General features: G+C 39.1%; 11 protein-coding genes and 1 pseudogene across 14 annotated transcripts in view; 6 read left to right on the top strand and 6 right to left on the bottom strand.

The window, feature by feature from the left end:
* The window catches only part of sar1aa (secretion associated, Ras related GTPase 1Aa), a 5,650-nt gene extending 2,935 nt beyond the window's left edge, over positions 1-2,715 (top strand). For both annotated transcript variants that reach the window (XM_075457068.1, XM_075457067.1), the window contains exons 6-7: positions 1-86; positions 717-2,715. The exon at positions 1-86 is cut by the window's left edge and continues 46 nt beyond it. In XM_075457068.1, coding sequence (XP_075313183.1) covers positions 1-86; positions 717-833 — 203 coding nt within the window. In that variant the 3' untranslated portion in view covers positions 834-2,715. The remainder of the gene's footprint in view (positions 87-716) is intronic.
* Positions 2,716-7,643: 4,928 nt separating this feature from the next.
* On the top strand, positions 7,644-9,208 carry LOC142374515 (excitatory amino acid transporter 3-like; annotated as a pseudogene).
* A 4,086-nt stretch (positions 9,209-13,294) lies between these two features.
* On the bottom strand, positions 13,295-31,922 carry LOC142374160 (testican-2). Its single transcript, XM_075457697.1, has 9 exons — positions 31,845-31,922; positions 23,568-23,682; positions 20,402-20,510; positions 19,774-19,882; positions 18,981-19,100; positions 18,647-18,865; positions 16,864-16,926; positions 15,853-15,990; positions 13,295-14,668 (listed from the first exon to the last, which is right to left on the bottom strand). Exons 2-9 carry the CDS (start codon positions 23,597-23,599, stop codon positions 14,523-14,525), a joined length of 936 nt encoding a protein of 311 aa, XP_075313812.1. The 5' UTR covers positions 23,600-23,682; positions 31,845-31,922; the 3' UTR covers positions 13,295-14,522.
* A 28,463-nt stretch (positions 31,923-60,385) lies between these two features.
* On the bottom strand, positions 60,386-72,565 carry ascc1 (activating signal cointegrator 1 complex subunit 1). The gene is made up of 10 exons (XM_075457597.1): positions 72,277-72,565; positions 72,068-72,170; positions 71,852-71,949; positions 71,193-71,371; positions 70,937-71,070; positions 69,766-69,885; positions 69,522-69,646; positions 68,830-68,903; positions 67,825-67,969; positions 60,386-60,837 (listed from the first exon to the last, which is right to left on the bottom strand). The coding sequence occupies exons 1-9, from the start codon at positions 72,389-72,391 to the stop codon at positions 67,853-67,855; spliced, it is 1,065 nt and encodes a 354-aa protein (XP_075313712.1). The 5' UTR covers positions 72,392-72,565; the 3' UTR covers positions 60,386-60,837; positions 67,825-67,852.
* A 96-nt stretch (positions 72,566-72,661) lies between these two features.
* Positions 72,662-74,763, top strand: anapc16 (anaphase promoting complex subunit 16). The gene is made up of 4 exons (XM_075457598.1): positions 72,662-72,770; positions 73,068-73,221; positions 73,967-74,041; positions 74,140-74,763. The coding sequence occupies exons 2-4, from the start codon at positions 73,080-73,082 to the stop codon at positions 74,247-74,249; spliced, it is 327 nt and encodes a 108-aa protein (XP_075313713.1). The 5' UTR covers positions 72,662-72,770; positions 73,068-73,079; the 3' UTR covers positions 74,250-74,763.
* A 1,434-nt stretch (positions 74,764-76,197) lies between these two features.
* On the top strand, positions 76,198-77,681 carry ddit4 (DNA-damage-inducible transcript 4). The gene is made up of 3 exons (XM_075458041.1): positions 76,198-76,326; positions 76,548-76,768; positions 76,853-77,681. Exons 2-3 carry the CDS (start codon positions 76,591-76,593, stop codon positions 77,350-77,352), a joined length of 678 nt encoding a protein of 225 aa, XP_075314156.1. The 5' UTR covers positions 76,198-76,326; positions 76,548-76,590; the 3' UTR covers positions 77,353-77,681.
* Positions 77,682-78,307: 626 nt separating this feature from the next.
* dnajb12b (DnaJ heat shock protein family (Hsp40) member B12b) lies at positions 78,308-86,649 on the bottom strand. The gene is made up of 9 exons (XM_075458040.1): positions 86,307-86,649; positions 82,652-82,829; positions 82,422-82,567; positions 81,787-81,960; positions 81,625-81,695; positions 81,360-81,469; positions 80,723-80,895; positions 80,450-80,570; positions 78,308-80,361 (listed from the first exon to the last, which is right to left on the bottom strand). The coding sequence occupies exons 1-8, from the start codon at positions 86,437-86,439 to the stop codon at positions 80,452-80,454; spliced, it is 1,104 nt and encodes a 367-aa protein (XP_075314155.1). The 5' UTR covers positions 86,440-86,649; the 3' UTR covers positions 78,308-80,361; positions 80,450-80,451.
* Positions 84,605-93,238, top strand: scd (stearoyl-CoA desaturase (delta-9-desaturase)). Of its 2 annotated transcripts, none has more exons than XM_075458038.1 (6): positions 84,605-84,837; positions 87,763-88,020; positions 88,929-89,059; positions 89,202-89,407; positions 89,689-89,921; positions 90,925-93,238. In XM_075458038.1, the coding sequence occupies exons 1-6, from the start codon at positions 84,702-84,704 to the stop codon at positions 91,122-91,124; spliced, it is 1,164 nt and encodes a 387-aa protein (XP_075314153.1). In that variant the 5' UTR covers positions 84,605-84,701; the 3' UTR covers positions 91,125-93,238. The 2 variants fall into 2 exon arrangements, with proteins under 2 accessions (XP_075314153.1, XP_075314154.1); XM_075458039.1 differs by lacking the exon at positions 84,605-84,837 and adding an exon at positions 87,179-87,515.
* Positions 93,239-96,836: 3,598 nt separating this feature from the next.
* On the bottom strand, positions 96,837-111,068 carry sec31b (SEC31 homolog B, COPII coat complex component). Of its 2 annotated transcripts, XM_075458011.1 has the most exons (26): positions 110,941-111,068; positions 109,953-110,185; positions 109,282-109,477; positions 109,090-109,185; positions 108,742-108,882; positions 107,772-107,914; positions 107,589-107,688; positions 107,316-107,477; positions 106,553-106,705; positions 103,793-104,023; positions 103,635-103,709; positions 103,436-103,528; positions 103,232-103,343; positions 102,915-103,093; positions 102,716-102,842; positions 102,410-102,555; positions 101,898-102,071; positions 101,669-101,818; positions 101,340-101,532; positions 100,864-101,259; positions 100,668-100,706; positions 99,532-99,590; positions 99,064-99,189; positions 98,844-98,963; positions 98,647-98,718; positions 96,837-98,260 (listed from the first exon to the last, which is right to left on the bottom strand). In XM_075458011.1, the coding sequence occupies exons 2-26, from the start codon at positions 110,153-110,155 to the stop codon at positions 98,081-98,083; spliced, it is 3,666 nt and encodes a 1,221-aa protein (XP_075314126.1). In that variant the 5' UTR covers positions 110,156-110,185; positions 110,941-111,068; the 3' UTR covers positions 96,837-98,080. The 2 variants fall into 2 exon arrangements, with proteins under 2 accessions (XP_075314126.1, XP_075314127.1); XM_075458012.1 differs by lacking the exon at positions 100,668-100,706.
* A 251-nt stretch (positions 111,069-111,319) lies between these two features.
* Positions 111,320-113,512, bottom strand: ndufb8 (NADH:ubiquinone oxidoreductase subunit B8). Its single transcript, XM_075458013.1, has 5 exons — positions 113,388-113,512; positions 113,002-113,128; positions 112,715-112,814; positions 111,758-111,913; positions 111,320-111,481 (listed from the first exon to the last, which is right to left on the bottom strand). The coding sequence occupies exons 1-5, from the start codon at positions 113,476-113,478 to the stop codon at positions 111,389-111,391; spliced, it is 567 nt and encodes a 188-aa protein (XP_075314128.1). The 5' UTR covers positions 113,479-113,512; the 3' UTR covers positions 111,320-111,388.
* Positions 113,513-113,748: 236 nt separating this feature from the next.
* gpx9 (glutathione peroxidase 9) lies at positions 113,749-117,558 on the bottom strand. Its single transcript, XM_075458014.1, has 6 exons — positions 117,412-117,558; positions 116,437-116,737; positions 116,242-116,335; positions 114,652-114,782; positions 114,422-114,552; positions 113,749-114,331 (listed from the first exon to the last, which is right to left on the bottom strand). Exons 2-6 carry the CDS (start codon positions 116,566-116,568, stop codon positions 114,274-114,276), a joined length of 546 nt encoding a protein of 181 aa, XP_075314129.1. The 5' UTR covers positions 116,569-116,737; positions 117,412-117,558; the 3' UTR covers positions 113,749-114,273.
* Positions 117,559-117,831: 273 nt separating this feature from the next.
* fbxl15 (F-box and leucine-rich repeat protein 15) lies at positions 117,832-120,427 on the top strand. Its single transcript, XM_075457274.1, has 5 exons — positions 117,832-117,977; positions 118,285-118,444; positions 118,527-119,029; positions 119,152-119,378; positions 119,540-120,427. The coding sequence occupies exons 1-4, from the start codon at positions 117,952-117,954 to the stop codon at positions 119,339-119,341; spliced, it is 879 nt and encodes a 292-aa protein (XP_075313389.1). The 5' UTR covers positions 117,832-117,951; the 3' UTR covers positions 119,342-119,378; positions 119,540-120,427.
* Positions 120,428-142,380: the final 21,953 nt, after the last annotated feature.

Genomic DNA, 142,380 nt, shown 5'->3' with positions numbered 1-142,380 from the left:
TGGGTAATAAAATTGACCGTCCAGAGGCCATCAGTGAAGGAGGACTGAGAGGTGCTTTTGCTCTTGATGGTCAAGTTACTGGAAAGGTAAGCATGTAATGAGGACTGTCTCTTTAAAGTACAAGACCGTTTTTTTGACATTGGACCCTTGATTTCACATTATAACATGATGTTCTACTCACCCCTGCTTGTTGTTGGTCATTTGGAGCTGTTCCGAAGATATTCGAGAGGCGTCTGGCTGCTCTCTTGAGATATTCGGCCATGAAACGGTTTCCTATGGGCAACGTTATACAGGCACAAACTATGCTGTTTATAATTTATTAATTACTGTACACTTGCACCGATAACGTGGAGGTGCGTCGCTTACTTAAAAAAATCCGGGTTACTGTAATTTTGAATTTTTGTCGTAAAGTGGGTGTTACTGACGTCATCATCGTGCTACTACCACAGACAGCCCACAGACCCACTTTACGAAAAAAATTCAAGATTACAGTAACCCGGATTTTTTTAAGTAAGCGACGCACCTCGAATATCTTCGGAACAGCTCCAAATTACCAACAACAAGCAGGGGTGAGTAGAACATCATGTTATAATGTGAAATCAAGGGCCCAATGTCAAAAAAACGGTCTTGTCCTTTAAATTTGATAAAGCATACAAGGGTACGTAATTCGGTGCCCGAGGAGCATCACTCTCATTTATCCTCATTGTTATCAACAGGGAAATGTCTCTCTGAAGGAGCTGAATGTTCGTCCGCTGGAGATTTTCATGTGCAGCGTGCTGAAGAAACAAGGCTATGGGGAAGGTTTCAGATGGTTATCGCAGTACATTGACTGACATGCAGGAGTCAGGCTTTGCCTGAAGGCTTTTAACTGACATGTTACCATGAGACATGACAAAGACTGTCATTCAGCCCCTAAATTTAAGTCATATTAGTAAGAACATTTCCTTTTTAGTTGTTAAATTCCTCTATGCAAACTTTAAAAATGGTTACTGGTGATTCGCCCTAAATGTTTTTATGATAGGAGCCAGTTGCATGGCATGTTAATTACCTAATTACAACACATGAGCGGCCAGACATTCTGCAAGAATGAAGATATGTATGCTTCAGTGTTGTATTATTTATTACTTAGTAGATCAGCTGCTCTGTTTGAACTTTATTAGAAAGTGAGTGAGGAGTCGTTGTGGTACGTGACTTCATGCTTGTCAGACTTTATATGAAGATGGCTGAGTTTAGTTTTTAAAACATTTCTGTGAGCAGATAAAATAAATCCAGAGGATAGATTTTAATTGATTTAATCTAATGTAACGCAGCCTATGCCTTCAAAGCATAAAGCCAAAGATATATGCTAATGACTCCGAGATCAGCGGGGAGACAGACTGGACTTCAACAAGACAACCTCCAAGCCAAACGCTGAGGCAACATATTGTCAAATCCCCTTCAGAAACCAAAAAAAGAGAGACAGAAGACAAACCCAAACACTTATGATGGAGTCAAATTATACAGCTCGCTGATGAGAATGCTGTGATTAAGGTCTTGCTCATAGTAAAATTGGCTTTTTAAAAATGATTTTTGGCCCAGTAATGACACCATAATCTAAATGTGTTTAATGCTTGTGTTCAAGGCAGCTAATGAAAGTGTGTAAGTTGGACAGGAGTATCATCACTGAATTTGAGGAATTCAGATGAAGCATGCTCTGCTTCCTTTGACTTCCCTCGTTTTATTCTATCATGAAGGCAATAATTACGTTGCACCCTTAAAATGTCAGAGAGCAATAAAATAGAATAATTGGCTGTATTGTAGCAGAGACAACTTAAATCCACTCCATGTGCGAGTCATAAAGAATAAATGTTGTTCTGAGTCTGTTCATCTTTTAGAATATGTTAGTATAAAGTACTGCTGTATAAAAAGCGCCGACTCGTCTTACCACTTGCTATCCGTCATGGTCTCACTTAAGTTGAGCATGGATTAAAGTCCAATTTGAAGTGACAATAAAACATTTTTTTTAATTAGAGTCTTCAATTGAAGATGAAGAATATTTTGACAGGTAATCAGCATTTTCACGGTACAGGACTTACAGGTTACAAGTTTAAGTGCTGCTAATGTACTTTTTGATTATCTGAAAAGATAGGAGAGTGCACTTTCCAACACGAATATGCTACGCTGTCCATTAATGTTGGCCTCTATTTTTCCTTTTCTTTTTTCTCCTGGTGGGGTGGGGGTGAGAGGGTTACTTAGCTGTTTACAATGACTGGTTCAACGTTGGAACCTCGTGAGCTTGATATAGATGCTAAGGAAGGAAAATATGGGAGCTTTGTACCCTATTAACTGTTTCCTTCATCTTGTGTGAACAGGGCAAAATATAGAATAGTTGGTACATTGACATATGAAAGAACATTTCTATCTGAGATATGCTACATGTGAAGATTTTATACGCGGAAGTGTTTCTTAAAATGTATTGTAGTCTGCATGTAAACTATATTTTTTTCCCCTTTGAACAGTGTTCCGTACCAGTTGTAACAACTCCTGTAAACTATGTATAATACAGATGTAAATTCTTGTAAATGAACTATCTTTGAGCTGGCACTATAAAGCAGTGGACTTATTTATTTCTGTCAGTATATTGAATTGAATGAATATTTTCAGCAAGAATCTGTACAGATAGTTTTAATGAAAATGATATGCATTAAGAAACAGAGTGAGTCTGGTCCATTTAAAAGGTGATTGAAAAGTAATAAAGCTTTTTATAAATCTAACATGATGTGTTTTTCTCTTTTTTTTGCCTATTTCCCTTTGTAGTTCTCTCACATTCATACAGAATTAACAGAAAATGTCCTCTTTTTGGACTTGGGATTTTTCTTGACACTGAAGGTTTACAGAACGCTGCAAACATTCTATATTGAGGCGGATTAACTTGGGATCACCAACATCAGAAGTGAGATGTTACCGGTTTTCCTCCTCAACTGCACTATCAATATGTGATTATTCTACAACACTTAAGTCACATTTTTCTTAGTCGAGATCCATCCTCATGGTCTGAAAAAGCCTCGCTCAGCCATTTTTTTTTTATGGATAAAACCTAATATTGATAGAACATGCTGCAAATTCAATCCAACATTTTTGCCAATATTTGCCAAATTTTTTTTTACTTTTACATTAAAAGTAAATACTTTGATTTCATTTAAAAAATGCAAAATCCTTTGGCAATGAAAACTTAAACAGGATCTGTCTGTATAAGATGAGCCATCTTATTAAGTCTTGAGCTCACGTGATGGAGCCAGTCTCTAATCCTGGAGTGTCTTTTTTTGACTCAAGTGTCATGTTTTGCTGTCATGTTTTGCTCAACTGAAGGACATCGTTGAGATTTTATAGAATAAAATAGAATAGAATAGAAAAATACTTTATTCATCCCCCAATGGGTGAAATTCAAAATGTATTCATGTGTACCCTTGGGTTTTTAGGAAGGCTTTTAATAGTCTGTTTTCTAATGCTCTTTAAGAAAAGTGGCTACAGTAACTCATTACTCTGTAAAATGGCTGTCCATGCCCTGTCCATTTTTATTTTGAAAGCATATCTTTGATTTTAACAATATGAAAATAAGAATAAAAAATGTACAAAATATAAAAACCACTAACATGTCCCATTCACAATCCCATTCACACACACAAAAAATGCACATGAAATCGAATTATTGCACATGATATGGATTTATTGCACTGATGTATTGCACATATGAAAAAAATATGTGAAATACATATAAAATGTTTACATGCTAAGTCACGTGACACAGCAGTTTCAAAACAAAACAAAACAGTCAGTGGAGTTGAATGATTGAAAGTTGAGCGTTGCTTAGCAAACACTGAGCGTTCTTCATCTTTGAAAGTTTTGCAGTGAAGTGTTATGACATTAATTATCTCGCTAACTCGCTAATTTGTTCAAATTCAGAAAAATGGAGGACAACAGAGGCTTTACCACAAGATGCTTCAACAGCTGCTTCCATAGAAGGAATATGCTGACGTTTATCAACCTGCTGGGTGTTGCCTTGGGTAAGTGATGACTGTTTGTTAACCGGTTTTGTCTGAGCTAATAGTGGGTTGAGAAACAATTTAGCTGGATGGAAATATCTGTAAACTACATTAGCACCTTTCATAATAAAAAAAGGTGCATGTCTTTACTTCATCTATGAGGTAAATAAATGTTGTATGTTTCCCATTTCCTACTTTTGGCACATCATAGTGTTACGTAATCACTGAATCAAATTTACATAGGACTGCCTTTTTGTTACATTATACCAATACATTACATGTATAATATACCGGATTGCGGTTGCATTTGCATTTTGAATTTACCCCATTGGGGGACGAATAAAGTATTTTTCTTTTTATATTTATATTTATATTTATATGGACTAAAAACCTTAGATTACTAGCATAAGTCTGGTTCTCTGAGTAGCATGAGTGAGTGTCTCACATTGGGAACGCTCTGAGCTGTGAGGTAATTAAATGTTGTGTTTCCCATTTATATGGACTAAAAACGCACAATGTCCTGTTCTACTAAAGCTAACTTTGGTATTGCTAACACTTTTCCTAAAAACAGTTCAAATTGCTACAACGGCCAAGTCCGTCTGTCTTTAAAAAGGTTAAACGAAAATATCTCATTCTGTTGTCAGGGCAACCACTTTGAACTTAAATGTGGCGTTCAGAAAAACACGGCACGGTTAAACTGTGCCATCTAGCGGCCAGTTACCGTCACAGCATTTAATGTAATATACTGGATTGGGGTTGCATTTGTTGTGAAACATCAAATCACAACATGCCCAAATATAAACATTTGCATTTATTACGAAAAAAATGTAATAAGATTTATAATAGTTTTGTATTGTACTTTTTTTAATCAGCTTTTGGCTTTTTACACATCATAGTGTCACATAATCACTGAATCAAATTTACATAGGACTGCCTTTTTGTTATATACCTAATTTATTCAATAGAAAATTCAATAGAAAGTAATTACTATTAGTTTTTGTTGAATTCCATTTTCTGAGCTGATTTGAACTTTTTATACTGTACATTGATGTTAGTGTGTGAAATGTTATTCTCTATAATTGAACTAATCTTCATGTCACTCTCTGAAAGGTGTTGCTGCTGGCTTGATTTTGAAGAACATTGTCACTCTGTCCCACCTTCAAAAGGCCTACATTGCCTTCCCAGGAGAAATACTCCTGGATTTATTTTCCCTGGTTACTGTACCTCTACTGGTAACAAGTGCATTTCCAACGCTACCAAATGTTATATTAGTTCATGCATTCGATACACATTCTGTTTCAAAGGTACATATCAATTGTCTAAAAGGGTTTGTAATCATTTAAATAGCTGGCATCCAAATTAAAGCACTGGCCCCACAGTAGCACCAAATCTCGCTTATGTCAAGAGCTGGAGGTAGGGTTATGGACACCATCCATCCATCCATTTTCTATACCCACTTAATCCAATTCAGGTTTGTGGGGAAGCTGGAGCCTATCCCAGCTGCCATTGGCAGGGGTCAGAGGGCCACACAGAGATAAACAACAATGCACGCACAAACTCACGCCTAGGTTTGAATTTAGAATCAGCACTTAATCTAAAGAGCATGTTTTTGGATGGTCGTAGCAGGAGACCGACCAGACCAGATGAAATGTTGTGACTGCCATGTTTACCAATTTAGGGCCAGGGCAGAACATGAAGTCGAAGCAGCAGTGGAAGCACTTTAACTTAGTGTTTCTCTCAATTTTCTTGCTGTTTGATGTTTCAATACCGGCAGCTGTATTAGGGAATGCCACCCAGTGTTCCGGACAGAGCGGCATTCACAATCTCTGTTTTTATCTTGTATAAAAACAGAGCTTGCAGCTACACTTGTAAGCATGCTGGGGTGCGTTACGCTAAAAACAGCGTTTATAAATCCTGCGGCGCCCTGCCATAAATACTAGTAACTATTTGAAACTGTCAGCATTGCAAAGAGTGCTGAATAAAAAGTACGAGTTAGTGGTTCTTTATATTTTTCAAGTAAGTCCTTTACATATCAGTAAGATGTATCCCTTTGCCACACTGATCACGAAAGGCCAGGTCCATTCTAGCTGTTGTGAAGAAATAATTGGAGAAGAAAGGTGCTAACACAGAAGGGCTTTGCAATCAAACATGCCTCCAGAACTGCATCCAGATTTTGAGTGTGTAGAAGTAAATCACCGCCAGGATTAAAAGAAGAGACGTTGACGTAATGATGTGGCTCTGTGGTGGGTCTCTGGCTGTAGAAAATCAGACCAGTTTTTAGCTGGCTCTTTCTAAAAACCAACTTAAAACCAACTCAGTGCCGGTTCAGGGATCCAGCACTGGAACCGCTTTGGTCGAAAAGGAGTACGTGTTGCTTTAACTTCCCTTTATGTTAAGGGATGTCTCTGAATTTGTTGGTCATTGTTTAGCCCTCAGTTTGCATAAGCCGCTTACTAAGATGACGTTTTGTTCAACAGCCGTTTACGGTGCGAGTTTGAGCCCCTCCTCACGTGCACTGGTGTACTTTTTCTCGACCACAGTGCTGTCCATCCTTATTGGTAAGGAAATACTGCGCATATCATTTTGTTAGTTTTCATTCCTCTGTGCATCGTGTCATGCATGAGGCAGTTTTTAGAAAACAGACACAACCTGAAGTATCACAAAGAATCCTGTTTTTTATAATTATATATGAAATAGCTTATTATTGTGCAGCCTGCTGCAGTAGCTTTTTCTTTTTTTTTCTCTTTACTGTATCTTTTCTGTATCTTTTTTTGAGCAGCAATATAATTTCCTTATGGGGATTAATGCAGTATTATTGAATTTGACTTTATTTTTGATGTTGAAGCAGCTCACCCAGATTTCGATGAACCTTGCCTTACTTACACTTGTGGTGTCTGTCCATACAGATAGTTTCATTTTTCCAAAAAGAAACCTTTATAGTTCTGCTATGGAGCTGCTTCATGTTTAATAATGGATCATTTGTCATAGGGTCGATGCTGGCTCTGTGTATCAAACCAGGGGTCCTGATAAGGTGAGAACAAAGTGTGCTCAGACAGTGAACCCTGATGACTTTCACCAATGTCTTGTCATGTTTCAGTTTCATCTGTCACTGTACTTAATCTGCTGAAATGACGTCGGCCGGGTTTTGTTTTAATGTAAAGAAACATTTAAAGCTGACGAACGTTTTCATCCATCACTGTTAGAATGATTGTTTGGCTTTACGGTTTGTGGGAACATGATACCAGACAACGCAATTCTGGCCAGCTTTCAACAGGCATGTATCTTTATTGATAATGCACCAAATGGCCGTCAAGCATCCTGTCTAACATTCCGAATCTGTTTTCCCTTTTTTCATCAGTACAGGACTAAGATGGTCTCGGTGAAAGTTGAAGCGGAGGATAACAACCCTGAGGTAAATATTTCTCTGCCTTCGCTTTTTGAAAGTCTACGCTTGCTGAGATAATTCACACCACACCGAATCTCTATCAGGCCTGTGTTCTCAGTGGGTTTCACATCTTGTTTCAGGAGCGCACACAAGTGCGTTATGTGGGCGAAAACATCCAGGGGCCCAACATTCTGGGCCTGACTGTCATGGTGCTGGATGTTCCTCAGAGAAAGGACAGAAAACGGAGGACACATTTTGGATTTAGTCATCTGCTGCAATGAGGTCTGCAAAATTGCAGTGAAGATGCTCATGTGGTATGTGAAGCCTTATGTGCATTATGTAAATAAGTGCAGTACAGACGGGCGCCATTCCAGACAGACTGTATTCTATGTAGTTGTCACTAGACTGCAGAACTCCAACAGACATACACAAAGTATTACTGTTTAGAAGTCATGTTCTCCTGCTTTGACGCCTTCCCTTCCTTATTGAACTGGTTTGTCCTAAATTTTTCACATTGGCCCAACGACACTGAGGTGTTTTCTCTAATTTTTCATTCTTTTGTGTCCTTCTAGCTACAGTATATGCCAATTGGAGTCATGTTCCTGACGACCAGTTTTGTCCTGGAGATTGGGGACGACTGGGAGACTGCCCTTTGCATTGCAAAATTCATTGCAGTTGTCATTTGTGGGTATGTCCTCTCACTGTTTTAGCACCGTTACAGTTGTACTGATGATGCAAATTATCTTTCTCAGAGCTCCTTCTCAGTGAATTACACTGGTACAACTAATATTCACACGGTCATTTTTACTCTTTGTTAGGCTCTGCATTCATGGAGTAGTGGTTTTACCACTGATCTATGCGTTGATTGTGCGACAAAACCCCATAAAAATCATCAAAGGGGTTTTGCCTGCCTTAACCCAGTCTCTGTTCATCTCACGCACATGAGACCATTTGAATTATTTTCTGTGTGTCTGGATTAAACATTGTAGCAGCACAGAGGGGATTTGCATTGATGTGTGGAGAATATGTAAGTGCACAATGATGAGATATGAAAGAAGAAATTGTCCACCGTGTTTACTAGTTATGCAGCCCGGATGACTTTCTGGTGTTGCGAGGAAGTCATCAACGTTGACAAACGAATCACCCAGTTCATGCTGCCTATTGCAATCAATGTCAACATGGATGGGACGGCCCTGTATGAGATGTCAGCGTTGATCTTCATCGCCCAGCTCAGTGGTATGAGGTTGTTCTGGAACAACGTATTTACCATTGGGTAAGTTCCAATCATTTTATTTAACGTATCTTTCTGTCATATTTGATCAAAGATAAATGATTATACTGTGTTACGCCTCTCTTTTGCTGGCAATAGAATGGCTGCTGTGAGTGTAGCCCAAGTTTTTGGAATGTTACTGCACGTGATATAAAACAACACATTGTGAGAAAGAGTGTTTTGTGTGTCGGACAGGGACCGCTGCAATTCGGTCATCAACGTCCTCTCAGACTGCATTGGCGTGGCGCTCGTCGCCCATCTCTCAAATGAGGAACTTGAGAATATGGATGATGCAGGATCCGCCTTAGACAGGTTGAAATCCTTTTGTCTTTAGGTTATTTGTAACCAGCGGATCAGGAGGCATTTGTTGTAGAGATGTAAGGACCATCTCAAAGTCAAGAAATTTGTTTACTCTTGTTTTGTTTGTGTATGTCGTTCAGATACGAGGCAGCAGAACTGGGTGTTCCAGGCTCCAGTTCCCATGCGGCAGCCGTCGAGTCCTCCCACGTTGGAGAGACGACTGATTCCTGAAATTGTTTTTTTATATTTTTATTTTTTTGGCTTTTTATGCCTTTATTATATAGGACAGTGAAGAGAGACAGGAAGTAGGGGGCAGAGAGAGGGGGAACAACACGTGGCAAAGGGCCGTCCGATGCGGGACTCGAACCGGGGCCAGCTGCAGCGAGGACCACAGCCCCTGCACATGTGGCGTCCGCCGCACCCACCACGCCACAGACCACCCCATTCCTGAAATTGTTGAATGTATCTAATAATATATGTTTTATTATATTGTATATAGTTGTATTTAAAATAAAACTGTTTTGACTTTGCTGCATTTCTGTGTTTTTTTGATCATGTGCTATTTTGCCATGTATTGCGTTTTGATGTTAAGATTTAAATAGGCCTCATGAGATTTATTCCTGTGTTGAATGTAAAAAGGAGAGGAACTGAAAGACAATCGTTGATAAATGGTAATTTTGACAAGATTTGTGCTTTTCTCAGCTTCATTGGAATGTGTTTTTGTATTTGTGACAACAGCTTTTGACCATGACTATTTTGTTTCCCTGAATACATTTTTGAAAAGTTTTCATTTTAGTTCATCGAAATGGGTTGTTAAAATATATGGAATAAGTCTCAATTTTGGACATTTTTAATCCAACTTCATATTTTACTTCCAAGCAGCCAGACTTTCTAGTTCTCCAGGCTTCGTGAAGGTCTAACAAATCATTTCTTTATTTTAAAGCTGCATACATTCATTTACAGTCCACCACATGTACCTGAACATTTTCAGAGGAAAGTGTATTTTTTTGTCTGTTGAGCCACTTAACTCTGACCAATGAATAATTCAAGTATGAAAAAGGCACCTAACTCTATGGATGAACCAGTGTTGTCTCTACATTCAACAGACTGCTTAGTGAAGAAGCAATTTGGAATTCTATCTTTTGGCACTTTGATAAAAACAGCCAGTTGCAATGATTCATAATTCCATTTCCTTTGTTGCATCCATGAAAAATGCTAAAGATAACACAGTTTGGCAGGCATATAATAGTATTTTTGTACCAGTAAGGTCTTTTTCAAAGAGCTATTGGCCTACAGCTTTGCATATCTCAGCAGAGTATCCTTAAAAACAAAATTTGAGAAACTGGACAAGTGGAGGACATAAGAAGAAGTGGCAGGTCTAAAACTTTCTATGGTAGATGATCAGCATTAAAAAGGGATTTTCGTAAGTGATGGGAAAAATCCAGCAGACCTGACACAGGACCTGAGAGGTGCATCTGGATCTTTAGTCTATCCATTTGTCCACTGAAGCCTCATAATTACTCTCCTTGGAGGTGTGGCTGTCAAGCAGAGATTCTTTAGGGAGGGAAACAAGGAGAAAAGATGACATATGCCAAATCACAGAAGAAGTGGACTGAAAATCTGTGGCATGAGGTTTTATGGAGTGATATATCCTTCCCAGAGCCCAGACCTCAAAGCTATTGAAGCAGTGTGGGATCATGTCGACAGAGAACGGAACAAAAGGCAGCCGACATCCAAAGAAGAGCTTTGGGATGTCCTTCAGGAGGCCTGGAGAACTGTTCCTGAAAACTGCTTAAAGAAATGGCGAGAAAGCTCGTCTAAGAGGGTTCAGGCTGTGTTGAAGAATAAAAGCGGTCACACCAAATATTGATTTTTACACTTGCTTAAATTATACAGGCTATTTCTGCATTGTTGACTGTGTTTCCATTTATGTTTATTCCTTTTAATAAATTGCTGCACTCATTTTTTATTTTTGACTCCAATCTGTCTATGTAAGCTCATCCAGAAGTTTAAACCAGGACTAAGAGATCTGAACACATCACACCAGTTTTAAAATCTTTACCCTGGCTTCCAGTCAGTCACAGAATAGATTTTAAAAGCCTGCTGATGGTTTACAAATCCCAGAACGGTTTAGGCCCAAAATACATCTGTGATATGTTCAGAGAATATTAACCCAGCAGAGCTCTTAGATCCAAGGACTCAGGTCAGCTGGTCCAGTCCAGAGTCCAGACTAAACATGGAGAAGCAGCATTTAGCTGTTATGCTGCAAACAAGTGGAACAAACTGCCAGTGGAGATTAAACTTTCACCAAATGGAGACATTTTTAAATCCAGGTTAAAAACATTTCTCTGCATGTGTGTCTGCATGAAATTTGCATGATATCTTTTATCTCGACTGTTGCTTGTTTTTAAATTCATTTAAATTATTTTATTTGTTTCTCTTTATATTCTTTTATGTATTTTTAATGCGTCTTACACTCCCTGCTGCAATGCTTTTATTGTATGTAAAGCATTTTGAATTGTTTTGTACATGAAATGTGCTATACAAATAAATTTGATTTGATTTGATTTGATTTGATTTAATAGGAAGGTCCAAAGACACCAACAAAATTAAAAAGTTGATCTCAACTGATCGTATTTACACAACCGGCTTATGTTTAAGGGAAAACTATATTTGTAAGGATGTGATATCACTTAAATACTCAGTATACTATTAGTTCATGAACACTCAACTATCTTGCAGGGTAACCTAAAAAAAATACATTTGTGAAATTCTGTGCTCCTCTTCAGGTGACCTTTTTCATCTTTAAATTATTCAGACAAAGCTTAAAAACAAATAGACAGTTTGGCTCCAGTGCCTTTATTAGTAAAGTGCTCAGCTCAAGTACATTCTTACTTACTAACATGCAATACTAAAAACAAACAAGGGCTTGCCTATCAATAGCATGAATGAAGACAAGGCAGCAATATTTCCATAGAAAATGAAAGTACAGTGTGAATTCAAGTACACACACAGAACTTTAAGTGATGCACACAATAAAAAACAAAAAAACAAAACAGTATTTCAAGTATTTTGCAAACTCAAAAAAAGAAAAAGTTGCGGCACATTCTCTGACACGATTTTAGAGTTAGCAGAGGACAGACATCGACTTCTACTGTGGGTGTAGTTCGGGTCCTTTAACTCGAAATCTAGGTCCCGTACAGCTGTGTGTGTCCACTTTATTAAGTTTACATGTACAATGTACAATTTTAAAACTAGTATGAGCTCTGGTCAGTCATAAAGAGTCACCTGAAATACTCTATGTCTGCTTTACAAGCCTTACGTTCTTTTACACTGGAAATATATACAGAACTGGTTTTAACCCCTTCAGACCCTGCGTCCATTGGAATGGACATGACATATTTCTGTCTCTAAACCAATAAATACTCTGTAATTTAATGATGCCAGCAGTGCATGTTACTGATTGGATCCTGATTATCCAATCACAATAATTTTTATGACATTGAGCAAGCTCTGAGAGAGTGACAGACATCAGACAAGACAAGCATGGCTGAGCGACTGCAGAGAGGGAAGAGTAAGTGTCAATTTTCAATCAAAAATATCAATTTATGTTCATGCTGGCCAAATAAATTTGCTCTCAGTATAATTGTAACAGTTACAAGTGATAATATTTGAAGTTATTTTGAATATATATCATATCATTAATTCATAGGATTTTTTCAAAGTCTGATGTCCATTGCAATGGACATCAGGAGTTGGGCGGGTTCAGCTAACACTAAAATGTTTAGTGTCAGTATGTAAAGATACAACATATCTGTAAGTTTTTAATTTTCATACAGTTTACTATGGGAAAAACAGATTTTTCAGGTAATCTTATCTGCAGTCACACATCTATTGTGATCATGTGCATGTTCAGATTGCTTTATTTCTGTATCTTCTTGCAGGCTCCAGGTTTTACTGGTGATGACCTCACTACTGTTCCCTACCAACTCTATGATACACCATAAAGTTGATGTGCATGTTAAAAACTGTACACAGACTCAAAACCATGCAAACATCCAGTTCCAGATGTTTAGGTCATACCATATTGGTTACCATGTGGAAAAACTCAGCATTATTTTCCTTAGGTTTTTATGACATTTTACGCCCATTTTGTCGTGGCGTCCATTGGAATGGACATGAAAAAATACTATTAAAAACATGAGATATCAAAAATGTGTTTTTTGCACTTTGTTTTTATGTTGGAGAGGAGTCAGAATCAGTTTGAAAAAAAATTTTTTTTTCAGCCAAAAAAATGCAGGTCTGAAGGGGTTAAAATACATAACCACTGAAGTGCTTTAAATGAACAGTTTCACAGTTAAGCAAATATGCTTATTTACTTTGTAGCTAAGCAAAAACATATTGATAGAGCCATGAAATAACCTTATGTGTTGCTTCCAGAACAATTGCTTCTTCAATGATCCAACTGTTTGGGAGAATTGGAGCATTATTATTCATCATTACTTTTGTGTTTTCTTGAATGTAAATCCAACAATTACTCTATTAATTACAATTTGGTCTCTTCTAACTACCGAAGAAATGATCTGGCTCTTTGGCTGCTACAAGCTGCTTTGTGTTTGACTGCTTTTCGGCACAGGGACGTTGCCAGATGATATTCTTGAGATGGATCTTTGTAGACCCTTGTTTGCCTTTCGTCTAGCACATCCCATGAATGATCTGTTGTGACTGGACTGCATCAATGCTTAGGTGAATGTTACGTGACAAAGTAACATCCACATTAAAGGCAGGACCTAAAGTTTCCCAGCACAACAATGGACTTTCACAAAATGAGCCATACTATTCAATTCACCTGTCAGTGGGTTTTTTTTGTGGCGGATTGGTGCATATTCAAATGAAGCAAAATCCTCTTAAGCGCAATGGTTCAATTTTTACAGTAAAAGGTACACTTTAAAGGTAAATGACAGTTTTTTAAACCCATGGCACAAAGCAAAAAGCAAATGTTTACCCTTCTCAGTCTTTAGGCAAAGTTAAGCTGGCCATCTCCAACTCTTGCCTCATATTTATCCAAGATTCTTATCAATTATTTAAAACAAATAAGCTTATCTTCCAAAGTGTCAAACTGTTTTACACATCTGATCTCTCGTCTTTCCAGTGGGACGGCTCTAATACTCAAGCAACTGTTCGTACAATACAAAATTACTTGTAATCTCTATATGCATAGATGGTGGTAAGACAAGATAGGAATTTTGATGGACTTTAGCTACCTATGGCACAAGAGTCAGTGGCTGTCCCTTTTCAGGACAGATATACACAAAGCTCTGTTGTTCAAAAAACAGAGTAGAATGAAGCAATTACACATATTTAAGACAAAGAAAAAAAAACCGCTGATCATCTCATCACTGGACCTGCCCAGCTCCACTTATCCCACTAGGGCAATTCCAAAGATGCACTCAGTCAGATCCCAAAAGCTTTTCCTTTTACAAGAGAGCCATGACTGTTGATTTTCAGGCCAGCTAATGTGCTCTCCATATGGGGTCAGACTGTTCTACCAGATGTATCCTCCATCGTCTGCCTCACCCTCCTCCTCTTCCTCCTCCTCTGCTTCCTCTCCATTGTCCTCTGCCTCTTTCTCTTCTTCATCTTCCCATCCCACTCCGCTCCCAAAATCTCCAGAATATCCAGCTACTTCATCTGAAAAGTAATTAATAGACGGCCCTGTTAAAACAATTTGTCTAAAGACAGGATATGATGACAAAATGTGGTTATCTATTACTTGTTTTGTAAATTTCATGCCATTCTGGTCTATTTCTGTCTATTTAAGCGTAAAAGGTTTAGAACCATACAAATGCTAGAGACAAAATTCTGGGTGCAAAGCAGACATTCTGCTGTCAAATTGTTTGGTATAGTTGTAAAAAAAAAAAATAAAATAAAAAAAAAAATAAATAAAAAAAAAAAAAATCAGAAAATCAAATACAGCACTGATTATTCATCAGATGACTCACCATTTGAAACAAGTGATCTAATAATTAAAGAATGAACGTGTCAAACTTTGAAATTTTGGATGTTAATTAGTTATGAATAATTTGAAAACTAAAGGCAGCTGTGTGGCAAATGTTAATGGATGTGCAGAAAAAAAAGATCTTTATAGGACTTGTGGTGAATTTCTACGATTTAATTTTAAGTCTGGCAGTAAAATGTGCAAAAAGATATTTTGTAGTTATCAGCCATGTCCACTCCATGTCCACTTATAACTGGTAAAACAGAATTTCCATACAGCCTCCTACGAGATGTTAACTGTCTTTTCTTTTCAAGTTTTCACCAAGAGGTGAAACGCGTTGTGCTTGAACACAACATTATTTTTCCCATATCATTGATTGTCCCTTTCTATTTCAAACATTTAGGTTTAGCATTTGTCTCTTCGAGTCTTCCTTCGGAAAAGCCAAGTCTTTTCTGATTGTTCGACCGATCAGTAATAAATGGTAGCCCGAGGGAAGCTGCTTTGGGTACACAAAGAAGTACAGAAGTACACAAATATAAATCTCTTATAGGCTTTTCCTGCCCACTTTTTTTTTTACTTCATTGTAAAACATTTTCAGGTTAAAGGAATTTGCAAAAAGAAAATTTGACATTTTCAAAGCAAAAGACCAATGGAGCAAATACACCAATGAGATATAAAAATGATGCCTTGTTTGTTTTTCTTGAAGAGAAAAAGCAAAAATAAAAATTGGAACAAACACAAAAGAGCTCCTGCTGATTTGTTGTCTGGACTCTGAATACAGGTTACTGCACCAAGCAGTTAACAGAACAATTCATGAACAGACAAAAATTTACTTCACAAACATTTCTTTTTTGATGGTATGATGTAAAATTCTTACCGCAATCGGGGTTGCCATGAATTCTAGAGCCCATCATCTCTTCTCCGTTCTGATCGACGCACCAGCACTCCTCTCGGCTCAGGTCGCATTGCACTTTCCTGTAGTAGCCGTCCTCATCGCAGCTAGGGATATACATCCCTGCAAAAACACACACACACACTCATGCCTGTTACTTCAATATCTATACCCTCATCACACATCAGTGGACCATACTGGTGCCCAAGATGAGTGCAGCAAACTAGAACGCCAACTCGCCTTAGTGAGCCAGAGATAAGACCATCACATGGCACAGAGGCAGCTTTTTGGCAGAGAATACCACAGAGACAGAGAAAGCTTCCCCTGTTTGTTTGACACAAGCGTGCACATGTTGGTGAATGTCATTTTATACAGTAGGTTGGCATGGCATTTCCTTATGCTGTGAGAGTTGCATTCTAAAATGTAGCGACAGCCACTGAGACAGAGCACTGTTTCAGCCTCTCTGAGGACGCTCCTGTCAAACCCAGAGCAAACTGTGATACAAATGCTAATGCCTCCCATCTGCACAACTCCGAGATGGTAAAACAAATCTGTATTTGGAGCTGAAGACAGGAAAGCAGCTGTGTCGTATGCTGAGGATGCTTGGTAGGTTTTGTAGCGTGGGGTTTCTCATAGAGTGAAATGGCCACATTAGCTTTGCTTGTTCCCAAAGCCAGCACTGCCCCCTAATCCTCCCAACCTGATTACGGCCTAATCCTAGCTGTGTGCTTGTGATCTCTGTAATGAGCCTCCTCCAGCTTTTCGTCTGCATCTCCAGACATTTTGTTCTACAAATTCCCCAACAAACCTGAGACAGTGTGAAGGCACAAGCCAGCTGCATGGTGTGGTTCACGGGTAATTCTACTGTGTGCTACGGCTTTAAAAGGATCCTAGATGAGTAAGTGATGAGTTTCTGCCTAAAAAGGTGTTGGAATGCAAATGTTTCACTTAATGCATCTTGAACTTCACAGTATTATACAAAAGAAATGTATTTACCAGGTTTCTTCTTGGCAGCCTCCTGCACTTGGATTCTCTCCAGCTCAGCAAGGCATGGCGGCTCTGTGGGAATCAAACATGAAATAGTGATGACAGGCAAAACCTAAAACTGCTCTCCTCAAACTTTATCTCAATCAATGCTCTTCATAATTACAGTTTTTGCTCTTATTGATTTGTTTAAGAAGTCTTCTATTTCATTCCCCAGAGCGTGATTGATCGGGGAGGGCTTGGGTGAAAGAACATATGGATGCAGACTGAGAAGGACAAGGAAACAAGCTGAACCTCTGGAACAGATAGAAATAGAAACAAAGAGAGAGACACTTTGTATCGACCCGCAAGGCAACAAATCTCGCAAAACATTTGTGGATCTTTACAGAAATATTTCAGTGTCTGTTCAAGGCACAAATGGAAGAAGGCCACCTAAAATAACAGTTTATTAAATAGACTTATGTCTCTTTCTCTTTTTGCGGTGTGACAAAAAAAACAAAAACATTATTATTTAATGGTTTAGCATGAGGTAGTTTCCTCACACCAACATTTTGTGACCAAAAATTGATTAGGTCATCGGTTTGATCTATTGCATGCAGGTTTAATGCCTGATCAATTAGTAATCAGTTTGCAAATGAGGTTAGCTGCAGAATTATCCTGAATTTATTAAGTAAAGGTCAACGTTACAGACGTTCCACTTGTGCATAGCTGAAATGTGTTTTGATGGAAAGACTTGATTATTCTATGTAATAACTACAAGTGTTAAGACAGTGGCTCTACATGTGAGCTCCAAATGAATTTGTATTTGCACACCAAGGCATTTCAAGACTTATTCTTCGATCCTATCACAGGTCAGTTCAGATCTGCTACAACTTCTATTCTCTCAGACTTTGTTCTTCGTCAAAATGATAAGAAAGCAAACCACATTTCACTATTCAACACCTGCAGCGATAACATTGAAGCACCTCATAAAAGGCCATAAAGTACTCGCAGAGAGACAGTACGCCTGATGGCACCTTGCAGCAGTAGACTCTGTGTGCTCAAGCCATAAAAGCATCCAAAGAAGACCATTTTGACAGCTGCACAAATCAATACCTGGCTTCTTCCCCTGAGAATGAGAAGATTAAAATAGATTTGCAAACTTGTTTCAATCAAGGAGATGCAATTAGTTTAGTCAAAGCCTCTATTGTAAAGAGAAAGTTGTTTACACCCATGAACAGAAAGTTGTAGGGTAATGTTCCAAAAGGCCTTCAAGGATGAAGATGGTTTTTGGAGGCTTTGTTTACAGAGAAGATCCCAAAATCGACTGCCTTTTCTGTAGCACAGTGGAGGGACAAAAAAGAGAGGTCTTATCTAATGTGCAACTGCTAATTATTCTGGGTTTATTGTCAGACTTGTGTATGATCATGATTTAATAGACGGATGGATAAAAACTGCTGCAATCTTACATGTGCTATAGTCTAGGCTAATTAAGATAATGTCTGGCATTTGTTTAACCCCTATGCAGAGTGAAATGTTTGTGTAAAATGTGATTATTTCTCATCTTTTAACATACTAATAAGTGTATTTTTATCCTTTAAATAGTTCCAAGTTGTTTCCACCTTTAATCTTTTTTAAAATAGTATTTCCCAAAATGACCCTAGAACATTTTTTAAATATATCTTTATTTTACTAGTGTCCGATGTGGCCATATTTCCATTGTGGCAATCCTGCTCCTCTGAGAAGCAGGTTGAAGAAACTGACATAACCTTGCTTTAATGCAGATCCTTTCCTTGGGTGGAAATCCTTCACTCACTTTCTCTCCAGAAGCAGAGGCACCACTCCGCCGTAGAGACCTTCCCATCCTTGTAGCTGTCGCAGGAATTGAAGAAGGGCCGGATACAGACTTCGTACTTGTCCAGGTTAATAGCAGCCAGCTCAGCTTGGTCCAAATACAAGTCACTGTTGGTGTCCAGCTTCGAGAACATCCAGCCGATGGAGTCTTTGCAGCTGGCTACCAGGCTTTTGTCCAGCACTGTCAGCAATAACCACACAGTATTGTAGATTTTTTTTCTGTTAGTACTACATCTCTTTGCATTGACAACTGAGGTTGGAGGTTGCCGAATAAAGCTGCTTTGTGAGTTTCTAACCTGAAGCAGTGCCAGCTCCAGGCTTGCCAGAGTTATTCTGCTTTGCGTTCACATGAAGGAGCTGGAACCAGTCTCTCAGGCGGTCACCCAGGTCTGCCAGGTCCTGACCAGTGCAGCTCTCTGCGGGAACAAATAAAGGAATCCCACCATTCAAAAACTCTGGCAGTTGCTTGAAAGCAGCATGACTCACTTCTCCTAAAGGCAGACACTGACTCAGTAATAGCACTGTAGATGCAGCTCTTACTGATGTGCAATGAATGGCACCGACTACCTTTACTGTAAAGCAGTTGATCTGAAATGTTGTATTTTCATACTTTGATTTTTTTTTTAAGCCCGTTATCTACCAATTCTAAGAATTTACATGACTTTACAGTTAAGACTGAGGCAGAAGCTTGAAGTTAGCCTATAGAAACACACTTTCAGTTTTAAGCTACACACTTATTGCAGGAGAAACATTTCCTCGGTTTGATCAATTGGCATTTTCACGTGCCCAAGAGCCTGGACAATGAATGGTATTTGGCTGCATTAATAGAATGTGTACACTCTAAATAATTAATTACTACATGATTGAAAGAGCAGTAAACCATATGGGAGTTGTTTGGTTAACAGTAATCTCTGAAATTGGTGAGTATTGATCCCAAATGTCGAAACATTGGGCTGATTTGTGAGGGATAAAAAGTCCTATCCTACACACAGAATGCAGCACTGAGTATATCTTCCTTTTTTTTTTTTTTGAAGTCTTGACTTGTCAAAGGGATGGCAATGATGTAGGAGGTAAAGAAAAGGCACTTACCTTGTTTTATATCAGTATTTGTAACAATAGCTGAAGTGCAAGGGCAAAATCCAGTGCACAGGATCCTCAGGTCTTTGCCTGTGAGGCAAACCTGCTGCTCCAACTTACACTGTAAGAAAGGGCGAGATAGGGACGGATGCAGTTAAAATATTTATAAGGGTGGCCGCAGGAAAAAGATTGCTCATTCAAAGGAGACACACTGCACTTAAAGGCTTAGAGGCAGCAAGAATGAGCTGTCATTTTCCACTGTCTTCTCATGCAAGGTCAAAATTAAAAACTTTACATAAATCAATACAATCCTGGCTGTGGCTGTTCTACAGCGATGCTGTTCAAAACAACGTCAGTCATTAATCATAAGGCTACACTGAGCCTTTGCGCTTGTCCTCCCGTGAACAGTGAGGAACTGATCTGCCCTGCTGCGCAGCACGTATATGTCAGCGCAGCAGGAAACTGCACTTGACTGGTCTCCTCTCATTATTTAAAAAGTTGACACGGACGACTCTTCCTTTCTTCTCAGGGATTTTATGTTGAAACACTTTAGTTATGAAGCTAAGGGAGAAAAAAAATCAAGGTAAAAGTAGAGTGAGTGCTTTCAAAAGAAATGCTGGTGCAGAATATTTTCTTCTACCTCTGAGGCGTAGTTGTGTCCATCAGAGCCACATACAGGTGAGGTGGCAGCCACGGGACAAGGCTTGCAGCTGCTTTCATGGAGCTCTAGTTGCCCTGACTGTTTGACTCTGAACATGGGAGGAAAAAATAATTGAAAAATGTAACTGTTTTTGGTATCCATATGCAGAAATATCTATCTCTGAGAAACTGTTCCAACACACAAAGATTAATGACATTTTATTGGTGGTGTTCACAGCACTTGGAGCATTAGCATGCAAATATACATTAGCAAAATGGAAATATATCTAAAGCTGGTGTGATTTTGTAGTTAAGGAAATTGTTGAGTAAATTGAGATTTTCCACAGAAAAACTCATTTAAGTGCTTGTGTGGGTGAACATGCTGATTGGTAATCTAAGAAGGATCCAGTTTCAGATTTTCCATTTTTTATTCTGAGAATAATCCTTTCATGCTCAAATTCCTTAGATGTAATTCAGCACCTTTGCTTTATGAGTATGGAACATGCTAATTGCACTCCTTCTTTAATTCCACCTCTTTCCAAGAGCTGGAGAATTTGGACACCAAATTTATACTCCTCATAACATCTTTCCAGCAGAGGGGGAAATTTCATGAAATCATGAAATGCAGTCCATTGATTGGTGGCCTTAAACACAACTTTTAATTGTGTGTGCACTGGACAAAAAATATAACAATAGCACTGACAAGTCTAGTTTTGGAAGTTAAGGGGATTGCTTCCTTATTGCTATTTAAATACACCCTGTCTGTTTCAATCTGTTTAAGGCTGCCTGTTTGAATCATTGCTCACAATCGTTGGTACATTGCAGTTCAAAGGAGTCACAGTCAGCCACAGCTTTAGCAGCTTACTTTGCCGATGATACAAATTGAAGTGTTTAGAAAACACAACATGGACACTTTAAGAGGATTGAAAAAAACAGACTTTTTTTTGAAAACTGACTTTATATTCCACAAAACTTAGGGGCAGACATTACAATTCCTGGGTATGCAAAAATAAATTAGATGAGAAAGAGAAAACATTTTTGTTATTTGGGCGAACTGATCCAATATTCTCCAGCTTGCTGTGGTCAAACACACAGTTACAAGTCTCCTTGAACAAGCTGTTTTTCTTACCTCCTGCAAACTACAACCCCAAAAAAGGCGTATTTTTTAGTTTTTTTTTTTAACTGTAAATCATAATGTGCCTGTTAATATTTGGATGCACTGCTCATGAAAATGGCGACTTTACCCTCACATTTTAATTGACTTTCCGTTCAATGAGCAAAATCATCATGCTCCGCTGTACAGCTTCGCCGGCTCTTACTTAATGATGCTGAGATGGTTTGGTGTGGTTGCATTCGTACTCATTACCCACCATTTGACACAGTCTCTTTCATCTCTGAGGTGACTATAAATGAAGCACTTGATTGAAAAAGATAAATGCCTGTCACTACAGATAGACTTTGCAGGTAGTAATAATTCACTCCGTTAATTCTTTTCAGACAGCTACCCTGCTCATTTGTTTTTCAGTTAAAGTGGAATAAACGAGTACAATGGCAAAAAAGTTTTGCAGGAAAATAAAAAGTCTTAGAAAGGAAAGAAACATAAACCCCAATGTTAAACTACTATATAGATCAAATGTAACAGATTTTTCTATAAACTTCAGTTTTCATAATATTAATATCTGTTTCCTCCTGCTCTGCCACATTATTAACATGGAGCATTCAGGAAAAGGTTTAAAAAGCATGCAATATGTTCTGCATTCAGATGGTTGATACTTCAGAACCACTAATGATAAGTGTCAGACAATAAAATTAGTGTTTGCTTTCTTTCAAAAATATTTATGCATCTTGTGTTTTTTGCATAGTAATCATATTTAATGTGCACATTTTTCTACACATAGTGTTTTCTGTATATTTAGTGTGTTTTTGAAAAAACTACCTTAAAAAAGTTTCCACTTCTCTTGTTCAGTCTTTATTATAGAGGCATTACTGAGTTGAACAACATGCATTTCAATGCACCCTCACGCAATATTATAAATTTAGTGGATGCTGCTCCAGCCTAAGTTGTTCTATTAGCCTTATTGACTAACCTAAGAGAACGCTGTTCACCAATTACAGGATTTATCTCTGCTTTTGCCAAGCTATGTTCTGCAATTTGCCACAATTTCACGATGATAAACAGTCTAACTTTAGGTGTATTTTTTACTCAGTTTCTCAGTTTGTGCATGCTCTTAGTTTAATACTTACCCTTTCAAATTTTACACTGTCGATTACAATTTTGGCAGTAATTGACAAAAACAGGGATTTAAAAAATCTCTTGTTTTGTCATGTCAGAGTCTGACAAAGAACAAATACCATTTTTTTTCCCTTTACTCTTCAGTAAATGCAAGGTGTCTGATTGTGTTGAATTACTGCAATGTTAACATTGACAAAATTAGGACTATTGATGCTTTTTAACCAACAGCAACCAGAACTTAAAAGGCCTGGGGATTTTTTTTGTGGAGTTTAAAGATCATTATCAGCCCTGGGTCTGTTGCATTTCCATTTAACTCTAAGGTTCAAGATAGATTAGGAAAAATAAGTGTGTCGCTCTTCTTGCTGGAGTCTCAGCACTGCCATGCAGTGCCAAAAGTAAAACCACTAAGTCCAGTTTAGCTGTATCAGCTCATAGATATTTGAATCTTAAAACGTGACCACTGTGAAACATTCTGATATCAATGTTTAAATGCTTTAAATCACATCTTTGTTACGATTTTACAACCACCTCGAGGTTTAGATTACCATGCAAATAAGGAACTGCATCTCAGTTGACTCAAAATCTGTCCCTGCTACACATTTCTGTGGGTTTTGGGGTGATTTTATTTGTGTATTAAAACAGAACCACTGTGAAAAGACCAGAGATTAAACATTTTATTGCTCTGTTTTCACTGCTTTCACTGCTTTCTTTTCCTTCTGATACTGCTTTCACCACAGCTTTTTTTTGCCAATTTCCCAGCATGAATCCTCAGGTTGCACTCAACACGATGTAGTCCTGTTGCTGACTTAAAATCAACAGCTCTCCAAATGCCTCTTGTCATCAGCACGACATAGATAACCTTCTGGTCCAATCAGGAAACTTTTAAACTCAGTTATCACCTTTTGTATACACATAACATGAGGCACCCGCCTACCTGTGGTCCAGTTTCTTGCGATTGACACACATGGCCCTTTGGTAGCCCTGAGCGACGCACACCTTATGTCGGCTGCATTTCACATTCTGGCATGGGTCCTTGGTGGTGTCGACAGCTGTGAAGACAAAACAACAGCACTGAAAATGCAGAAATGTCAATCACACCTGAGAGGTTTTTTATTTAAAAATCTCTATTTTTGTCACCTCTAGCAGACAAACACAGCCCCTGGCTGCTTTTTGTTTCTTTTGACAAGGAGCATGTGTTCAACAGATTGATAGTGAGTATGCAAAACAGGACTGCTGTTATTTTCTCTGCTGTATAATCAAGTTCTGTGTAATTACACCGTTTACAATTATCCCCCATTCACTCCTACCTTTCATGCAAGTATATGCAATAAAAATCATGGAATGCGCTGTGAAAAATTATTCTAACAGTGTGCCCAAATGAATCAATTGATATTTTAGTCTGCACTGCAAAAATCATTGACGCCTAGCTGTCATTAGTCAGGCAGCACATTGTCTATAGCAGTGCCAGCAGTCTCCACCGGCTGTCTCTGAAAACCTGACAGCACTGATTGAGCATCTCCTCCTTTTGGCTTGCGACATCTCACTTCCCTCATGTCAACTTATCGCTGTCTCACTCCAGCTTGCCTCTTCTCTCTCACACAGAAACTCACACTCTATCTTTGTCTCATGCATTCCCCTCTTTCGTCCCCCTCTCCTTCCCTTGCTATCTCTGTCTCTCCACCTTCAGAGAGTTGAGTGGTTCAATGCCAGCCACTTTTCCACTGATAGACTGAGATGGAAATAGCATCGTGTCCTCCACCTTCCTCAGCCAACGGTCAATGCCATCGGAAAGTGGATGTCGCACCTTCTCAGTCCATTTACCGCCTTGCCAGAGAGACCTCAGAAAACTCTGAGACCCAAGATAAATCTAAGGGGTGAGTGACAGGCGGTAGTCGCTGAGAGAAATCTCAGCTTTGAAATACAGAGTCAGCTCTCAGTAGCTGCTTTGTAGTCAACACGGTCACCAGATGAGGTGGCTGTCAGCCAGATTCTTGCAAATCTGATGACTAGGTGATCCTTTGAAGAGTGAATGGTGGACTTTTTTTTTTTTTTTTTTTTTTTAAATCAGAGGATCCTGAGATAACCCCGAGAGAAATAAGAAATGTGGCGTTTGTTGTATTTTTGCTCTAAAAGACCATATAAGAGACTAAGCCGATAACAGGAATACTTCTCCCACAATGTAGTGTTTATTATGTGGATGGTTCAGCTGGCTCGACTGCTTAGGCATCTGTTAGGATAGCAGGGTAACTTTTAAACCTTCATAACTCTCCCCTATCAGTGACCTTAGCCCTCCAAATGTTACACCAACCATCCAATTTTCTGTGCAAACTTTAAGGAAAAATCTAATCATTTGCAGACTTTAAGTGGAAATATCTGCATTTGCCACCTCTTACGCAAATATGCAAGAAATGTGCAACTAGATCGGAAATGTTGGTCTTTTGTTTATGATCACACTGAACATATAAAATATTGTTTATTATCACACACAGTGATGAAGACTCTTTGCGAGCATAGTTTAGATCCACCTCTCTTATGGAAGCTTTAAGGGTACCTCTTCATCTACTATTAGCAACATTTAAACTCTAATTGGGTCACAAAAAGCGTTCGCTTCTGCTTGATGGAAGGAGCTTGTATTAATCCTGCGAAACACAACCTACAGCTGAAGAGCTAGTAACAATGATTCATTTTAGGGCCTTGGGGGATGCTAGCTGATGAAATCAATGTGTAACATATAGTGAGGAGATCTAAAGCGATGCTGGGTATTTAAAAACTTGAAAATATTTAATTCCAAAGACAATTATTCAGTATATTTGGAGAAAAGAAAAAACCCTGAGCTTTATTAAAAAAAATATATATATATATCAGTGAGACAGGACTGGTATTGTGTTTGCTGCCTATCTTAATTGAATTACAAACTCATTTATCTGGATTGTACTTGTCACTGGGGTAGAAACACAAGACTTTATTAATCCCCGAGGGGAAACTGTAGCACTCCTGCTCAGACAAGAAACTCAGAGACAGATAGCCACAGTCCGTCGTGCTGATAGCTCATAAACTGTGTCATTTCATTTCAAATTTTTTGTGTCTACTTGACATCACTTCATCTGGTCCAACTGGCATCCTGCTCAGATATGATTAAAGGAGCAGGTGAATGATAAACAGACTTTACAATCATTGGTACATTTGTACCCGGTGTTTCTTTTGATTTTAGACATTAAACCTCAGTGGAACTCATCCCAGTCTCCACATATACAATTTAGACAAATTATTTTCACAATAATAATGACAGAATTAACTTTAATCAGTATTCTAAGATGAACATGAGCTTTCTTTAGTGCAATTCATAGCTCAGTTTTTGTTTTTTTTTACAGATTTTCCTCTAGTTTGTCATATCTAGACGGGCAATTTATATTTAACAATTTTGCTGACACGAGTTAAATTCATAAACTTTAGTCTTTACTTGTGGAGGTGAACAACTGAGGATAATCTACTTTTAACTATTCCCATTATCAAGTGTGCAATTTTTTTAAAAGAGTCAAATATAACTAAAAAGCACTCAGACTGGCTGTCTAATTTCTGAATATTCAAGACCTGCCGATCAAACATCATCAAACCTGTTGCATCACACAGAGTTGACAAGTGCATGTCACAAAAGTTTGTGTCAAACTGAAAACCAGAATTTGGTAACTAATTAAAGAAATACGAAAATAGAACAAGACACAAAAAAACAAGCTCATCTTAATAAGATATATCCCAAAAATTTTGATAAGAAAGGAAGGCTTAACAATGATAGAAAATCTTACTAACATGAAATTATCCCTCGACTATGCTTTAGCTTATTTTTTGTATATTCTGTACAGCGTTAAATAGTTGCATGCTCTTTATGTGGCCAATTAGATTTTAACATTAATGTAAAAATATGCCGGAATGATGCCTGGGCATTAAACATTTTCCTCGTGTTAAACAGTCATAGTCATAATGCCATTGTTTTTGCTAATTTTATGTGTCCACAATGTAAAGGCAGAACAGTTGAGTACTGGGTACTGAAGCTTCCCAGGTTTCTGGGAGTAAGCAAGTCAGAAGAATAGATACTGTTTATCTCCAAAAAGAAGGAGTTCTTCAAGCAGGAATGATGACTTGAATATATGTTTCAAAATATGCAACCAGAAGATCTCTAAAACAACATCCTGTAATGTATTGCTAGCCTTTTGGAAGAATGATCGTTTTCTTACCGTAACCAGATAGCTTTGATTTCTGGATGTTTTTTTAGCCTTTACCCTAACCAGCAAACTGCCCTCCCTAACCCTAACCAAGTAGTTGTGATACACAAATAGGGAGTGAACCCAGAGGATAAGAGTTAATGAATAAAAACACTGAAGTGAATGAAAGAATGGAAGTGAAAAACAGTAGCTGTATTGTGGTCTCAAACTGGAGTCAAGTGGCTGAAAGGACTGCGGACTGTCCCCACCTCTTCTACTTTCTCATGAGGTCTATTGAAGTAGTATTAAAGTAAACACTCCACAATGCATTTTCTTCAATTTGGAAAAGCTCATGTGAAATGCTTTTTTGTGTGGTGGCTTAAATCTGAGGTGTAATATCTCATCTCACCTGCAGGGATGCTAGTTTAGAGATGTTCTTACTGGTCATGTTTAACAGTATCAACAAATGACCTTTGAGGTGACATGGACTTCTTGCAAGAAGGAGGGCTTTTAGGGAGGGAAACCTTAAAGAGACATGAGCTTCAACAGATGCTGCATAAATGGCCAGCATGACAGAAATATGGATTTTCTTTTTTAACGGTGAATCATGGAATGATGATCATCTACTCTGGTGGAAATGAGTATAATAGCCCCCCCCTTCAGTGGTCCATTGCCTGACCTTTCAGTCAATCTCATCTTTTTTTAATCATACCCCAGCTGTATGTTCCCATAGAAACTAAGCTGGATGTTTTCTGTATTGATTCAGATAGCAATGTGCAGCTCTCTCCTTGTTCCCATGTTCAGTATTTATGAGCATCTTCAAGACTGCCTACACGCAGAAGCTTCAAATAAAAAACATCCCATATGTGGTATCCTTTTACCACTCCGACATGCTAAAAATGAAAATCAAACAATAAAGATCAAGTGGGCTTTCCTTGCACCTGGTGTACTTTGTTCTCCACTGAGAATTTGTTCCAGGACTCGGATGCGTCAATCTCACTGGTTCTAAATCCAACTCTAATCATGACAACAAAAGCGATGCAGCTGCACTGATACTGCATCAAAACTCTTTGAATAGTATCATGATGCAGCAAACACAATAATATTGCTGTTTTTTTCTTCCATTATTAGCTGTGTCACTGTTGTCTGCTCTTACATCTGAGTCCCCCACTGAGTGTGGCGCCTTGCAGTTGGACAGGATCATCAATGAAAACCTTTCAACATCCATTTGTTTTGCTTCTAACACAGTACCTAAGTGGTTCGGGACTAAAATAAAACCTTGGCTGCCAAGACATCGGGGCACCCACTAAACATCTGAAATATTAAAGCATGAGAGAGACAGACCCATTCAACTGTCAGCTTAGGAGACTGTTATGCTCTTTCATTTAATTGGTGGGTCTCCTAAAGTTACAGAGATTGAACTGTTATCACTGTCACCATTTTATCCGATTTGTGAAAATGCTAAAGCACAAATTACGTCTAATTGTTTAGTACAAACAAGAAATTGTCAGGGTCAAGTATGACAGCTCCTCTTCCAAGTCAGATTAGTTGGCACCACTTTGTTCTGAAAGGACTCGCAAACAGAAAGCACCGCGTGGAGCTCAGCTGATGTTTCAGTCAGCACACATAAAAGGCATAGGAAGTGAAGTCTCCTGTTAGAGCTTTTGCTCTGTCCAGGGGCTGAAACTACACCTTACAAGAGTCTCTGCTGTCTTGTTTAATTTGCAAAGAAGAAGGCTCTGATCAATTAGGCCTTCAGAATTATTCCCGGGGGGGGGGGGGAATCAATGGTATTCAAATGATGGTCGCCCACACTACAGCAAGGGAGGCATTTCCTTGAGATTACATTAGTTATTCCTCCTGTTGTGAGAACAGATGGCTGAAGTAATATCCCAAGCTTCTTTTTCTCACATCTTCTGGCTTTAAGGCAGTGTGGGTGTGGCATTACAATCGACCTCCAACACTGCCCCTGCTGCAGGGGCAAGCTGGGAAGGGTTTGCTAATAGCCTACAATGTGTGTGAATAGAGCACACATATATCCTGATCTGTGAAATGATTCATACTGCACTTTATCACCCTGACTTTTCAAGGAGTTAGCCCACAGCTGCATGTCGAGTATAATCCCTATGTTGAATAAAAAAACAAAGAACAACTTGATTAAAGCTCAACTGAATGCACTAAAGAAAAAAAATGAACTGCCAATGAAAGTTCAGCATGAGTGCTTTATTTAGATGTTTTAACAATCTCTATTTTCTCTGAGTGTAACATGTACTGAAACAGGGTTGTTGATTTTCACTCATTTAATCTTTTTGGTTAATTTCTCAAAAAAATTACCAATAGATCTTTTTTGTGTGTTGGTGGAATTATTTGTCCCCATAACAAAGATAGACATATAAACCACAGTGTTAGCTTTGGGTGATTAAATAATTGAACTCTTATTCACCTATCAGCCACAGCGACCAAACCACTGACAGATTAAGTGAATTATCTTGTTACGATCGCACCCGTCACAGAGCGGGATGTATTAGGCAGCAACTGAACAATCAGTTCTTGAAATTGATGTGCGAGAAGTAGGAAAAATGAGCAAGTGTGACGATCTGAGTAACTCTGACAAGAGCCAAATTGTGATGGCTAGATGACTTGGAAAGAGACTCAACAAAATGGTAGCAGTTGATTCTTAAGAGGGACCAAAGAGGGCCAACTGTTAAACTGTCCTGAGTGCCCAAGGATCACTGATTCATGGGGAGAATAAAGGCTCGTGTATACTTCGCAGCAGTGTGTCGCAGTGAGCTTGTCGCAGACACGACGCAGTTATTTTTGATTTATGCCTTGAAGCGCTGTCTGCGCTATGTTAATCCCACGCCACAACGCAAGAGGGACAATCACGAACAAGCTAGGATTGTGGGTGTTACGGTTACGGAGGTCATTCAACAACAATGGCGACTGGACGAATGCACACTTTGATTGAGATGCAGCTGATCGATCTAGAAATAGAAGAAATATTGCTACTACTGGAGCTGGCAGAGAGGCGAAAGAATCGTCACGGTTAGCACGGTTAGCGTCAGCCGGTTAGCAAACCGGAAATACGCATAGTGTAGAGCGGATGTAGAGTTGACCAATCAGAGGCCTCCTTTCTCTCCTCCCTGCGGCGATGTCTGCGGCACTGTCTGCGGTGAGTTACAATTTTGAGGAGGTGCACCAGAGTGTCTGCGTAGTGTCTGCGTTAACTGCGACACACACGCAGAGGACCTGGTTTAAGCGCTGGTCTGAGTGGGCAGTTTCAGAGTAACACAACTGTAGCAAATTCTTGAAATGATAGGCAAATTGGCAGAGGCAGTTTGATGCTGTTGTGCAATGTTCTGGTGAGGAAAACCTCATGTGGATGTTACTTTGACATGTAACACCTACCTAAACGTTGTTGTAGACAACATACAGTCCTAAATGGTCTTATTATTTCCTGGTGGCAGGAGCTCCTTTTGTCAAGTACTAAAACTGTTTAGTGATGGTTTTAAGAACATAACAAAAGTTTAAGGTGTTAATTTGGCCTCTAAAGTCCCCAAATCTCAATTCAGTTCAAAATCTTTGTATGAGATGTGTTGAAGAAACTGTTCTGATCCATTGTAACACCTTGGAACTTAAAGCATCTGCTGCTAATGTCTTTGTACCCACAACCCCAAAACACCCACACAGCCAAGGCTCCACACTCTGTTCTTTTAGCCACATTTTTGTAACTGGAAACAGTAAGATCATTTTCAGGTTCATTTCTCAAAATAATGCATCATTTAGATCCTCTTGGGCCCAAACTTGTGACAAGGACGAGACAAGAAGTAAGCAGGTGTTCTCGTGCTGAAAAGGGCAAAGACCAACGTAACACCCTGTGCTGCGTGCACCGCTCTCTGTGTGGCCCATCATTTGTTTCGAGAACTTAACTTTAAACACGAATCACTCTAAAAGTTCAGCGGTAGTATGAATTTAAGACAGATGCAATGATTAAACAGCAGCACATCTGTTAGCAGCATCGTGAAGGTGCAAGAACTGGTTATACAATATGTGAGTGGGTCATTGGCAGAAACAATGTAAGGCTAATCTAAATCGACTAAAGTAATGCAGCGCACTCATATTTTTAGTACAGTACTGATACATGCGTTTGATAACTAACTGGCAATTTAAAGATATGAAATAGTTCTGAAGACAGAAATTAGGGGATTGATTAAGTACCACTTCTCTTTGTAGATTTTTCCTTTGAAAAAGGAATGTGCTCTTAAAATCTAAAACTAGTGGATAAGTTCAGAGCTAAGGAATCCTACAATTACACAATATGATCCGTTTAATTACTTGTAGCTTTTGAGCCTACGAATTGGGCTTAAATTGGGCCTAAATCATCTTTCATATAATAATTAGACAAGAGCAACGGCAGATGAATCTGCGCTGTAAATACTTCATTATTTCATATATTTCATGTTAAATACATAACGCATGACCTTTATCTGAGATATTGCACAACTGAATTCATTGGCTTCCGTTCCTCCTCCATAGCCAAAAATAGTCATTTTTCTAAAGGTAAGGAAAATGTAGCCAGGTGGGAGTTCTGAGCTAAGCCCTCAGCAACAAAAGCAATTACAGCAGGCCTTTCGAACTAATGGATCCGACTGAAGGTTCAACCTCTACTTTCCTGAATCTCAGCTGTGTTCTCACCCTCACAAGCTCTGACACCTTAAACGAGCGCTTACCATGAGCTGAATGATCTCAAACAACTAATAAAAGAAGTTAGCACTTTGATATTGTGTGCCATGCCATTTCATTGGCTAGAGCTAATGCACAAAAGTGAACAGCACTTAGCTTTTGAATTGAGCCGTGGAAGTTTGATTTATAATGTTATACTGTTTTGGAATGTTGTACCCTCAAACTTTAAGCCATACCTAAACTACCTAAACACAAGACTTCAGAAGAAAGAACATCCAAAAACATTCACAGTAAATCTTTTGCAATACATAAAATGTTTTCTGACTTACTTTCATCAGAGCCAGTGTTCTCTTCTGTGTTTTTGATGTAGTCGTCCTAAAAAGAAAATATATCTACATTAATGGATTTAATAATACATGCAGGGAAAAACAGTCAAGGAAGTTCTTACGCTGATGCTCATACTTGAAATTCAAATGAGCATAAATAATTCGGCAGTATAATGGAAGGACATGGACGAAGTTATACCAAAACTGTGCTATATGCCATGAATGATATTAAAGATTTGTTCAAACAAGTCATATATATATTAATTTTTCATTTTAAACAGAGAGCTAAAAGCAATTTATATAACAAACAAAGCCATTACGATTTTCATCAGGATGAGATTCTTTTCAACAGAATTTCTGTGCTCATTTTCGACTCACAATACAATAAGTATTTTGGACTTATTCATTTTCTTAAAATTTCTTAAGTTAAAGTCTCCTTGAAATCAAATTCAGTGTTTAGAGACTTTGTGTCTCAATATGCATCACTTATTCATGTGGCTCAATGATTTCTAAAAATTCAAATTAATTTATCGGAAAACAATCTTTAAAAAAAAATGTTAATGACCTATTCTGCAATAGGGTGTCTGAATTTCTGGATTTCAGAATTTCAACAGTTTATGACAGGGAATGGTGAGTGGAGCCTGCTCAGGTCACTGGAGCTGAGCAATCACAGCGGGGTGGATTTTTCTCAAGGCTTCATTTATAATGACAGGGAGCGCCACAGTGAATAAGTGATCTGATGAGGCCTATCCCAGCTGTCATTAGGCGAGAGGCAGGGTACACCCTGGACAGGTTGCAAGTCTAGGGCCACATAGAGACAAACGAGACAAACAACCAGCCATGCTCACACCCACCTGGGGAAAATTTAGAGTCACCAATTAACCTGACATGCATCTTTTTTTTGCGTTGGGAGAAGCCAGAGTAAGCTGGAGAGAACCCACGCATTCACAATACATACTCCACCCAGCCGGGATTTGAAAATAACCCTCTTGCTGTGAGGCGACGGTGCTGACCACTCCAACACCGTGCAGCCCTCATGTCATACCAGCATTAAAATTCCTATCAGTGTGCCACATGTGCTGTGGTTTAATAAGACATAAAGGCAGTGGATAGGAGCAGCTGAAAATATAGGCGGTATTATTCGTTGACCATTTATATGTTAGTTGTAAGGGATTGTTCCAACTCAGTCTCACAGCAAATGGGATTTTTTTTAAAAACGTTTTTTCATGCTACAGGACACAAAAATAAATCACATTAAGAGTTTTGAAAGTCCACATTTGGTAGTCAGAGGGGTTGTGTGATAGAACTACACAAACGACTGTCAAGCCCAACAACTGAGATTGAGTCCTATCACTACTATTGATGTTTTGAAGGGATTTTACCTTAATAATTGCATTTTAGGATAAAGTTACTGTTTCCTTGTACTTTCAGTTGTTGTTATGTCGCTGTTTTATGCATAACTGCAAAGTTTTCTATTTCGTGACAAGTTAACATTTTACAAACAGACAGCAGAAGATGCAGCTCAAACACTTTTCAAACACAGGTTAAAATTTGTCTCAGATGCTGTAAAGAAAAGAAAAAAAGCCAGTAGCAGTGTTCGGGCTGTGAATAATCTATCTAAAAATACGATCTGTCAGATTCCTCTAAACAGCTGATCTTATGCCAAATTAACCCATCTCTAGTGTCCATGCTAATGCTAAGGTATTAATGTGTTTAAGTGATACATAAATGTTACGAAGTCAGGCATTTTGCCATGGCAAAAAGTCATGCAAAAGCACCAGGGGCCCTTCAAATATTTAATATTCATTTTACTTTTTAACAAGAGCCATTTAAATGGTAGTCATATTTATCAATATTTATTTTCTAACTAAAATAAAACAGAAGCAGTGATAATCAATGATTAGTTTATTTCTTGATTTATCCTGAAGGTTTACATTGTTTTTCTGATTTAATTATAAAAACTGTTTATTTCAGAACAAATCTTAACCACAGACATCACAGACACATCTAAAGCAAAGTAAATCTATCACCCAGAAAGCAGCAAGAGATCATCAAGCCAGAACGGCAGCCTGTGTCCCCCTAAAGGATTTGTTCTGGAGGTGACTTTGGCTCACAGGGTCCCCGAGACTCAGGCTGAAATTTTATTCCCTTGTGGATGCGCACACAGAGAGCTGCAGAGACCACAGATGTGTACTTGCTGTCATTTTAGTATTTTGTAATCTGTTTGTGCCGGCACGAGAGATCATTCCTCTTTACCAAAAAAAAAATTGGCAACATTTAAGTGCATAGTTCAGATCATAAAGAATTTCAATATCTCCATCTCTGTAACAGCTGTGCTAATTTAAGAGATCCTGATCTTGTTAGGGGGTGGACCTTGAGCTGTGTTTCTTTTCCACAGTCAAGAAATAGAAGTGGCTTCTAAAATAAGACTCTGAACTTTAAATACATCATTTGCTCCTGCTCTGTTGCAGAGGGACTATTTACAAACTAAGACTGATTATTTTCCTGGTGGCGTTGCACTAGAAAGATAATAAAAAATTATTTGTCCACCTTGCTGCATTTACTCTGCCCCATTTCTCTCTGTGTCAGGACAGAGAGGATCAACAGTACAGTGGTTACTTACTCGGCACGAGGTCCAGCAAGGACCCCGAGGATCAGGTCTGATCAGTTTGGCTCAGTCTAATTCTGCTGAGGGGATACGACAACTGAGCTCTCAAGTCAAGCCAAACAAGTTCAGCCGAAGGGAGCTTGAATACTGTGCACTTAGGGGAGTGAGAGGGATAGTTTTGTTGCTTTTTTACCTGCTATTTTTTCAACAAATGTATAGGTTCCAGCCTAAAAAGACGACATTTATATTTCTGAGTAGTGTTTCATATTATTTCAACACTACCGAAACAACTGTGAGTTTGTTTGGTTTAAGATTTGATGTAATTTGTGTTTTTTTCATGTTATTTCTTCTAATCCCATTTGTTCTTATTTCACAGAAGCTTAAACTGAGTTAGAGTGGTTGTGCTTTATCTCTTACTCATCAGGGAGGTGACACAATCAGCCTGGAAGAAGTGTCAAAGCAAAGACAAACAGTGCATCACATGAATTCACAAAGGAGCCACTAACCTCGACTTCCTGTGGCAGAGACCAGCAGCAGTGAAGGAAAAAAACAAAAGAAAAACAGAAGCTGTTAGACATAAGGGAAAAAAACACTATACAGTTTTAATTTTGCTTCCATTCGGCATGCAAAGAGAGGATTGTCTCGTTGCAGTTATGGCAGCAGTTAAACTGTCAGCCCTTAATGCGCGCTGATTGCAAATACATGCCACAGTCTCACTCCTCTCGAGGGACAACATAAGACATTCACAGAGGATTATGAGCGCCTATTAACTGAGGATGATCAGCTGGCACTTCTATGCGCTGGCAGGGGTCCCGATCACTATGGGGCCCATTCTATGGCTGTGTTTACTTGTTAGACAACAACAGCCTCCTGCCAGCTCAGAAGTTGTGGATTAGCTGTGACACACCGCATCAGCCTTGGAAGTGCAAAGAAAATTGATGTGAACAGGCAGGTCTGGTCTAGATGTTTTTTGTTATTTTTTTAAGCAGCTGCATGCACGTGTTTACTAAGCAGAGATTCGACGACACAGACAGATATGTCTTCTGTAAAGGACAACCTTGAGTTAACAGGGGAGTGACTGCTTCCCTTTCATTCCATTTCACTGTCTTGGCTTTGGTCCAAGGGCATTACACATCAATATCCACCTCTGCTTCAGTGTGTGTGTTTCATCATCCAATGCTCTGGTGTGTGTGAGAGATATATAGCACCACGAGGTTTATTTCAGCAACTCTACTCTGTAAATATACCTAATTCTTTTACACACACACGCACACACACACACGCCTACACACACACAACCATACCTAGCTAATTTAACAGTGCTGTGACAGCATCTTTATGGACAATTTATAAGCCTCACAAGGACAAGCCAAAAAGCCAAAGGATGCCTTTAAAATATTGAGGAGCCAAAGCAGGAAAACAGAAAAACAGTTTCTTTGAGGTAAGTATTTTCTCACTTTCTCCTGCCAAATAAGAAGCATTACCATTTGTTATTTATCACCTCGATTTCTACGATGAGTCATATGAGAAGAAGAAACTTTTAATATGTCATGTGAAACACCTCCAACGCTGTATCAAAAAAAATCAAGATAATAGCTGAATCACTTAACTTTCAGGTTGACACTAAAGCATAAAATAAGCAATCAGGCAGAGGTTACGGAAGACTGAAAACACTGCTCTCATCATTAAAGCCTGTGGGCCCATGTCTTACATCAGATGTACTTAATTAATTATTTGCAGGGATTTCTGCGATTACCCAGCTCACATTACTGCCAGGACCAATGGAAGCCCGACAACATGTCCTGAAGGCTGGAGTGCTTATCTTCTCCCAGCAGCAGTGTGACAGCAAGGACACCAGGCTGAGGCTGCATTTAGTCCTTCACCAAGGTTGAGAGCTAATGCTGTCCCACTGAATCCCAGCCAGGCTGCTGCTGATGTTCACAGCAAGCTCTGACAACAGGGAGCGAGGGAAACGATCAGGAACCAGGGGGTCGAGGTGGTATGATATACATGCTGGAGGTCCCCTGAGTTATGTGATTCATATCACACACACCACCTCTTCTGCCATTTGTCAACAAGGCCGTAATGCAGCCGGTGTAAAACAGAGCCAGGAGCCTAATGGAGCTTGACTATCCAGATGCTGCGACCGCTCCTCCCAGACTACGCGCGCTGGCATTAGGCTGACAGTGTTTGGCGGCAAGCCTGACTGCACTCGTCTGAGTTAACGTCTACCTCACCTTGCCTGAGCCTCGTCTGCCTGTGACATAAACACCACTGAATACCTGGAACCAGCCAACCCCAGCCATACTGTCTCTTTCTCAGTGCTTGAAGCAATATTGTAAGTTTTTGATAGTTTTGGCTGAGTTTGTTGGTCTTTTTTTTTGCTATTTTCAAAACAGTAAATATTGAGTTTGTGCAGGTTGGACTGACTGCAGTCCACAGTTTTACTGGCCTAGGGAGCTAGCTTTACCGCTCTGATGTATGTTCTGCAGGTGTAAAGACAGGAAGTCATTATAATGTACGCAACAGAACTGTGGAGCCCTCCCTATTATTCTTTCTACATTTTCAACACTAATTTGGTGGAGTTGCTAACTTGCAAGTTACATTCAACCTTGGCAGCAATCTTCTCCTCTATGTTTTGATTTACCATGGTGATGGCAGTCTGTTAAAGACACTGGGGGATATTTATTGAAGTATACTGGATTAATCTTCATATTTTAAAACTACACTAAAGGGGACTTAGTGCGCTACAATGTGATGATCAAGAGAGGGAGTAAAAATTGGGCGTAAGACTGAAAATGGCCATTTTCTTGTTGATATTCCAAAAATGTTGAGATGTAGCAGTTTTTTTCTGGTGGCAAGATTATTAAAATTATTAAACTACCATGCTAAATTTTGTGAAACTTGTTGAAAAGGTGAAGCATGGCTAAAGGAAGAATCTATTGAATTTAGGTCCATGTGCATATCACTTTCTACAACAAAAGCCAATTGCTTTTGGTGGAGGATTCACCTATCTAGTTTTCCTTTGAATGAAGAACTGCTTACTATTTCCTCTTCCACAGATTTCAGCCAGTCAACAAAACTCTCAGACACATTTGAATGGCCCAACAAAAATATTAGTGAAAACTTTTACAGAATATTTTGCAAACCAGATGGGATTTTTAAAGTGATTATACATGTCCATTTTTCTGAGGTTGGGTTGTGGGAAGTACCTATGAATAGTCAGTGTCTAACCTATGGCAGACAGCAGTGAGAGCGCTGTCAGTTTGGAGAAGCAAAAAGGATTCCTGGCGACGAGCCAAGCAAAAGAGCACATTTTTGCACTATGAAACAATTCAAACCTAGAACATTTCATAGTGATTAGAGCATTTTTTATTTTTTTGTTTTGCACAACATAGCCATTGCTCCTTGATCAAAGGTCTAAATTTTCTAAGATGGATGTATTTTTCAGATAGTCAGTATCATGATTGTTATGCTGATTTTGGATCCAGATACAAGTTTTGAAACATATTTTTAAATTGTCATCATTCAGCAAATCTTCGTGCTGCTATCAAAAATCTCAGCTAAAAACTCAGATACAGACATATTAAGAATTTAGGTGGAGAAACTTTTCCTGATGAAATCCCTCACTCTCAGGGCAATAACTACTTGCTTCATCACCAGCACTATTCCTTATTGATTTTCTGAAGACAGATATTTGCAGTGAGAACATAACTTAAGCTGCAGGATATGAGTTAGAGGTTAAATGATGATCTGGACATCCTGCATCTCCTCCGGTTGTCATTTATCCAGCTTCATGAAGTCATTTACTCTGTTGGTGACTGGATAAACACAACTGACGGATAGACTGGTGATCTGGGTCATGTCTGTAATGAAAGAAAGACCTATGAAAGGCTTCCCTCTGCTGATTGCTCCACTCTATGCTCTAGCTGTGTCATCCTGTCAGATCACCAACGTGTGTCTGCCCATCTGACTGGCAGGGCAATGTCAGTTCATCATTCCCCTAGCGATCATTTGCACAATAATGTACTTTGCCTGATTAATGCAGATGAATTAGCTACATCTTCCTGCTCACTTTAAATTGCTGCAAAAGGGCACACGGGAGGAGGCTGACGTGAATCTACTTTCCAATCTTCATTTCTGTAGTTACTGTGGAGCAGCGGGAGTGCATCTTGCCTTTGCCATGTCATTATGGTGACTTGATTCAGCATGCTGGGGCCTAAGTGGTGGAGGTAATGTCTCATTCTGCTTGTGCCCTGCTGGCTTTGAAAACGGTAGAGAACTGAGACAGACTCTAGTGTATGAACCACAGATTGAAACACTTAGAAATGTGTTAAGATTGTCCAAAATTATGCTGCATGTTTTTTTGTTCTTACCTGAGCCCAGTGGCTTTGGAGTAGCTAAATATTACACTTAAACTGGAACACATTGCAGGAATCACAGCAACAGCTAAAGACATATTTTCACATCTTGTCTGATCCCACATGCCAAAATATGTGGCATAATTCTGCACCAGCAGTAGTATCTCAGTTTGCTTTTATTAAAACAAGGAGGGTCTAAGGTTTTTTTCTCCGTACTCACAGAACAAGAAGCATGACATGATCTAATGCTGTGTTTCATCCTTCTGAAGCTGACTGCATGTATGTGAAAGAAGCAAGAGGTGAAAGAAGCAAGAGGTAAAGCAAGACTTTTTTTTTTTGTCAAAATCCAAAGACAAGACAACAAACCCAAAGAGAAAAATGGGGGTGTTTCGACTGCAACAAATACCAAAGCATTATGGGATTAAGTTGCAGCTAAGCAACACAGAGCTGGATCAAATTGATCATCTGAGCTGGAGTGCTTGGGGGCTTGCAGGCAAAGGACACATGTTGTTTCACAAGGTAAGACGCCTCCTGCAATGCAGCACAGCACGGAGCACAATCTGCAGCCATCTCTGCTCACTGAAGGGCACGTCTTTTCTCCTAAACTGTGAGGTAGCCAGCTGCCAAACGGGCATCCACCTGAAACATTTCCTAAGTGCTGAAATGCAGAGGAAATCAGGCTGACTGAGGAGATTAGTTTTTGCCGACGGTTGCAGACAATTAAACCGTAATGGCATTTTCTGTAAAGGTGCACACTGGTTTATGTATAAATAACATAAAAGAGGCTTGTTTCAACCTTATACAGGAATCTGATAACATTAATGCCTTATTATGAGAAGATTTTCTATAAGGCTTCTGCCATGAGATAATAAGAGTTTCAGAAAGCTGCATCACAGAAAAAAACCTCTCAGGGGTCCTTTAGCTTTGGTCTTAAGTTGCTGATGAAGTGACACATCAAACAGTGGCCAGACTCTTTGCTGTAGTGGACTCCGTGGCCAAATCAAGGCATTGCATGCTCTGAGAGATGCAGTAATTGGAGAGGAGGAGGGATGCAGAAAAATGGATTTTGTTGGACCCCACTGCTGAGCCAAGCAGAACCCTGGAACAGCAGAGTCTCTGCAGCATCTTATCGCTCCCTCCCCTCTGTTTGCAAAACAAAGAGGCAGAAAGAGAAGAGGCGAGCCTTCAGGTTGAGCTCAACACAGATGCCCCAGGGAGCTCGAAGCTTATGCAGGGCTGTCTTTACTGTGCTGAGCCATGCTGCTTGTGCATATAATATTAGCAGAAAGCCAGTAATAAGACAAACTGAGGCATTTGGCCAGCAGGTTTTTTTTTTCACTTTGTAGAATTGATCTGCAAACACAAAAAGTTATCAGCAAACATAAACAGATGAAAGAACATAAATCTTGTTTGGTGTTGGTATCCTGACCTTATCGAGAGATCTTGAATCAATAATAAACATGAATGGATGCTAAGAAAGTGAATTCGACTCTAACAAACAGATTCTTTTTTTTTCCTCAGATGAGGAAAAAAAACAAGGCTTTCAAGTTGCACATCTTAAAACAAAAGCCATCTTCATGGAAATCTTAAGCGACTGCTGACACTGACTGAAGACCTCTTCTTATACATCTAAATTTAAACTTTGAAAACTTTTTCAATGATGAAACTCTATATTTACAACTTCATATTAAAAAATAATATGTGTTTAGAATAGCCTGTGAATTTGGGGCTAAGTGCCACAGACAGGATAGTAAAATGTCAGAAAGAAAAAAGAGGAAGACTTGATGATAAATTTAACCATTTTCAACAAATCCTCCAAACTAAACAACCAAGTAGGTCTCTCTTTACCAGCAAATACGACACTGACCAACATTACTACTTGGTGGATTATGTAAGTCCAGCACAAGTTATTTTGGTTGTTTTGTTTTGTGGTGCTCAATCTTGTGCATGTTAGAAATTTTATTTTCATTTTAAAAAGCCACTAAGGATCACCTTCTGGAACATTATTGCAATAACAATTGGGACAAAAGACATGTTTTTAATGGCAAGGATAGCTTTCCTTTTTGCACCTAGTTTAGCATGTATTTTAAGCTTTTCTAAATATGAGTTAGTAGATATGTTTTCCTTCCTTTTTTTTTAATTATTCTGATGTATCATGCTGTCTCAACTGCACTAAAAAACAAGATAAATAAATGGTAGAAAGCAGCATATTGGCCAGCATGTTGGCCAGTACTCATAGCATACTGAAGGATGTTCAAGTGCTTGCTTGAATGAAGACAGATGGAATTGTGGTTGAGATGATAAAGATTCAAAGAATTCATTTCAATCAAGCCTTTATTGCCTAAATGATAGGTATTGTTGATAACATTGAGCCAGAAAAGGGGCAAAAGTTGGCTTGTTCACTGCCAACCAGAACTGGAATGAATGCTATTTCCCTACTGATTATAAAAGCCAGATATTAGTTGGTGTTTGCGGTTACAGCCAAGCTTTTGTTGTAATGAGCAGCTATGCAATCATTTGAGTAGGCTGCAATGTAGTGTCAGCATGTGTGAGCGGCGAACTTCCTGAAATCATGACTTGAACATCTATCATCGCCTGTGGTCATAATTTAATTTGTTGTTTGCAAATTCTAACAGCTATGCCAGCTGTTTACATAAATAACAAGTTTACTGAAGCCCGTTCACAACTTTCAGAACTTTACAAAACAGCAGCACAGTTTATAGAACATAATGATGATAACCATCCCAGCTGAAATGCTGCAGGGATCTGAATGAGACTTCTCGAAGGAGTAGCTAAGTTAAATATGCTAGCTGGCTGATTACACTTAATGGCCCCGTCTGCCCTGCCAATGAGGACAAATCGGGTTGTTGTGGCTGCTGATAATGCTAATATCCCGCAGTGGGAGAGGGATATTACAGTAAAACAAGGAGGCACACTGAGATGTCACGTTACGGCTTTCGGATGGACTACATCATGCAGAAATTAGATTCTGTTGGGCTCTTTCAACTGAGAAAAAAAGCTATTAACGCTTTAGCTCTGCTCCGTATCCCTGCTATAAGATTTACTTGATTAAGGTCATTTCAATATGACTTTGTAGTGTCTATCCAACACACAGACAAACAAATATATTCACCACATGTTAGGAATGCTTGCATACAAACAGGATCAGAGTCTTTTCCAAGCAAATCCTTGACATCTCCATCTTGCTTAGTGCAGTTAATGTAGACAGGAGGCTCAACTCTACCCGCTCCTCCATATGTAGCTGTGGGACGGACAAGCTTATCTTGTCCAATGTGAATTTCAAACACACAAAAGACAGTAAAATGGGGCTGTTTCTCCCCAGGCAAGAGCATGTCCTCAGTTTTTGTATCTGCCTGGCCTAATTGTACAGCACATGCCCTGCTGTTTCAACAGTGAATGATTTGTAGCTTCTGGCAAAGAATATATCAATGCCAGGTTAAACTTGAGCACCTTCCATTATTGCAACTATTGCTGCTGAGAATAAGTGATACAGCTCTGTTGCCCAGATCATGTATCTAATGCAGCAGAGGTCCAGACGATTCATAACAATAATGCTGACCTCAAACACTCATACATCAATAATGAGGAGTTCCTGATTATATTTAGGACAGCGCTAGTGAATAAAGTATTTGCACAGCCATGTTTGCAGGCACTTTTCCAGGTGTAATTATTTCCACTGAAATAACAGGTCCCCTGAGTAACCCCTTGCTCAACGGTGTTTGTAGCAGGTGAAACCTTTTCGATAGGGTTTACCCAGTGAAGGATAAACTGAGTGCTCAGCTTCCTGTTTGTGAATGATAACAATAAAGGTAATTGTGGATAAATAGAGGGTAATCTAAATGTAGTTTAGAGGCAGATGAATTTCAAAGGATTATAAACACATGTCCTCAACTTTATGTTCTCCATTTTTCCTCTGACACATGAAAAAATACACTTCTGAGGGAATGGTAGTAAATTTCTGTTCCAAGCAGCTGGACCCTTCACAGAAAATAAATCTAATTATACGATATTGTCTATACGCTGTGATATTTAATATTTGAATTACCAGACATGGGAATCCATAGATTAAAAGAAAAAAATAAAGGATATTTTTTTACTGTCCAAAAAAATAAATTGCCTTTTGCTATCACATATAAAGCACACTTGCTTTAGTACAGTACTGTGAGATATTACAGTGTTTTGACAATTGAAATGTGAAGGCCAGGGCAAAATTAAAAAGCTGAATCAGATAATATTGATCAACAGAAGTCAGTGGACAAAAACCTGTTTTGTGATAGTGTTAAAATAATGAAGGTTATCCAGTGCATCTATTGTCTGTGTTTTTCATCTGTTCTTCTTTGATCTTTAGAGTTGTTTTTTTTTTTTTGCCTCATTCTTATTGTATTGAACTGTCCCTGTCCAAGCTAACTTTCAACCAATCAGCATTCCATTAATGCTTTGCCTCATCATCCAAGTCTAGGTGCTGTAGGAGTTTTAATGAAGGACTGCTAGCAATTCAGCCAGCATTTGTGGGGGTGTTGTAGACTGCCCCTACCTGTTCTGTCAGAAAATACAATCGTCACCTACGGGTCTATCTATCCATGATAATGTGAGAAGCAAGCAAGAAAAATAAATCAAGGCAAACAGTGGTTACAGGATACAAATGGATTTAAGTCTAACAAGAAAAAAATCTTGCGGTGCTGCAAAAATGCTTGAAGTCAAGAAATTAAATCCAAAGCCAAGTTATCAATGGCACTGCTCTACAAAATGTTAACTTTATAGTCAAGTTCTAAGGGCATTGACAACAGTGCAAAATAAACAAAAGAACCTGAATGGTTAAAAGAATGGTTTTAATGAAAGCCACTACAGAGCGAGGGTAACAGATACCAGATGTATCAAACATTTAAGTGCAGTATAGTTAAGGATCTCCATGACCTTATGCACAAACATTCATGATCTCCTCAGGTTGAACTGTAAACTCTCTCGTGGACAAGTGCAAAAGTATTATTCACATTGGATGCTCTAAATTTGTGACATGCACGTTTCTTTCTGGTCTGATTTTTTTTCTACAGGAGTCACATGATTGACATGTTTCTTTTTCTCTGCAGAGGTAACAGTGTGTAGTGGTGATGAAGCTAAACAAAGGACTTTTACCAAAGAGATTAAGGTTTGCATCCAATCTGATACCTTTGCGGGTTTTTTTTTTTTTTCTAATTTTAATTTCTGTTATCTTTGTTTTCTTTGCTGTCTGTTATCATTTTGATACCATTATTTTTACAATTTGTTACTGCACTACAATTTGTTTTAGACTTTCTATTATTTTCAGTTGCTATTTTATTAGGTTTAGACAAACAAACAGACCATAAAGGTCATAGTTTAGGTTTCTTTGTGGCATCTTCAGTTCAACACTTTAGACTAGAGCAACTATTGGACATTGTGATGTGAGACGTTTCTTGTCCTATGAGTAAAAATAAAACCCAGTGTTCTATCAGTTTTCATTATCAATACTTTAAAAAACAAACAAAAAAAGCATTGAATAGTTCTGTTTGTATATTGGTAAAACTTTATCTCTGATTGAATCTTGAGAGTAACGTTGTGCCAGCCAGGAGTGAAGACAGACTCACAAGCAGACTGGATGCATTTATCGCTCTGCCTGCAGCAAGGCATAGAAAAGCTAAACCAGAACAGGGACAACTCTGGCAGATGCCACTATAAATAATGCATGAACAATAGAGCCAGAAGAAGAACCATGGAACAGCTAATTATTCCGCCCGAAATTTCAGCAACTCGCACAGAAGTTAACAGCTGAAAAAGATGGGACTCACACCATAATCGCAGCTGGTCTGTGTGTATTAACACACTAATGCAATAGGCACAGCCTGACTGTGTTACAAAATCTATCAATCTGTATGTACTGTCCTATCACAACAAGTTGCTCTGTTAGATTTAGCCAAGATCACAAAACAAAAAACTAAGAGATTTTGTTTATTTAGACAATCTGTGGGCTGTGGAACGAACCTATGAAAACCTTTTTCCAGTAGATAAATTACTATCCAGTGAGAGCTTCTCCACAGGACCAACAATGCAAAGCAGTGTTTCCATTCAATTAAGAACCACCCACGCTTGTGTTGGAAAGGCAACAGGACCTCCTTTCTTCTCTCTCTCCACTGGGAATCATATCTGAGCTGCCCCAAATCTCCCCAACATTCAGCATGATGAAACTATGAGTATGAGAAAGGCTCTCCTTTTGCCATATCTGCCACTTTAATTCTATTAGTGTGGGACAAGGAAAATTCCACAAATTCTAGATTTGATAGATCCATCTTCATATTCACAGCCGAGGAAACAGATAACTATAAGCTCATTTAACTGTTATGGTTTCTCCTGGCATAATTTTCAACCAGCAATTTGACACTCAATTTTTGCTGGAAATATGCCTCGTTATCATATTTCTCCAATTGCATACTGCCTTCTTACTACAACTTTTCATATCCGTAATTACACTGGCTGTTAGTGCTGGAGTATAAATCCCGGGAGAGGCTAATAAACGGTCAATGCTGATGACAGGAGTAGAAAAACCCACAACTGGCTGTTTTTTTTTAGCTAAGTGTCATGATCTAGCAGCATCATATTTGCTGATAAATAGAATGAACCGGTGTCCTGCATTTATCAAGCACTGACTCAGGAGCCATTTTGTTGTAGGGTCACCGATCTAGCCGTTGCCAGTCACAGTTACTACAGTTTGTCATTAATAATGCCTATCTCATGTGTGGATGAAGGAGGCAGCTACTTACAGCTTAATGAGTGGCCAATTTGGTGTTTTTTCACAGGAAATTAGATAATTTAGTGGGATAAAGTTAGGAAACACCACATTGGCTAGGTTGAAGCTTTTCACTCTGGTATAGAATATTACTCTATACAATCCTAAAAAGTTTAGGTCTGATAGGTTACTGGCCATTGTGCTGCAGCTATGAGTAAAGGTCATCACACTTTGATAAGCCCACAGATATAAACAAAATGTGGACATTGGGCAAAAGGCAGGAGCTGAAACTACATGGCTAACTCTTCCTATGAAAATGACACCATACTGTGGGTTGAGGTGTAGGCTGTCATTATGATCTATTCCAACACTTCATCACTGAGTGACCTCCAGCAGCCATGTCAAAACATAAACGTCAATATCTCTGGTTGACTTGTCACCCAGGCAACCTAGAAAATAACTTTTTTATCTAAACGTTGCGAAAAATCTTACCTCACCCATGATATTTTCCTCATTCTTTCAAAGTGTTTTTGGTACCTAAACCTCAAACTCTTCATCTTCATATGAAGAGTCCTATGAAAAAAAATGAACTACAATCTAAGATAGAATAAAACAAACTAAATAAACTAAAGGGCATTTGGCACTTTTTGAAAATAAGACACATTTATCAGTGTCGTTTCAGAGATGTTTTATCGATTTTTACAGACTGGAGGACCAAGCAACCTATGAGGCTGTTGAGGTTGAACTAATCAACATGGCTACACATAAGCCATGTCTGTGGTAATGGGTTGAAAGCATGAAAGGAAGATTTTCTTCGGGCAATTATTAAGCATCCAAAAGTAGACAATTACAGCTGTATGTTATAACTGTATGTACGCCATGCCTTATTCATGGCTGTGAGTTGTTATTCTGGTTGCTATCATTTGCAAACTCTTTGCCAGGCTACAATAATTTTCACACAATTGTCTGTAATATACACTAACCACAGATTGTAGAAGAAAAAAGAAACAACTGATGTTGTCTTCCACAATTAGACACGGAGCTGATATGGATGGACAATGAATATGTTAGCAGTACCCAACCAACCTGAAACATTCAGCACAGCATGTTCAACCCTCAAGGATCCTGAACTTTCTGAAAGTTAAAGTTTCTGAGCAGGGACCTTTTGTGGAGTCAAAAGGTTTCCACAGTACTTTCTTTAGGCTCTGATCCCTGCATTGGAAACGCACTGAGTACTCCCAAAGGTTCTAAATCCCTACAGAAAGTCCTGAGGTAAAAATAGAGCTCTTAGCTCAAAGCACTGCTGTGATCATACCCTGTAATGTGACCAGTTTACAAGGAAATAAAAACCAGACATTGATAAATATGCCCGCAAATTTAAAAAAATGCAAGTCCATTTAAACATGTTGGCTTCTTCATCCTCTCACTACTTTTTTACATTCATATAAATCGTCGCTAATGTTAGCCTTTATGAAACATACCAGAGAATATAGATTTAAGCACACAAAGCCGCTCAGGCAGAACTTAAGGAACTGCTCACTGTTATCTAATTATTGTATATATCATTGTCTTAGATTTAATTAATTCTGGGCACCAAGACTGCTAATGAATACTCCTGCTTTTCCTCACAGTACTGATCTTAACATCCAAAATAACAGAGGAGCCACCAGAAAAACATGTAGCAAATGTCTGTCATTAGAAACATAGCTGACTCTAGAGCAGGTGCAAACCTTAAAAAGCCCTCTGTGGTTGGTTAAAAGGCTGAAGGGCTCCTTAATGAGATCCCTATATGCAATGTTAAGAGAGATGGAGGAATTTGGCCGTGAATGAACAGCACACCGTTGTTCACACGAGCGGATTCACCGGAACACAGCAGAATGCAAAGCAGAACTTGTGTTGTGGCAAATTAGTACATCAAGTTGTCAAAGACGAATTCAGTAAAGTGATGCAATCAGTTACACCCATGCTTCATTTGTGGAATGTGCAACCTGCTGTCATCTCTTGTGTGGGTGAATTCTGAGCAAATGTTGATGTCTTGACATTTGCACTATGTCATGATTCAACGCTGATGTCTGTAATAATGAAGCTTGTTAACCTGCTGTGGAGTATCCTGACACCTCTTTGTTCTTCCTTTCAACATTTCCTCATTATGTCTCTGCACTGGATATGTACACTGGTCCAATTTAAACAACGGTCAGATCAATACAACCGACACTACTGGGTTTATAAAGTCCACATGCTAAATTCTTCCTCCCTGTCTTATTTCATTGAGCTGCAGCATGAATATTCCTGTTTGTTTTTCACACCTCCTGTTTGCCAAGATAGCTAGTAAACAAATGCAACCCTGTCACATTTCAGATGGTGAATCATAGTGCCCCAAAGAGCGAGAATAGTCCTATCTGAGCAGAACCAAACCATCTGTTTGCAGTATCACATCCCCCAGTAAGCAATGGTTCAACATTTGCATTGGTTTATTGTTAAAACATCCCATCATATAACATTAATTGAATGAAATGGCACAATTAATGAAATTTACATCCCTCTCATGTATGTAAGATTATGTAAAAGGCCTGTCACAATATCAGATTGTCATTCCATGATATTCTTACCATAAGGATTCATGATAAAGATATTATTGACATAATAAAAGTAATCTTTTATAAAAATGCTCCTTTCCTTTTTTAAATTATTAAACACTCAAGATAAACGGTGGAAATACCAGTAATCATAGGTTAGAAAAAAAAAGTCCACAATCAATTATTTGATTTTGTCAACTTATCTGAAATCATGATATCATCATATTGTCACGATGTGTTGTGTAGGCGAGGAGATGAAGACCCAAATGTAGATTTAAAGTAAAAATAAAATTATTTATTTTAATAATTTAAATAAAAGGAATTCCAGAATTCCAAACAGCAAAACAGAGCAAACAAAACCCGAGGAACAAACAACCTGACTGACATGAATAACGACTTGAATTGAGCAATGAAAAACTTGACTTGGAAACACAGGTGACGATAGCAATGACAACTCTGACTTAACATGGGTGACGGTAAGGATCTGACAATGAGTGAATCACAACCAGGAGTTTAAATGCAGAGGAGGGTGATTAGTGAGTGAAAGCAGCTGAGGGAAGAAACACAGGTGAAGTGAGTGGAGCTGACGACTGGACAGAAGAGAGACTGAGGAAAGTGAGGAAATGGCAAGACAAAAACACACACGTGACAAAAACCTAAGATGCAGATCGTGATACATATGTATATTTTTTACCACATTATATATAATATTTGTATTTTTATTTTATCTTTGTTAATGTCTATATATATGCATATATATATATATATATATATATATATATATATATATATATATGTATATGTGCTTGTATGTATGTATGTATGTATATTGCATTATGTACATGTATTACGTATATTTAGACACATCTCACCGGCACAACACACATATTTTAACCACACACAGTTTTTTCAGGTCCCACCACAGCTCCCATAACTGTGACCTCTCAAATTATATTCATCGCAAATTAATTAAACCTTAATTAAATTAATCAACAGATCTATTCTACGTTCGATATTTAAGGAAGTGTTTCTGATTTCAATTGTACTAAAGTCCAGTCAACACCACAAGCCTTTATGCTGAACCCTTTATTACAAATTAATGTATTTACTGATTTTAGTCCATTGGAAGAAGTGGTAATTTTCTTTTTATTCACATTTATTCATTTTGCCATTTACAGAACAAGAAAAATAATTGATCATTTAAGTTGTTATTGAGCAAAAAGCTGGTTCTAGATTTCAAAATTAGAGGACTTTATCCCTGCAAATTCAATGTCATTAGGTTTAAAACTGAAATGTCACTTGTCTATTTGACAATTTTCTACTGATTTAAAGACCCAATCATTAGCTTAACAAATACTCAGCTGAATCCATTGGGACACAGTGTACCAAGTACCTACAGTGTCCCTGTAGAGTACAATTTAGGAACATTTTAGCTTGACCCAGTTTTTTGTAGTTCTCCTCCTAAATCAGCAGCCCCTTTTTACCCTGACTCAGATGGCTCTTGAAAACCTCCATAGAGATGCAGGTGAAAGCATCCTAGCTGGAACAAACTGTCACAAGATGTGCATGAACCATGACTGGAAGACTCTGCAGTGGGTAATTAAAAGAAAATTATTGATTCCCACCTTCACAGGATCTGTGATCTGAACATGTTTACGTGACACCAGAAAAAAAGCAACAATTGTGCAAATCTGAGTTTTTAAAATGCCTATAAAACATGTTAGTCTAATTGAAATAGTTCATGTCTCTCAAAACCGAACTAACAAACCCAGATAATATGGTTGGGGATCAAATCATTGAAATGTAATACTCAACTAGACTAAAAATGATCGGCACTCCGTACATGACCTACAGTTACATCTTTTTGCATCTTTCCACAAAACAGTAAAGCAAAAGTTTATTTTACTACAGCCAAATTCCCCATCAAGCTGCTCTTATTCATACATTTTTATGTTGGATAAACACACCCGAAAGACTATGTGTCAACTTGCAGATGCTTAAAATATATCCATACCATAGCTCCGCCGAGTGATATCAGTCACATGCGTCATCAGACCCTCAAGGATATGTAAAGACAAACCAGCCATCGCCTGATCATCCCGTTTTACCAGCAATAATTAAATTAATCTTCCATTTTGATCCAGCTGGGAAGTAAAAGGTGAAAACTGCATGGAACATGAGTAAGTTTGATCAAAAACACGAATCGGGTGGAGGATGAAGAATCTGTCTATCACCATTTTTCTTTGGTCAGTCAGAATAATCAACCACTACCTGAGGGACTTGTTAGCGCAACAAACTCCCCCTGAAGCCAGTTAGAGGAACAGCTTTTTCAGCTGAGAAAAGCCCTTAGTGTTGTCCTTTGCAGTCAATAAAGAAATACTCTCCAGTACATATATAACTGATGCCACAAGCATCAAGACTCAAACCTGTCACCTAACAGTCATTTAAAGACCATGACTGATCTGACCCAATTTGACTCGCAAAGCCAGAGCTTACAGTTTTTCTCGATTGCTTAAACATAATTTTGAGCGTTGTGTTTTGTTTTGCAAAACCTACACACAATTATCACAACCACAAACCCAATTCGCAAAACACCTTGGATCCTTTGCAAAATGAAACACTCTTGTAAAAACTATACGCTCATTTATCAAAACCATATTTTGTTACCATATGAAACACACACGTTGCATATGACTTAACTCTGTTTGCAAAAGTTACACACTGCTGTTGAAAACCTTAAACACTTTTGGCTAATTCTGCTTCTGAGTGAATAGAGTAGTATAGGTGAAGTACACAGTGAATTTGCAAAACCTCGCCCAGATTTGCACAACTATAAACACAATGTCAGCTCACACTTTTTGCAAAACAATACACACAGTGAACACTAAACACACTTGTATGCATTAGACACGACACAAGACCAATGCTGCAGACTGATGAAAATGTCATTTATTTCTCCATAAACTGAATTTAGTCAACAGAGACATAAAAAACAAACAAAAAAAACATGCCCCATTTTCCATGCTTCTGACAAACATAAAATTGTATCCTGTACAAAAAAAAAAAAAAAAAAAGAAAGAAAACACAGTACAGAAATCACTACTGGTCATCTCTTCGCTGGATCCGGCCAGAGAATTTCATCAAAGTCGCATGCAATATTATCATTTCCAAGACAGCGTGGAAATAATCGTCTTGAATGCCGAATCCATCCCTGTATGGCTGTGGCGTCAATCAGGTAACAGGCCTCCTCCATGGCCTGAATGAGGGGTATGCGAGCCTGGGGGTGCAGATCATAAACCCTCCACCGCCATGCCGAGAAAAACTCCTCAATTGGGTTCAAAAAAGGAGAATACGGTGGCAGGAATAAGACTGTGAACTGTTGATGTTGCTGAAACCAGTTCTGAACCAGAGCAGAGCGGTGGAATGAAACATTGTCCCAGGTGACAATGTATTGCATCTGTTGTGCGGCTATGAGGTTGGGTAATCTGTCCAGAAATTTGAGGATGTGGGGTGTTTTGTAGGGACCCATTTTGGTATGACGGTGGAGGACCCCATTCTGGGTAATTGCAGCGCACAGGGTGATGTTGCCCCGGCACACTGATAATTGCCCTCTGGCCAATTATATTTCTTCCTCTCCTCCTCACCTTTGAGAGGTTGAACCCTGCCTCGTCAATATAGATGCACTCATGTGGAATTGGCTCAGCATCCATTTGTAAAACTCTCTAAAATACAGTGAAAGACAAGATTGTGTAGTTCAGCATAGATTTAGTGTACGGTACATTTACATGTAAAAAAGGTTATGTGTGCAGTATGTAACATCAGAGTGCTAAAGTGAACAATACATACCTCCACATACTCATGCCGAAGCTGTTTAACCCTCTCCGAGTTCCTTTCAAAAGGCACTCGATAGATCTGCTTCATTTGAACCTGATGTGTCTTAAGGATGCGTGCTATAGTGGACAGAGAGACCTGATTCACGTTCTGAAAGATGGTTTGGTCTCCAAGAATGTTGGCCTGGATTTCACGAAGCCTGATGGCATTATTTGCCAAAACCATGCTCACAATCTCTCTCTCCTGCAGTGGTGTAAAAATGGGAGCCCTTCCTCCTTGTTGCACTTGCCCTTCAATCCTATGTAGAGCAAAATACATGTAACCTACTGTAAAATGTCACACCAAACATATCAAAAGTGCTGATATGGTGCATACAATAACAGCTGTAAACCGGTTATTTCTTACCTGTTTTCTTGTCTGAAAGCCCTTATGACAGATGCCACGGTGTATCTACTGAGATTTGGCTGGACTCTCAGTCCAGCCTACCTCATCGTCAAACCATGGTTTACAACATGGTCCACAAGAGTTGCGCGAATTTCATTGGTTAAATTTGGTCCTCTTCTTCTTTCCGCTTCACCTCCTCCTCTTCCACCTCTTCCTCCTCCTCTTCCTCTTCCTCGACCTCCACCTCCGCCTCTACCTGTACCTCTGGCGCAGCCTCTGCCTCCTTCTCCTCCTGCAATTCCTCCTCTCACCCTCACTCTTCCTCTTCCTTCCATTTTGGTAAAAGATAGGTGAACTCACTTGCTGCATATTTATAGTGCTTAAACCTGATTGGTGTGTCTACAATTAAGCAATCTTGTGTTTGCACACCTGATGGCTGTGTTTAACCAATTGGCACATAGGTGTGGTCATTTGACAGTCAGTGCTTTAGAATTGCAAGGAAGTGACATCTTGATATACTTCTGTGTCGAATGCATACAAGCGTGTTTAGTGTTTTGCAAATCACTGTGTGTATTGTTTTGCAAAAAGTGTGAACTGACTTTGTGCTTATAGTGGTGCAAATCTGGGCCGAGTTTTGCTCGTTGAGTGTAAGCTTTTGATAATTGTATAATACTTTTGATTTTAGTGTTTATTCAATCGTAAAAAACTGTAAAGTCTGGCAAGATGGGTTCTGTCACGATCTAGCAAATATCTATTTTACTCTGCAAGATTTTTCAATCTCAGAATCCTGAAGCAACTTCATTAAAACGGACTGAGGATGAATCTCAAACTCAACTTCTTGAGAAAAAAACAACAAAACATTCAAACAAATCCGCTTAGGGTAATGTGAGCAAACATGCTGCAAAAAGCCCCACAGAGAGGCCCTTTTTCCTCTCTGTCCCATTCACCTGTCAGTCAAACACTGATCCAAACAGAGAGGTGAGGCAAACTGCTCCAGACACCAAGGAGGATGATGTTCAAATTTGCATAACGGCACAAATTTGCGATTCAATTACAAATTCTCTTGGGTGCTAGGGCTATGGTGCATACTCCTGGATAACACCAAAGATGGTAAAATGCACTGCAGCTTCTCTCTGGCAGACCCTGATAAGACTATCTGTCGGCAGTGATATTGCCCATCAATGAGATCAAACAACTGTACGGTTGCATCGGCAGAAGTCTGGAGACTTCTGAGACTTTCAAACCAACTCCTCCTCAGAGATCTGTGTTGTGCTTTTGGCGGTCGGGAGTCATCACCAAAGGAAGCCCCTTGACTCCTTATCATGCCTACTGATCCCCCAGTGCCAACATCATATCACCTGTCAATGTTTTAACGTCCATAGGCTTTTTTATATGAGTGTGACTATTCGCATTGCACTGATAAGTTGCATGCATACCCTGAGATACTACTTTATTGTTAAAGAGGGAATATTGGCCCAGCTGAAACTCAGAACCTGTTCCCCACAGTGAAAGAAAAGATCTCCAACATTACCCACTAATGTCAAATGGTCTCCTCAAGAGCTTTCAAATATTCAATGAAAAACAAATGAATTTCTCCCCATGTCAGACCCTAACTGTTCATAATGCCAGCTGTTCCTGTAATATCTCTGTTTGTGCCAGGCCATTGCAAATGAACGAAGTGGACAGCCTGTGGTGATTGCAGAGCAGTCTGCAGCTCTGTGATCAACAGCTTTAGATGCATTTAAATTAATTGGATTAAAAGAAAAAAAGTCTCAAATTTTAAGTATTGCATAATGGGACAGTCACAACATATATCAATGTCAAAAATGTACCTCATTAGCATTTTTGTTCAGCCAGCTTGCACTGTGAATGTATTGGTTGGTTATTTGAGCTGGGTATTGTTGGAGCATTTCTTTTATCTTTCTTTAACTACTGCATAGACAATTTGTCTCTGAAAGACTGTATTCAGGCTGTGAAAACAGATCTTCAAAAACCATCAAAAACCCGAGGCAACATTGTCAAATCCAAAAACCTTGACTCATCGAGTGACAAAGGAGCGGATACTCACATTTGTTAAGCAGCAGTTTGCAACTGTTTGACATTTTTGCTTGAAAAATACTCACCGGGTTTATTCCCGATCTGACTAATTCAGTCATTTCAGCTTTGACAATAATGAAACTCAATCAAGTCAATAGAATACTCATATTAAGAATGTAACAATTTAGTATCTCTATCAAGTCATCAGTCCGACTGGCATGGTGAAAGAGAATAAACAAAGCTGTGCATGGACAGAAATCAGTGGAGATAAGAGAACAAAAAAGCCTTGTAACCTTAAACTTTATATGTGATTTACATAAGTGATGTCTTGCTGTGTCTATTCCGTCTGGGAGCTCAGGACGTCCCCAGCTGCTAGCTCTACATTTTCTGTGCAATATCACACATCAGTAGTGATACAATGTTCCATATACATACCAAGAGGGGACTTGGAAATAGCTTTTGGACTTAGTACTGTGGCTTTCCTTATAGAGTTGTTATGTTTTCACTTCCACAGAAATAAAATAGCTGTTTATCTATCCTGTCTGTCCACTACATCAAAGGAATAATATATAAGAAAATAAAGCACAAAAAGGAGACCAAACAAAGAAAGAAAACGTAAATCCATCAAAGATTTACACGATTCGCGAGAGCGTGCGCGCAGCAGCCCGCATTAAGCCAATCTGAATGCATTTGAAACATTGCCATCTTTTTTAAGTATTTCTACAGCACACGCTGATAGTGTCGCGAGCGTGCGTGCACTTCAGGTTGACAGTTAACTGTGCCCAACAGAACCTCAGACAACAACCTGCGTTTCCTCCGCGGGCAGCCGCCGGTGAGGTAAGGTATGAGATGGAGCACTCACGTCTCTGAAGCGATTCCAGTGTTTGATCTTACGGCTGTACTGGGAGATGGTTGACAGCCATTGCTCGTCTTCCATGAAATTCCCGGCTTTCCCTGCCTCTTTCCCACTTTTCACGTCCAGCTGGAGCGAGACGCCCATCAGCAGACACAGGCAAGCCGCGGTTCTCACACCGACCATGTTGCTGAGGCAGTTTGCTGCTGCTGCCTCAATGGAGCGAATGGAAATGAGAGACAGAGGAGGAGGAGAAGGAGAAGGAGAAGAGAGAAAGAGGGAGGGAGTGACAGGAGAGATTGGACCCTGCGCTGATCATTTATTTTTGTTTACCTGGTTTCATTATTTCAGCTGCTTTGTTTTTTGTTGTGTTTAAGCATCCCACACATTCAGAATTCCAGTCACACTGCGAATTAATCATACAAGTGAAACAGATGTTTACTGACGGATTAGAGATCAGCCAGGTTGTATTAGAATGTTTCAGGAGGGGGGGGGGGTGGTCTCATATTTATATCTGCAAGGCTGCAATGAGCTTTGCAGCTAAGCTGGAGAGAATTGAGCCAGGAAAATGTGAGAAAAATTGCAGCAATTGAGTTCATGCCATGAAGAAGTACCCAGACTGGTAAGAAATGAGAGTCCCAGGAGGCCACGAGGCAAATGAGGTTCAATTTAGCTTAAAATTAGCTCAATTTCATTCCTAATTTGTTCATTAGCAGCACAGGGAGAGACTGTGAGAGCAACTCATCCGATGTGTCCAAATAGCCTTCATCGCAATTTTTGTGCGAACTACAGGAACAAGCGGGTCCATAATGTTCTACTTTGCAACCTTCACTGTCTGTGCAGCTGTTTAGGCAATCTTACATTCGTCATAACAGTCCATTAATAAATAATCAAATTCAACACCCGAGGTCCACCTTGCATTTAACAAAAATAAAGATGATAATAAAAATAAAAAAATAAAAAACCTCCAACAATCAACTAGGAGAGCTGCAACTTACTATTAATGTCCATAATAGTGATCTGCTGAATATTTCACTGATTATTTATTCCTATTTTCTAAAGCAAAACATGAAATATCTTGTACAAATTCTGAGGTGCTAGGAAGACTCAGTTAGCCAAGCGCTGAACTGACAGTACCATTATTTGACAGACAAAATAGTGGATACATCTTTACATAAAACTTTCTGACTGGAAGCAAATACGTTTATAACACAAACAATCAAACCATTTTTTTTCTAGGACATCCTTATGGGTCAGTACTGTGATTCTGCAGCACATGTTTCAAAGCTTGTGCTCATAGGCTGATAAATTCCTTTTCTTCCTCCTTCTTATTATTTTCATTTCTCTTGAGTATTTCTTATAGATACATACATTTTTTTTTATCTCATACTGCCCCTGTTGCAGCTCCACAGCTGAATTTGTCCTTGAAACTGGAGATATTGACTTCTTACCATATAAGAAGGGCAGCACCCAGTGCTGTTTAGCACTGCCTAATATTTTTTGCCAGTGTGGAAGTTAGTGCAAACTGTGGCTGCTATGGACAGGTTTTAGGTTGGTGATTGTGACCTTTATTTAATGACCCTCTATTGATCTAGTTGGTTGAAGTTTTCATGGATGTTTCATCTATAATCACCTGCTGTTTTTTTTAACATTTTATTAAAGGTGTATGGTTCTCTAAATAGTTTATATAACGAACCTGCTAGATGGTGGGTACAAATCATCCAGATGAAGGTCACTGTGTGGGCTCTTTTAGACCTCCATACAGAAATTAGAAATGAAAAACCTCTCCGGGAGCACAGTCCAGGATAAATAACCAAATACAGTTCTGAACCTTGGTTTGATTCATTCCTATAGTGAAAAAAGATTTTTGGATGGTTTGGACATGCTATTGTCACACTCAAGTGTCATAACCAAGAACAGAGATGTAAGGAGGATACTGCTGAAATTTGCTCCACTGAGATTGTTAGGAAACTAATAACTATACAGATACGTTCTCAAGAGAGGTATGAGAGAAGGAGATGTAAAGGTGGGAGAGTAACAAAGTGTGTTCTTGAAAGCTGCTGGTAGTAAAACTGACATAATAAAATGATAATATCAAAGAAGAATGTCTTTTACGACTTATTACTGCCACAAACCCATTGACTTTTGTTAAGACCTTAGTTCAAACTTTCAGATGTGAAACAGACCTCAAACTCAGATAATTCCTCATACGTAATTGGAATTGACAACTTTAATCCATCCATACACGTTTGACCCCAAGTTAACTCTGGAATATTGCTCACGCTATTTGCTAGTATTTTTTTTACTGTCCTAGGTTGTGAAGTGAGACTTTGGCCTCGTTTTACCTTGAACCTCTCACACTTAGACATTATATATATTAGATATTACATGAAACAGAAAATATGGTGAAGCATGTCTCCTTTAAATGAGCCCAAACCGGTTGACAAAACCAGTATGGGCCTTTTTGGACTATTTCTATACGCCTTGTTGAAAATTCTGATCATGATATTTAAAAGTCTTAGTTATCATATGAATGTTTGTGGGAAACACATGGATGTATGATATAAATACATAAATAATACACAATTGACAGAGGCACTATTATGATGAATCCTTTTCATGGAAAATGTGAATACATTTCTCTAAAGATGATGCCATTTCCCTTTGGGGAATTTACCTTGATACTAAATACTCCTTGCACCTGAAATTGAAATAATTTGCTGTGAAAACAATTTTAACTTTGGCATGACATCAAATGGAAAACTCTAATGTGTCATTCTTGCCTTATTCATACATTGTCCTTTAAATCAGCCTGACAGACATCTATCAGATATTGAAACCCTAAATATTTGATCAGAATTTAAAACAATCTTTCTTTTGTCTGAACAGTTTTTGCACAAAATGCTTTAAAGATGTGTTGCAGGACTGAAAAAGTTAAAAGTTTATTGCATTTTAATCCAGAATGTATTACCCACAGAGCTTTGCTGTACCTGCACATCATTTTAAGTCTACCCACGTTATTCCCTCTGCTTCCTCAACTCTGCATGCCCTCTCGCTGTCTCTCCCTCTGCTTTTCATTTCATCCCCATGACGATAAACTTAATCCAGCACCCTCCTCAGATTAATTTAAGTTTAAGGTTGCCCATGTTGGCCAAGGCTGAGTGGCCAGGGGCAGGATCACATTTCAGTAATGCTGCTTAGCTGGACGAACTAACTCTGACACCTAAACCGTTGATGTGGCAGTTGCGGGCTTTTCCTGAGTGTGCCGAGCTCCAGAACTAGGAAGCAAGGACAAGAGGAGGAATGTCCCACAGCGGTAGCCAGCTGTGTACATCAGAAATACAAAGTGAAGGACATGAAAAATTAATTCAGAGGTCATAATTAGTCACATCATGATCAGGGTGAATTTGCTGCTGACACACAGCTGATCTGGGTCACTTCCAACCATTAAATATTTTTCTGTGCTGCTCTATTGGTTGTTAAAGACTTTCAAGAATTTGGATGTTGCTGGAAAGCCACCACTGACGGAAGTTTACCGAGAGAATGCTGCACGGGCATAAACAGAGATAGGAATATGAAACATGTTGATGACAGACTCCGATTTGCACCATTTACGTCAGATAGCATGTTTAAAGGGAGAAGACTCAAACAAGATTTTCTATAAAAATTGCCAAGGGACCTTATGGGTGTACCTGTTCTGTTCCATCAGAATCTAAAGTGGCAGCCTACTAAAATTCTCAGAAATGATTCAACCAGATTAATGATTTTATCTGTGATCTGGAGGCTTCATCTCTTTAAAATACATGCTAAACACACTGGTGAGCAGATGGGCCCTTTTTGCCACTCAGCATTCATGAAGGTGATTAACTTCAGATTAGTTTGGATGCAACTGCAGAGAATGACCATTTTCACAAATCATCAACTCACAGCTTGGTTTGCAAAAATAGTGAAAATGCTGTCACAAGTGCACCTAATGATGACAAAGTGATCTCCTGCCAAAGCACCGATTGATCAATCAGCCATTTGTTTCCACTGTACTTCCAGAGAATGTTAAGTAGATCGATTCATAGCAAAACTGCATTTTTGTAAGTTCTATATCAATCAACAAATCACTGAAACTGTTACATATGCACAGTATTTCTCACCGAGATGCAGATGAGAATAGAAAAAGAGATTTGCACAAAATGTAAAGTGCAAGTACCTCAGAGGGTGTATAAGTTTGTAAATGAGAACCAGTTGTTTTACATGCAAAAAACAATCACAGATTTGATTTGGTAACTTTTTGTGAATGAGCTTAACTTTTGAAAGCGTCGTTAGGCACAAATACTTTGACAATAATGCATATTTTACCCATATACCCAGACAAATATTTTTACATTGTGTAAGCACATGTCTATATAAGCAACTGCTGTGTTGCTTACCCATACATGACAATTCATCAATACAGATACAATAATGAATATTTGCTTGAGTAACTGAGTAGGACGTAACTCTTCCGCATGTTGGAATTTAACAAATCAAGGTTTGGTCTGCAGTTACTGTAGCAACGGGATTCAGATTGACCTTAGATGGTATTTGAAAGAGTCAAGCAGTCTGATAATCAGAGCAAATTGAAAATTTGTTTCACAGAATCATAGCAGATTCATTGTTGGTTGTATCCTCAAAAAACCGCTAGTAGCGAGAGACTTACCCATCCATCAAGTGATTATGCTGCACAACCGTCTCTCTGCCTTTGTTTATCTACATCTACACTGAACGATAAAGTCAGGAGCTATCACACATGTAAGTCAACCTACAACAAGTTGAGCTGCTTCAGCCACATCCACTCTGCTCACAGTTTTCCATTAGCACTTTTCAGGAATGTGAGAATACTCTTCTTCTCTTTCCTAATAACACATTTTTAAAAAAGTCTGTTGACTTACATCAACTGTGTTGTGCGTTCACTTAATTTTTAAACATGAAAGCAGCTCAGCTAACTTTATTGAACATCTTCTTTAGATCAGGGTCATGCTGTGGAAGAGCACCTTTATGAGTAAAGGGATTAACTGATGTCGATTCCTCTTCCTCCTCTCTTGCAGATGTTGATAAAGCTTATCTATCCTTCAACAAGCCTAATCAGTCTACACAAAAGGAGCAGAGGGTGGGAAAGCTTCATTTTAATCACACCAGACAAGACTGTTTATAGCCCAATTTGAAGGCTTTATTATCTGCAAGTATCTGCCATCTACAAATGTACATGAACACATCCCCTTTCTCTTTTGCAAACATCTCATAAGACTCAAGACGAGCTGTGTTGGTTATCATGGTTGCTCATATTGTCACATGAAATAACCTAGAGGACTGCTTCAGGAATTCCTGGTACACAACAATTAATTACAACAGGCTGTGGGCAAATGCATGATGCTATGTTGCCAAAGGGAGGAAAACAAAAAACAACAAAAAACAAATCTAAATTTTGGTTCCAACAAAAAATGCAGAAGCTTTTCCATTCATGTTTGGAACTGATGGGACCTAGTTTTTTAAATGCTTCCTTATCAGCAAACATCCGTGAACACTCTCCATCCCGCAGCTCTGTTCACCAAGGACCTGTAACACAAAATCAGTGATTGGATTTGTAATTTGAAGCTCTTTTTGGCTGCAACTAATGATAATTTTTCATCTACAATAAGTCTGGTTACTACTATTTTCAATAATTCATTTTTAAATAAAAGTAGAGAAAAATACTGAACTTATAGGGGCCATGGGCTAACAAAAATGGGGATTCTTACTCTACGACTGGTTACTTATGGAGGGTAATGTACCGGTAAAACATCTATTACGTTTAGGTCAATAGAAATGTCAAAAAAATTAAATCGAATCAAAGGAACAGAGGCACAAAACACAATAAAAAGGGATAACAACCTGTTTTCTGTTTGGTGAGCCAGTTTCACCCTTTAAAAAAGGCACCCAAACATGGATGGATGAAAAAAAAAAATAATAATAAAATAAAATCAGTGCAGCCTGAGAGCAAATTCCTCGATCAGAAATCCCATTCAAAGTTATTTTGAAAGTGGAGGCGTGAATAAACTACGTCAGGACACATTTAATGAGCAATCTCAAATGACTTAGAGCTGCAAGTGAAGCTGCTATACATGTGTATAGATTTGGTTCAATGGGATTCAAACTGGGTCACACAGCTATTAAGAGTGCAAAGTTAGCTGTGTGACAGCACTTTGCCACTGCTTGGCGAGAACTGAAGCTTTAGCACTATAGGCAGTAGAGATGGAAGAAAGTGCAGCACTCTCTTCACTAAAATATACACTGCAGACAAAAGCTTGCTAATATTTGGATCCAATGGTGTCCTCAGTTTTAGATATTTTTTGTTTGCATCATGGGTGGCTGTAGTTCAGGGGAGTAGCTGCCAGGGCAACACTTTTAGAGATCAAATCTGATTGTTTATTTCCATTTTATTGAGAGCCACAGACCTGAGAAGTCGACCAAATTGTACAGCCAGACAGGTGAAAAGAAAATACATCTGGAGTATAAAATTATAATAATAAAAAAGAGCTCTGCTTCTTTTCCAGAAACAGCACACAAACTCTTAAACTGAAGTGGTTTTACAGCTTTCCTGCTGAAGATTAAAACCCTCTCAGCACCCTCTTCATCTGCTCCACCTCAGCAGCAAGCGACAGGCAGGTCTATGACAGGAGAACGAGAAATTAATTCTCACCTTTACTTGTGATCGAACGATGATGGTTTTCATATGAAGTGTCGTGTGAAGGGATTTCATAATGCAACATAATCTATAAACCACTAAAGTAAGAGAGGATGAAGATATCTTTTAACAATTCATAGCTTTCTGATTAGAAATTTCAAGCAGTGAATCTTCACTGCTGCGAATAGAACCTAAATTTATCCAAGATGCGAACAGCCCTTGGATTTTGCACACATATTTTCTGCATCTTAGATTTGATGATCAAAACCAAACAGATAAAAGTGTCCTGGCATTTTAAACGCTTCTTTTGCAAAGTGTACATAAAGCACACAGCAGCTCTCAACGCTGTCTTGTTGTTCAAACACTGACGCTTTTGTGCCTCTCCTGGCTGTGTGCGTGCCTTCAGCCTTAAGACTCAGCTCTCTGAATGATAAAGAGCAACTGAAGGGATCACCTGCCTTCTCACTGGAGACGCATATTAGACATTTCACATACTCTAACTTTGACTGTCCATCAAGGCTGGGTATGCCTATTAGTGTCAGTGATTGGTGTGAACTTCAAACAGTGATAACACACAAATGTAGAGTCACATCCAACATATGAGAACTGTCAAAATAAACCAGGAAAGATATCCAATTTGACGACTTGGTGTTTGTCAAGCAGGATCTCATTTAGAAATCAGATTTCAGCTTCTCGTGGACAGAAGTCTCTGATCAATCATCAAGCATAAAACAACCTAGAGATTCATGCGTAGGAAACAATGAAGCTGCCTGCTGAAAGCCAACATCTGTGCTCCCTTCATGTCAAAAGATCTTTTTTTTTTTTTTTTTTTTTATACCAATAAATTGGATTTGCTTTTAAATCTTCTATTCACCGCTTCGTTAAATGGACCCGATCCACATTCCCGCTTTAAAGCGGCAGTAGGCAACTTTTTTTTAGTCATATTAGCTTGAACTGTCATGGGATTCTGGAAGTAGAATATTAAATAGGCTGTTTAGGAAAAATAACGAAATCTGTAGCTCCCTCTGAAGCCTGTAATCATGCTTGCAAAAACCGAGCGCTCCCGGCTGTTTTTAACCAATCACGTTAGGGTGGAGGAATCCTACCTGTCAATCACAGCTTGTGCACACGCTGCTGAGCGTGAGTCTGCCCCAGCTTGTGTGCGCTCACACTGGTGTGAACTCACGTGCACAACCTCGTCCACAGAGGGGGAGGGGTTTGGGGGGCGATTCGGAGCTTGTTAGAGGTTGGGGGAGGGACCTGAAAGTTGTATCAGTTCGAATTTTCCGACTTTAGACTCGCAATTTTGAAAACTTGCCTGCTGCAGCTTTAAGGGACACATGACCTTAAAGCGTGATTTATTTACTTAATCGATTTCATAAACACCATTAGATTCTCTGAGCATGCAAATCAAACATATCTACTGCACTAAACATTCAAATCTGTCGAACGTAATCTTTTTTTTTCCCAGCAGATATTAATGCCCTTCATTCTCTGAGAAAACTCAACTTCTAATTAGACATGAAAAAACTGCACAGCATGGTTCTGAATATCGCACACACAAAACAACACTGATCAAGTAAAGCCCATTTCAAACAGCGCTTTGATAAAAAATGGCTACTTTCAAAACTGGCGTGAATTAAATATGCAAATTGCTTGGAGGCCTAAACAATGCTTGGTCAAGATAACACAAGACAGCTTCAAATCAGGATATGAATTTACATTACTGATGGGACTGGCATGGGCTCATCTGAGTTTTTGATTTCACATCTTTAAAAAAAAAAAAACAGCTGCTTTCTCCTTCGACTCTGAATAGGAAGTAAGTTTTTAATCAATTTGTTACACTGCTAAGGCACGTTTTCTAAGGACACAGCCTGTCTCCCTGCACCACAGACATTGTATGTAACTCATAAGTGCATTTAAACAGGTGCTTGCACGCCGGCCTGCACAGACAAACTGTTTAACATTTTAATTCAATTCCACCCCCCTTTGACTTGTTAGATCTTCAGAAACGGGGATGAAGATCAGTGGTAACTCAAACAGACATGGGGGGGATTTCATTTGTCAGGATCACTGAAATCACTTGTGCAAGCTCGTCCTGAAACCATAAGGGTCTGATTGGGGATTTCAACTTCAGGAGGCACAGAAATGACCGATTAGGGTGAGAGATGTGTCAGGGACAGAAAATATGCACGTTGTGCAAGTGGACAAGCGAGCAGAGAGACATCCATGGCAACATGATTTAGTCATTTCACCAGGTTCCCAGTGGGAGTCACACAATGCCTAATTGCAGATGAAGTGATGCAAATTGATTCGCTTGTGATGAAATCATATAAATTCACATCAAGAAACAGAGAGGTGCAAAAACCTGAGGATTTTTTGACAAATTGTTTTGTACAGATAAGCTCCTGTGAAACAGCAAAGCTTGTGAGGTTTCAAACTGTGACTAATTCCTGACAGTGATCAGAGGAGGGAACAAGTCCAAGTCCGTGTCGGCTTGTAATTTACACGACACGGATAATCTGCTGCCAATATCTCAGTGTCTGATACCAGGACTACCAGAAACAAAACCAATCATGAAAACATATTTGTGCAATTTCTGCATCAGAAAGTGTCTGCAGGTTCCACTGCGGAATACAGTTTCATCACCATTCAATGCACTCGCAATGCTTGAAAACATAAAAGGAGATTCATCTGTATTTTATACAATTGACTGCACATAGTGCCACATCCGGTTTACTACGCAATAACTGCACATCTTCCTTTGGTTGCATTACTGATGTACGGCTCAACTGAACTACATATATATAGCATTCCATCAGCTGAGAATCCATTGCTCAAAGAGTATAAAATCAGGAAACAGCGGTGCTTTTTACAGCCAATTCAAATCTGAAACTCTGAAAATGGCCTCCCACAGTGGAAATTTAGGTATACACCATAAGTTAATGATACAGCCAGGTAGAAGGAGAGCCACTTCAATGACTTTAGGCCAAACATATCCTGTTAACTACTTACATCTTATAGCATTAAAGCCTCTGTTTCCATGGCAGTCAGAAGCTCTCAAGCTAATTAGTTAGGGGTGGCCATGATGTTTTATTTCTTTAGTGTATAAATCTGGGTGAGTCACATAATTAAGCAAGCATTTTTAATTTACAGCCACTATTACACTTCATCCTGACTGAAAACGAGCGAGCGAAACTGACGCGATACGACAACGAAATTTCGCGAGGGTGTCCTGATATGCAGCATGACGATTTTGTCGGGAGTGATTCTATTGGTTCAGAAAGTACTCACTTGAAACACCGAGTTCTCTGGCGATTGCCGCCCATACGGCCTCCCTTCAGTTCAGATCTTTGTGGTACGGGTGTTTGGGGTCATAAACCATTGGGTGCTGTTCCATGGTAAAGATCAGCTTCTCCTCGTCCATTATTCCCTGAGTGATGCCAATATAATACATCCATGAGTGATGCTGACCTGTTGCTAACTAGCTTGTCAACAGGAAGCAGCGTGTTCATTTCAACCAATAAGAAGTGTTGGGGCGAGCCGCCACCGCGAAATGTTGTCCAAATAGAGACAGCGCGGGCGATATAAGGGGTCGGCGTCATCGCTGGACGGAGCGGCATCGCTCGCGGCATGTCAGGACAGGCTGATTGAAAAAGTATGCATTCTAATCACTTTTTAATCAATCGCTCGCTCGCGTTCAGTCAGGATGGGGTGTTATAATGGGGGAAGAAGGCATGATTTTGCACAGCGTAGAAGTGAAAACAATCATTTGAGTCTAAAGACTCAGCTGAAGAAGTCAAGCAGTTGCTTGTATGTTAATTTTGCATAGTTAAACACACAGAATATCCTCTTATTCGCCCTTCAAAACGTGTAAAGAAGAACAACATTTGCGCTGCTGCTTTGTCCCTTCTGGGTTACTGTAGAAATATGGTGGTGTAAGACAGCCGAACTATGCTGAAGAGAGCCCACTTTATAGGTATAAATGGCTATTATAGTAGATTTGTGTTAGATCATCCTAAATGTTACACAAGGAGCTTTTACTAGTGAGGGACGAGTTCACCATTTTTCTACATTTTCTGTAACTGTTAAACCTCTTTAGAGCTATGCACTAATAGGACATATGGCCATTTGAATAAACATCAAGTCTGAACATGTCATATGGAAATCTCCTAACAAACCGAGTGACAAATAATCCTTCATGCATTTTCAGTACAGTCATTACTGAGGACATCTGTTCAACACATCTTTGATTGTGTCCCTGCCAAAAAAGACAATAATGAATCTAATTAAATTGTAGCTTTTTGTGTCTCGTGCTTTTTCTGTGTGTTTATAACTAGATATATGCCTCTGACGTACCAACAAGGATCCAATCTGGATAAAGAGTGTGCATGATGAGGTCCTTTTGTGAGGTTAAATAAATGCTTTTTAGGTCCAGACAATGCTACAGTTCAGTCACGCTATGCCAAAATCTGCATGTCTGCATCTAAGGATGTCTCTGGACAGCGCTCGAGTAAAACAGAAAAAAAATGCTGAGATGGGAAGCTGGACAGGAGAGGATGGCAGAGCTGACATGAAAAAGGGTCTTCAGTTTTCATCAGTGTAACTTTCGACCGCTCAACGATCACCTTCCTGCATGCTAAACGGACGGCATCATCAGCTGAGGGGAAAGTGGGGATTAAAAAAAAAAAAAAAAGGCTGATGGCAAGAGCAAGCGGTCGAGCTGTCCGATGTCTGCATTTACTGACACACACACAACAGATGGCAGAGGGAGCAAAGTCGTGGTTCATATGGGAAGGGCACTGTAAAGAGGCAAGGGGGGGGGGCAAGATGGTGTAATAAATCATATCAGCGATGCATTAGCACATCCATAATGCAGTGAGGTGAAAGAAAATGTGTAATACAAGGCTATGACATCATGTGGTGTGAGGATGAGACTAGACTTGTGTGAAACTCAACCAGTGTTTCAATAACTGACACAAGATTTAGTTTTAAATTATAAGGACAGTGGTGTTCAGAATTTTTTAAATCGTGAAATATCACTGCCTTCTGCAAAAGATGTTATTTTCTTAATGGAGGGCAGTTTGAAAAAAATGGCTGCAATTTCAGCTCTGTCAGGTGGGATGGTCCAGGGAGACTTAAATTATTAAGCACACGCTTCAGTACAGACTTCTGTTTGAGCAGCCTGAACATGTTAGAGATATAGCAGCCAATCAGCTCACTAAAGTGGCGACTTCAGGGAAAGAGAGATGCTTTTATATTCATCCCTTTTCTTCTTTGACAGACTGCATTTGGTACTTACCGGAAGGAAGTGTGGATTAGATTAGGTTCTTTGTTTAAGTAAAAGTAGGAATTACTGCTATATATAAAAACTATATATAACATCTTTGCTACGTAATTGCAATACTTGTCTGTAAAATAAAGTGGAATGTGAATTTGCTTAATCCAGAACAAAATCTTTCCATTTTCAACAACAAACCCCTAAACCTACAAAAGCAAAAATGCTTTTATTTTATATATCAAGACAAAGGTATTCGTAAGTATAGAAGCAGTACAGCTTTCAGTGAAAGACTCAGCTTTTAAATTGTGATTTTTACTTTTACTTTGAAGTCGTTTGACTCGAAGTACAAAATCTGAAATCTGAAGGCCTTAATAGATTTGCTTACATGTTGTATGCTTTGATTTATTTGCTTCTTTATATTCTTTCACATAAAATGTTCTTAAAATGATTTTTACAAGCGAGCAAATATCACTCAAGAAAAGGCTTCACAAGCTATTTTAAAGAGAAGGAAATATATAAGAAAAACTATGCTGCCATCTGCTGGACAACACTGGCAATTCTGCTGCAATGTTCAGAAAAACCTTTCTAAATGTCCTACCTCAGAATGTGCTCAGCGTTGCTGACGGTCAGGAGAAGCTGATGCTCCCTGCAGATGTGTAGTATCCTGTACAGTCCGTTGAATATCTCTGGGATAGCTGGACAGTGTTCAGTTCAAAATCCCCAAAACAATAAGAACCAAATTTCTGTAACAAGAGCATATTTGCAAACTTCAAAATGTCATCATCGTTTCAGAAAAGTCACATCAATTTCTTTATAAGGTCTCATGTCTGAATTCTGTATATATATCTATCTATACAGGCTCAACAGTTTGTGTTAAGGGTTTGTGCTGATGTACTGCAAACATATTGTTGTGCAATATGGCCATATATCTCCTCTTTGGTCTTGTGTGTCGAAAAGACATTGCTTGAGGAAGTAATGTAGTTTGTTCAAACCCACCATTTGGGTTTGAGCGTACGCCATGTTTCAGTAGGAAATCCACGCAAGTCTTTGTACATGAGACCCCAGGTGCCTTAACATTCACTTATTATACATCGCAGCTAATCTGGGAACATAATCATGTAGTACCAGCCTGAAACCAAAACACCTTTTGTAATTTTATTGAGTCAGCCTCAAAATTAACCCGATAATCCTCTGTTCTTGGGTCTGTGCGGCTCTACCAGAGACCACAATCCCTCCGTTTACAGGCCCATTAACTGGCATGCTCTCATGGGACTCGAAATTGTAGTGGAAATCCAAATAAAATGCTTAAGACAAAAACGGTTGTGGTGTAATGCAACTGCATGTGCCTACAGAAAGTAATCTAGATCCGATTTGTATCTTCACATATCAAAATCTAACATCTACTTGACGAACACTGCATCCTAAATCACATTTTAGGAGGCATTTCTTTGGACTGGAAACATGTACAACAGAATTTCAAACAAATGCCATTATCATGGCATAATCTACTTTCTAAAATCCCTTGTATGTGACTATTGTTTTGTATTAAGAGCAGTCAAGCGGCAAGGACACTCGGGACGTAACTGAGTACATTTGCTCAAACCTTTAAGATGTTTCTGGCATCAAAAGCCTCTCTCTCACTTGTGGCTTGTCTTCCTGCTCCGCCCATGTCTTCAACTGGAAAAACACCAGACACAATGTAATGAACACAATGTAACACTAAAGAAAAACATATAGATAACTTATCTCTGATGCAATAAACATGTTTACTTTCAACATTTTTTTTTTTTTTTTTACTACAACCTCACCGTGTGACTCAAGGTTACTTAGTTTGTAAAATGATCTTGTAAAATAGGGACTGAGGAGAAGGAAGAAAACAAAAAACAAAAAAAGAGGCTTGTCCACACGGTGGTAAACATGGTCAGCAGGGGCGGGCCCCTCACTTGTGCTGTGTTATTGGTCAACCCGGTGCAAATTTGAGAACTGCTGCTGGACTGGATCCATGTTTGAAATGAATAATAACATTGTCAGAGTACTTGGAAAACACACTGCTTGGTGCACGTAAACAGCACTGAGGCAAAACAGGGAGCTGCCTCCCTGACTCCTCTCTGCACAAATTAGTTGTTGCAAATATTCAAGGTTCAGCTTTGTCATCACTGCAGCTCCAGTCCAAGCCAAGAGATAATAAAAGGACATTGGCAAAAAGGTTTAGCGCAAGCAGATCCTAGAGGGATCCCAGCATGTCTCTTTTTTCCATTTGTACTAGTTACCTTACATTTGTGGCAGTGTCTTTACCTGTGGAGTCTTTTCTGAACAGAGTGTTAATCACAGTTCCGTGCAGCTTCACTCTGTCCCATTCTCTGGCCATCAGCCCTGCAGAGACAAAGTGCTCTACCAGCTGGTCTGCAATCATCTGCAACCTACAGTGGGGTAATATCCAAATAAAATAGTGAAACGGAGATTCAAGCAGAGTGAAAGCACTTTAAAATACTGAGGCGATGAACTTGACATGTATTTGATCATTCTCTGATGTACTGACTTGTCAGATCTGTCTTTCACTTTGACTTTGGCATACAGGACATCTACCATGGCCGGGTCATCATTCATGTACTCTATGCCTGTCACCTCCAACACCAGAGGCTTTCCTTCAGTGATGTCCCTGATGAAAAGCAACATAGAGCAGATCCCTAGTGAACAGTGAGAATGCAGCCATTTATCAAGTAAAAGCCACTTTTACATGTGGTAGGTCAGATGTCACCATTTTCAACAAACTTGGTAAGAAACCTCAAGGAAAATACTTCAACTCTGACTTTTTAACAATGGAAGCATCTTTACAAGCCACTTTCAGGCCTTAACGACTGAATTTCCCCACTAAGGGATCAATAAAGTTGATCTAACAGCAAGTTTCGTTTGGCACAAAAATCCAGAATTTGAGGTTGGAGCTGAAATAACCTTTGTGCCAAATCCTATGAAAGATGAATAAGTTAGGCAGTCAAACAAAGGAATTTAAATGAGCTGCAGTTGTTGATGTCGGCTTATGATGATTCAAAGTCAGTTAAAAGGTGATTCAGTGATCTCTAGTTCAAACATTTGTTACCATAAAGGACGTAAAGTTAGGTCACACAAACATACTTGCTGTTGGTCATGAAACACAAGCAAAAACAGCTGAACCACAGCACAGCATAATTCTTTTAAAGTGACACGCGGGTTCTGGCACCGTGATGTTAATAGCAAACCCTTCAAGCAGTAAAGGTTCAGTTTGAACCCCCCTCCTCCCATTTCTCCAACATCCAACATGTTAACTCCGAGAATTTGCCGGTCACTGATTAATACATCTCCGATCTTGAACGACACTGCAACATTGTTGCACAATGAGCAAGCTTCACTTCATCTGACCAACAGCAATGCTTCTCAAGGTAGACTTAAGCAAGAGTAAAATGGGGATCAGCTCTCTATAATGGAGGGGGCATTGTACAATTCAACAAAAATAGGGATAGGATCACTCAACCACCTGCCCAAACTGCACGGATGACAACTGCTAGTTGGATGATAATCCCTCTTGTTCTTCATGAGTTTTGTTAACAATAAGAAAAGCAATGAAGATCACATTCATGTTGTGAGGAAATTATTTCAATTTTTGCCTCAAATAGTCCCACTGTGTTTATGAATTTCAGCTTTAGTGTAATACAATAAACGTTTTCAGACCCTACCTGATGGAACTCAGACACTCTTGCAGGTGTTCACAAGCTTTCCTCACTTCCGTGTCATTTAACAGAGCCAGGGTGCCAACAGTCAGATGAAGCTTTGCGGGGTTCTGAAATACGCTTTCCTCAACTCCGTGATCCTACACATCAGGTGATTACAATTTGTGAAGGCGGGATTTATTCAAGGAGATAGCAAAGTGCTGACTTTAAACAACTGTAATCACAAGTGCCACCTCGTCATTAATGCATTTCTTTGAATTACCTGCGAACACTGCTGCAACACCTCATCTTTAAATCTCAGGAATCCTTCTTGAATTTTGGAATCATTTAGAGGGAATGACAGGAAGTGAGTGAAAGGCTGCTTCCTCCGAAAACTTTCCACAAGGACCTCAAGGCGGGTGACTGCAGAAGAGACTGCAGCTTTTTGGGAACCTGTGATAACTATGAGGAACAACAGATAAGATTCAGATTCAGATTCAGATTCAACTTTATTGTCATTGGGCAGAGTATAGGTACAGAGTAAATGAAAAGCAGTTAGCATCTAACCAGAAGTGCAGTATACAGAATTATTTACATAACGTGCAGTGGGTATGGTATCTTATAGGAAATAAATATCTATTGTAAATATATGTACATTGTTAAGAGAGTGCATATATGAGGTATGCAGTGAGTGGAGTTTGCAGATTACATGTACTAAGAGCAGCATGTAGACAGTATTGTAGTATGAATAATATGTATAGGTGTAACGCCTGAGTAAGACACATAAGCAGTGCAGAAGGTGCAAGGATGCAGTAAAGTGACAGTACACTGGTATAAATAAGTTAAATAAGTTAAAGTGCTCGTGCAGAATTCAGCAGGGTGAAGTGAGTGAGAATCGTTCAAATGAGCTTCAGGGTGACCAGAATGGCTCTAAATGCTCACCAATCTGTCCTTCCACCCCTTGTTTGGGGATGCTGATAGATGTTTTTGTGTCAAACTCCAGACGCTTACGTGTTTCTCCTTTCTTCCCAATGATGTATCTGTAAAGCAAACACACAATGTACGCACACAGACCAATATTAGGCTGCTGCTTAGACCCTTACTACGTCAAGGACGATACAGATCAAGCAAAACAAGTGCATTTTGCGAATAACTTACTTATAGAGAACACTTGGGACATCAATGGCACAACGGTATCCTTTTTCTGTCTGTTCAATGAAGTCGCTATCACAGGCTTCATCTTCAGCGAGATCTTCACTCTCTTGAGACATAAAAATACCGAGTTGGTTTCTTTTAAAAGTAATTGACAACAGGAGAGTCATGCTTTCACGTATTTTGGCTGTCATAACTGACAGGGCTAAACTTACCTGATGGCCCCATGTAAGAGAAATCATCTTCTTCTTCATAATGTTCTTCTTCAACTATATTCCTACGATATATCCTTCCATTTATGTTGATAAGAGGTGGGCGTAGAACATCCATGCTTTTAAACAGGATGTTTGCTTAACCTAAGCTAAGTTAACAATTTAAAAAAGGATGACTACAGAAAAAAGAAAATGAAGAAATTACTTTACTTTGCATTTATAAGTTGTTTAGCTAGCTAGTTGTTGCCAACGTGCCAGTTAACGTCCGTCACGTTACGACACGTAGAGCTGTTTTTTGTGTGCGTTGTATTCGCTGATCTTCTAATTACATAAAAAGAGCCCGCCATTACAGTTGAGCCATCCATATACTTGTAAGATCTATTAAAGGAGCGCAACTGATTCAAACGTAAAATGATGTCTTTGTCGTAAATAAGTGACATCCAAACAAACACCAGAATTAACTGTTTGATGAAAGACGATTCATTGAGACCTCGAAGGTAAGTTTTACTATTCGTAAATTGTACTGTCTGAAAGTACTGTCTTGCTGTATCTATAAACAGAAATGTTGAGTGTTTTTTGTCCACAAGGCTGTTAGCACTGCAGGCAAGTTTGCTTCCATGCTAGTCACAGCAGATAGCTTACTATCAGATTACACTTTTAAAATTATAGCAAGCCAGCTAACATTTGTTCAGTCTGGCCTTTCTGATGGCTAAAACATATACCCTATATATAGTGCTTATGTGGAACACATTATAGCTGTGGTAACTACAGTTTTTGGTGTGTCTTTTTTATAGTTTCCTGAGGCGATGGCAGCGTCTTCTTCGTCGTCCTCTGCGGGAGGTGTGAGCGGCAGTTCGGTGACTGGCTCTGGATTCAGTGCTTCAGAGCTTATCCCTCCAAGGAAAGTCCTCTACACTTATCCTAAAGGAGCAGGTGAAATGATGGAAGGTGAGATCCTTGTAGGAAAAAGATCGCGGGGTGGAAAAAAGCAGCACAAGCTGTTTAGCTGGATCCTTTGAAATCCATATTTGTTTGGAAATATATCCAAGAAATAACTGCAATAACCAGTTTAATAAATCAGTTTAGCCACCAAATAATTCTAATTAATTCAGTTTATCTATATAGTAGCAATTCACTCGAAAAGTAATCTGAAGTTTAGTGAAAGAGATGTAAAACAAGTTCAATAAAAGTCCATTTGTCCAGTTAAATCAGAGTTATGAAGATGAAGAGTCAGTGACACAAACTAACACAACAACACCAAGCCAGGAATATTTTCAAAGGGAAAGTGGAAATATGACAGTAATGTATGTGACAATCATGTCATGTAAATGCATAGAGAATAAAGAGAGTAGAGTTGAAGAGGTTCTCAATGTATCATGAGAGGTCACCAGCAGCCTTGGCCTATAACAACATAACTCAAGGGATGGCTGAGTGTAACCTGTAAGCTTTTTAGAAAAGAAAAAAATATATAATTAAGATTAGGTTTAAGTCTAATCTAAAAAAAAAAGTAGACAGTGTCTGGTACCTGGTTTCTCAAAATAATGGAAGGAAATAACTGAAGGCTGCTTCTCATTCTACCTTTTCTAAACTCCAAGCAACAACAAGTAAACTGCAGTCTGAGAATGAAGTGGTCTGTTGGGAAAATAAGGAACTGTGAGATATTCATTTTGATGACTCTTGTGCTTCTTTTTAGACGGCTCTGAGAGATTTTTATGCGAGTCTGTGTTCAGCTACCAAGTTGCCTCAACACTGAAACAGGTTAAACAAGGTAAGTCAATCACTACAATATGCAACAAATCTGTTTGTTTCAGTTGCTCCACTTATAAACTGACACGATGGTGAAGTAACTGTTGCGTTTTCCCTCAGATCAACAGTTGTCCAGAATGGAGAAACTTGCGAGCCTTGTGGAGGAGCTTGAAGCAGACGAGTGGCGATACAAACCAATAGAACAGCTACTGGGATTCACACCGTCTTAAACGAGGAGATCCAGATGGCTTTGGTTAATAAATCAGTCAAAGAGAAGGAAAATAAAAGCAGTTGTTTTATTCATATCATAAATTATAATCTGTCTTTATGGGTTTATATTGTACCATAAGTGTGAGATGTTTTTTTTTTATCAATCTACCAGTTTGTGTTGTTTTTTATTTTATTCAAATAATGTGACCCACAAATCTGAAACATTTGTCAACTAAATCTTATAATAAAAATATCTGGATAACTTAGTGTTACTTGATTGTGAGCAGGTTTTCAATTTGCTTTTCAAGTTTGGTTTTCAACACCTTTCGATGTTAAGGCAAACTGTATCTTTTTGTAATAAATCCCTTGAAGCAAAGCATTGTATTTAAACATGGCTGCTCTGTAACTCATAAATCTGAAAACCTGCTGCCTGTCTCCTCTCTGTTAGTCCTCATCGCTCCTCGCTCGAAAAAACAGCACGGAGGCAAAACAAAGGGAGCTTTTAAATAAAGTCGGACTTTGACATTCTTGGCATTCACCGCTGTTTTGCTTTGCTTGGTGTTTTGCAGTTTGTGTTAATACTCTTCACTAAGTCCTTCAAAATCGTTACTTTTTACATAGTCTCATTTCACATCGTTTTCTGTTACGTGACACCCGTGGATGCTGTTGTTTCCGTGTCACACAACATGCAAATCACAGTGTTCTGCTTGGTAAATGATTTGTTTTTTCAAACAAATGAAGGTTGGGGGACGCACAGAATGTACTGTTCCGAATTAATGTCTAAGGACAGCCCAGGACACGCCTACAGCACGAGGGTTGAACTTTCAAGAAGTTTGATGTTGAGCACACTTTCTAAGAATCCAAATTGTTGCTGCCCCCTTTATGAGATTTTGGGGGGGGGGGGGGGGGGGGGGACCTCACTCTTTTTCGTAAACAGAACTTTGATATGATCATTCCTGATGCAAAACACCCTCCTCAGAACATACTGTGCTCTCACATGTTTACATCTTTCAGTTCCTGCCTTACAAAGTACACTCTATTCCACGCCTACTCACGTGCAGCAGTGTACCATATATCTGGTTGCTTTCCAAAGCTGTGTCTGTGAGGCAAGCTGTGTGTAATGCATACCATGGATCATACAAAAAAACACTGCAGCAACATTTGTCTTGACATTCTAGTATTCTGGTACAAACTAGCAAAATCAACTTCTATTACAGTCCTCATGCAGGGTTTGTTTGGTCGTTTTAAGCACATTTTCTTGCAACATGTATTTTGTGATGCTGAAAATGTTTGATAATCTCTTTAAAACTGAAAATCCTGGATTTCAGATGTCCTTCTGGTGCAGTCCTATTTCTCTGCGGCTTTCATTGTAATTTTCTTTTAGGGATGGGTAGATTACTTTCCATCTATTATATGTCTGTTGTTCTTTTGAAGGCAATAATAGGAGAATGTGTTGCACATCTTTATTAAAATGAAACTTTTTTTTTTTTATTAACATTTCATTTTGTGTCCAGTGTTTTAGCATGCACCTCATTGTGTCTGCCTCTCTGTGAAGGAGATAAGAAATTCTGATGTAATGGTTGAGAAAAACAGGTGACGTAATGTCCACTGCAACATTGAACGAGCTGAGCCCACCCTGTATGAACTTTATTCTGGACTCTCATAACTGTGGATGCGCAAACAACAGAGCAACGAATTATTACTAATACGGGATGTTAAACAAAGAAACACAATATAGGATGCTTGCAAGCCCACACATGTCCCTGTATATTTCCACTACATTGGGTTCTGCTATTCATCCCCCACAAACCCCCCTTTCTCTCCTGTTTTTCTTTCTTCTCTGCTGGCATGTTACCAGGCAAGATACAGCGCAGATGGCGTGCCTCTCTTTTTGATTGGCTGGCTGGGCTAAGGTGGGCGTGGCGTCTCAGTCAATATAAATACATTGTTGCAGGACAGACTGCGGCGCTTGGCAGCTGGTGAGAGGATAGGAGACGACAACGGTAGTTTCTAGACAGTAGTTACTGAAAGCAACTATCCAAATAATCGTCCTTAACAGCGACAACGAACTCGGACGTCGTTTTTTGTGGATAAACTGTAAGTACGATGTAAAATTTGTGAGTTTTTGTTGGTTTTGAAGCTAATTTGACCAGTGATACAGCTGCTATCTGCTGTGAAAAACAAGAGGTTTTAGCTGCAAACTAGTACTTGTCATAAATGTCCTGTCAAGCTACACTTTAAATGCTGCTTTTTGCTTTTGATTTCATTGTTTTGTTGTGAGTCTTTGTTGAGTGATACATTTGTTTTCTCATAAACAGTTGACCACAGAAGGAGCTGTTGAACACTGCAGAGAGGACAACTATGCCTGAAGTACTTGCACCCACAGACCATGGCAGCTCACCTCCATCCCCAGTGGACAGTAGTCCCAGAAGAATGTCCTGGGGCAAACTGGTCCAAAGACTGACTGATTTCAGCTCAAATAACAGCAGTTTTGAGTCGGGGTCCAACAATGGCAGCAGAAGTGATCTCTCAGACTCCGGTAAGCATTGCTACAAACATGTCTGATTCTTGTGAGACATTGTTTCTCTGCATTTCACGCCCTAACCCACTGTCTTTTCTGTAGGGTCCGATGTCTCAAATGACCTGTGCCCCTCTAATGACGACCTGTTCTACGATCCAATGGAGGAGACAATCCTGAAAGAAGTAGTGGACCTAATTGCGCAGAGCCTAAGAGAAGCCAAAGACTCGGACTGCGCTTTGAGGTGTTCCAAACTGCTTATTCCAGAGAAACTTCTGGAGCACATTGGACAGGAACTTCTTCACCTGGCAGCTAGTGAGCCCTGTGGCTTAAGGGGGGCGCTCATCGACCTTTGTGTGGAGCAAGGGACGGTCTGTGAGAGCATGGGACAGCTGTCAGTGGACCCCTACCTTGTCCCCACCTTTCAGCTGACTCTGGTGTTGAGGCTAGAGTCGGGCGGCCTGTGGCCTAAAATTCAAGGACTTTTTAGCTCGAAGTCTTCTTCCACTCCAGTAGTCAGACAAGCTATTAAACTTGGCACTGGTTTCCGTGTGATCAAGAAGAAACTGTATAGTTCTGAGGAACTACTCATTGAAGAATGTTGAGAAATAAAAAGGGACTGTTTTAATGTCTGAGTTGACAGTAAAAACTCACAGAAGGGCCTTATAACTTCAAGTATTTGATGCCTTCTGAAGTGTAAGGATATTAGTCATGATGTAGCCTCTTGTTTCTACTGTAAAGGACCTGAAGTTTATGGTACTTGGAGTATGTGATGCTTCAACACTTGTTCAGAATTTAAAATTGCGAAGCGTAACATCATACTATATCTAAGGCAATTTGCAATTGTAAAAGTGCGTACCTCAGTTTCTATTGAAACTTTGTTAAGGCAGCTAGTTATATTGTTTGAATGATTGTGTTGTCTTTTGTTTTTTTTTTAAATCCATGACTATTAACTGAATTGGACGCAAACGAATGAACTGTTCCCCAGTTCATCAGATTTAGGACCTTTATGACAGCTTGAGTGAAAGCGTACCTGTGCTTGTTTATGTGCAAGCTGTGGCGATGATTTCAAATGGAATTTGATTTTTATATTTGTTTGGACCTGTCTTGCTTTCAACTTTATTTGATACTGAAATACTCATAACATTGCACTGTTTTTGTACTTTTCATGGTCGCGAATAAATTATTGTTTTTTAAAAAAAAAAAAAAAAAAAAAAAAAAAAAACTTTCTCTCTCTGTTCTTTCAGCTTTGGTTAACTTCCATGTCAAATTTGGGTTACCGTTGACCCTGGGGAAATTGGGAAAATGATAGAAAAGCATCAATGCCAGGATACTAAAACATCCATTGTTAAGAATGTTGAACTACAGTTTAGTGGTAGACTAAAGGACAATCCAACACAAGTGTCTCAGTATGATGTTGGATCACGAGAGCAGCTTGACATTGTAGTCGGAACACCACTGGATGGAGGGAACTCATGACTTTTTAGTCGATTTTAAAAAAAAAAAAAAAAAAAAAAAGCCAGGCCTAATGAGAGGAACTATTTATTGTCCCTAAAGATGTGGAGATGGGGGTACATACATAATAAAAGTTCCTTGCCTTTTTAGGAAGAAAGACAATGCACAGATTTTACATGAACAATACCCTCTATGTGATTCCAAACCTGTTTGACTGGTAGAGCCACCAATGTCTTTTTAGTGCCTTTAAATGCAACCTCTGTTATATGGCTCTTGTTTTTTTTAATGACATGAAATCAAAATGTTCCCACAGCGTTAGGTTTTGTTTGGCCTTTGCGGTTAAATCCACAATGTCAGTGTCCAAAGAGACTCATTGTTATGCGGTCAAATTCTAAAAATCCCTTGAGGCAAACTATTTGGAACTAATTCTTAGCTTAGGTATCTTTAAATGTTGAACGGGATGAAGCAAAATGCAATTCAAACCTAAAAGAGGCAAAATGAAAGGGGAAATATTGTTTCTGGTTTGATCCAGCAGTTTTTATACAAATGAAAGGAAAGGATTCCTACATTTAAGAAAAGCAATTGTACCACAGATGATTGTGAGCAGGCCAAATGTCACATCGGTGTTCATTTGGATTGACATCTGGAGACAGTTAATATCGTAGCACGAGAGTGACTCACATCATTTTCAAACATTCAGTTACACTTTATGTGTAGCAGATAGGGGCATCCCCAAAAGAGACTATTCCCATCAGAATTGTTTCATCCTGGATGATCACTCAGAATAACTGTACAGTATTGATTTGCAGAGACGAGGGGTACAAGTGGAGCCAAACTATGCCAGCAGAGTGGCCCCCAAAACATAACAGAGCCCCTGCATTTCTCCAAAAACACGGTGATAGGTTCATGTCTTTCCTTTAATTTGTCAACCGACTGTAAATCACAATGTAGACCATGCTGATGCAGAAAAAGTGAGGAATTTTCCACAGAGAAGAAAAAACAAAAAAAAATCACCTAAATTAAAGTCAAAGAGCAGAGTTGCAACATCTGCCAAAACAGCTGAGTATATTTATAGCGAAGGAATGTGATGCAGCGCTTTCTGCCCAGCACATGCTGCAAGCCTCCTCCCAAAATGTGAACGTGCACACTACCATGCGTCCAGTTCCCAGCCTCAGTCAGCCTGCCGGCACGTTTTGTGCCAAATGTGCTGACTGTGCTTTTGTCTTCGCCTCTGTGCTGGTTCTGTTCACAGCAATGAGTCACATTCAACATGTTTGAGTGTCCACATTTATTTTCGACGAGGAGTAAAAACATGGTGGAAAAAGTGAGCAGGGTCTGCACTGTTCTCTTAGTCTGATAATCTATTTATCAAATAAATATAAAAATTAAATAGCATACAACAGATGAGATGTATCAGATTCATTACGCTCCCATAACTCGAACCCACTGTAGTCCCACTTGGTGGGCAAATAGACTTCTCATCCACTTGGTGTTGAGTGTGAAGTGAAGTTACAGTGTACAACTCTGTCCCTCATACAAATAAACAATGCAAAGTGACAGGGATGTTTCCAAATTGTTATCTCACACATACACGACAGGAAAAGACAAATCTCAGGTGTTCAAGTGTCTATCAAAGCCTAGACATGAGTGAACATATTCATGAGAGGTTTTGCAATATTCCTGCATAGTTAGAAAGTGCATTTAGAGTCAGTGACTCTTTCCACTGATCTGACTGCATAAAAATAAGGAGGAAGCATTCCATGTGGCATATCTGACACTGCTACATAAGTAACATCTGTATTACTAGTTATAGCTAAACTATATTCTGGTTTCACACTGAGTTCTTGCAAACTAAAAGGTCAAGTGATATTTCTCAGCGTCATGGCTCCCAGTCAATACTGATGCTTGCAGGCTATCCAAACCCACACCTTGTCTGAAGGTCAGGATATGTTAAATAGCTTTTTTTTTTCATTTCATAACAATATACAGAAACAAATGGCATGTTAGTTTGTCAACTAAAATTCCACAGTAATGGTTTCATCAACCAGCCTGTGGTGAGGATCAGTGTTTTGTTTGTGTCGCGTTGAGTCGTTGTCAGCCCCAGATTGTTAAAGCTTATGTATTTACAACCAGTCATCTTTTGTGGTGATTCTGGAACCCTGGAAAGAAAGAGGAAAGCATTGTGACTTTGCGACATACGAGACAACAGTGAAGCAGGTGCTGCAGAGTGTGTTCTGAAAAACTTGCTTTCAATGTAGTGAGGCTGTGATCTCGGACAACTTGGCGCAGCTTGGAGTTCGAGCTCTCTGGGCTCTCTGGTACAGCTCAGAGTCTCCAAAATAGCGAGCTCTATATAACATGCCTTCCTCTGAAACGGATCACACAAACAATCCATGAAATTCTATACATATGAGGGGAAGTAAAAATCTTGCAGGTGTTGCCAAAGACTAACAGTACATTTGTTTACACTGCTAGTTATATACACGGTTAAGATTAATGTATGTTCAGTGGGGGGCATACTTTGTTGTTTCTCCTTCCAGCAGTTGTTGCGAAGGTTTGAAATATAATCATCTTCCACCGAACGCTCCAGATTTTTAAGATTCACACCAGTAAACTCCTTGGAGAACTGCTCCCCCACATAGTATGGCACCTTCAGATTTTCAGTCAGCCTCTTCTGTGAGTAACCTGCTGACCTGCGAGAAGATTTGACAGAGTGTTGGAGAGACATCTAATGAAAGAATGCAGCACGGGGATGATAGACCTGACACCGCCTGTCTCTATTAAAATGACTCACGGCTGATAATGGCTCACAGATGAGCCAGAGACTACACACTGAAACACAAAGGCAGTGCACATGGAGAGTAGGTAGACACATTGAGAAAAAAGTGAAAAGGTTAGATTATTTGGATCTAACTGAGGAAGCATTGTATCTATGTTAGGGTTATCAATTTTCAAATCGTTTCAAATGTAGTTCCTATTAATCGCCCTGTGGCTTTTGCACAAATTAAAACAACGACTCATGAAACAACCCTTGCTGAGTTTTATGTAACATGAAGATAATCTCTTGTCCAAGTCACTTGCATTATGCAGAACAACAGTTTGGTGTGTTATCTAACATCCCTCTTGGGCAGGAGATCAGAACAGGGACCACACTCACGGCCTGAAGCTTAGGCTGTAGGAGGGGCTGTTGCCCATTATCTGACTGAGAGCTGACACGATAACCAAGATGAGGATGGGCATGACCTGCACAAAGAGGGCAAGACCTCCCTGCAAAAGAACACATCACAAACACATACGATGAAACAGGAAGAAAACTCCCTGGAAGAAACCAATCTAGATATCTAAATACTGCCCCCTGTTGGCTGAGTTGGAAAACTACATCATATCCCAAATAATTCCATAAACAAGAGCATCAAACTTACATCCCGCTGTCGCTCTCTTCTGTCCCGCCTTTGGTTGCGCATGCGCCCGTTAGCATATACATGAGCATTACCTACATCAATACACATCAAAAGAGTAACATTAGAGATGAAAACACTTTGTCCCACAAGCATCATTTGGAAACACAAAACAGCTACACTGACTTGATGGATATCCTCCTCCGAAGAACATGTTAAAGAGATCTTCAGGTGAAATATCTGGCTCAAAGCTTTCGTTTTCCGGGCTGGTGCTTGATGGGTGTCTTCCCTCATCTACACACTGATCATACTGTCGTCTTTTGTTGGCGTTACTCAGAACAGCATAGGCATTCCCGATAGCTGTGAGAAATCATAATTGATGAAGTTACACTTTGTTTAGAAATCACACCGTTTGTGAGCATATTTACAGCCTCTCTCTCTTGTTTAGTAAAATTATTTCCTGCATAACACCAACATTTGTGATCATCCATCCATCCATCCATTTTCTATACCCGCTGAATCCGTCGGTCGGGTCGCGCGGGGCGGGGCTGGAGCCTATTCCAGCGGTCATCGGGCGAGAGGCGGGGTACACCCTGGACAGGCTGCCAGGCCATCACAGGGCCACACGAGACAAACAACCACAACCACACACGCTCACACTCACTCCTAGGGACACTAATTAACCTAACATGCATGTTTTTGGACAGTTAGAGAAAACCGGAGTATCCGGAAAGAACCCACGCATGCACGGGGAGAACATGCAAACTCCACACATAAAGGCCCCAGTCGGGAGTTGAACCATTTGTGAACAGATACTGTACCTTTAAATGCCTCTGTTGCACCTGGAGCATGATTCTTGTCAGGATGGAATCTCAGAGCAAGTTTTCTGTATGATCTCTTCAGCTCATCCTCCGAGGCATCTTTCTGAACGCCGAGGATTTCATAGAAATCTTTACATTGTTTTATCCTGGGCGTAGAACACATGATTAAGAAAGTCCAATGCTATATGAATGCTGTTAACGTGTGAATAACATGTCCAATAAGTCTGTACCTTCTCACAGCTTCTAGCTGATCAGCCATGTAGGATTTGGAGGTGTCTGAAGGCTTTTCTTCACGTTTGATATCTTCGCCGGTGCTCTGCCGCTGTCGAGGCCCCGAGACACCACTGAAATCTGAGTGGCCGCCTTGTCTGGGTGTGAATCCATTCTTTGCTATAAGATCCAGCAGTGCTAGAAGACACACAATGACAGCAATCAAATATTTTTAACAGAAGCCGGAAAGCCACAGTACTGCTGGTAAAAAAAACAACAACTAATATGTACTAATATAATACAAGCTAATATGCATACCCTAAATCACTGAAAGTGTTTGCTGGACTGGTTATTAGATTTCAAGTACACCAGCTTAATTATTGTCAGAGAAGAAGCTGTGATTTAAGATTTCCATAGAAAAAATGTAGGCTCGGTGCCTTATCGACTGTCTAATTTAGTCTATGTATCTTAATTTTGTAAACAGAAGAAGAAAAATCTAATATAAGATGGTAAGATCTTCCAACTTCCTCCACAGGACTCAGACTTTTCATTACAACCCAGATTTTAATACCACAAAATAAGTCTTTGACTCACAACAACAAGTTTGACTTTGTCAAAAGTTAATCATCTTGTCTCAGCTTAAGGCAAGACACTACAGGAGTATAGAGAATAAAAAAATGGACTAACGGTTATCACCATGAAACTTCGCTAGTTGAGGACTAACATTAAGACAATTCAAATTTTTGTCTCACAAACTTTCACAGATATCTTTCTGTCTTACAATTTCTACAGAGCAGATCTCTCTATAACTCATTAAATCAATCAACAAATCGTTAAGATTACAATTAAATACATTAAGTGCTGCAGAGGAGGATAAATCCGCCTCACACTATAAAAAACCTCAACTTTTAAACACAAGGATTGAGCAACACAACTGGCGAACTGTCCATGATTATCCCTGCCTCTAGCCCAATGACAGCTGGGATAGGCTCCAGGAGTTTCCTTAAACTTTATAACTGAATATGAAAATCAGACAGTTTCTAATTAAATATGCTTTGATTAGCATAAATGTGGACTGAAAGTAGTAAAACAAAGAGTTAAATGGCGATTGAGGACATTTTTCTTTCTCCTAGCCTGAAAGAACACACATTGACAAAATAGCCAAAAATCTATAAATTGCTTGTTAACAATTTGCTGATTTTAGACCTAATCAAACAAAACAAGATCCACAACTCATCTTCATCTAGTACTTTAGCAACACTGACAAGAACACTTGTCAGTGCCACAACAAAAAGTGACAAGTCAATAACAAGTCGATGTATTCCTTAAATCAACCAGATGTTCTCACCATGAACCTGAGACTGACGTGTGACTTGCAAAAACACCGCAAAAAAAAGGACTTAGGTGTCATTATTTGACCTTAAGTGTCTGTGTCATGCCCTCAAGTTAACAACTCTGGGGAAAAAAAAGCTTGCAGAACATATTATCTCATTAACTCTTAAAGTCTGACAGATCAAAAACATAAAACATTAATGACTGATTACAAAAAGTCTCATAAAACCAATACTTTAATACACTTTTTACATATTCCACTCCCTCTGTTCATCCCTTCTTCATCAGCTGTTGCACTGTTTCCACTAAATAATGAATGATGATCAGCGCCGGCGCCACGGGGGGGCACTCGCGGGCATTGCCCCCCCATCCACGCCGGTGTGCCCCCCCTGGGTTCACTTTGACGTTTGACCGGAGATTGCCTCAAACAATGCAGTGCATGAGGGGACACGATCTAAAAGTCTTAAATAAAAAATACGTTTTTTAAGGTCTTAAAATGTCTTAAATTTCTCTGATTTTCGAAGAGTGGCATTAAATTTCATCTGGGCGGAATGAAAGAAAGATATGTCTGGAGAGAGCTTTTGTGTGTGCGCCAGTACTTCCGGTGAAAACTTCCGGTGATTTGACAGCTAAGCTAACGCGTCAGGTTAGGGCCAGTGGCCATAAACAAAGGTTATAGCCGAGAAGAAAGATGATAGTATAATGTAACTAAAAAGACTAGCTTTCTTCAGTAGCCTAATGCTTACCGATTTAGCATGCCTAGCAGCCTCGTTGCTAATGCTAGCCGCGGTAACGTTACCAAACATACCCGACGTCAAGGAGTTGGCTGAGCAGGGGCAAGAGTATGGGGCTGGCAGAGTTAACTTCATAATGGGTGAGTGCAGGTTTCATTCACTTGTTTTCATTCTTTCACAGGATTGATTCACTTCATTGGTTTATCCGATTGCTGGCCGCCGAGCCATTATGTGTCTGGGTTTGTGTGGGTTACTGATCATGGTTGTTAGCCGAGTCAGGTTGTATGTTGGGTGTGTATTTTTTCTATGGGTACATGCCATTGACTGAGCGGTCTGTGCTCGTTTTTTATTTTTATCTAATTAGATTGGAGATACTAATCAATACTGAGGGGGGGGGGGGGGCTGGTCCCGATTTTTTTTCCCAGTCCGACCCTGAACTACATGTTCAAATGCGTTCTGATGTCGGCTCAACGCCAGTCTAAATTCACTGTGGCCGTGCGTGGGCGTTGCTGTTGTTGTTGCGCTCCTGTTTGCTCGTTGTGTGTATTAGTATTAATGGCGACTAGAAAGGGGCAAACGTGATCTGGGCTTTGCGTTCAATTTATGCACCGATGATTATACAGAGTGGATTAAACTGTGCAGGCTATTCGAGATGTCTCCGAATGCCTACTTTAAAGGAAGCGTGATGTGTTTGCCAGGGCTGCCTAAACGAGTTGCCAACCGTCCCTTGAAATAATGGAATCGTCACGTATTTAGTAACAAAAGGACAGTTCCTTATTGGGCTGAAACGGGGCCCACAATTCGGTTAAAATGCAGAAAATTGCATCTAAGAAATACCAAATTTTCGGGGGGAGGACCCCCAGACCCCCCGCTAGGGCCCCCCCCCCCCTACTCATTTAAATGCCCGTCCAATAGCTTGTCTCTGCCGCCGGGTCTGATGATGATGCAACTTGCTCTTGTATAATGAATTTACTCTGAGCTGCCTCCATGTGCTTCTGATTTTATGAATAGAACTACTATGATTTTATGATTACCATGCTCGCTGAATCAGTGTGTATGCTTGTGTGAGAACTGTGTCATATCTATTTGAGATGTGGGTATCCACAGGTGTGCATACCGCAAACATATCCTGGCAAGGCAGGGCTGGATTATTTATTTTTCCTTTATGTATGCTCACTCACTCTTCTGTATTTGCTTCTGGTTGTGTGTTATATTTGTGTATTGGGTCGGTAACCAGGAGGGGTGATGACGTGTGTGCAATGAAGAGTGATAAGAAAACTGCTAATTAGGGATCTTGGTGATCTTGGACACCCAGTTCCATTCCTGCCCTGTAGTTGACCGACTTTCTAGGTTTAGCTTTCTATGAATAAATTATAACAATTACAACTTCAACATAAAAACATTAATTTCGTCTTTCATGTTAAGTCTCATGTTTCGTGCCCCCTAATAATGTAGAGAATGCAGTTAATAAGGAACTGAGCCGGTTAGCTGGCATGCTATCAAAGGCCTGGGCTACATGCGCAGCTCCTCCGGGATGCTGGTGATGCTGCAGGTGATGATGCTGCAGCTGCAGTGTCCCTTCACCCTCAGCTCGGCCATTTTAACTTACCCTCGGCTTTCTCTGTCGGAAATAGTCTCTGCGCCTTCTCCAGAAACCTTAGCGCCTTCTCCAGCTGGTGGCTGTTTAACGCCGCAGTTGCAATGTCAATGCAGCGCTCCGCTTCGTCCCTGTTTACTTCCATTGCAGAAGCGGCGGCAGCGGCAGCGGCTAACTGGTCTAGAAGTAAATATAGGCGCTTGCTGATGACGTGGCGTGGATGCTGCAAACAGACAAGCGTCAGTCAAGTATTGATATTAATTTGCTAGTTTAAGAGTCAAGTATTGCTGCTGCCCAGAGACAGGGCGTATTTTTTAGGCAAAGACGAGCCCTATTTGAACCAAATGACCAAGGCATCCCCTGTATTACTTCATATCTCCACTAGATGGCGACAAACTCCATGATTTTCAAAAGTAGGTCATAAGATGAGGGTTGAAATCAACCAAAATGTGTTGACAATTTGGGCCCGATGATGTTTCATTTGGTCCCCTGGTCTGTAACTTTCTTTTTCAGTTCAACACCACCACACGCTGTTAATTTTTCAACGCAGTTAATGGCAATTTCACATTGCATAGTAGAAAGTTAAACCGCAAGTCTTTTGGACTTAGAGCGAAATTCATTAGATAACTGCTCTCCAACTTTAAAATTCATTCTGTTTGCCTATTATATCCTTGGGTAAATAATAATAATAATAATTAAAATCCTAAGGTTTTTTACTAGTATGACGTTATAAAATATCCTATTTTTCTTGTTTGGGGAGGGAGCGGATGTCATCTACAACTGCTTCTGGCGTACAGAAAGTTCACATCCTGCCCTTGTTTCATCGTTTCCAGTTCGTTACTCTGATCGTATCGCTGCAAATTCGTTCTAACCCAAGCGTGCGTGGAAATATGTGAGCAGTTAATTCAATACAAGTCTAGACAGCAACAGCGAAACAACGGCATTAGCTCTCTAGGGGAGGTAAATATACATCTGGCTGGCCAAAGAATGAATAAAAGGTGAACAGCAGATAGAGAGATAGCCAATCAGAGCCCGAGTTTGAGGCGGCATCGGAGCACTGATTGGTTAGACTCATCGTGAGCTCAATCTTTCATTGATGCCCTCGCTGCAGAGCTGACTGTCGTTTTCTCTTTCTGGGTTACTGTAATTTTGGGTCAAGCGGACCGGCATCATCTTCGTTTAGCACCCCGAAATTTGTGTTTACTCGTCTGCCTGTTATTGGTGAGTTATTTATCCACCGTTTATTCTTTTTTTTTTTTTTTTACAACAATGTTACGCAACGCAGCGAGTGTCGTATGCCAGCTGTAAGAGAGCATCATCGTTATATTGCCACCCTCTTCCTGACCAGCGCCAACTAGAGAGAAAAAAATTAACGTATTTACTGTGTGCGTGGTTTTTCGTTGTCTGGTGTGCTAAGTCATCACGAAAAACAACGGGGTGACCGATTTTTCTCATCTTTGCCGCTCAGAGCATCACCCAACCGCTGCCACAATGACGGAGGCGGAGGCGTTGGAGAAGAAGCAGCAGCACAAGCCAAGCAACGGGGATGTCCGTTCAGAGGCAGCTCCAGAGGACGCGTTTGATAACACATACAAGGAGAAAGAGGGCCCGAAACCTGCCCGGATCATCGTATGGAAAAATGTCATATTGATGACTCTGTTGCATATAGGAGCTGCGTACGGCATCTTCCTCATCCCTTCAGCATCACATTTGACCTTGCTTTGGTGTAAGTTCTTTTTTTTTAAACAACCTGTTTGAGCATATCGGCACAGGCCGGCTGTTGATTTTCTTTTAGTGGAAAAGGTATTTTAACAAGTTCTTTGCGGCTGTTATTTTCAGCAGCCTAGCCCACTTTCTCATGACTGGTGAATCGAAGATCCGTGCATGATCCTCCCAGTCCCAACTGAGGGATTACATATCACATATCACCAGAGATTTCATAAGCACCGCATGCATCTTCAAGCTGAAAACTGCTCGGTGCATGCTTGTCAGGAAACGAAAGCGCACTCCTTATATTTGGAGCCCTTATTTTTTAAAATAATTTAAAAAAGGGGAATTCAGATAAACAAAGAATGGCACACTTTAAACCTCTTTCATTAGAATTCAGTGAGATGGGAGGATTCATCTCTACTGCTGAATAGATTCAAAGCGTCGAGTTTTCACTCGCCCAATGCTTTCCTCCATGTGGTCATCATCAGATATGACTTGTTACCTCACACTGCAAGTGCTGCAGATACACGTAACATGCTTTGCAGCCACACAGTACACGTCATTTCAGTCAAAGGGACATTTTTTTTAATTGCAATTTATGGAAGGGAGGTAGCACAGCTTATTGATTCAAAGTGGGAGATTACTAAACATGTTATCTATGGTGAAAACAGGATTTTGAAGTGACAGTATCAGACTGCATGCTTTAGTATGTTATTGATTTATGTGTATTTTTCCACAGTAGGGTTGATTACAACTTAATTGACACAAACATCTTGATGTTTCATAACCGACTGCCTTGTTGCACACTTGTTGTTCACGAAGCTCCCTCGAAGCTTTCAGATAATGTCTTGCAAATTGCAGCATTGGTACCTAAACGTAAGTAGCACGTGGACTGATTTCTTCCATTTTTTTTTCTCTCCACAGCTGTATTTTGCTTTTTGATAAGTGCTTTAGGAGTTACTGCAGGAGCACATCGCCTGTGGAGTCACAGATCGTACAAGGCTTCAACACCTCTGAGGATCTTTCTCGCCGCGGTGAACTCCATGGCATTTCAGGTCTGTAAAACTGTTGGATCACTGAGATACAGACGCACTGACGAGCTGGAGCCATGCGTAAAGCATTTTTTTTTTTATCATCGTAGAGTTACATTGAGATGTTAGCGGCGTGTCTTATTGTTGTCTTTACCTCAAACCACAGAATGATATCTTTGAATGGGCTCGAGACCACAGGGTCCACCACAAATATTCAGAAACAGATGCCGATCCTCATAACGCCGTCCGGGGCTTCTTCTATGCTCACATTGGCTGGCTGCTGGTGCGCAAACACCCTGACGTCATCGACAAAGGACGCAAGTTGGAGATCAATGACCTGTTGTCCGACAAAGTAGTAATGTTTCAAAGGAGGTGAGTAGCTTGAGTCAGTGATGGATTTTACAAGTTACCCAACGGCTAAATATCCACTTGCAAAGATGGGGCAGTTAACCCACTTTTGCTGCAGAGCTGTCTCAATTGCAAACTGTGTTCGTCACTCTGGTTAAGCAAGTTAATTTGTGCATGTTTAGACGAACATAAGGCATCAATAAAAAAGTGTGTCATGTGGAGGAACGTGGCAGAGTCAGCAATTCCTCATCTATTGTATTTGAATTAGTAAAGTAAACATCTTCATTCTTGCTGCCCCTCAACAGGCATTACAAGATGTCCGTGCTGCTCATGTGCTTCTTCATCCCGATGGTTGTGCCTTGGTACTTCTGGGGGGAGACCCTCTGGGTGGCGTATTTCATCCCAGCTCTGCTGAGATACACCTTGGTGCTGAACGCCACGTGGCTGGTCAACAGCGCGGCTCACATGTGGGGAAACCGGCCCTATGACCAAAACATCAACCCCAGAGAGAACAAGTTTGTCACTTTTAGCGCCATAGGTATGGAAAACACACAGCTGCATAATCACCTAAACCCTGTTTGGGTGTATTTAGACATTGTAAAAGGATTACCGGTGAGAGATTTCATATGAGATAGGCCACCGAGATTCAGTCATTTCAATTAGTTTTATTTGAAGTTGTACCATCGCCAAGATAGCCCAGAGTTGGCGTGTCCACACATGACCTACATATGAGTGCACAGAGGCCTCAAGATACAAGCATAGATTATGCTCCAAAGTTGGAAACAAACTCCTGCACACTCTCAAACCTCCCCGACAGGTTTATTAACAGATATGGATCTTTTTGTTCGTTAAATGTTGTGGTAAAGCCACGATTTTCACCGTACAGTGTTGTTGCTTTACTGATTTTCATATTCAATATTGGAGACTGTTACATGGCTTCTCCTTGTCACAAACCCATTTCCCTCATAGAGCTTGAGCTCTAAAACCTTGCAAATAAATGCCTTTTCTTTCCAAGTTAGACCGCCCAGGTGTCGGTTTGCAAATTTGGCCCCGCCCATCACTTTAGAGGCCTTACTCTGCTCTCAACAAATCTGGACCACAGTGTGGACTGTCAGAAAATTATTTAACATTCTTAAATATTTTTTGTGTCAAAAGATACATAAAATCGTTTTTTACATCAGTTTATATATGTTTCCCACTGTGTTCATCTCTTTCCCCCATTTGTGCACGGACCTAAATAACTGTTTGCAAGCATTCGTTATCAGTGACATGCGAGTAAGTCCATGGAAAGAAAACCAGCAAGCTTAATGAAAACTGTGACAACATCCTGGTTAAACGAGCGTATTTCTTGCAATGATGTTTTCATAGAAGCACGAGATAATGAATTAAAATGGAAATATTTGGTTTGCAGATTTTAAGAATCAGAACTGGAAATCATTTCGGTGCAGGTGCTTTTTTTTTTTCCTGGCTCACTCGGTGCTTTAAATGCAGTCACGGTGTAATCAGATCTGTTGCTTACCCGTGCTTCTTGTGCCCTACAGGTGAGGGATTTCACAACTACCACCACACGTTCCCATACGATTATGCAACTAGCGAGTTTGGCTGCAAGTTGAACCTTACTACTTGTTTCATTGACTTCATGTGCTTCTTGGGCCTGGCCAAGGACCGCAAGAGAGTGTCCCGCGAGGTTGTCCTGGCTCGTTTACAGCGCACCGGAGACGGAAGCCACCGCAGTGGCTAAGAGTGCCGAATTGTTATCAGCGTCAAGGCGAACCAACCGACACGAAGAAGATTAACAGTCCTTTGACAGTTGCACATTTCTCATCCTCTGAGGAGAAAAGTCAGCTTCATGAGGGCCTCGACCACATTTTGCTTGTTTTTTTGTGGTTTTTGTAGCTGTAACTAAAATTGTTCAAAGAAAAAAAAAGAAGGAAAAAAAATACAAAAAACAAAACATCCTTTGCCAAGCTCTTGGCTGTAATTTGTAATTTTTCATCCAGGCCAGGGGCTTGCAAATGTATTTCAGATTTAAAGTAGATGCATTTTAAAAGACAACTTCATTCCTCGCTGTTTTGCCACTTTGGTGTGCATTCTTCATGCAAAATCAGTCATGTAGCCGCTCATTTTTATGTAAGTATTACTCAATTATTAATCAGAAACAACAAGAGGCGGAGGACTGAAATCTGGAATAACAATGTTTTACCCAATGTGGTTAAATACCGATTGGAGACTGTTGCCTTTATTGCAGTTTACAGCAAGTTTTTATCAAGTCTAATATAAAGATTAACTCTCTGAGCACTTAAGATTTAAAAAAATGGATGAGAGTTGGAGTAATCTTTTTTCCTTTTTTTTTGTCAACAAAGTTTGTTGGCTTTAATGAGATATAGCACATGATGGCAGAGTGAGGGAACCCAGACCTTCCTATTATAACCTAACCAAACAGACGGGTAATGCACTCAGCTTCCATGTGTAACGCGTTTGCCTTCTGCAGAAAAGCCACACCAAATATGTAGAAAAGTCTAAGCACTTTGAAAAAGATTAATATGAGCTATTTTTAGCCCATGTAATAATCAGATGGAGTTTTCTCATGACAATGAAAGGGCCACATTAAACATCAGATTGAAACCGCTATCTAATCCCAACAGTAACCTGCAACATTTCATTGAGTTCGTTGTGTTTTTATTGAATATATGATCGTGCCAAAAGCGTGCCAGCTGTCGACACATTTACAACCATCCCTGCCCCCTTGGAGTCAATGTTGCTTCTTCAGATTACACGATTGTGGACGTTTTTTTTTTTTAACATTGTGGCATCAGTGACTTTTGCTTCAAAGATTTTGACCCCGTTTCGTCCCTCTTTTGTCCAGAAACAGCTGCAGTAAACTCATTGGTTCGTGCAGCAGCCAGTCATGTGACAGTTCTGGTGTTACAAAACAACATGCCACCCATGCATGGCGATATTCTGTAGTAGGTGTTGTACTGAGGTAATGTATTGGTGACTTGTCATGGCAGAGCTGCGTCTATTTTTGTACTGTGGAGCTACATCGCTTTTGGATCATCAGAACTGTTGCCATGGTGATTTCTGAGATGGGGTCTGGTTTCCCTTTTGATGTCCTACAAAGGTGATTGTCATTTTAAACTTTTAGGTGCATCAATGTCAATGTTTAACTGCTACTCTGGTGTGTGGAATGCTCCTATATTTTATGTATTTATTTCTTTTTTTTCTCTTGAAAAAAGAAATGTTGTAACCTGATAACTTCTATGTTCTAAGATTCGGCTGACCATCTCACATATTATATGTAAGATATATCAAACTGCAGCACCTGTTTATCTCTCCACAACAGTCAGGATACAACCTAATGCCTTATGACTCGCATCCATTCCTCCACTTCCCATTAGTTAAGACAAAAAGGTTCAAGTAACACAAAGCAAATCCGACTTCTGAGGGTTTTCAGGCTGAAACACCAGGTGGAATGTGGTTTTTAATTCTACGTGTTTAATTTAGGCAAATGGCAGCATTACAACATGGTACTGTACATGCAAATAGAAGATAATGAGGCATTTCAAAAAGTATCTGATGGCAGCATAACAGCTGGTGCGCATGTTCATTTGTGGGGTTTAACTTGCAAAATGTGGGCCCCGGAGGATGGACGCGGCAGAAGTGCTGCCGTGAGGAATGTCAGAGTGAACTCGACGAACCACGCTGACAACTCCTGCTGCCCAGAGCGCCATAATCAGCATTTTCCTAATGATGAGAGGGATCAAGAGGTTTTCAGTCTGAATATGTCAAATCTCAACTGTGTGCTATTCTGAAATAAAATTCACAATATTTTCAATACTCTCGTAATAACAAGAACAGTTGTTTGTCTTTTTTTTCTGTTTTCATTCACCGTGTCCTTGTAAGATCTGCGCTGCATGTAGCTTTGACTCATAATAAGCATCTTGGCATTGCTTGTTTGAGATCGTTTTAGTTTACTCGAAGCAGCAATAAAACACCTGCAAACATAAGGCATTTAATCTTGATTCTGTGAGAACATGACCTGGAGCTGGAACGTGACCATGATCAGGACTTCTAATGTGATTGGGCCAGACGAGCAAACATACTCAGCAAAGACGCCTGCCCGTTTGCTGGTTCAGTTACTGCAGTATGTCCTCAGTTCAGTGGTGGATTAAAAACACTCAAATCCCTTACTGAAGTAGGAAAAATACTCAGTTTAAAGTCTTGCCTAAGTAAAGGTCCTGAGTGTCAGCTACATTTACATAGGACATATTGGGCAGTCAAAACTGGCTCCATTTTTTTTTTTTTTTTTTTTAGATGTCATTATTTAAAGTGTATACAGCAGTGTTCAAAAGTCTGGGCTCCTAAAAAATATTGCTGTGAATAGCTAATTGAGTAAAAGATGCCCGTCATTTGACAAGCCATAAAGTTGAAAAATCACTCATCTATTTAATATTCTGAACAGAAATGACTGTTTCATTCCAACATTTTATAGTTTTAAGGAACCAAAAAAAAAAAAGAAGAGGAGACCATATATAGTGACACGAGTCCAATGGCAACGCTTTCAGTTTGTGCCCTCTCAGGCTGTGGTAAGTTTTGGATCCTCATTCTGCTATGGAAGGCATCCTCTTTTCCACCATCAGTGGTGTGTTTGTTTCTTGAATGTCAGCAGCAGAAGCCCAGATAACAACGATCCACCAGCTGTTAAACATGGGGGTCCACAGGATGCTTCACTACCACAAGGACCATCTAGTTGAAAATGTGCATTTATATGTCCTTTGTAATAAATCAATTCAATTAAATTCTGTTTAGTTTGTTCATATGCCATTGCAACGAAAGTCATTTCAAGGCACTTTTGACGATACAGTCCAATCTAATCCAATCAAATTATTTTAAATCCAAAAAAGTGCAATTAACATCATACCAATTCATTAAAAGTTAATAACAAAAACAATAAAATGTATATACATGGAGAGTAAAGTGAGCAGGCTGAGGGGAGAGGCTCAGTCATGGCGCAGTCCCTAAGAAGTCTGGCCTTATAGTAGCATAACTAAAGGGGTGGTTCAGGGTCACCTGACTCATTACTGTGAACAAGACATTACTCTAACAAGGCTTTTAAGGTTGGAGACTGTGGGGGTGCCCACTTTTACATAGTGCTTCTTTCTCTCTTTCTTCTCACTCTAAAAAAGTGAGAGCATGAATAATGCTCTAACGTTGCCAACATTTATGTATAAACTTTCATTCGAATGGCCTAGGGAACAGAAATATTCAACCTGATTGTCTTTGGATTGTCTGTTTCCTGGCTATCTTTTGCCTTTGTCGAAAAAAAGGACTCATCCACCGTGTTCCAGACATACTGTAGTGTCCCAGTAAATATATCCCTCCTGATTAATACTGCAGTTGTTAGCGCCTGTCTGGTTTACACAGGGCAGAGAGGAATGTAGGACCTGTGTGCAGATCTGAGACCACTTTATATGAGACTGTCTCTCAGCTTAAGAAGAGCATGGTTGCGAAAGTGGAAATAAAAATTCTCACAACTAAACGTCCTTTTGAAGCCAAAATATCCCATTCACTTGGGGTGAGATGAAAACAACAGACTAAATATGTTTTTTGGTTTATTTTGGTCAGACAAAAGATGCAGTTTAAAGGTTTTGGGGGGATTTTTTTCATTTATAGTTGACCATATGAACAAGCACCTCATTTATTTATTGCCAACATCTTAAGTGATGATTAAAACGATTGTGTGTTACAGAGCCTCGGGCCAGTAATTGTGAAAGAAGTGCTCATATTCTCATTGAAAATAAAAGAGAGTGATCTCCAACTTTTTTCCCCAAACACTTTCATAGATCAAATATTGTGGAGAATGCTGACGTGAAATTCTCCATGATGGTGTGTTATTTAAAAAAAACTACATTCTCAATATTTTCTATGATGTCCTGTGCTATGTTTTTGAAATGTTATCTTCAATCAAATCATTGCCTTGTGCACCTTTTTTTTTTACACAGCATTCCAACTGTTTAGGAAAATGGGCCAAAAAAACAACACTTCAGATGTTATTTATGAATAGACATCGTATCAGTGAAGTGGTTCAGCAGTGTAATGGCTGTTTCCATCAGAATCTAAGCAGAAGAATACCCATTACTTATTGTGGTCCATTTCAGAATAATGTTCTTGAAATATGATCGACATTTACATAAATACTGTGGTTGTTAAAAGTAAGGTTATGCTGGTAGGTGCATTCTCTGTAACAGTACATTTCCGTGTGGATTTTTTTTCTCTATTTTGAACCACTATGTGAATGAGCAAAGGTATGAAAGGCATCTCCATCTATGTCCACATTAGTGTTCATAGCTGAATGGTTTCTCAGGATCTGAACTCCACCAACTTTCTGAATATGGCTCAGTGTTTTCCTGGGCTACCACTCAGCACATTTCCCCCCCATCCTGGAGCCCATGTAGCCATGACTCAGGCAGCTGCTGTGGTGTGATGTGTGGTGATGAATATGTTGCCATGACCCCACACCGACGTGACAGGGTTATTGAAGTTCACAACCTCCCAAAATATTCACGCCGCGCGGCTCACGGCATGACCAATAGCAGCCAATCGGTAGAGAGATTCCGACTTCTGATCCTCCTGAACCAATGGAGGAAGGGCGCACGAGCCACCTGTGCCAGCTTGAAATGTGTTGCTAACATTTTGCAGTTGCAGGGGTGTAATTACAAGAAACTGATGAAGAGCGACATTTTGTACTCGTGCTGAACGTAGGAAAACATTCAGCAGGCGACTGTGAGCTCGCAGTCGCCTGTTGTAGTTGTTTAGCGCCAAAGAAAAAAGATTGAACAATACTTATAACGCTTATAACGAATACCCAAACTAGTTAGCCAAAATATGAACGCCATAACCATGTGCTCCAAAAATTGAAGTCAAAATCGGCTCTTGTCATGATATTTATTGCATTAGACTTTTTAATCAATTCATTTCAGCGTTGTCATATGAGATGCTAAACACACGGTAGTAAAGTCACATTTGTTCATCATGTTTGTTTCATGAAACTGACATTTTCTACACGCCATGCATCAAAACGAGTGCATGCTTAAATAAGAAAACGTGGTAGGCTACTAGTTTATAATTAAGCATACTGATAAAGTCATTAGTACAGGAACCTCGCTGCCAAATTTTGAAATGTGCATCAGCATCATGCAGTTTGTTGTTCTGCATGATTGTTTCCCCCAGGAATTGTCATTTAGCCGCATTTTCAATTCATCAGCATAACCCCATCAGACCTCCACAAATGCTCACGGTGTTCTGCTTCTCCGAGTCACTCTTTAGCATTTGCAACTAAACTAAAACTAAAACTGTCACACACATCCAGTTACTATTTGTGAACTGTGACTTATAGAAGGGGGTGGCTAAAATTTGCGTTATTAACCTTAAAAATCATTCAATGTTTAATGAGTTTTCTTTTCAGTGAAACTTTATTTGAAAAAAAGATACCGAAATGAGTAAGCAACATGGATTGTATAAATATCTGTGCAACCAAAACAGGCACACTGAGGCACTTTCCTGCCTTCTGCTGCCACACACACCAAACGATCCAGCTTCACGTGTAGCCACAAACGTCTCGTTTTCCCTACTTTTCAGTTCATTTAAGTTGAGTCATTGTATGATCTAATCTACTACAATAATTATTCAAAAACAAACGCTGCCAGCATGGAAAGAAGAGAAACAGCATCTATTACAGAGGGAGTGGCTGACAAACGGTGCAGGAAGGACTCATTCATAATTCATTTGCGGTTCAAAACAAATGAGCATAGATTTTGTTTTACAAGCAGCTGTGTGAATTCAGCCCAGTGGGGAAGTTAAAGTGGTAAAAATGCACACTGAAGCTAATCAGAAGGACAACAAAAGATCCGCCATTCACACAAGCTATCAAGAGATGCTGGTAGAGGGTTAAGTTGGCTCAAAATTAAAGAAAAATCACTTGACAATCACAGTCTGACATTCTTCTGCAGTGCTTTAGGTAAAAAAAAAACAAAAAAACAAAAACACAAAAAACTAAATAAAAATCTATGGCATCATTTATTGAATACAATCTATCCACAGCAGGAAAACAACCAGAGCTTATAGAGTTTATACCTGGCTTTTGATGCTTTTTAACAAATCTCACACGCTTGGTAAAGAGTGCCATCCTGTTTCGCCCTCGTGCAAAGTACACTGAAAGAGTAAATGGTAAGCGCAATGCAAATTTTATTCTCATGTCTGGGACGTTGTTTTTGCAGCTGGAGCGCTGCATTTATGTAATGAAAACTTTTTGTACAACCGCTGGAGTGAGAGGAAAAATAAGCACAGTGGACGATGAAAAAGCACCTACTCGCACGACCGCGTCCTCGTTTCAAACCGCTTGCTTATGTATATTACATCAACTACTGAATTTACACTGAATCACAACTTTCAGAATACATTCACCTTTTTTGTAAAATTATCACAGCAACATTGACAAATCTACAAAAATCAACCCCTCTGCCCAAATCAACCACGTCCTCTGGAAGGGAGCATGTACGGACTGATGAAAACCACAACCTGTAATCGTATCAGCCATTACTCTCATAATTATTGTACTTCCTCAGGTCACAAAAAGAAATAAATACATATATAACAATATGGTAACACTGAAGTGTAGTTGGTGGTGTCCTCGGGGCATTAGACGCCCAGCTTGTTGGCGATAGTCATGACCACTTTGAGGATGGGCATGAAGGCGGAGATCTCGCTGAAGTTGCTGCTGCTGACCACCTGAGTGTGGACCTCCAGGCCCCGCTGATAGTTCTGGCTCGCCACACAGCGACTGATCTCATGGAGCCCGTTTAGGATGTTGTGAGAGAGCTAAAACAATAACAGGGAAATATTGTTACTAAGTGGCATCTGTTTAGTCCGTTTCCTCCCAGTTAATAAAAACAGGAGATGTTTGATTACTTTTCTTTTTCAAATTAGAAAATTAGAATAGCATAACTGAGTTGTTTCGCCCAGGTTGGACTAAAATGTAGTTACCGTAAAATAAATTTTCAAAGACCGGTTTTAATCCAACATATTAATTGGGTTTTTCTCCTGTCATGCAAACATACTCAGAATATTTGTGAGAAATCCAGATATAATGACGGCAAACAGAAAAGGGGACAACATACTTTTTTCACACTGCCTAAGTCAAAAACAAAATGTCTGCTCTTGTACGTAATCCCGTGGTAAGACAAAGAAAAAGAAAACAATCTTACCGACTGCTCTCTCAGCTTATCATACAGGTGCCCCAAACGTTTTCCTGCGTCATCAAGCTTCCTTTTTGTTTGCTGAAAAATAAATACTTTTGTTAATTTTATATTAATTTAAAATGAAACAAACACATTTTTTTCCTTTCATATAGATGCAGGCTTTATTGCAACAGCAAAATCAGCTCCCACAGCCTGAGACTTACCGGGTCTCCTGCTGCGAGCTGGCATCGCTGTACCAGGCTGTCAAAGGTGGTTTTGAGGATCATGTGCTCAGCTGGGATTTCTTTCTGCTCCACCCTCTCTGCTGGCAGCTGCTGGAGGTGCTGAGCAACGCATTTAAAGAAATAAAAGAGGATGACATTTTTTTTTGCCGTGAGGATTTCTGTTGAGAATTCAGATAACAACCCCTTGTTAAACACAAACCTGTACATTGGGCTCCTGAGGGGCTCCAGGGGGGACTTGGGTGCGGTCATGGGGCTGTGGGGCCTCTCCTGGGAAACCCATTACAGGAGCTGTGATGGGGGCTGGTGGAGTGTAGTTATCAGGAAACTGCATACACACAAACGTGAAACATGCTTATTCAGTGGATTAAACGGTTTAGATTTGGTATATTACCAAAAGACAGCTTTTATATAACCTTTTTGGCCACTTGAGCCACTTCTCTGAGAACATCTACATTCTTCTGCTGGAAATACGGCTAATTAGTGCAGAATCATTAATCTTAAGTATCTAATGCATTTTTTAATACAATTTTGATCGGAAACTATAGAAATAAATGTTCAAAGATTATATTACCTGGCTTTTAAAGGACTGCGTATTCCATGAAATATTAGAGTGCATAAAACTGCAAGATCTAAAAGAGTACTTTGATGAGGATAAATTAATAGATACCTTCTTCTTCCTGGGTCCACCTCGTACATTTGGTGGGTCATTCCAGCCCTCCTGAGGTCCTAAATCAAAAAAAGATTTAAAGTTAGAAGGAATTTGGGTGCATTTTTTTTTCTTACTTTGGGCACACAAAAGAAGCCAAAGATTGCAAATATAAAGCTGTTTTCACACATGGATTGTAGCTCTGGGGGCACTCTGTGTGGGAAAGTAAATGTCCATATTAGCTGAACCAGACTTTGTGTGCATTTGACTCTGCTAGCTTACTGCTGCAAAGGCTTAATAGTATCTGAATAAGCCCATGTGCGAAAAGAGCATACGAAATGTCCCAAGAATCAACAAAAAGCGGGCACGATTGTGCTTACTGCTTGCACTTTTCTGCTGGAATGCATTCTGCTTTGTGAAAAAACACACTGATTGCTAAAACATTCTTTTTGCACAACCAAGTGCAATAGTATACTTCTGCTTTTTTATTTCTTCCATATGGGTGAAAATGCAAGTGCAGATAATATCTGAACCCAACTCTTTAGACTTCATGTGTGACAACTGCTTCATTCAATATCTTTGAGGCAAGGTTAGTTTATGTGGCAAAACACAACAAGTCCAAACATCTCATTGAGCCACATACATTTGAGCAGTTAAAGCAAAACAAAAATAGCAAAAGTGGCAAAATATTCAGGCAGCATCTAATTAATCACTCAAAAGCAACAATATCCCAATTGTGAGTATATTGTAAGCATCAGATAACATATGAATCTGCAAATAGCTGCAAAATGTCTTACTCTATCCTTATTTTGCAACACTAATACATTGTATGCATGTGTATGTTATCACTAAGGACCTGGTGCTGAACAATCCCAAAATAAAAGCTATCAAAGTATTAAATGCTAACAATACCAACATGAATTCAAACTTAATTCTCTACTTTTCCCTCAAGCTAAGGACGATACAAGCAAAAACCAAGAAATCAGAAAACCAGCAAAGCAATCCAAAATAATAATAATAAAAAAAAAACTTCACTCAGAGCATAATATGGGATTATTGCACAGCATTATTTTGATGTAAACATGGCTGTGCTTTTCTGGTCACGCTGCAAATAGTTTGATGCTTCCCTATTCCATATCAAGCCCTAACCCTGTCACCTTGATGATCACATTGGGAATTCAGCCACGGAAAGTATCCTGAAAGTCAAAAAAGGAATGACAGCTGAACATCTTGTCAGCTGCAATCATGCTGTGATCTGGCTCTTATATTGAAATACTTTGGTAAACATGTGACACTGCAAACAGATTAATATTACTGATGTTAGGACTGTATCATGACTGGCATTACTCGCACCTGTGGGAGGTGGGGCGACAACTGGGGCCGGGAAAGGCTTTACCGCAGGAGCTCCAGGACCTCCCTGGGGATACCCAGATCCAAGAGGAGTAAGAGGAGTAAAGGGACCAGAAGTCACAGGATGTGCAGGCCCCTGGCTGGGGATTCCGCCTTGGTACATAGGAACCGGGGCTCCTGGTTGGGAGTTAGGTGGCATGAGGCCTGAAGATAAAGAGGTAGACGGCATGAAACTTGGCACCCCGGGGCTTGGCATGGGGGGCAGGCCTCCAGGGGGCATGGATGAAGGCGGTAGTTGAGGTCCTGATAAGCTGGCAGATGGCACAGGTGGACCTGGAGGAGGGAAGGTTCCACCGGTAGACAAGGGCTGAGGCTGGAATGGTTGATGAGAATTGAAACCTGGGAAAACACAGAAATATGTCACCGAATTTTACTAGCCATCAATAAGATACCTTCAAGTATTCTGCAGATGGTCAAACCTGGAGTCGTAGAAGGATGTTGTGGGTAGGAAGGTCTCATGGCAGGGCGGGTCGCACTGGGCGGCAGTACATGAGAAGAGGGTGGCAGACCATGCCCTGGGTTGGGTGGAGAAGCTTGGGGAGTAAAAACTGACGGGATAGGAGTCTGCTGTTGTGGAGCCATCTGGGATGGAGCGGAAGGCTGGTACTGACTCTATGGTTGGAAAATAAATAAATACATGAAATAAAATCACAATCAGCTATACACTTACAGGAAAAATGGAAGTTCATTAGTATGCAAGATAATTTAGCTAAATTTGTTGATGGTTTGTTGTGTTAATTGTTCCCACCATAATTTGTGCTTTGGGTGCCGGAGTCTGAGCAGCAGGAGTGGGCTTTGCTGTGGGCACACCAACTCTGCTGAATGAGTTTGGAGGCTGCTGTTGGAGAGCCTCTCCCTGAGCATGTAACAGTCTGTTTCTCAGCATCATGATGCCAGGCTGAGGAGACAAAAACACCCAAATGTGGTTATTACAAGCCAGCGAAACAAAAACAGTTCTTTGAAATTAGGTCTCTTACTTGGTCTGAGTTATCAGGCAGGTAGGTCATGGCTGTGGTCAAGCTGCCCTCTGCAGCCAGTATGCCAGCGTAGCAGGTCAGCTTCTCAGCCAGGATGGGGCTCTGGACTGCCACCTCGCTGTTGCGGAGGCGTTCGATTGACTTTCGCAGCATCATTACTTTCTCAACCAGATCCTGAAAAACACACAAAGACATGTCACTAAATTACTAGATTACTATATTGCAGGGTTTTGTTAAACTGCCTCTCCAGTTATATTTGAGGACATTTTGTTTTAAAATGAATCAAACAAACCATTTCTTTTTCATTTTATAGTAGAGTGAATCTTTAGATGTCTTTGTAGAGTGAAAAACAAATACCTTCTGTTGCTCTGTCATCATTTTACATTCGATTAAATATGTACTCAAAAGGGTTTGTTTATCATTTTTGAAAGATCATAATCGATTAGTAATGAACTCTACACTTATTAGACAAATACTTATGTGCTTGTTGCAGGTGCGTAGTTAGATTATACCTCTAGACCAAGAGGGGAGGAGCAGTCTCTATGCAAGGCCCAGCACTCCACTAGCTTTTCAATATTTCCAGAGCAGATGTAACACAAGCAGGCCTGCAGGCAGCGCTTCTCTGTGCCCTCACACTCCAGTCGGCTTCCCAGGGTATCTAACAAAACCAATTACAGAGTAACAAATAGTTTAAAGAAAGTGGGAGGGGTGAAACTGGAACAATGACTATAGCTGAAATGATAAAAAAAAAAAAAAAAAATCATCTGGAAGCAATGCAAGTCACAGCACGATCAGCGCGCCACTACAGATGAACTTACCGCACAAAAAAGCAAACTCTTCAGGGTGAGCATAAGTCAGAAGAGCAGCAAGAGCTTCCTTCCAATTGTCCAGCTCACAGCTTTGCACAATGTCCCTCCAGTTCTGGGTCACCACTGATGATATCAGCTATAGTCGGGGACAAATTAATGGAAATATACCCTGTTGTACAAACTGAGCCACAATAACTCAAACTCTTACCATTGAGATGCTGTTCTTTTGTTTACTCAGGTACTTCTGCTGAGTCTTCTTGAGCAGTTCCTCTCCTCCGCTGATAGACAGCAGGATAGCTTCAGCGTAGCGACCGTCGTTCAGACACAGATCCACAGCGCCTTCAAAGTTACCAACCAGCAGTGCCTGGCTTATCAAACCATCGGCATCTGCATATGAATGAAGACGTCAGTATCAGCCAGCACAACAATATCAAAATGTTATGCTATATTAAAGTTAGAACGGTGATAAGAGTGTAACATATGGTCAGCTAATATAAAATTATATTTATAGAGGAGTGTTTTTACCACATGATACGGGGATTTGGAAGTTTGAGTTTTCCTTTGGGGTCTGACTAAAAAAGTCTGCAGGTGAAACGGAGCCTGAGGTTCTAGCATCAGTTGCTGCTTCATCAGACCTCTAAAAACCACAAAAATGTTTTAAAACAAACAGGAGCTTAAAAAAAACAACCTAAAAACAGAAATAAGAATGCATGCAGAACTGATGCTGACCTCAGTGGAAAGCAGCTGCATCTTCTCTGCAAGATCTTTGGCATCAACTCCATATCCATTGGGTTGAAAATTCTTCCCCAGGCATTTTGAAATCTGAATAAGGACAACGTTTTTACAGCTTAATCACAAAATATGACAAGGAACAAGATGATGATTCTAAGATCGATTTCAGTTACTAGTTTCAGGTGAGACAGAATACCTTTTTCTCCAATTCATCTTTGCTGAAACCCAAAAGTTTGAGGAATTTAATGCGGGCTTCATCCTCAAAATTAACCTGTAAACAGAGGACGTCAATTATTGTAACATATATTACTGCACAGGCTGATGGGCTTGTGTTTCAATATCAGGAATGCCCACCAGAAGGAACTTCCATATGTCCTGTTCAGCGTCTGACTTGGCACTCTGAATCTTGGTCTGGCAGTAGTTGTTGAAGGAACCTGACTGCAAGGCTGCCTGAAGCTCCCTGGAGCGCTGAAGGAACTCTGTCTCCGTGGTAACCTGGCTCATAAACACTTGTCTGGGGACGGGCTGGGGGCTCTGAACTGGAGGCAGCTTGGGATTCTCAAAGGTTATCAACTTTCCACCAAACTAAGAAAAAAAAAATTGGTTTAGTCACAAAGACAGAGAAGGCCTTGTCCATTAACATGAATGTTAGGGCAGGGCGATATGGTAAATGAAATATTATCATGGTATTTTCTTTACTGATCGATATCAATTTAGCTAACTACATAGAACTTGATTATGCTCTCAATGTACTTTTTTATTTTATTCAGATGTTTTCACACTTATATCTATATTTCACATCATTAAATAAGCAACATTTTGCCGCCATGTTTCCCGTCTCACTCACATTCACATTCATTTCTGCTGGAACATCACATTCATGTCTTTAGACAGAGTGCAGAGGAAATGAAGTCAAGTTAACTATAACTTCTGCTTGGTAAAATTGCCTGCCTCCATTTTTGGAGTGCACCTGCAATATGACAAGCTCGTACTTCTCTCTATCTGCAGCCTGAATTTGCTAGCCTATATTTTTAAAGGGGTGCTTTCTTGAGAAAAAGTTTCTGAATAAGTTTGAGAAGGCTGAAATGTTAAAAAAAAAAAAAAAAAAAAAAAAAAAAAATCACTCAAGTAGCAACTGTGTAACCCTCCAAGCCTTGGTTCAATGCAGATTGATTTGTTGTATCTGTGCATATAGAGGTTAGGGGCAGATGTAGCATTTGTGTCTGTGGGCTGTTCGAGAAAGGCTATAAACAAAAAGAGGATGTTCGTATTTTGGATAGTAAAAAGCAAAAAACAGTTTGGAGGATAATGTAAGTCTCAACCCTGCTTTCGTGCCTTCTTGTCTGGTCTTTAGTTTCTGTCATAAGTTTCTGTTCCTTATTCCGTGGTGGCTTCAACAATGTTTTGAGGTAATAAAGGGGGATCTATTTAGACGTGCTGGCCTGACACACTGATGTTGCATTTGTTGTGCTGAAGGACATGCTCTTTGCTCAATCAATGTATTGGCAGAATACAACTAATACTTTCTTTTTTTTTTTTTGTCAATATTTTTTTTTATTAAGGCAAATAAATGTATACATTACTGCAATCAATCCTCAGCTTATGGCCTATGAATATATACATTTTTATATAACGAAAAAAAAATAAAAATAAAAAAATAAAAAAAGGGAAAAGAAAAGAAAAAAAGAAAAAATATAAAGATAAAGAACATGAGCATGGGGAGCATACACTTTACATTCCATTTCAATAGGTATATCTAGAAAAAGTTAGTATAATGAGAAAGAGAAATAGAAAAAAAGACAGAGGATAAAACAAAATAACGCCTTCCGCTACCAAAAGTCCTCTCTTATACATGCAATATACTCAGTCCACTTGGTCCAAGTTCTAGAGAATTTTTCAATCTGGATTCTTAGTGAGTATGTCATTTTTTCCATCACATATATATCATGAATGACATCTAACCAGTCAGTTAGTTTAGGAGGATCTGGTTTTAACCATCTTCTGGTAATAGCCTTTTTACTTGCAACTAAAAGCATCAATAGTAGTCTTTTATCATTGTGTTCCCAGTCATCAAATTCAATGTTTCCTAGAAACATTGTGTCAAACCTATATGGGATATTGAACTGAAAAACAGCTTCCATGTGTGTGTGTATGTCTTGCCAATATGCTACTAAGGCAGGGCATTCCCAAAAAACATGAAAATGGTTTACCTCAATGAATCCACAAGCTCTCCAGCATCTTACATTGGGTATTTGTTTACGCTGTTGTAAGGGGGTGATAAAGAATCTGGACAGATTTTTCCAGCTAAATTCTCGCCAAGAATTAGAACATGTGGTCTCCCACTGCAGAATACAAAGACTTTCCCAATTCTCAGCTGAGAGCTGTATCCCACTTTCCCTTTCCCATTTTTCTTTAATATAAAAAGTATCGTCGGAGTTAGCACTACGGAGGCTGCTATACACTCTAGAAACGACTTTGAAACACATTTGTGAGCTAATTGCTTTTTCAAACACTTCTAATACCCCCTTTTCCCCAGCCTTTAGAGTTCCAGCTATATTTTGGTTATAATGATGTCTGACCTGAAGGTATCTATAAAAGTCTTGACGCTGCAGGCCATGGTCATTCTGCATTGCTTCAAAACTTTTCAGATTCCCTCTCGGTGCAAAGGTGGTATAAGTTGTTAAGCCCTTTTCATTCCACATTTTAAATCTGGCATCCGATTTAGCTGGGGGAAAGTCAGTGTCATATGCGCACCATTTCAGCTTTCTAAGTGGCTTTTCAATTTTACAAAATTTTATTATCTTCTGCCAAGTCTTCAGGCCTGTATTTATCCAGGGGTTGTTTTGATTTAGCATGTTCTTCTGTAATTCACCATCCGCAATTATTGCTGCTAGAGGCATCTCACCAGAGATAACATTTTCGATATCCTTCCACCTGGCTGAATAAAAGGGGCTGAACCAGCACACCAAGGGTCTTAACTGGGCTGCGTAAAAGTAGTCACGCAGGCAGGGAAGGTTTAGACCTCCTTTTCCCTATTTACAACTAATACTTTCTATCTAACTTTGATATCGTTTCATCGCCCAACCCTAATGAATATAAAATATTTATATTTACAGCAAACGAAGCTCCAACTGGCCTGCGGACCCACTTTGGTGGCTTCTTCAGTGGAGGAACTATGGTGTCCTGCACATTAGGCTGAGGAACTTGAAGGGGAGGCAGCACCTGCCCTGTACCAAAGGGATCCATTGCATCAAATGAGGAGGATATCTGTTAAAAAGAAACAAAACATAGAAAGTTAAAGCAACAACATAGAAATTTAAAATGAAAATAACTATTTGGAGAAAAGCTGAAATGATTAGTTGATGGACAGAAAATTAACAGCAGATTTACTGCCACTTTTTTCAAAGATTATTCAAAAGAAGAACAATATCTCAGATTTGCCAATCATGAGTATTTGCTCCGTATCTTTTTTTTTTTAACTGCTATAATAGTAAACTGAGTACCTCTGGATTTGTAGTAAGGCCTGCAAGACCTATAAATATGCCAACTTGTCTAGCATCAACTGCAATGGATATTGAAGGTATTTTCTGATATATTATGGTGATATACGGTGATTACGGATCACTGAAATAAATTATGAAAATAATACCTAACTGCAACAATATTTCAAGTTATTCATTTCAAAATCCCAGGAACCACCTGTTAGACTTAACAATGTAATCTGTGTGTGTGTGTTCCTTAGTCAGAATCATTTCCTGTTTATTTGTCAGTGTCATTTCTTTCACACCAGCACCATCTTGTGGACAAACAATGCAGTTTTACGCAAGGGGTTTGTACATTAAATACAACGCATACTGTAGGACAGGGTGGTTACTACCTTATCTACTGTGCTTTGTTGTTGAGTCTTTAAGCTTCCTCCCATCACAGAGTAAACTGTAATTCTTCCATCAAATGATGCTGTTGAAAGTAAGGCTGGATTTCTGGGGCACCACTGGACATCAAAACACCACTGGTTTGATGTTGGAAGCTCATAAATGACCTAAAATTGAGAGAAGGACACAAGAGAAAATTCATTGAGTCATCATAATTAGGAGAAGCTATTCAGGGCGCAATAACTGGCATAAGCGGAAATCACTGTAACACACTGTACCTCTCCAGTGTTTGGATTCCAGCAGAGGATCCTGTTGTCTTTAGCACTACTCAGCAGGAGCTCAGAGTCAGCTTGGCTCCAGGATATGGACAGAATTCCCCTGTAATACACAACAAGAGGGCACCTTCAGGACATTCTGCAAAATAACAAATAAAAAAAATTAAGAAATGCTGGTAGTCTTACCTTGTGTGGTTCTCAAAAACTTTAAGAGGTGATGTTGCAAAGCGGAGGTCCCACATCTGGATGACTGGAAGTCGGTCATCTTCAGAGGCCAACACCAACTGAGTGGCCACGTCAGGGTGCCAGAGCATCCCTGAACAGTGCATCTAAAATCACATAATAAATTAAACTTAGATTTATGTGAGGCATTTTCTACAGGGTTTTGTCACTTGGGATAAGAGGAGGATGAAACCAAGACAATCATTGGCAGTACTCACAATTGTTTGCATGTTACTTTATCTATTGTTTTTCCAAAGCATTTTCAACAAATAATAAACCACTATCGGTTCTTTAATAGCCTGCTGATGCAGATTATTTAGAGACAGATGCTGACCGAAGAAATTTAATTCTGATATCATGTTGTTACTGTTTTTTTTTTTTTTTAACTATTATATCTATAGTTTGATATTCAGTTTGATATGGTAGATCTGTTCTGAACTATACCTGCAGTGTTTGAGTTGAATAAATACATATATCACCAGCAAAAGTACCTACAGGTAATCAAAAACAATGTTCCAATGCACAACATAACTGCATCATTCACATGTCTGCTTGGACTTTTTTTGTATGAAATAATATGTATCCGATGTCAAAATAGCAGGCAAACAGCATTATTATTCAGCAATATATTACAAATACCTAGGGCACAGCCTGGTCATTCATTTTACTGTGTTTATCTAAAAGTAAGCCAGGCAAAAATACATGAAATGGTATGGCTTAGTGTAACATGTATATCATTTTAAACATGAGTTAGTGCCAGATGTGTAAGAAAAGACAAGGCCTGTGAATATCTGCCGATAAAATATTCAAATAATTAAAAAATGTTGCTCAAGTGTGGCAGAAGAGCCTCAATGACACTTTTTTCTAAAAGACTATAAATGCTATGACAGAAGGCAATTCTGGACTTATTATAATTTGTGTTAAAGCCACCAACCCTGTTGCTGTGATCACTGATCTTTATAATGGGCTCGTTCTTTCTCAGGTCCCACACAACTGCTTTTCCGCTGGGGTTGGCAGAGGCCAAGATGTGTTGAACCTGCCTGTTCCAGGACACAACACTTACATCTTCAGCAGGCTGAAACAAGACACAGAGGCTGTTAGTGTCAACACAAAGAAGCCTGACTGTGAGGCTGAGGAAACTAGAAAATCCTGGTTTTAAATGCAAATGTAATGCTAACACCGTTTGAACACATTGAAAATGTGTTTTAATTTGTATATGCAGCATAAGGGCTCAGATCAAAGATGTTTACACTATGAAAGGCATGTGTAACTAAGTACTCACCTGTGTTTTTGCTCCAGGAGTCATTGGACTGCTGAAGGTGTTTAAATCCCAAATATAGATCTCTGAATCGTTTGCTCCTGATGCAAGAAGATTACTCTGAAAAAGCAAGGAATTGAGAGAGCAAATGAGGAACTTACTGAGATGTGCCTCTGCGCAAACTGTTACTAATCACACAGATTATGAGACATTTACCTGAAAAGGGTTGAAATCGAGCGCTCGAACAGGTCCAGTATGTTTGTCAGACAGTCCTATTACCGCCTCTTCTCCAGAACTCATTATGGCCTCAGGGTCATAAACAGTCAATGTGCCATTTTCGCTTCCACCAATGAGTCTCCCTCCAGTACCGTCCGCTCCCATTCCAAAATTTACCCATACAATACTGTGCAACCTATAGAATCGGACAAGCATAATGAGTTACAGACTTACTGTATTAACTCCAGCTGAGAGCTGCAAACCATAACAAAAGCTTTAAGCGTCATTTTTCAAACAGCCCACCTCATGTGCATCAATGAGGGTACACTTAAAATCAACAAGACAGAAAGCTCAATTAGTGTGTGGACATGTCTCTTTGAAATCATTCTGTGTTTTTTAGCTGAAAAAAAAAAATCCATTGGGCGCAATCCAAAGATTGAAATGCCCAATTAAAAAGTGCCCAGTCTTCTGAAACTGACAAAATCTTATTCAAAAAAAGAAATCAATCGCTGAGCAAAAAATGACATTGAAACACCAGAACACAGTGTCACTTTCACAGCAATCATGTCGAAGGAACAGTGTGTCTTCACGGTTTGTGTCACAGTTCAAGTTTATAACCTGTGGGAAAATAATTCTTGATATTAAATGTGTCAGATTAAACAACGAATTACCTGTTTGTGGTAGGTAATGACCCTTTGAGCTGCATTTCCAGAGAGGAGTCAGCAAAGTCCATCTCAAATATCTCTATGGCTGCGGTGGTGTTGAAAGAAGCATCGAGCTGTTGTGCCGATGTTCCTAAGGCCAGGTAGATAGGATGGTGCCCGGCAGGACTCCACGCCTGGTGGGCAGTCCTCTGAATTTCCTTCAGCCTCATCTTCCTCTACAGTTGTTTAAGTTTCAAATCCTGGGCAGATGAATGGACCTCACTTAATCTTAATATTCTGCATTTCTCTGTATAACTGTTTATACAAACAACAGCATACGTTACCTAGTTCTTACTTTAAATGTTAGACTATTTTAGCTACACAAATTTCTTTCCATTCTAAAATTTTAAACTTCCTTATTTAGCTAAACAAGAATCCCAGCCAACTGAGATTTTGCATGCGACTAGGCCTATACCTGCAAATGCAACAACTTGAAGACCATTTTCCCCATTCAGGTAGCTTTCCCTCTTCAAAATATTTGTTTTAACAACAATGAAAACTAATTATATCTTGGCAGAATATATATAATCTCAAGCGACCTTACTGAAAGGGTTATCAAGCTGCTTCTGAATGAATTTCACTTCAGCAACCCTGACATTCAGTTAGCTTACGTTAGCATCTTACAAACATGTTTCACGAATGTTGCGTTAGCCTTCGTTACTTAAGGACAATGTATACAGAAGAAACATCCATCACCATTACCACCCTCTCACCTGATTGAATATTTAGTTAATACACCGTGTATGCTGTCATGTTAAAACATAACTAGCGTATGGATCAACGCCAAGCAGTTTAATTCCAGAGCATATCCGGAGCCGATGTTGATGCTATCAGATGCTAGCTAACAGCCAACACCCCTTACAACACATTTCAACAGCAAATGAAAATAATATCAATAAGGCTTACTTAAACACTCATCAGTAAAATCAAATTTGTATTTTTAAAAGCAACTTACGTCAAATGTCTGTATCACAACTTGACCGTACGCATTCACAAGTTCCAGAGCCACTTATCAGTCAAGCTAGCAGCTCCGACCAAAGTGCTTTGCTGTGTTGTCACTACGCTACGGTAGCTGACAAGGACATTCTTTATTTCCCGATAGCCTGAAGTAACTCCAGTATCACCCAACAAACACTAAAAGTAATATGCCGATTTTTATAAAAATCCTACAATACTCCACATGGTCATCAGGATCCATAAAACTTCAGAATTGTTTTCTATTGTTTGACAGTTTAAATGAAATGATTTAACTTTAAGTTTATTGAAAAAAAACAAAGTCTGTTAGCAAAGTTGCTTTCTTTCCACACAAAAAGTAACAACCACGCAGAGCAATATTTATAGTTTTAACATAAGTCTTTATTCTTGACAGAAATATATACACAAATACAACTGTATTTTAGTCATTAGATTTCATAATTTTTTATTTCCTCTGGCTGTTTTTCAGGATCTCCTCCCTTCTCCAAGTACAGGTTGTTGTAGGGATATTGCTTCGGACCCTGGAACGAGAGACAAAAGCTTTAATGAAGATGTGAATCTTTTAAATAAAGAAAGGATTTTCTGTACTGGTGGTAAGACAAAGAAAATAGATATTTCTAAACAACTCCTGTACGACAAAATACACAAACATGCAGCCACAACACAGAATATTCAAATAATAAAGAAGACCTACATATTTTAACACTTTGCACGATGGGACTTTTGTATGACCCCTGTTGTGAGCCTGACAGAGCAAACTTAAAATAATACACATCTTTACTTTGTTATATACTTACAACAGGTTGGTAGGATGGGAATTGCTCGCCCATGTAAAACATGAACATCATGAACCCGAAGAAGCCAAACAGTTGTTTCCACATCGTGGCCCACGCCACAGGGCTGGGTGATGTATCCACACGGTTCCTTATGTACATGTCAAAATGCCAGTGCATCTAAAAACAAAATGAACATAGCCAATTAAATGTCATCAGAAAAATGAAACTGCAAACTTCTGCCTTTGTTAGTTATGTATTTTTTGCAACTGTGAAAAAAACACTGCTTTCTGTGGAGAAATCAGTGCATCTATGTAACAAAGGCAAACTGAATCAAAAACTGTATATATTTCAAGTTTTAAAGGTGTAACATAGATTAATAACATCAAAGCCACACTGGGACACTGTGATAGTCTACAATCAAGCAAGCACAATCTTTGGACAAGAGATTTTTCAATGTTATAATCATTGTAAATGGTGTGCCTCTTTAATGTATCAGTAATACACAATGAACTGTGGTATACAATGTGATAAAGAACAGTGTGAACACAGTACCAACACCAAATTAAAACATCAACAACAATTTACTCTCATATCTATCTATATACATTTCTTTTAGTAACACCAGGTGGGCATTTTAATTTGAAGGGAGTTAAATATGGAATCAAACTAGAGTCTATCGCTGTAGGTTATTTTTTTAAAATGTTTTTTGAATGTAGAGTTTGAAAATTTGGGTCTTACTGTAGATAGATGTGCAAATTTTGATGTAAAGATACACTTTGCTTGGTAAACAATAGAGAGCATGTAAAGAGGTTGTTTTGCAATGTCGGAAAGTAAATAATAAGGGAGCGGGAATGCAAAATATTTTTCACTGAGTCTTACTACATAATTCACAAGACTGTTGTAGCACCAGTATATTTGTAACTTAATAATAAAAACAACTCCATCAGTTTATAGCGGTGTATGTTATCAGCATCTTACCGGCTCTCCCCAGTTCCTCCTCAGGTCAGGGTGGTCCCATTTGTACCAAGGGTCTCTCTCATGTTGAGACCTGTCTACTAGTTTTGGATAGTCCCCGTAGCTTTAATAACAAAACAACGGCACACGGTTTTCAGTGTAGCAGGTTTTGTATGTGTTGTTAATGACTTGACACAGTAGACATTATATATGAATGCGCTCATCCTACTAGTATCTACACCAGCAATGTAGCGGAGAACAAGTAACTTTTAAATTACGATGACGAGCAGAGGTTTGAGAATAAAGCTCACCCCTCGCCGTTGTCGGGATAGGGTTCATAGTCCTCAACCCTCATGTTGTACTTCTTTGCAGCGGCAGCTCTCTCCTCTGGGGTCTTCGGGTACGGACCAGGTAGAGTACCCTTTGTCACGCCAGAAGCTGAAACAGCATTAAATGCATTTGTGAATTAAACACACTACCATTATAAAGCTCCTGGCCTCAAATAAATGACGACGCAGCAAAATTATTGCTTCTGCCCTCACTCCCATTCGAAATAGCGGCTGCCGCTCATCTTGCCAAAGCTAACCTTAGCATGTCAAGGTTACGTCCATGAGAAACTTTATCACTTTACATTCTGACACATACCTTCTGATAAATTCATAATATAGCTTGATTGCATGACTTAAACTCAACTGACCTGCTCTACATCCCGACAAAAGGGCTGGAATGCCAGAGCCTTTTCCCTTAGCGAGAGTTTGGGCCCACCGTCGGAAACCAACACCAGCCATGTTTACTGGCTACTGTTGTCTGACACAATGAGAAGTACGCATGCGCAAGTACAAAGTATGGGTTCCTGTAAGGACCAACTGAAAACATCTATGAATATCTTAAACGTTATAAATTATAATCTCTCTAAGATATGTATTCAATTACAATAATACTAATAATTATTTAAGTGAATGTAAGTTCAGTTCACTATGCTTGTTTTAAACTTTAGGTTAAACAGTTTATCAGGATTAAAAGAAAAAATGTCTTTTTTTTTAGAGTTGATGTGGAAAAAGGACAAAATTTAGGCCATCTTTGTTTCAAATCTGATTATTTTCCTTTCATGGTTGGATATTTGTTCATGTGCTTTTTATTGTGGCACATCTTCTGTCTGCCATTCAATCCCACCCTGTTAACGTGCTGCACTAGTGGTTGGTTGTCGTTCTGTAAGGTTCTCTTATCTCCATAATAGGACTCTCACTGTCATCTGTTGTTTAAGTACTTCTTACCTCACTGAGAGGTAACTGACAAGCGACCTTTCGATCTAACAGTGATGTAAATCAACCACAGCCACATCATTATTGTTTTAAAACATTTTATTCACATTTTATATTTAGTGCAGCAGACACCATCCAATTTGAGAGTAAAGTGAAAGGCAACAAAAAACCTCTCCAGTGGCTAAAGGGAACTTGCTCTCAGAGTGAATGCATTGAAGCTCTGAGGCACGCTCCTCTTCCCATCAGATCAAGCTCAGGTGCACATGTGCATTTACTAAGGGATCATCATTCTGCCACTGGTGACAGATTGAGCAAAGTACTTCAGAGAAGTTCTGCTATGTCCTTTTCCACATTCTCAAAAGGGCCATGTACTTCATACCTGCAGTGAAGGGAAGATACAGTTAGAAATATTTCAAATAAAGGGTAAAGGGACTAATAAATTTAGTCAAGGTCTGTAGTTTGACTTTACCTTCTGAAGGGAATTCCATTTGCATTAATGAGAAACTTCTCAAAATTCCATCTAATGTCATTGACATTGATTGGGGACCAGTAGAACTTCTTAAGCTCTCCAATAACAGGATTCACAAATGGAAGAGATTCCTGTGGAAAACAAGAAATGACATTGCTGCAGTGATGAGATAAAAAAGGACAAAATCCATCAATTGTGTATATTCAAGCTCTTCATAAGATGAACTTTACCTTTAGAAAGGTGAAAAGAGGCTCTTCATTTAATCCATTCACCTCAATTTTGTTAAAGATGGGAAACTTTGGTACAAACCCACCACCAGGTCTTACATATTTCAAAATATTGAGGGTTTCATGACTCTCTTCTATAATGATAAATGTAAAAAAAAAAAAGGTTATTACTTATGTATTTTAAACATACATCACATGAAAAATTTTGTCCTCAAATACAGTGGCTGAGGAACACAAAACATCTATTGGGTGGAAGAAGTGCTTAGACCCTTTTCGTAAAAGTGCAAATTTAATGAAAAAGAACCCTAACTCTGCTACAAAGTTTTGCATTCAAAATCTTTCTAAAGAAATTATGAAGAAGAAGCAACCTATCTTCAAAATATGAGAACATTTTGCAGAAAGAATGCCCCTTTTGACCAATTTGTACATTCAAATTACAATATTGACAGATTGTAATAATGTGGAAGTTGTTTTAGGCTGAGCTAGTTTGAACTATTTCACAATGTAGTTCAGTCTAGTAGATGTCCTCCAAAGGGTTACGAGATTAGTCAAAGTTGAAAATGGAATTCTCTCTTTGGAAAAGAGCAGGAGAAGAAAATATCACCGGCACAATATGTATGAATATTTTTTTAAATGAATATTTGCTTTGGGACATATTTAGCCTGGAACAGTTATTTAAGTGAAACCATCTTAAAGAGGACAAATCAATCTTCAGTGGAACTGCTTACAAATCAGAGATATCTGGTGCTTTTTAGACCACGGAAGTTTCTTTATACTTCTTATGTCTATTGGAATGCTCTCGTCTTGTTTGTGTTCGCGCCACAGGAACTCATAGCTTATCATACTCCATGCAACTGCTTGTGCAGTCTTTTTTAGCTCTAACCTAAAAGTAGAAACTTTCCCAACATGACTCATGCAGCAACGGAAGTGGCCATGACCAAAAAAAAAAACTTGTTAGCAAATGTAAACAATTGAAGCAACAGTTCTTAACAGTAACTTCTAAAAAGTTAAACATAACATAGAGGAATAGACCGACAGTGAAGCCTGAGGTTTACAGAGCGAACAGAACAAAGACAGACAGGAAAGGGGAATGGTTAGGGTCGGGGGATTAGGATCATTACATAGAGCCTCAAAAAAAAACAAACAGGCTACTCTGTCATTCCATTCTCCTCGTGTTTTGTTTAAGTTTTTAGAAGCAAAACTTGGAAATCTCTTGTTTAAAACAGCAACGTTTTACTGATAGTATACAGTTTTTTTCAACCAACTTATCCGTTTCTCAAATTTAGAAACAAACCTTATGAAATTACCTCTATGAACTATGGGTGCAGCTAATGTGATGAATCATATAATGACAACTATAAAACTATGAGCTACAAAAAATCTTCCTGTGGCCACAGAGGATCAGATATAGATCATTTTTTACAAGTGGTCACAACAAGTGTGGTTAGTGTAACTGATTTAATATTTAAAATGTATTGGATTTCATAAACGTATAAATAACGTAATATAAAGTAAAACATTTTTAATATATTGAATTTAAAAGTACAGTATTACCACGTGCAGTGGAGTGTAACAAAATGAAAGGAGACCTACCAGGTGACTGAAGACCAAACTGGTTGCAGGGGAATCCTAAGACAGTGAAGTTGAGGTTGCCAAACATTTCCATCAGTGCATTCATTCGGTGGTACTGAGGAAGCAGAGCAAAAATTCAAATGTGTCCATGAAGACATCTGGACATGTTATGAGAGAATGTGGTCTAAATGTAGTCAGATAGTGTTCAAGAATCACCTCCTCTATTGTTGACCCTCAGAAAGTGGCAACATTGACGATGAGAAGCACTTTACCCCTGTAGCTGCTGAGTGGAACCAGCTGTCCATCCAGAGTCTCAGCAGAGAAATCATAGAGTGATTTATTTTCCATGCTTGTTCTTTAGCTTGTATACAAACTGAAGTCAGTCAGGAGTGAGGATTCACTCTGCTATCCTGTTGGCTGATCTCATTCACCGAAACATAACTCATAGGTCAGCAATTGTTCAGCATGACTGACCACATTGTTCTTCAGGGCAGAGGTGAGCAGGCAGGGAGGCTAGCTGTTCAACAGACACACAAACACACACACACACACATACATATATATATATCAGGATGAGTAGCTGGTAAAAAGTGGTTACTAATTGGAAAATAAAACATCAAAATGAATGCATTTTGGTTCTGCAAAAAAAAGCTAATTTTGGCCCCATATTTCTGTTTACTCCAACAAAAAGAATTCTGACATCAAAATTCAAGCCTCACTTTTTTTCCTCTGATTACATTTTACTATTTGGATATTTATATATTTGGAAAATGTCAACAACAAAACAAACATTCACATGCAACTGTCAATAATGACCTTGTTATTTACTCAAAAAATGGCAGAGACATATTTTGAATGAGCACACGTCTTGTGTTCTAATTTTCTATGTGCGAAAACCTAAAGGTCAGCACAACACAGCGCACCTGTATTTTTGTGTCAGAATAGTGTGGGATTAAATTTGGCGACGCTAAATATGTAAAATACATCAATTGGCATACCAAAAGTTTTTAGATATATAAAGGGCGAAATCAAGAATAACTGTGAAACTAGAATTCAATGGCAGCATTCATTATATTACATGGTCTTTGTAATCAATAGATCACGCTGTTAATTGCAAGACTGGAAAGTAATTTGTGTTTAGTACAAGATAGTTATTCACGGAAGTTCTTTTTTAAAAAAAGAAAAATTTACCAAATCAGCATGAAACCACCCAGTGCTGGCAAATTCTTTGTAACCCTTGATTTGGGAGGTCTCTATAAATCATTTCAAAGACTCGTTGAATCATAGTTATAGCAAATCAATCTGAACATTGCCTTGAGTATGTAAACCCGGAAAATTACAAGTGCTGCATTCAAATGTTCAGTGTAAATTCAAACTACAGTGATTAACAGACCTAATAAACCGTTATTACCACTAATAAACACAAACTGTATTGTATCTAAGCAGCAAATAAACTAACAACATTTAGAGATACAAGCGATAATCTTAACTAATCCGAACAGCGTGAATGAGTAGGCAATCACTTAATATTTGACATTTTTCTCTAAATAGCGTTACTTCACGAGCCTTTCGCAATTTAATATGTATAGTTCCTACAGTCCCTGAAGGCAACATTAGGTTTGGGTTACACTTCAGTCGGTTCGCAAGATGCTAAAGCAAAATACGCTATTTTGGCATCTATGTGAAGAATCACACGTATTGAAAGACGTTGTATAATATAATCGGCTGATAATGGATGTTGAAGCTAAGACGCAGACGTAAGTGTCTTTTTTTTTTTAAAGGTGTTTTGTTAAAAGCAGCGGGATTGGTGGCCCCGGCAGCCTAGCTCACCGGCTAACAGCGGTAGCTGGCGAGTAATGACCAGCCAGCCACTGATATGCAGCGACACACATTTATTTATAGCGACCATCTTATGCCGACAAGGCCAAAACTAACAGTCTTCGTTAATGTAAATTGTTGTCTTTGCTACTATCTAAATCAGTCGTTGACACGTTCTTGTGTTAAGCTCCTGATAGACATGTGCCGTATCAAAGTTCAGCTGTAACACGGTCTTCACTTCTGCAGATTGCATCTCCTGGACCTGCCCTGGGAGGATGTTCTCGTTCCACATATTTTGTGCCATTTGCCACTGCAACACATTGTCAGCCTGCAGAGGGTGAGCAAGCCGTTCCACAGTCTCATCCAGGTGTACCTCGCCAACTGCAGGACCTTTAATTTGTCCCTGGTAAGTACTGAGAATGTTGGTAACGTATAAAATCCCCAGCTGTTGTGGCAGCTTGATCTCTGCTCTGTTGTGATATTTACAGATAGGACCATGCATTCCCAAGGAGGCATTTTGCTCCATGTTAAAGGACAATAAAGTCCTACAGAATCTGTCACTTCAAAACTGCTCAGACTGGGTGACAGACAAGGAACTGCTGCCGGTTATCGGTCAAAACCAGCATCTACAGAGAGTGGACATGAGCGGCTGCGCCTGCCTCACCCGCCACTCCCTGGTGGCTGTGTCCTTGAGTTGCATGCATCTCCAGCATCTCGGCCTGGCACACTGCGAATGGGTGGACAGCCTGTCCCTGCGCAGCCTGGCTGACCACTGCGGGGGGCTGCTGTCGATCGACCTCACCGCTTGCCGCCAGCTGAAGGACGACGCCATCTGCTACCTGGCCCAAAAGTGCTTGCAGTTGAAGTCTCTATCATTGGCAGTCAATGCTAACATCACGGACGAATCAGTAGAGGAGGTGGCCAAGAACTGCAGGGGCCTGGAGCAGCTGGACCTGACGGGTTGCCTGCGGGTCAGGAACCAGTCCATCAGGTATAGTTATCTTATTTCCTGTGGTATTCCTACTGACTTTGTGTCATCTCTGCACGCACTTTGACATGCACCACCTCACTTACTCACCCATCCCTGAGATCTTCTGCTTGCTGTGCTCACAGGACTCTTGCAGAGTACTGCCCAAAGCTGCAGTCCCTGAAGGTGAATCACTGTCACAATGTGACAGAGTCAAGCCTCGACCCTCTACGGAAGCGCAACGTACTGATTGATGTAGAACCACCTTTACAGAGGGCACTGGTGCTTCTTCAGGATGTACTGGGTTTTGCTCCCTTTATCAATCTTCAGATATAGCCAGAAGGCAATCTTCCTGCTCAACAAGTGCACACAGGTGGGTAAGATCAGCAGTATATGTATTGTGCTATTCGTTGTATGACATATTTATTTTATAAATCTTTTACCAGAGCAAAAATAAAAAAACCCTAAAAAAGTGAATTTACCACTGGTTTACTCTGATGAGGTTAATCATTTGTTTTCAATACTTTGTTGCAGGCGACTTTAAAACAGCGGTCACTTTAATCTGCATCACATGGACACTTTTGCTCTGAGGAATGTCACACCACTTCAAGAAGACCGGGATGTGTTGCACTCACATTTTGGTGGCATATGTTATGGACAAAAAACTCACTGGAATGTGGTGAATGATGAAATTTTTACATGTAACTTAAAATGTGATGTCTTTCGCAAAACAAAGAAAAAAGTCACATACTTTTAAGCTTTGTTGCCTCACATCCAAATTATGTCACTGTACTATTTCCTTATGCATTTTTTTGTAAAAATGTTGATTTTCAGAAAAAAAAAAGTTTTGAACCAAAGTATGGCCTTTTGTTGTTTTAAAAACAAATGACAGAGCTGTTATCTTAAGTTTGAGTTTGATTAGAAAAAATAAAAATCCCACTGTTTGATTTACCCGTACTATCTTATAGATACTGATTTTATTTTTATCCAGGTTTTTATTTTCGCCCCTGCCAAGACGTCTGCCGCCACCGACAAACATCAGAAGCGAAAGCGGTGCTATTTGTATTGCTGCCCAGATATTTCCCAGAAACTTTGTTGTTATGTCACTGTTGTCTGTTTTCAAGTTTTGAGTGGAAACTGAGACTATTTGTCAAGTTAGAAGTACCCAGAGATAAGTCATTGAATATATAATCTTTGTGACATGGATGAAATAACTCTTTAATCCAAATTATATGTAAATGTAACACTTCAGTACTTAATTGAAATATGATAATTTTTTAAGACTGTTTCCCTCTGAGTCTCTAAATGAATTTTATATACATAAATAAAAAAAAAGGAACTTGTTGAAATGCTGCCATCCTGTAATGATGCAATACATGCAATATATGATAGAAACATTAAATTGTAAAATGCCACCAGAAATTACTGTTGTGAGTTTTCTGCGTTAATGGATGAGAGCCCAGTTCAACTGAAACTCTTGTTTTGATTACCTCACATCTCAAAAGCTGACTGATGACAGCACTCTAGATTTAGAAAGTGCTTCTCCTACTACACATGGTGCTATGAAAAAATGATTTTAAAAAAAAGACATGGCAGCAGGTCAGTAATATGACCAGGTCTAAAAATACAATACTCATAGTAGTGAGTAGTGAGTCTTTCAGAAGACGAGGAGGGGTCCACCATCTCCTGACAAAGACTAAAATAATGACATTTAACATCACAAAATTGCAAAAAAGACTTTAGGCTATCTTACCAACAGGGATTAAACAACGTATATGATTCTATAGGGATTCAAGAGTTAAGCAAAACTCAGTTAAGATTAAGTGTGATGTGTGTTCCCAACTTTATTTACTGTCTCAGACTTTGAAGACCCCTGATCTATGGTAAACCTTTCAGAAACATGTCTGCATACAAGGGACAGAGCTGCAAAGAAAAATGAAACATTGAATACCCTACATTTCTGGGGCCTTCAGATGGCTCTGTAGTAAAAAATATACATATTTCTGTTGAGGAAGTTACTGCATGGGCTTAGAACACCTCAGAAAACATTGATTGGCGAACAATGGTCAGCCCTGCACCAACAAATACAAGTTAAAACTCAACACGAGAGAAAAACTGGGGATGCACCGGTTGTGAAATTCTAGGATGATACTTACTTTAAAAATGATAACTTGGCAGATTGCTGAAACAGGTTGTTTGAGCCATTTATGTTCCCCTTAATGCCAGGGAAACAATGAAAAATACATTAGAAAAATGCATTCAGCCCATCATCAAACTACCTTTGAATAAACACAACATTTTCATTTAAACCGCAAAAAGATCCTTTGGTTAGAAAAGAGGACATTTTAGCCTATCAAAACATTACCATCTCCTAACGAAAAGTTTCTATAATTTTGCTTGAAAATTTTAATGTTAATAAATCTTGTCAGTTTCAGGGCAAAGTTAATGCAACACAATTCGGATACAATAAAATGAACATTGGCCACTGCCGTTTGTTGACATCATCTAAATAATAATATGGTGATAGGTCACTTGCAATCAACAAGCTGACTATTTGCCAATATCGAAGTGAAACCAAAGATCAGGTATCATCTTGGTTTCACATATCATCAGATCATGGCACTACAGTAAAAGAGCCTCATTCTAAACTGGTTTCCAATGAAGAACCAGCAGACTCTTTCTAAAGACTGTGAAAAATCACAATTGATATGTTATGAAATAAAACAGGGTTAAAAATGTACAAATCAGTGAATGATGTTGTATCCAAATTTTGCTGTTTTTGTTACAATTTCACTATGTTGGACAGAGGACTTAAAAAAAATACAAATAATACTTTGAATAGAAGCAAAGTGTTGCATTTCTTGACAAGTGTGAAAGTTTTCACACTTATGACACAGACGACCATTTTCTTTCAGTTTCATAATCAGTTAAAATGGGCTTATGGCTAACCTGATGTGAGTAACATAATTCCTTTGACTCCTGATTGTTACGTATGAGGAGCTATTGTCAAAGTGTGTCAGAGGTTTTGTTGAAGAAGGTCTCTGGAGCTTTATGACTTTAAATGACACAAGGTGGCAGCAATGAGTCGAAATTCATCAGTTTGGAGCGTGTATAGATTTTAAATATCCAGGCGATGAGGGTGACAATAAAGTTCTAAATTTGCGCTGATACAATGTCAAAAGTATATAAAATCATCTTTCTTTTTTCAAAAAATGTAAAGAAAAAGGTAATAAGTGACTGATTAAGCAGACTGAAAATTGAAAACCAACATAAGCCTCATGATCTTGTTATCACCTGAAGGAGCGAATGCACAATAAGAATTAATGTCCCCCCTTGCTGCCACAGCTTCTTACAGTTTCCTCTGGTGGTCCACTTGGCAGACTATATTGTGTCTTGTCTCTGTGACAACACAACAGGTCTATTTTCCACATGATGGCATGGTTTACCCCATCTGCTGCGTGCTGTCCACAAGCTGAATTTGCACCGTGAGAGTTGTGTTTGGAGGGCTTCGGGGATCGACTGGCATCCTTCTGTTGGCTGCGCTGATCATCATATTGTACCGCTGTCCGTCACAGGAGGCTTCATGGTGTCGTAACTTATAAAGTATATCTTGAAATTTCAATTCACGCCTCATATGGTGCTTTTAATGAAACTCAGTAAGATTATTTCCAACATTTTCAGTACCAGTCATGGAGTTAAACATATTTAGTGTTGCCACTTTTTAAAATGGAAAAAGTATTCTATACAACACTGAGGAAAAATACTTAAAATCTTTCAGCAGAGGCCCAACAGTTGCCCGTCCTTGTTGCTGTGCAGCAGTCTGTGGGTTAAAAACATTCAGTCTACATTCATCATGTAGGACCTCAATTAGCATTGATCTGCAGGAGGGGAAAGAAACATTGCTGCAATACTATATTCCAAGGAGCAATTTCTGTTCCAGTGATTGAGTATATGGGAGGATTTCTCAAACATCGTCAGCCAAACATATTTTGTCTTCCTGTCAATAAACTGGCACTTGTCTAAATTATTGATCAATAGCAACTGATCATTTTATACCAAGACGCAACGATGAAGCTGCTTCATTCTATTCACAATACAGTTTTAGCTCCAGGCATTGTGTAATATATTGTACTTATTAAAATAAAGAATAAATCTAAGTTTAATCTCTGGCTGCGTACAAAATCCTTTGCTGACAGAGTAACTTACAGATGTTGTCCAGAGGCTTATGAATTCCCTTTATGTGTGTTTTAGCAGCTGGTACATATAACAAGGACAAAGCAAGTTTTTATCATAGCAGACATAACTTACATAGAGACACATACTAATAACATTCACAATGGCTCTGTTTTCTTTAAGCATCCCAGTAAGGTGTGGGGAAAGGGCCATATATGTCATTTTTCTAAAAGCAAGGCCTTCCGAAACTTTAGCTTTTGATCCAATGATACAAGATGGTTTGATGCTATGATCAAAACAGCCCTTTATAACTTGAAGTTTTTTTTTCCATGTGATTTCTGTGTAAAACTTAAGAAAAGATTAACAGTTTCCATAGATCATGCTTTTGTCAGGGTGAACCAGCGTGCACCTGTTTGCAGAGACTGAAACAGCTGAATGGAATCCAGCCATCATTAATTTAGTCGTTTACACCTCAGCTGTTCCCAGTGTGCCACATCTGGTTGTCATGTTCTGATCAAAGTCCTGATTCGCATTCATGTGTACGTTGGAATTCTGAAGAACACATTATCTCTGCTTTCATTCAGGCGAAATCAGGACTTTGCTTCATTCTTACAATTCTGTTTGCTCTTTAGGTTTACACTTTTACAGTAAGACAGTTTTGCATATACCTGTGCTTGAATGTTTTTTTAAATTTTTTTTGTCTTTTTAGTTGCTCTGGCCTCCTAATGCCTTGATTGACCATAGTTGTTTGTGTGAGTGTGACAGTAATTTTGTCTCTCTGTTTGCCTTGTGATGGACTGGCCTCTCCAGGTCTGGGTGTACCCCGCCTTTCCAAATGCCAGCTAAGATAAGCAACCCCACCCCCCCGATCTCCTGAGTCCCTACCCAGGATATATCAGATAGTTGTGGAAGGATGTTTGCTCCATTTCTGTGAAATCTTTAATTTAAGAAGTGCCACATTGCTGCCCTCACACTGACAGGAATGGCAGAAAACAGACAAGTTCGGCTTTTTAGTGAAGCTTGCAAGAGTAAACACACAAATTACTTATGGTATATAGTTTTCAGTGATTGCCTTTATGCATCAAATGACAAAGATGTGTTTTTCTTTATTCTGCTGAGTACTCTGAAGAAAGCCAGATAACCTTTGTGGCACACTGTTTAATTTTTCCTGTAGAAGCATCATTATACAAATGAAAACAAAAACTCAATCCTGCCACATACAAACTCACCATCCTTCTCCTCATGTACGCATCAACATGAACCCACACATTAGTTTTGCACCACAAGTTGTTCATTACACATTGGTACAAGACACTGGAGAAAAATATATATAATTTGATATGACCGACATATATCTCTGTATGAGTATGAGTATGTATATGTATATATACATATATGAGATATGATATATATTTTTGTCAACTTGCACTTGAATGATTTGTACAGTTCAACTGTCATCTGTCATTTGCTTCCAGTCAGTGCAGAGCTTTTAATGTCAGATTTACTTCAGTCAAGCCGTAAAGCATATTTGATTAGTAAAACCAAAAAAAAAGCCTTCAGGAGCAGTTTTCAAGCAACATTAATCAACTGAAAGCTGTCATTTATATGAATGCAAAATACTCTTCATCTGCAGCTTGTGTGAAAACCAAATCTTTCTCATGAAAAAAAATCAGAAATGGGTTTAGGTAATTTCAGGTCCTCTGTTAATTAATTGAAGTTCATTTAAGGTGAAGAGAGAATTACTGTAGCTGCCCAAAACTGTGTAAGAGATTTTGTTCATTTTCACATTTTTAATTAAGCGGCTTTCCCCCTCGTCTTCCATCAGTTCTTTCATTCATTTGATGTAGTTTATCTGCTCCAGCCATTCATATACAACCTTATTGGATCCTGGGACTTAAGGATCCATCTTTTGGCCACCAGAGAAGCATAACTAATGACAACATTACAGTGCCTTTGTGAGCGGGGGCATCAAAATGTCGATCAACCAAGCAAGAAATAATGTTGGATTTTAAAATCAGCATGAATAAACAAGTGTGTTTAGGATCTGTGAGGCCCAATTTAGACAGATTTTGAAAGTGGTGATGTACTTGTGGAAGATGATGAATAACCTCTTCAGTGTTCATATATGTATCATGGCTTTAATAGAAAAAAAAAAGACAACAATGCTGAGCATTAGGCCAGACAGTTGTATTTTCAGCCTCTATGTGGCATGAATGACAACAACACAGAAGATGTCGTCAGGGTCTAATCTTTGCTAAATTTTAGGCATTCTGACTGCTAGCATTTTTTGTTTGTCTTCATTAACATAAATTTGTAATTCTTTTTAAATGAATAGAGCTGAGGTGACTGAGCTCTTCACTGCTTGGCTGCAGAATGTGGCAAATTATTGTTCGGGAAGAGACTTTTAAATATTGCTTTGATATAAATTCAATTCAATTCAATTCAATTCAATTCAATTCAATCAATCCATCCATCTTCCATACCCGCTTTATCCAATTTAGGGTCACGGGGGGGCTGGAGCCTATTCGAGCTGTTATTAGGCGAGAAGCCAGGTCGCCAGTCTCAATTGAATTCAATTGAATTCAATTTAGTTCAATAACACTTTATTAATCCTTGAAATGAATATATATTTCTGCAGTATTGATTACTATGACATATATGCTATTGCTATAGATAGATAACAAAGTAAACTATAAATCGGCTTACAAACATTTAGCAAGTTGAAGTGTAGCAGAGAGGAAGGTGTGGTAGAAATCTTCAGTAGTCACCAATGTGACTGGGGCTGAGGTGTTGTTTTTGTAGCTTGGCAACAACTAAGCTGATGAGTGCACATGAAGCATTGGCAGGTTACACATGTGGACTCTCTCAGTAGACAACATAGGCAGGAACTTACATGTATCGATGAAAAAAAAATGGCCTTTTATATGTTTTCATCCAAACTTGTCCATTTTATTTGCCAGTGATCTGACACTTCCCATGATGATCAAGGAAGAAAATGGTTTAACCCTCCTTCACCTTTTTCTCCACTTTGTTCCTGCTCTGTCCTAGATGTCTCTTATTCCGGGCGTTACTTGGACTTCTCCTGTGAGCTTCTCCCATAAGTAAACAACTTTCCCGTTGCTGTGGTAATGCATCCTAACAGGTGTAAAAAAAGATTTACCAGCAGAGATCATTCAGTAGCGCAGCATCTAAACCAGCATAGAAATATGTTTTAAAAAAATATATTCTTAAGCTGCAAAGAAAGACACAATATGTTAAGGCTGCCATTAGTGAGGATCCATTCTAGAACATTATCTAGAAAATTCTTCTTCATCTGTTTTATATAAACTAATACATGTGCCAGTTGTCACAGCCGTATTTCCTGAGTAGGTGAAGGTCACAGATAATGATGGATAGAAACGGGTGACAAAAGCTGTGCATTTACTCTGTTCTCATCTCATAGAACAAGCAAAGCCCTTGAAACATCATTGTCATTGAAATGTCTTCAGACTTGACATTGCAGTCACTTGGTTGCCTAGTTGTCAGATTTGAAAGAGAATGGATGAAAAGCTGTATAAAATAGGAAGAAAAGACAGATTGATAGATGAAACTAAACATTTTTGTCTTTTTTGGTTTAAAAATTAAGCTATATGAATATGCCACAATTGGCTGGGGAGCTGTAATGGAGCATCTTACTGATCTAATCTAAATGATTTTGTTAAGAATAGAAGAATAGGCTTTAGTTGCTTTAGTGCCCTTTACGGATTTTCATTATTGCATTGTAAAGAACTTAAAAAAATGTACAGTGTGTCTGTAAATTTTTACAATTGACCAAGCTCACAAATATTCATTTAAGGTGCGGTTGACAGCAGACTGGCAGCTGTTACGTCTTTTTCAGGACTAACATCCTCACACCTCTTCAAGATCAGCTCAAATTGACACACGTCATGTCACTTGTGTGCTCATTTGAACTGGAATCATATGTCAGACTGAAACTGTCCTGTATTTTCTGTAATGACTACATCTGCTATCAATACAAAGTCTCCAAACAAATTTCTCTAGATTACTCACTTCAATGGCAAGGGCTTTACATTTGAAAGTACTCTAAAGGCAGGTGCATTCCTCTACTTTCAGTGTTTAGTATTGCTGTTGAAGAGGTGACCTTTCTGAGCACTCAGAGGCCAAGTTTTGTAGCTATGCTCAATTTGACTGCAATATAAACGCAATGATTTACCTAATAGAGAATATGTATACGATGAAACATGATGAGGATTTGTCCTGGCAGGAGCCCTCTGACGAATCGGGGCTGCTAAACTGTAAGAAACTGTGTTGAACTTGTGTCCTCCAGGTAGCAGACATCAGAGTTCAGCATTGTGGCATAATCACAGATCACATCTTGTTATGCTTAGTAGATGCTGAAAGATGCTAGAGGGAGACAAAGATGAGATTTAAGACAAAGAGAGAGTTTATTGCTCTTTGGTTAGATGCTTGGTGTGTATTGCCTACATGCCCACTTAATATGATGGTCACCTGTGTCTGTGTCTATGTTTTCTAAAATGATCATTAGTAAACTAATATTTTCTTTATAATGAAGGCCACAATTGTTTTAATGCCATTTATTCAAGAAAAAAGATAATACTTTCATTTTTTTGCTGCCTTGGTTCATTCTCTATAAACTCTGACATAATGGAAGCGCTTAGAGTTATCTAACAAATGGAGCACAAACAGCAAAATATGTGTTTGGTACAAGTCTCGGCCCATAGATTAATGACATTAACGAAGTTTCCATTAGCACAGCGATCAGGGGAGACAGAGGCGTCCATGCGTAAATCCACATGACTGAATCACTGATAAGAGAAAATGAAACACATCTCTACAGGCCAAAAGGGGCCAAGAAACGCCACTCCAAATTAGTCTGCGGCCCAATTTGTTGTTACTTCATTAACCAACCAGCATCTATAGAGCAGGGGAGGGTAGTTGTGACCCATCTTTTGCCTAAAAATTCCCCACAGCGTGCTATTAGGTATGTGAGAAAAAAACAGAAGCTGAGCGAGGAGCAGTGAAATGGCACACAGAGTTTCATCAGGTGGTGAATCACGATCATAGAATAATCTGGAGCATCATGTGAGTGGGCTAGTGCATTCATATGGCTGTACTTTTCAAAGTATTGTAGAGTCACGGCCTATGAAGTTGAGGGATTCTGATCATAGAAGAATAAAGAATGCTTTGCTGCTTCTAAGAACTTTTTAAATAGTGAAAGAACGTGTTTGTGTACATTCCTGGAAATGTACAGCCGAAAAAGCGTGAAAACACAGACCAATATCAAATTTTACAAAAGATTTTTTTTAACTTAGTGATCCCAAGTGTTTCAGACAATATTCCAAACCCAAAGAGATCCACAGTTTTAGATAATGTAACTATACCCGTGATGCATTTAATCTGTTTCATAGCAACCACCAAGTTAATGCACACAGTAATGTTAACATTACAACAACATTCAACACACTGATACAGAAGCCCACAGAAGGACGAAACAGTCATTGTTAAAATATGCATGAAAGATGAAAGTCTAACTTTGATTCTGTTACTAGCTTCACATATTAATTTCACCATCTTTATTTTCATGTTTTACAAGAAACTTTACCTTTTAGAGAGCCAATGCCAGCTATTTTTTTTTACAAGCTACTGTTGTCATCTAATGCTTGCTGCTATATGGCTTCCTGAATCATCCAAATCTTACCATAACCCCATGTTGAAAAGTGTCAAAATAATTTACCCTGACTAATGAAAATGGCATGTCCTAAAATGAAAATTTGGACATTTGGCTAATCAGTGACGAAACGCTTGCTGAACAATTGGACATGGGTTGTCTTAAAGGTCAGAAACCCACTGTTTTCCGAAACACCCAACTTATATTGCACATCTACATCCTTAGGCCAGAGATATACCTGCTTTTTCACCTATTTATAATGGCCATCGCACTGGGAACGCATTGATTGTGAAATTTTGGGCCGATACGATACGATGTTTAAAATAATAGTATTACCAATGGCTGAGAGCCAATAAAAATTCTATTTGTCATCTATTTTCCCTTTTATGCATCATAACAACACAACCAAGACACACTAGAAAAATATCTGCAACCTCCATCTGTTGATGTTATCCTATTTATCAACATGCTTTTTTAATCAGCAAGCTGAATATTGGCTGATATCCATGTTAGGTGTTAGGTGCATCCCTACATCTGCCGTCTCCTGCATTTGTTTTATTGAAATTAAGGTGGGGAAACAAAAAGCAAGCAAGCAAAAAAAAAAAAAAAAAATCAAAGCAAAACAAATAGGTATCTTTCTAAACCACCTAACTCCAACTCTCCTTAGATCCGCAGTGAAATGCATAATTTCTTTCTTTCTTTCCTTCTTTAAAGTCAATACATACTAATGCTCTAAAAAGCTGTACACAGAATACAGTATCTAGATGTTGCATCAACATTTGTATTAAGTAGCAGTTTTGAATACATCTTTTTGTATTGTTTTGCTGGGAAAATCCCTCTTTAACAGAAATTGCATTCTGTGCTTTTCAGCAGTAGAAGGGCAGCTGACGTACAAATACTAAAAGTAGCTGAATTGTTCACAATAGAAGTTTCACCTGGTGTTGAATATGTAAAAAGAACAACATATGAGTGATTGAAAGAATAACCATGTGTAATTGGGTTTTGACTTTGACCTTTTTTATTTCTGCTCCATGAAGATAAATGTTAGTTATTCTAAAATATCTTTTTTGCTGACTCTGAGGTTTACAGACAAAGTAACACTTGTATAGTTGACACTAGAGACTTTTTACTGATATGCAAGCGCTCTGTAAAGGGATACTGATGCAGACTGCTGACACCAAAAACAATGCCTCATAGACCAGGCAATAAATCACTTACAACACTACACCATCTTCCTTATGTCTTTCACAGTGTCAAATTATATCACTGTTACAGGGGGCAGTGATATATAATAATTTTTTTTAAAAACTTTCAAAGTGTTGCAGTGTAACTGCAAACTGTAGTTCAACTATTGAATTAAAGTAAAAAATATTCTGCTTTTCTTATTTTAGATGTGAGCAAATTGTAAAATATCGATAGTTAGACTCGATTAATGCTGATGCATAAAGAACAAAAATTACCTTTTTGAAATTAAGTTGTCATTTAATATATAAATTCATTGTGGTGAGACAAGTAAATGATCATGCAAAACATATACTGTAACATGTTGTTGTGCATCTCTGATCACAATCAAGTTCATGTGAGCTAAGAAAAAAATTATGAATCAGAATGTTATGTTTAAAAATAACATAACCAGAAAATAAAGGTAGCAATAATATGAATATAAATATAAATAGTAACTTAATCAAGAAATAATCTGATGAAAAATATAAAATAAATAACTGAATGGATAAATGTTGCATGATCACAGTCTGTGAGATCTGAGGCCTGAAGTCATCAGTGGAGTTCAGAGCTGGGGGGCCTCTCTGCTCTTATCTGTTGGAGCTGGCTGTCTGGGATGGGTAATTCCTTATCTCCCATGCCTCACTAATATCCTCAGGGGACCAACACCGTTTGGCACCCTGAAATCCTTTTTTCTTCACCGGATGGGAAATCAGCTTGGGTGGATCATGGGGGCTTGAGATGTGGATGCCATATGGCCTCTTTTTATTCTCAGTGGAGTTCAAGCCTTTGGGACACCCAGCCTATAAATGCACACAAGATGTTTTGACAGTATGCTGTGAAAATGGCATTTTAGCATTTTATGTTGTGGTTTGTTATTACTGACACATATCTGTGATTAAGTTGCAGTTTTTAGTGCTGAAGGGGCGTCTGTATCTTAACTGTTGATGGAAAGTCATAAATATGGTCTCTAATGGAAAACTATTGCAAAATAAAATGTTTCGGGAAATCTTATTATTTTATTCTGGTCGGTGAGTCTCATTTCTCCATTCAGTCAAGGAAGTTTTCCGTTAACATTATTATGCAAAAACTACATGGCTGAATTTCAGAAGATCTTAGTAAAGAGCTGGAGCATGGGAAAAGGAAGAACCAGTTCAATGTTAGTATGGATCTGGAACACTTTTTTTTTTAGAAATGCAACATAGGGGATTGGTCTCGGTAAAGGATTGTGCACTCCAAGTTCCCCCTTTTGATAGATAAAAAAGAAGTCAGATCTGATATACAATCACACATCCTGTATACTTTAAGAGTCAATAACAGACAAACAAACATCAAGTCAGATAACCAATCACAGAGGTATGAGGAAAACTTTCAAGGTGATCAAAATATCTCATTTTAGGTCAGTGTAATTCTGAGATATGATTAACAGAAGTCCCTCCAAGAATACCTATTTTTGTGGAATATGTATGTTAAAGTACAGCATTTTTCTTTTTACTGTACTTTTAAGATTTAAGCTTGATGAAAGCTGTACATTTTTTGTATATTGATGTTTAATCAGTCATTTAAACCAGGAAATCCGCAGTAAATGATGAATATCAAAGACCAAATAGCAGCATTTTAAGACAACATAAGCAAAATGATATATATATATATACATATACATGTGTGTGTATAATGTATCTACATATGTAAAAAAAAACTTTATAAGCAATATTTAAGTTACAAAGACTAAAAATACTGTGAACAAAATTAACACTAAATCAACTTACATTTCATTAAATGGATCATTGGCATATTTGCTAAATATATATCTACACGTGCATTTATTGTATATTAGTTTACACATGTATACATGTCTGTATTTTGTTACAGAATATTTCCCCAGTTTTTCAAAATGTAATTGGAAATCTTGCTTTTAAGTGGTTCCATCTTTCATGATTGATTGACAGGTCTTTTTTTTTTTTTTTTTCAAAGCAGTGGGTGCACTACTTTTTCTGTCCAGCTGAGGACATGCTTTCCTCAGACTGGAAAAAAAGAAACACATAGCCTCAAGTAGCCTCACCCTTCTAGTGTAATCCACCATTAATATTAGATTACATGCTGCTTTACTTATTAATGATTCTACAAATTGCAGTTTAATGTCTAATCAGATAAGTTTGTATAATATATATTCATAATGAACATGAAATAGTTGGGTCACTTTCAGTAGAACAGTATGACCATAATGTCATTATGCATCGATATTGTAAGAAATGAACATAATAGGAAAATAGATAGGATATTCTAAGAGTGCTTGTGCAGTTTGTGCCATGCATCATGTCAATTGGCGGAGTACATAGGGACTTTGGAAAGTTGACCCTGCTCTAAAATTACCAACATTTCCCACGCAGGTGCAATGCACAGTGAGGTGAACCTACCACCGCACAGTATAAAAATGACGCAGACTGAGAGACCTCCATCGAACTTCTTTATGAGTAGATTGAGGACAATTTTCCTGCTGAAAGGTGGTCTACCTGGAAGGCCGGGGCTGCCTGCCAGCTGCATGTCATTTCTATCAAATGTGACCGGGGTCTGTCAATTGAGAAAACACAGGGCAATCTGTGGCTGCTGAAAGAGAGCCCCTTGGCCTGCTCCCAGGCTGAGAGACGGCCTTTTGTTCCCAGGCATGTCTCACATACTTTCAGAGTCCAGATAAGCTCAGGCTTCATGAAGTCCTGCTTTATATTTGCCCACTGTAATGTCTCCTTGGGGTCAGGGAATATTGGGAAGCACCATTGGTGAAAAGGTAATATCCCCCCTCCTACACACACATTATAGGGTCAGGAATAGAAGCCACAGGTTAGGTGGTCCAGAGGCCTAGACAGGGGAATTTTTTTCAGAATGATCCCCTCTGCCCATGTGCACACACTTGATCCTTTTCTACCTCTCTTACACAAAGGACATAAACTACAAAACATGCTGGTAGCTTAAGCTGTTTTTTAAAAATAGGATAAACAGGTTCTCTATGCCTGGATCTGCCTGAGTGTATGTGTGTGTGTGTGTAAGCGTTTGTGTGTGGTGGTAGTTGTGGGGTTTGTTTTAGTACCGCCTGGACCACCCACAGACAAGTAAATATCAAGGTGGGTTGAAATATAAGTAGAAGGTATGGAGAAGTTTGAGGCAAGCAGGTAGTGGGGGGGGGGTCAGAGGGGACTGGGACCTCTCACTGACTTGGCGTCAATGTGGTTTATCATAAGTATGTCCTGTAATAGTATGAGGCTAAAGGAAAATACCAGGCATTCTTTTTTACAATACACCCCTACCTTAATCAGATTTACTTCAAACTTAGCCTGTATATAATAAATGTATGTAAAGTGTAAGCATTTACTTGACTGTTTAAGTTAACTTCATGAAAACGTGACGTGGTGTTTTCTTATTCTCATTTTGATTCTTCTTTTACGTTTGTTTTGTATATAATATGCTGCATACTCTACTCTCTCATTTAACATCATAAAATTGCTGCTGATATTTGTTGTATTACTTATTTGTTCACATAACATTTTTGATAAATATTTTTCAATTTTAGTTTTACTTTTTTCGATAAGGGTTTATAGTTTCTGCTGTCAAATGGCCGGAGATGTCAATGCTACTGTCCTGTTTGAGTGTGCACACTTCTTGTGTTCTTTGCTTGATGAAATCTCCATTATAACACATTTACACAATGTCAGCCTAGTGATGAAGAACATTTGGAACATCTCAAAAAGAAAAAGAATGAGCAGTTACTTCACAGTCTGCCATTTTGACCAATCAGAGCAGATTTGACCATGCCTCATGGTGATCATAAAGCTATGATAGAGTGTATCTATTAAAGTTTATCATATGTTTTCTTTGTGAAATCCTAATCTAAAGGAGCAACAGTTTCTCTTGCCTTTAAATACATGTGCTGGAGTTAAATGTACAATATTTGCCGCTGAAATGTACAACAGAGAAGTACACAGATCCCAGGGAGTACTCAGGAAGGTATGTAGAAGTAGAACAACATTAGTAAATCTTGAATAATTTCACCTTTATTTGGATGAATTCCAACACTACTTCACATCTATCAAAATCCCTGGAAAAGAAGCCACTCTTAGCTTAAACTTGTACTTCACTCACTCTTCTCATTGCTGAGAAAGATAAAAACCTGTGAGAGAGTCTCAAATAAACCATCAGGCTTGGGAATAGCCAGTCCCTATTCCACAGGAGAGTTCCTCCACATCAATAAAGACACTTTTTATTCAGTCTGGTTTGGGTTAATGCTGAGTGGGATAGGTGATTTATTATGATCTGTTGCTTTTCTTTGTCAAACATAACAACAAATAGATTTATTAATCTTTTTTTTTTATGTTAGCCGTTTAAGGGTTTTACTTTGAGCTCTTTGGAGCTTTGTGACATTTTGTCATTTCCCTCAATCCTAAAAATCAGCAGAACTACTGACAATGAAAATAATTGTTATAAGGAGTACTAGTGTGCTAGTGCATGACTGGCCTGCCTCAACTGCCACCACATTCAGCATTCTTGGAGAGAACTGGTAAGTTAACTAAATACCAGGCATAATGAGTAGACACCAGTAACATATCCCGCTGAAGCTCTTATGGCTCAATTGGGGAAAATTCATTACTTTAGCACATTGCTTTTTGAGTTTAATTATTCAACAGTCACTTGTATGTGTTATGTTGAATTATCCACATACCCATGGCTGTAAGATGTATGTTAGATATGTTTATGGGACAGAAAAGGGTTCTATCTTCAATCTAGATATCTATTTTTCCAAGGCAGCTATTTAAATAGGCTCAGTTATTTCCGTTGTTGATATTTTTCTCCAAATGTTAACAGGATTTGTGATAATTTCTTTCATCATTGTCAGCAAATTGCCATGCAGGAGTAAAGTATTTAATGTCCAATGGCCTAAGGGTGTGGTTCCATTAGACAGGTTTAAGACCATGCTGAGTGCTCTTGAAAATGAGTTTTTTGGCAACTTCCTGGGATGCACAGGCTCCCACAGCAAGTCACCAAAGCTTTGTCAGGAGTGTGCTGGTTTAAGCTCACAGCTTTTCAAGCCACCCATTATGCCAGACTCAGTCGGGCAGAAAGCAAAAGAGCCTTTTCTGCAGTCATGTGGGCATACTGGTATTATACACAGTTCAGTATTAGATATTTGTGAGTCATATAAACAGAAGGGAGGGCACTGAGGGTTCTCGAAGAAAAAAAAACTTTATAATTGGAGAGTTATATAAGTGTCTAAATCCTCCTCTGGGGATTTAATTTTTCACCCATTGTGTTTTTTCAAAAGCAGGAAGACCTCACAGCAGCAGTGACAAATCCTCTGACACAGAAATCACTGTGGTACTGTTTAAGAACTGCAAATTAAGTCCCCGAGTCTTCAGGTGAGGTCCGTTTAACTGCCTTGCATACAGTGATTCTTAAACTACAAATTTGTAGTATTTATCTCTGACAAGCCAATAACTTCTCATTTTCTTTCTTAAATGACAATAAGCACATTTTCATCATATCAGCTGATTGCAAATCAAATACAAATATAATACAACGATAAAAACTTGCTAGAGTATAAATAGTCACATTTAAAACACGGGCTATTTAAAACATCTACATCTTTGGCTATTTTCATTGATTTCTCTGCTCAGATGTATTCGTTGTGCCTCTTCCCCTCAAATCATTGCACTTTCTGAGTATCCTTTCAGACATTCAGGTATATGTATCCTCATGCACCCTTGTGTAGATTTGTTATGGTTCTCTTCTTCCTTCTGTAGCCATCCCCAATTATAAACTGTATAGATTTCCCAATGGTGAGTCCCTGTCCTCTCTTCACATTTACAGTGTTCATGTGTGTGTTTCTGTATATGTGTGTGTGTGCATGCATGGCTCCCTGTTGGCCCAGATGCTGGGGTGTGTGCAGCGTGTAAATCTGGGGCTCGTCGGGTCGCTCAGGCATGACCTGGACTATGTCGAGCCTTGTCTTCTGAGTGCCTCCAGCAGTGTTCTCCTCCACAATTCTGACCAGCCAGTCTCACAAACAAGGATTTAGGTCATTTTGAGTCCCCCTATATCACCAGTGAGTTTGTTAACAGGGCTGGGAGTCACTGCCTCTGATGATGTCCGGATGTAGTATTTAGGATGAAAGAAGCATTTACACAAAATCATTTTTTCACCCTGTGCCGTTCATATCAAAGCTTGTGAGCATGGCGCTGTATTACTAAAGACAGTTACTGATTTTGTTGTGCCCCCCCCCCCCCCCCCCCCATCAAAAACTTTTCATGCAGGCAGAGCTTGCTTGAGAGTTCACAGCATTTGCATTGCACCACTTAGTTTTTTGTCGTTATCCACTTTTTAAGTAAAGCATCTACTTTATTTTTGTAAACTCTGTCAGTCTTCAGAAAAGACAAGAAATATTACAGAATAAAATCCAGACTTTTTGCTTGCCTAATGAACCACTGACGAAACATCTTATCAGTCCCACATTGTTAATCATGTCAAATTATTTGTTACTTACTGGCAAAAATTAACCAGGTGTTTTCCGGTTTCAGATCCCGGAGTGATTATCGTTAATTCCATTCCTCAGAACCGGAGATAGTTGTTAATCATGATAGATATACAGTGCAAACTACTTAGAATCCTGAAGAAAACAACATTCTTATTCCCAATTCACTGCATGTTCAGGAGCCCCTTGCTCTAACTGTATATTGGAAGCTCTGATAGTGGTGACAATTCAACAGAAAATGTCAACGAACGCATTTTTTGGGGCATCAGGTTGGCCCATCGTTGCCCTTATTGAGCCTAAAAGAAAATATGATGAAAACTCCTTTTCACTCATGTAAAAATGCAGTCTAGGATACCCATGAATTATCAGCTTCTCCACCTACTTCTATCAATAGAATCATTCAACAGACATCCAGATTTACTTTTATCCATTCACAATAACATTCACGACACAACGATGTTATCACAACGAGCTAACATCTAATCCTCGTCCAAAATACAAACCAAAGGGAGTGTTTTTTCCATCAAATGTAAAAACTCTGATGCAGAGTCACCCTTCAAATGAAAGATACTAAATAGTGTATCATGTCTATGGTATGTCAGAGTATTGCCTAATAAATTTCTTCACTCAGAAATCTACTACACAGAAACTCAAATCTCCATTTCTGAGCCTGGAGTCCAGTTGTCTCTGTGAATTGTGGAAATCCATTTGGCTCTCTTCTCGATTATTTTTTAGAATTCTGTGAAAAGAAAACCCCATTTGTCACTGAATCTGTTGGTACAGTAAATCGTTCAACAGCTCTTCACTATTTTAGATGTGTTTGCTGTGTTCTCCAGCCTGTCAAAAAGCCGCCAACTATGGCCATCGAGTCAGCTGCCTTTTTGCCACTCAGGGGCTAAAAGAGAGTGTAACCCAAGTACAGCTACTTGTCTGATGACATCATGTGCATCCCCTCTATGAACTATGCTTCTTAAATTTTTGCCCAATCTGTTCAACTGTCTTAGGTAGACTCATAACTCATAACTTAACTCATACTATAGTTTGTTTTTCTATGTACATGTTTGCCTTCCTTACATCACTACATTTTTACAAATAGCTTGACATCACAGCACTTAGGAAAGTGCAAAGACCTGCTCTCAGACAGGCGCACTGCTACATTTACATGGTATCAGATTATGTATGGGTTCAATTGACTTAATGGATTTGAAGAGACCAGATCCTATTAATGAAAAGGTTGCCCTACGGCACTGCCCCAACCAATAGCAAGCTAATCTGGCATGCAAATTAAATCCTGCCTCAATATGCCTGCCTGTTTAATGCGATCCATTACACAGTTTCACTTATTTATATTTACTATTATAAAAGAATGAGCTTATAAACAAACTGAGGGAGGGATTTGTTCTATAAAAGGTGCTGTGTTGTTAATTTGCAGAGCCCCTGGAGCTGGGAAAAGGAGCAGTGATAGTCACTGACTCCCTGGCTGCCAGCGTTGTTGAAAATATGGAATTACACTCACAGCTTCTTTAAACTGTGAATGATCAGTCCACCTTTAACCATCACTTAATATAATTCACAGGAAGATTTTCCAGTCAAAGTAATCTTTTACCACTGACTCTTTTGTGATTTACATTACAAAACACCAAGCTGTTTTAAAGAGGTTACATAATGCATGAGAATTTGTTCAGGGTGAGATTTGATCTGTTTCACATTGGAAGCTATTTGAAACTTCCTGTATTTCTTTCTCCCTTTAAATTCACAGTCTCAGCCCATCACTCAGCAGGAAAATAAATTATTTGTAAACTGTGCTATGTATTCAAAGATAGAATTTGGCCCATGATCAAGCTAAAGATTGAGTAAGATGCCTTCTGAGGAACTCCAGCACTTCAGACTTCTTTGGTTTGTCAACGCTTTTCATGGGTGGTTACCTTGGAGCCTGTTTGGTGAGGGTCAGAGGGGATAGGGGGTTAGGGCAAGGCCATAATTCTTCTGACCCGACTCAAATGTTTCAGCAAGACTGACTATGGTCTCCACTCAGAAAAACAATCTCCAAATCTTGGATGCCTTGGGAAAAAAGAGGAGGGAAGAAGTGCAAATATTGTCAGATTCTAATGAGAGCTTTTCCGCTGATGAGGTTAAATCATTGCTCTGCTGGTACAATTTCAGTCAATCCTCTGCATTGTGTTGCCTCAGTGTGTTCCCCTGCAGCCTTTACTCTCATGTAGCGCTGGCTTAACTGTGAATCAAAGTCTGATTCAATCTGGTTCAAGCACTTTCAAAGCATACTTCAGCACAACTGGCTTTTTGAGCAAAATTGAATAAGACGTGAATTGAATATTTGCTGTTTATCTGACACATGTTCCCCCACAAATATAAATAAATAAAGGCTTCCCAATGCAGGTATGCTTGAGTGTGTGCACCTCATTTCAAGCACAATTAACTTGAAATGGAGTGCTGCAGGATCAATAGTCCCCATTTGATCCAGGGGGGGTCTGTCACTCCATGGAAATGGCACACATATGGTAATACAGCCAGCTTAACAACAACTTGGAGGATTTACTGTTGCCGTTTTCAGGCCAACATGAATAACAAACAGTCGGCCACTCTTGGGAGCCATTTTCTTTTATCCCAGCTTCAATTAATCTTAAAGAGAGATACCATTTGAAGCTAATGAACAGGGGGTAAAACTAATGCATATTGATACCAAGAGGTGAAAGCGTCAGACAGTTCTGTAATATTCAGAAACATAGGAGGGGTCATGTTACAGAGTCACTGCTGTAGGCAGCGTGGATATAGTAGCTATAGTAGCTCACAACACAACATAAAAAGATAAATGAACACTGAATGACCCTGATGTAGCCCTGTTCCTTCATCATATAAATAACAAAAAGGAAAGCGAATAAAGCAGACTGTGCTGGGGCCAATTCCCCAATGGGTGCTTATATGAAATGCAACTTTCAGACGTTCTCCCTGCTCAGAATGTAGCATTTATTTGCAGGACTCAGTTTCAATTTAAAGGGAATGGCAGCTGAAGGAGGCACAGGGGACAGTGTCTCATCACAGCCACTTACCACTCTTATAGGCCTGCTGCTAGGGAGGAAAACCTCAGCAGGCAGCTCCACTTAAACAGTGAAGACCTCCACCAGTCAACATAATGTGCAAAGCTCTGATGGCCTCATATTCTCAATCCTACTTGGCTGTGTGGGTGTTTGCTCATGTGGACAAGTATGTTTGTTGCTCAGAGCTCAGTGAAAGCTTGAGGGTTTCTGAAGAAAAAATGCTTTAGTAATACTTGAAGGTTTCTAAAATAGTATATGGTCTTTAAACACTTCAGTTAGGGTTTAACTTGTCAGCCCGACCATGCACAGTGAAAATGCTAAAACTGATATTTGGAGAAAGAAATTTTGGAAAAGATATATGTCTGCTAAGGTTACCGTCATTAGACACTTAGTTTTACTCTTTGTATAGATTCTTTCAAAAATAAATCTACCCGGCTCAGATTAATTGTCAACACCATTCAAAGCTCACTGATTAACATTTTTATAACTACCTATCATGTTATAAACCAACCAAGGCAAGATGTTTCCATCTCATTTCAGTCTTTGTGTGTAACTGGGTCGACTTAGCACCGATGATCATCATACTTACTGTAAGGGTAAGACATTGGTATAAGTCTTCTCATCTAACAAGAGACAATCCTCAAGCATCTGTATTTAGCAAAAATGTCATGCTTGAAAAACGAGTAATTCAAGATATTTCAGGCAAACAAATGTGAGAATCACAAGAAACGTGGCACAATTTGAACAGACAGAAATGCAATAAGCAAACGTAGCAATTCATGAACAAGTTTTGCAATATCTATCTAGTATTTGTATGAGCTCAAATGTAATGAACAAAACACAAAACTAAATCTATGCATGATATGCCATTCATTTTCATAATAAGCAAAACCTGTTAAATTTCAACATTCTGCTTTTTAAGGTGTAATGTGTGCCATTTCACAACATTTTCAAGGTCGTATTAAAAAATATAAATCACTAAGAATGATGAGTTAGCATTGTTTATTCCAGGTCTCTCTAAATGGTGGCCTGACCCATAGTGGCCACATCAGATTGGCTTAATTTTATGAAAAGAATGATACAATTTAATTTTTACTATGTGTCTTCATCTGAGACCAGGCTTGAAGATAGTCATTAATGCATTTATCTAGAATTATTTGTATCTGTGCTATGTTTGTGCCAAGATTTTAAATAAGGTGTTATTCAATAATTCTTTCACAGCCTTATACAGAAACTGGATTCTGATTTTTCTTATTTTGAAGGTGTTGAACAGAAGTGTTTCACTCACACAGCATCAGTAGGATTATTTAAATAAACATTCCAGGCTAATGAAATGATCATCAGATTATTATAAAAAAAAGAGAATTGTGTAATAAGAATGTCATAGAATGTTTTTCAGACAGTTGACTTCATCTATGGGTCATCATGTATCACATTGTAGATTTGGTATCATATTATTTCACACCTACGAAGGCAAGACAGGATGACCTCAAAAGGCCATCCTTTGGGATGATGATTTTTGCGAAAAAACTGTCATACAATAGGTCACATGTTCTAATAGTGAAAACACAATTAATTATCTTGTATTTTCACCCTAGGAGTCACTGAGAAACCAGACTAACTAAAACAGCGTGACATCCTGCCCAAGGACGTTCCTGGGAGTGCTCTTGAAAAGACGGCATACGGACGTTACTCGCCCAAAGGGTTAATGTTGATGAAAAACAAACAAACATGTCCATAAATAGGTGCTCTCCCTGCAAGAAAGACTTTACACACTACAAGCTCATTTGAAATTCAGCTGAATGTCTCACACGATGGTCGAACATACAGGGCTGACGATGGGGGGTAAATTAGAGCTCGGAGATGAATTATCAAACAATTAAAAAAAAAAAAAGTGACGCTGAGCCAAGGGGAAACAGAGCACAGATGACACTGGCAATGGTTTTGGAGAAGGTCCTGTCTTTCTGGGTTAAGTCAGTTTCTTTTTAAATCTTTTTTTGTTTTTGTTTCTGGCTGCTGTCATGCGGACTACAAAGAATGTTAAGGTTTTTGAAACTAAAAGAATGGAAAAATGGAAAGGTTAATCTAAAAGTCTCAAATCAACAAATCAAATATTACCAGTTGACAGTTGGACCAGTGAAATGGCAAAGAAAGAGTTCATCCCCACCCCCACTTTCACTCCATCCTGCTCTCTGTGTTCCAGCGATATTCATTTTGATTTCAATTAAAGATCCTGAGTGTGACTCTCGGAGAGAAATTGCCTGCCTTTAATTAGATAGTCTAAGTTCATGGAAGCAATCGTTGTTTCCTCAGCACTTTCAATTTCATTAGCCAAGGAACCCCGTTTTATTGCTATGAATGAATATAGTTTCATACCCCTCAGGTTTCTTGTCCTGCAAACTGTTTAGCAGCCAGAGAGATAATATTACTTGTGTGTCATTAGTCGCTGAGGATGTTTTGCTGTAGGAGAGTATATGTGGTTGTTCTGAGTCTCTGCATTCTGTTGCCTTGTTCTGGACTGCAGGTGGGCTGCTCCATCTGTGATGAAGAGGTCAGTAGCTGGCCAGGACCACATGGTGCAGCGCAGGGCCCTGCCGCTGGTCAATAATCTATTACAGAACATCCCTCCTCCTCCTCTATGTGACTAATGCATTTCACAGAGATGGCCTTCCAGAGGTTAATGCTGCTCAGCTGACCTCAGTCCCCTCTGACAAACACT

Source organism: Odontesthes bonariensis, chromosome 23 (assembly GCF_027942865.1).
Source record: "Odontesthes bonariensis isolate fOdoBon6 chromosome 23, fOdoBon6.hap1, whole genome shotgun sequence".
NCBI classification, from domain to species: domain Eukaryota; kingdom Metazoa; phylum Chordata; class Actinopteri; order Atheriniformes; family Atherinopsidae; genus Odontesthes; species Odontesthes bonariensis.
The sequence above is the reverse complement of the archived record's forward strand: the minus strand, read 5'-3'. Positions and strand labels throughout refer to the sequence as shown.

Coding starts and splice junctions, on each gene's coding strand:
- LOC142374160 (XM_075457697.1), bottom strand. CDS start 23,599: ATGTGTGTCAATCGCAAGAAACTGGACCACAG. Junction 19,883..20,401: donor GACACAACTACGCCTCAGAG/GTAGAAGAAAAT, acceptor CCTTTCTTACAG/TGTAAGTTGGAGCAGCAGGT. Junction 19,101..19,773: donor AAATACTGATATAAAACAAG/GTAAGTGCCTTT, acceptor TTGTTCCCGCAG/AGAGCTGCACTGGTCAGGAC.
- ddit4 (XM_075458041.1), top strand. CDS start 76,591: ATGCCTGAAGTACTTGCACCCACAGACCATGGCAGCTCACCTCCATCC. Junction 76,769..76,852: donor AAGTGATCTCTCAGACTCCG/GTAAGCATTGCT, acceptor TCTTTTCTGTAG/GGTCCGATGTCTCAAATGAC.
- ascc1 (XM_075457597.1), bottom strand. CDS start 72,391: ATGGATGTTCTACGCCCACCTCTTATCAACATAAATGGAAGGATATAT. Junction 71,950..72,067: donor GTCCCAAGTGTTCTCTATAA/GTAAGTTATTCG, acceptor TTTGCTTTACAG/ATACATCATTGGGAAGAAAG. Junction 71,372..71,851: donor AGGGGTGGAAGGACAGATTG/GTGAGCATTTAG, acceptor TGTTCCTCATAG/TTATCACAGGTTCCCAAAAA.
- fbxl15 (XM_075457274.1), top strand. CDS start 117,952: ATGGATGTTGAAGCTAAGACGCAGAC. Junction 118,445..118,526: donor GGACCTTTAATTTGTCCCTG/GTAAGTACTGAG, acceptor TGATATTTACAG/ATAGGACCATGCATTCCCAA. Junction 119,030..119,151: donor GTCAGGAACCAGTCCATCAG/GTATAGTTATCT, acceptor CTGTGCTCACAG/GACTCTTGCAGAGTACTGCC.
- sec31b (XM_075458011.1), bottom strand. CDS start 110,155: ATGAGGCTGAAGGAAATTCAGAGGACTGCCCACCAGGCGTGGAGTCCT. Junction 107,689..107,771: donor GTTTTTGAGAACCACACAAG/GTAAGACTACCA, acceptor TGTGTATTACAG/GGGAATTCTGTCCATATCCT. Junction 104,024..106,552: donor CAGTTGGAGCTTCGTTTGCT/GTAAATATAAAT, acceptor TTTTTTTCTTAG/TTTGGTGGAAAGTTGATAAC.
- ndufb8 (XM_075458013.1), bottom strand. CDS start 113,478: ATGGCTGGTGTTGGTTTCCGACGGTGGGCCCAAACTCTCGCTAAGGGA. Junction 113,129..113,387: donor TTTGTCGGGATGTAGAGCAG/GTCAGTTGAGTT, acceptor ATGCTGTTTCAG/CTTCTGGCGTGACAAAGGGT. Junction 111,914..112,714: donor GGAGGAACTGGGGAGAGCCG/GTAAGATGCTGA, acceptor TTTTGTTTTTAG/ATGCACTGGCATTTTGACAT.
- dnajb12b (XM_075458040.1), bottom strand. CDS start 86,439: ATGGAAGTAAACAGGGACGAAGCGGAGCGCTGCATTGACATTGCAACT. Junction 82,568..82,651: donor CAGCTAGAAGCTGTGAGAAG/GTACAGACTTAT, acceptor TTCTACGCCCAG/GATAAAACAATGTAAAGATT. Junction 81,961..82,421: donor TGCAACAGAGGCATTTAAAG/GTACAGTATCTG, acceptor GATTTCTCACAG/CTATCGGGAATGCCTATGCT.
- scd (XM_075458038.1), top strand. CDS start 84,702: ATGCTTACCGATTTAGCATGCCTAGCAGCCTCGTTGCTAATGCTAGCC. Junction 89,408..89,688: donor GTAGTAATGTTTCAAAGGAG/GTGAGTAGCTTG, acceptor GCCCCTCAACAG/GCATTACAAGATGTCCGTGC. Junction 89,922..90,924: donor TGTCACTTTTAGCGCCATAG/GTATGGAAAACA, acceptor TGTGCCCTACAG/GTGAGGGATTTCACAACTAC.
- anapc16 (XM_075457598.1), top strand. CDS start 73,080: ATGGCAGCGTCTTCTTCGTCGTCCTCTGCGGGAGGTGTGAGCGGCAGT. Junction 73,222..73,966: donor AGCAGGTGAAATGATGGAAG/GTGAGATCCTTG, acceptor GCTTCTTTTTAG/ACGGCTCTGAGAGATTTTTA. Junction 74,042..74,139: donor ACTGAAACAGGTTAAACAAG/GTAAGTCAATCA, acceptor GTTTTCCCTCAG/ATCAACAGTTGTCCAGAATG.